At 40.1% G+C, this 144,179-nt stretch overlaps 1 protein-coding gene across 1 annotated transcript; it reads right to left on the reverse strand.

Annotated features, from left to right (window-relative positions):
* Window positions 1–14,620: 14,620 nt before the first annotated feature.
* Window positions 14,621–72,567, reverse strand: LOC126474072 (probable NADH dehydrogenase [ubiquinone] flavoprotein 2, mitochondrial). The gene is made up of 7 exons (XM_050101481.1): window positions 72,423–72,567; window positions 62,485–62,544; window positions 34,765–34,827; window positions 21,615–21,802; window positions 20,250–20,457; window positions 17,569–17,645; window positions 14,621–14,800 (listed from the first exon to the last, which is right to left on the reverse strand). The coding sequence occupies exons 1-7, from the start codon at window positions 72,456–72,458 to the stop codon at window positions 14,707–14,709; spliced, it is 726 nt and encodes a 241-aa protein (XP_049957438.1). The 5' UTR covers window positions 72,459–72,567; the 3' UTR covers window positions 14,621–14,706.
* Between the last annotated feature and the right edge of the window lie 71,612 nt (window positions 72,568–144,179).

Consider the following 144,179-nt stretch of genomic DNA (forward strand, 5'->3'; position numbering starts at 1 on the left):
AGGCTGCATTGTCTGTTAATGTGACTTTGGGTTCCCTACTCTTCATAAATAATCCTCTTCAATTCTCCTTGTGATGTTACTGGCTGTAGTGGTTTTGATAGGATAAAATTTGATGTATTTTATGAAAATGTCATAAAGAGCTATTATGTATTTGACACCACCTTTTGCTCCAGGATATGGTCCTGTGATGTCCAGAGAAACCATTTCCAGTAGAGCTTTGGTTAGTATAGGGTGCAGTTTGTAAACTTTGACATATTGGATGATTTTGTTCATTGACAAATAGTACACTTTTTTAATATTTGTGAAACATGGTGTCATAAATTAGAAAAGTAATAAAATTTGGAAATCTTGTCTGTACATTTTGTTACTCTGTAGTGTCCTCATACTTCGTGTGTGTGTTTGATAAATTCATTGATATATTCCTCTGGAAGGCATACACACCAATGGTTAGAACTTTCGTACTTCCGGTGGAACAAAACACCTTCGTATAACTGATACCATTCACTTACCTTGTGGTTTGCATTCCGGTTAAGATTTTGTATTACCTTCTTCCACCTGTTGTCTTACTGTTGTATTATTCCCATTTGTTTGCAAAATTTTTTGTAGTCTGATTTTTGTGTACTACTTTGCATCAATAATGTACGGGTTTCTGAATCGTGTTCAGACAGTTCACTGAACTCGTCTAGTCCCTGCGGTAATTTGGATAATGCATCTGCAATAACATTCTGACTGCCCTTTATGCATATTATTTCAAAACTGAATTCCTGCAGGTACAAACACCACCTTGCTAGTCTTCAGTGTAGCAGTTTACATGTTAAGAGAAAAGATAATGACTGGTGATCACAATAGACTTTAGTGTTTTTACCCCAAAGAAAATACTCAAATTTCTTAAATGCCCAAATTACTGCTAAACTTTCCAGTTCTGATACGGAATATGATCTTTATCTTTCTGCCTTTGATAAAGTTCTGCTGGCAAAGCTGATGACTTTGGGTACTGTTTTTCCTCCTCCTTCTTGTATCTGGAACAAACATGCCCCTAGCGTCCACGCTTAAACAAAAGTCTTTGGACATGTCAGGATGACTCAACGTTTGCTGATATTAATGCATTTTCAATTTTGGGAAAGTCCTCCTGGCATATCTCATCCCATAACCAAGGCTTATTCTTTCTCAACAGGTTAAGTAGGGCATCGCTATTCATAAGCTGCTGTGGTATAAATTTTCGGAAAAAGGAAGTTAGTCCTAGTTATGCTTTTAATTGTTTTCCATTCCTTGGGGGTGGGCAATTACGTATGGCATTAGTTTCTTTGGGTCTGGTAATATACCCTGTTCTGATATATGTCCTAAAAATTTCACTTGTTCTTTGCCAAAGTTAGATTTCTTTAGATTTGCTGTTACTCCGTACTTTGTAAATATCTGAAATATCTTTTCTATTATACTGATGTGCTCTGCCCAAGCTGATGTGGCTATTAACACATTGTTAACATAAATGGTAACTTTACTGAGCAATTCAGGTCCTAAGACCTTGTCCAAGGCTGACATAAATACACCTGCTCTAATGTTTAAGCCAAAGGGTGGAACTTGAAATTCATAACTCCTGCCATTGCAGACAAATGCTGTGTATTTTCTACTCTCCTCGTGTAACTTTATTTGCAAGTAAGATTTTTTTAAGATGAGGCAACCCTCCTTTCTGGGGATTAAATGAGAAGGGAACCACTGCCTTGTGGTGGAGGAGAAACTCCAAAGGCTAAGGGAGACAACCCCAACAGAAAATCCTTCCTTGCGTTAGGCCTAGCAAGCCAGTAGGAAAGTCTTCATATATTGCTTTCAAAACATAGATGAGCCTTGGAACGAACCACTCAGGATTTGACCCCACTGCTTCTTCAAGTACTGGTGCAAATGATGGGAGACCTGATGATATTCATCAGTACAAGAAGATGAAACCAACTGGACTAAAAAATAACCTAAATATTGGCACCCTTAATATATTAACCCTCAATGGAAAAATGGAAGAAATGACAGATGTACTAACAGAGAGGAAGTTAGATATATTGGGATTAAGCGAAACAAAGTGGAAGGGAAAAGGTGAGAAGAATTTGAGAGGAGGAGGAGAACTGTACTGGAGTGGGAATAACAGGTCTGGAAGAAATGGTGTGGCAGTGATGGTGAACAAGAATGTACAAAGCTGTATTGAAAATGTGAGATATATATCAGACAGGATCATAATCTTAAACCCGAGATTCCAAAAAGAAACACTAAATGTAATCCAGATTTATGCACCTCAAGTGGGATGTAGCGAAGAAGAGAAGATGGACTTTGAAAATGTGTTAGAAAACCATATAGAGAGTGCTAATATAGTGATGGGAGATTTTAATGCACAGGTAGGCAAAGACAGAAAGGGATTTGAGCAAGTATTGGGATGTTTTGGATATGACGGCAGAAATGAAGAAGGGGAAAGACTCCTGGATTTGTGCGAGAGGAATGGAATGAGAATAGCAAACAGCTGGTTTATGAAGAGAGAAAGTCATGTTATCACCAGATACAGTTGGGATGGAAGAACGAAGAGTGTAATTGATTATATTCTAGTAGATAGGGAATGGGGAGAGAAAGTAACAAATGTGAAGGTAATTCCAAGTGTGAGTGCAGATGGAGACCATAGATTACTGGTGGGACAATGGAAAATGAATCAGTGTGTGAAAAATAGAAAACAGAAGAAAGTGATGAGGATACGGGATTGGAAATTGAAGGAGAGTGAATGTACTGAGAAGTACAGAGAATTAATAACACAAAAATTTCCAAAAGAAGTTTTCTGTGATGTAGAAAAAGAATGGAGTTTATTCAAAGACACTTTAGTCGAAGAAGCACAAAAAGTATGTGGCAGAACATCTGGAAATAAGGCAGACAAGTTGATGGGATGATACCACAATCCAAGCAGTTAGAAGAAAAAATGGAGCATGGAGAAAATGGTGGAAAACTAAAAATGACGAAGACCATAAAAGATATATAGAGGAAAAGAAGAAGTGCAAAGAAATAGTGGAAACAGCAAAGAAAAAGGCATGGGAAGAGTTTACAAAAAAACTTGAAGAAGATGTGAAGAGCAATAAGAAAATGTTCTATAAAATGATGAAAAATAAAAGGAAGGCTTCTGAAGTACCAGTAAAGATGGAAACAGAGGATGGTACCATTATTGAAGATCCAGGGAATATAAAAGATCTCTGGAAAGAACATTTTAAGAAGCTGTTAAACGCTGAGGAGCAGGTACATGAGGAAACAACAAATAATGGAGAAACTGAGAGAAGTTGGGAAGGAGAATTAGGACAAATTACACGGGAAGAAATGGAAAAAGCTGTGAAGAAGATGAATGGGGGGAAAGCCCCAGGACCTGATGAAGTATCAGTGAACATGATAAGAGCAGCAGGTCCAGTGGGGATGCAGTGGCTGTATAGAGTACTATCAAGCGTGTGGAGAAATAGTAAAATACCTGACGACTGGAGAACAGGAGACATTGTTCTCATCTTCAAGAAAGGCAATAAAAGACTTTGTAAAAACTACAGAGGAATAACCCTCATGAGTCATACAGCCAAGATTTTTGAAAGAATTTTACTAAATCGAATAAGTGAAAAGACAGAAAAGGAGCCGAGTGAAGAACAGCATGGATTTAGGAAAGGAAGGAGCACGATCGACCTGATATTTTCTATCCGTCAACTGATGGAAAAAAGTTGGGAGTATAACAAAAGGGTGATAATGGTTTTTATAGACATAGAAAAGGCATATGACTCAGTTGACAGGGAAAGACTCTGGGAAGAACTGAGGAAGATAGATATAGAAGATGGATACATTAATGTTATAAAGACAATGTACAGAGGCCACAATTGTAGAATTAGAACACCATTGGGGAACTCTGAATACTTCGAAATAAGACAAGGACTTAAGCAAGGAAGTATTCTATCTCCTGCGCTTTTTAATGTTGTGATGGAGGGAATTAATAGGGCAGTTAAAGATATAGTAAAAGAAAAAAACAAAAAGATGATTTTTGCAGATGATATGGTAATATGGGGTGATAAAGAGGTAGATGTACAGTTACAGCTTGATGCGTGGAAGGAAATAATGAAAAGGTATGGATTAAAAATAAATAAAGATAAGAGTGAGGTAATGGTATTTGGAAGAGAGAAACGAACCAACAGAAATATTACCTTGAATGGAGAACCCCTCAAAGTGGTAGAAAGTTTCACTTATTTAGGGAGTGAAATATCTAAGGATGGAAGAATAACTAACGAAATTAATAGGAGGTTACAGAAGGGAGGCAATTTCTACAAAACAATAAAACATCTGATTTGGAATAATGAAGTTTCAGAAAGAGCAAAACTCCTTATGTATAAGAATTATTACATCCCTATTGTCACCTATGGTGGAGAAACATGGACAATGACAGAAAGGGACTGGAGCAGACTGCAAGCAGGGGAAACGAAATTTCTCAGAGCAATTAAGAGAAAAACAAGAATGGACAGAGTAAGGAATGTAGAGATTAGAAAGGACCTCAAACAAGAAAGTATGAGAGAAGAAATTGAAAGAAAGAGATTAAGATGGTATGCGCATGTTAAGAGGATGCATGGGCAGAGACTCCCCAAAATCATGGAAGAACTAAAGATGGATGGGAAAAGACCTAGAGGGCGCCCAAGAACACAGTGGAAAATGGGAGTGAGAATATCTGTTGAAAGAAGAGGTGTGACCTGGCAGCAAGTGGAGGAAGAAAAGTGGTGGGAGGACCGAGCCAAATGGAGAGGACTCGTCTGCACCCAGACCCAGCAGTAGCTGGAGCGGGATTCGGATATAGATAGAAGATTTTTTAAGGTCGAGAGTGCTGAAATATTTGGTGTTATCAAATTTTAGCAATTGTTTGTCTAAATTATCTGGTTTTGTTCTCACTGATACTACGATTTTGTTTATGCCTCTAGCATCTAAAACTAGTTGTACTGACCCATCACGTTTGCTAACTGGTAGTACTGGGCTGCAATATGGAGAAAATGATGGCTGTATGATTCCCCACTCGCACGTTCTATTGATTTCCTGCTTAACTGCTTCACGCTTTACCCACAGTATAGGGTAAGACATAACACAATGTTTCATGAGGATAGACATTAAGTTTATGTTCATAATCTGATTACTCCTGGATTCTTATCAAAAACATTTGCATATTTAAAAAGTAAGTCAGAAAGCTCTTGTCTTTGTGTAGCATCTAGAATATTTGATTCATTCAATTTTTGTTCTACTAATTCCTGGTTAACTTGTGTCGGTCTCGTGTTCATTATCATATTTGTTCACAAAATACACGGTGGGATATGAATACTGTACAGTGAGATGGGGGTTCTAGGTTTACATTGTCATACCTCTCCAGAATGGTAATCAGGCTGATAGTAAATCTTTGGTCCTTCACAAAGAACTGGCACTTACCATTACCTATGTCTGAGTTTTGTAGGTTCTAAATGTGTCCATACCTATCAAGCAGCTGACTATAAGTTTGTCTACTATTAAAAAATTACACTACACAGAAAATTGTTCAATGTTCACGGTGATAACAGCTTGGTGTTTTACTAATTTGGTTTTGTCGCCTGTAGCGGTTTGTATGAGGGTGAGTCAAATGAAAACATTAAATATTTTTTAAATATTATTTATTGCACAGAAGTGGTACAGAGCTGTATCACTTTTCAAAATAATCTCCCCCACGCACAATGCAAGTCCTCCAGCGCTTACAAAGTGCATAAATCCTTCAGAAAAAAATTCTTTTGGTAGTCAGCGCAACCACTCATGCAGCGCGTGGCATACCTCCTCATCAGAACAGAACTTCTTTCCTCCCATTGCGTCTTTGAGTGGTCCAAACATATGGAAATCACTTTGGGCAAGGTCTAGTGAGTATGGTGGATGAGGAAGACACTCAAAATGCAGGTCTGTGATTGTTGCAACTGTTGTATGGGGAGTGTGGGGCCTTGCATTGTCATGTTGTCCCCAGTAACGGTTCTTGCAAGGAAGCCATCACCACCTCGTTCAAAGCACCAAAGAAGTTCTTCACAAGCATCAACACGTCATTCTCTCATTTCAGGAGTCAGCTGCCGTGGCACCGATCTTGCAGACACTTTGTGAAACTGGAGCACATCATGCATAATGTGGTGTGCTGACCCATGACTAGTCTGCAAACATGCTGCAATGTCACTGCAGTTTTCCTTCACTATGGCTTCAACTGCTGCAACGTTCTGTGGAGTCACAACTTCTTGTGCCTGATCTGGACAAGGAGCATCTTCCTCTGAAGTCGCACCATTTGCGAACTTCCTACTCCATTCGTAGACTTGGTGCTGTGACAAACATGCATCACCGTACTGAACCTTCATTCGTCGATGAATTTCAATAGGTTTCACACCTTCACTATGCAAAAACCGAATAACAGAATGCTGTTCTTCCCTGGTGCAAGTCGCAAGGGGGTGGCCATCTTTATACTGATACTGCGACAGTATGTGTGCACCTGCACTATGCTGCCACCTACAGGCTATTCTGCATGCTGTTTGTAGCACGCTTACCAACGTACAGGGTAACGGCGCGAAATTTCGATTTGTTATTACAAATTTAAGGTTTACATTTCACTCACCCTTGTACTTTGCAGTTTTGCACTGGCACAACAGGAAATTTATTCAGTCTTTTTAATTCAGCGAAAAATGCTTCAGACATTAGTCGTGGACCCTGTATCAAGTATTAACTGTGTGTGTATACCAAAAATTTTCACTCTGATTACTGCTTGCACTTGTTCTTCCAGTGTATTTTTCGCCTATTTTAGTTCATGTTGGTACAGATCGTCTTTCATGTCTCCTTGTTCATCGAATCATATGAAACATGTTTGCAAATCTGGTTTGCTCCAATCACTTATAAGGCCTATAGTATAGGGCTCAACTATGACAGATTCGGGTTTTCCTGTGGTGTAGTCTGATCTACTTCGTTACACGGAACAACTTGTGTCAGTTGTACTGTGTGATTGTTTTCCAGTGTGTATCATTTCCAGTTCGCAACCTGCTTTCTTGTGTGTTCATATGGCTGTTGTGAAATGTTCCCGTATTGTGATTTTGCTGCGCAAAGGTTGGCTGCGGTACGGCGTGTTGTATGTTGTTATTGTTGTTGCCATGCACCGGCCACCTATGCAGCTGACTTATCACTTACATGCGGTGCATAATTTTGAGAGGAGGGATTGAAATTAGCTTGTGAATGGTAATTGTTCCTGTTACACGGAAAGTTTTGTTTAAATCTCTTGTTCCTACCATTTCCATTCCCGTATCCATTTCCATGGTTAATGTATCCTTGCAGTTGCGTGCACCAGCTTTGCTCTGTGTTTGGCTGTCTGACGCCCTATTTGTTACTACTTTCTGTTCATATATTAGATCGATTGAATCTAAAATGGATAGAAAATGTTCTGTGTATTGTTCAGGTGTAGTAATTAATTTTTTGTGAATGTGTGATGGCAAATGACTTTTTAAAACATCCACAAGAGAAATAGGATTTGTCCAATAACATGTTTTGTTGAGATATTTGTCAAAATATCTTCGCAAGCTACCATATTTTCTATTAAAAGGGGGCGGGGATAAAAACCTCTCGCCTAAGTCTCTCCTGTACAGTTTCTGACCAGTATTTGTGAAGAAATGCCCATTCATATTGTAAATATATGGTACAATGCTCAGCTACCTCGGTCACCCACAAAAGTACATCGCCTTGCATGCACCCAACAACAAACTTGATCTTTTGTGTTTCCGTCCAATTTCTAGGAAACACATGTTGAAAAGCATTAATAAATACAACAGGATTCATCTTCTTACCTTCACTCATAAATGTTGGAAATTGACGGTGTCTTAATAGACCTTCATCGGCAAATATAGTGGACAAGCTGTTTGCATTTTGTGCTGTGTTTACATAGCTGTCATAATTATTTATATTTTTCGTAGGTACTGGTTCTGGTTCTGGTGTTATGCCCTCCAAACTTACACTCCGCGTTCTGTCATTACTACTGACATTGTATGGTTTGCAATGATCTGTGTGCATACATTACTTTGGTTTGCTGTGGCTGGCACTTTGTTTGTGTGTACAATTGGTGCCTCTGTATCAGTTTCACCTAGGTAGTTGTTTATCCTGTACTCTGCAGCTTGCAAATTGGTGTTCACTTTGTCAATAATGTCATTTTCCTTTTGTTAAATAACCTTTTCAACTACATCATTGATTAATTTACATTCCTTCACTACCTTTTCCGCTGCAGTACTGGTTTTGTCTAAAGTACCTGCTTCAGCTTGTGAAATTACGTCAGATAAGTTTTCACTAATTTTGTCTCTTTCCTTTTTGGCACAGATGATTCGATTTCAAGTGATGCTACTTTTAAATTGAGTTCATCAATTCTGCTCATTAAGAGTGTCTAATTTCTGTTTTATTGTGTAATGTCAGTTTACTTCGAAAAGTACATCCTGCTTTAGCTGTTTTTCCATGTCTTTAAATTTTACATTCATTTCCTCATGAAAATTCTTAGTCAAATCACTGATCTGTTGTGTGACTGTATCCTGAAAATCTTTTAAAACTTGTTTTTGCTCTTATTTTATGTTGTTTATATCTTGTGTGACTATGGTAAGGTTTTGCGACAAACTGTCAAATTTTGGATTTTTTGTCTGCACACAAATTGGTGTTAGTATTTTTATTTCTGTGCACATCGAGTTTTTGAAGTATTGTGGTAAGTGCACTGTTTTGGTTGCTACTTAATGTACTTTGGTTGTTAACAACTGTACTTTGTAAAGTGACATGCAGATAGCAGGTGTAAAGCTTAACAGTTGCCGTCGTTCGGCCAGGCGGTGGAAAAAACCGCCACAATTCCACTGGAGGATGACATCGTGAGACTGGGAAGGCATGGAGCATTCAATGAGGCAGTTTACACCTCAGAGTCATCTGCTACCACTGATTTATTGCCTGAGCAGTCTATATCCATTGTGTCTGAGGGTCTGGCGAGATCTAGGTCCTCAGTGGACGCCAAAATCTCCACCCCATCCTCAGCCGCAGAGCTTGCAGGTAGCAGTGGTGTGGGTGCCACCGCAATTTCCTTGGTCTTGAGGGGTTTTCTTTTTGGATTTCTCTCGCTGCTCCTTGGGTTTCCCTGGTGGGAAGGACTTCACTGGCTCAGTCTCCGAGACTGAGGATGAGCGTGAAGCCCTACGACCAGCTGCTTTTGGGCTCTTCAGCCACTGGCGGGTGTCATCTTTTCAACTAGAAGAAACCTGGGAAGGGAGAGACCAAAGAAGACTTATGCTTCTCCGGCTTAGAAGTGGGGACGAATGTCCCTGATGGTTGGGGCGGGGAGGGGGGGGGGGGTGTTGCTCCCGAAGTAGGTGGTGCAGGAGTGACAGGGAGGGAAATGCCCCCCCACCATCAAGGGGGCAGGTGTAGTCTTCCAGCTCTGAGAAGTGACCTGGTTTGGCGGAGCTGATGGTGCCAGAAGTGTTGTAGTGGCGGTACAAGACCATGTCATACGCACAGGATGCAAGCATTCAAATTTTCTCTTAGCCTCAGTGTAGGTCAGTCTGCCCAGCGTCTTATACTCCATGATTTTCCATTCTTTCTGGAGAATCCTGCAGTGAGGTGAGCAAGGCGAATGGTGCTCTCCGCAACTGACAGAGATGGGAGGTGGGGCACGTGGAGTATTGGGATGTGATGCACGTCCGCAATCTCGGCATGTGACGCTGGAAGTACAGTGGGAAGACATATGGCTGAACTTCCAGCACTTAAAGCACCACATCAGGGGAGGGATATAGGGCTTTACATCACACCAGTAGACCATCACCTTGACCTTCTTGAGCAATGTATCACCCTTAAAGGCCAAGATGAAGGCACCAGTGGCAACCTGATTATCCTTCGGACCCCGGTGAACACGCTGGACGAAATTTACACCTCGCCGCTCTAAATTGGCACGCAGCTCATTGTCGGACTGCAAAAGAGGTCTCTGTGAAATATAATACCCTAGGCCATAATTAAGCTCTTATGGGGTGTGATGGTTACAGAAACAACCCCCAGGTTGTCACAAGCGAGTAACTCCTGTGACTGGGCAGAGGATGCTGTTTTGATCAAGACTAACCCAGATCTCATTTTGGACAAACCCTCCACCTCCCCGAATTTGTCCTCTAAATGCTCAACAAAAAACTGAGGCTTCATCCTCATGAAAGATTCCCCATCAGCTCTCTAACATACAAGGTACCGGGGTGAATAAGATCAGCTGCCATCCTTATCCTGACATTCCTCCTGTGGTGTGGCCAAGAAGGGGAACAATCTGGGGTCATACTTCTGTACGTTGAATTGAGCTCATGAGCACTTAGAGACTGCTGGTGTTTCAATACCAGCAAGAGATGGTGGACTACGCTTCATCTCTTGTCATCCGCCCTGATGCCACCCACTCCAACCAGGGGCCCTCCCCATGGGCACCACCCAGCTGCAGCATAGGCCACCTGGCAGGATGGCCATTGCCAGAAGCCCCGTTGCCCCAGGGGGATGGTAATGGCGCAGGCATCAGCAGAGCAACCCCTGTGTGGTCAGGGGGCTACAACCAACAGGGTACATGGCAGCCCCACCACAACGGACTGGCTACCGTGCTGGATATCAGGTGCAAAGAAGTCCATGGTCATTGTCAAAGCAGAAATCGACACAGCACAGTGTATGGTGGAAAACGCACCCAGGAAGGTGTCCTTTCCCAAGAGATGGAGAATGGGCAGGACTGCAATGCGACAATAAGAAACTGGGCTAAACACTCCTTTTAGTCACTTCGTACTACAGGCAGGAATATCTCGGGCCTATTCTACCCCCCAGACCCACAGGGGGGCTTAATTTTGGACTAGTGCTTAATTACCAGCAGTTTTTTTTTTAAATATCTAAGCTTTAGAATAAGTAGCAATATGAGATGCAAAGAAGTAGTGAAAGAAGGATAATAACGGGAAAGGAAACCTTTTACAAAAATGTAAAATTTCTTTAGGCCCTTGGGTAAACAACAAAGGAAAAGGTTGGAGGTGTTTCATATGAAATACCGCTGTACTGGTGCTGAACAAAGGGCACTGAAACCAGCAGAACTTGCATGCTTTCTAAATGTGGATCTTGTGGGTAATTAGAGTTAATAGGAAAGAAAAAATAAGGAATGTAACAATGGAAACACTCAATTATTGAGAAAATAATTTAATTGGATAGATAAAAAAATCTACTCACCATGAGGGAGCAGAACACACACATGAAAGATGGTTGTAATTCACAAGCTTTCTGAGCCAGTGGCTCCTCCTCAATGCAGAAGGGTCGAAGGGGAAGGAAGAGGGGTGAAAGGAAATGACTGGAGAGGTCTACAAAAGGGATAGATTTTGGGAAAGTCACCCAGAACCCCAGGGCAGAGTAGACTTATCGCACAGGATAAGGAGGAAACTGACTGTTGGGGAGTGCATCGGACGAGATTTGAAAACCTGAGAGCTTAAAGGTGGAAGTCAGGGTAATAAGCAGTCATAAATTACTGCTCAAACATAATGCATGAGTTAAGAGTGGAAAGTAAGTGCACTATACGTAACAGATGTAGGAGGGGGCAGTGATAAATAGATGGGTAAGACGATGAAAGATGTAGAAAACTAAAACATAGTGAAGCGAAGAGTAGTTACTGTGAAGAAATGCTGAGATGGAAGCAATTAACATAAATTAAGGCCAGGTGGGTGGCGAGAACCTGCAAGGTTCTGAGTAACTGTTGTCTGGGGGAAGAATCCAGATTGCATGTGTGATGAAACATGTGCTGAGGTCCTGATTGTCATGTTGTAGAGCATGCTCTGCAACAGGATATTGTGAGTTGTCAGGGTACACCCTCTGCCTATGCCCATTCATCCTAATTAAAAATTTGATGGTAGTTACACCAATGTAGAAGGTTGAATAGTGGTTACATAACAGCTGGTGTATGACCTGTGTCATTTCCAGGTGGCTCTCCCTTTGACAGTACCACCTGTGAAATGACCCATGTCTATATCGGCTGTTATGTAAACAGTGTTCAGGCTTTTACATCAGCATGACTACCGCCAAATTAATTAGGATGAGTGGGCATAGAAACGAGGTGTATGCTAGCAACTCACAATATCCTGTTGCAGAATATGCTCTACAACATGTCAATCGTGACCTAGGCACCTGTTTCGCCACACTCGCCATCTGGATTCTTCCCCTAGACACTAATTTCTCAGAATTCTGCAGGTGGGACCTAGGACAACAATATGTCCTTGGTTCTTGCCAACCACCTGGCCATAATTTATGTTGATTTCTTCCATCTCAGCATTTCTTCACAGTAACTAATCTTTGCATCACTCTGTTTTAGTTTTCTACATCTTTCATTGTCTTACCCATTTACTTTTCACTGCCCCCTCCTACCTCTGTTACGTACAATGAACTGTCATTAACTCATGCATGATGTTTAAGCAGTAATGTATGTCTGCATAGTACCCTGTCTTACACCTTTAAGCTCTCAGCTTTTCTAATCTCATCCAATGCAGTACCCAACAATCAGTCTTTCCTTGTCATCCCATGGAGTAAGTCTCCCCTGACCTGCAGTCCTGGGTGACTTTCCCAACATCTACCTCTTTTCCTAGACCTCTACAGTCCTTTTCCTTCACCCCACTTTCTTCCTCTTCAACCCTTCTGCCTGAAGGAGCCACTGGCTCCGAAAGCTTGCCAATGACAACTGTCTTATGTGTGCCTTCTGCCACCACTTGATAAGTAGATTTTTTAAAATAAGGAATGTGGATGTATCAACATGTTCGCTGCAGCTGGTGCTTACAAACATCAAAACAAGCCTCTAGCCCAGTGTTTCTAATGCTTATAAGCATTTCTGTTACCATTGAGCCAGTGTGGCATAAGATTACAAGTAGGTGTACTACTCAGTCTTGTTTTGCAGCTGTGAACACATGTTTATGCAAGCAATGATGTCTACAATTTCGTTTTCTTGTTCTTAGTTGTCTGAGGCATACATTGTTTAAAATGGTGACTAATCAACCAACATCAGGATCTTCTAACACTAAAAAGAGTAAGAAGAAAAAAAAATCACTGTCAATCAGTTATTGAACATATTAGAAGATAGTGATTCTGAATTCAATAATAAAGAATCGGAGGAGGATAGCTAGAATGTCAAGACCACAAAAACTTGCCAAAGCCATGATAGCGTGGAAGCAGAGCTTTCAAATTTGTTTCATGAAAGTGCAGAATTGGAAGATATAGACAATGATAGTGATGTAATTGTTGTTGATGAATAAACCACACTGGCAGAAGTTAATAAATCCTGTGAGACTTGGCATGATTAACTACATAAAATGTGTTTACAAAATGAGAATGATTGCTTATTCATCTTACTAGCAATACACCAATGGATTTCTTTAGGCTACTTCTTACTTAGCAAATAGTTGATGACACAGACTGTGAATATGCTTCTTAGCAGTAATATGAAGAACAAGTCTAGGATTTATAGCTGGAAACCTGTTACTATAGACAAAATACTTGTCTCCTGAGTATTTCATTACATACAGGTAACTTGAAATCTGTCCGATTACTACTGGATGATCTTCTGTTTTAAAATAGAAGAATAGTGATGAGTATGAGCAAAGACAGATATATTATCTTACATTCATTGCATTTTGCTAAAAATCTACAGCTAGGACAAAGAAAATAAGATGACTGATTACACAATATAGGGTCTCAACTAAATTATTTTAAAAATAGAACATGTCAAGTGTATTACCCAGGAAGAGATCTATCTTCAGGCGAATCAACATTTCTTTGGAGGGAAACATTGTCTTTTGGACCATATAAACGAAACAAAAGGCATAAATATGGAATTAAAATGAACACACTGAACAACCCAGATGGTTTCATAAATACTTCACTTTGTATGTGGGGATGCGTGACAATCTGGGTGGAAAATCTCATGCTGAAAAGGTCATTCTGCATTTGTTGGAGGATAAGCTGCTTGTTGGCCACCTTATTTTCATGGAAAATTATTACAAATCCTCTACATTAGCTAAATCTGTATCGAACCTGAAAACCGATTGCACTGGGACTTTAGGGGTGTTCCTCCTATTTAACCCTAAAGAAACTGTATATGCAATACTAAGTAAAGGAAATAAAATTGCTCAATTTTTGCAAGCAGTGATGATCAGAAAATGGAAGTTAGTAACAATTTCACAGAATTTCATTATAAAAGAGAACAAGTGATGAATACATACCAGCAAATAATCACAATGCCAATTGTCAAATACAATGTGAAAATGTCTGGGACTGATAAGAAAGACCAGATGCTGTCATATTATTTATGTGAACAAAAGACCATCTGCTTGTCTAAGAAACTATTCTTCCACACAACTGCCTTCATAATTCTTGCTTCATTTGTGGTCACATGAGAGAGAGAGAGAGAGAGAGAGAGAGAGAGAGAGAGAGAGAGAGAGAGAGAGAGAGTGTGTGTCCATCCTGGAACTTACATTACTAAAGTGAATACTAAAATAATAATAAACAGGAAAGCACCTAAAGATCCAAGTAAATAACAATACCAGTAAGTAAAACATAAAACATGTTACCAATGCAGGACATCTATTGTTACCAACATAAAATATTTATTAATTACATACACTTTTATTTAAATCATTACTTTAACACAGTTCAGAGATCTGAGCGCACTTTAAAACCAGGGCCTGGAGGTTCTCCCTTTAGTGATGTGAGGCCACCTGCTGGTTCTGCAGCATAACGGCCACTCCTGAAATATAAAATTAATTGGAATAGCGTGATAAACAGCAATAAAGGTGCAATTAATCAAAAATCTTTGTTTTCACAGGAATATATTATCTGCTCATGCAATAACTATCATATGTTATTTATTTGTAATTTCTGCTACCAGTCACTTTTATTTGTTTTATGTTCAATCAAACATAATACAATGCATTTAGAACATAACATATACTGCAATAAACAATGGATATGATCCTTCACTAATTAATACCATGTCACAACAGATAAAAAATAAACTGAACAAACAACATCAAACTACACTCACAACTGACAGTGCCCCAGCAGTCAAATATGTAAAAATTCCATATCTTGGAATGGTATCTGACAAATTAGCAAGACTATTCAAAAACACAGTTGTAAAAATCAGCTTCAGCATCAACAACCACATAAGTAGGAAGCTTATTCACAATATGCAACCACCAGATACAATATTGGTGCATCTGGCATTTACAAAATTGCCTGCAGCAATGGAATAAATATTACATAAGCCAAACACGCAGAAATTTCAGAACTCAAGTCAAAGAACATTTAGACTGCTACAGACTCGACAAATGTAACAAATCAGCAGTAGTAACTCATGTTAAGGACACAGGCCACCCTTTAAAAATCCAAGACAACCTCGAAAATTTACACAAAATAGGAAAAAGTAACAGAGTGGATGTCATGGAAGAAATGGAAATTTTCATTCATAATACAAAACATGGAAATAACACTCTTAATGAGATAACCGAATTCAAACACTCAAATTTCTTCAACAGTCTGAAGCCAGTTCTAACTCAACAGATTCAAGATGTTTCAAAGTAAATAAACAACAACAAATCTGTCAGTACCAAGAATATTGATACAAAATATCGATAACCGATACTGACAAGGGAACCTCCCCATCGCAACTTGAACCAAGAACCTCTCATTCCGCACCTGCTTACGCTAACCACGGGACCACGGCACTCCTGAGCTCACACTATCCTTGATGTTGCGTATCTTGCACATGGACTACTCAGTTTGTATATTTTGCTTATTTTTTTCGTAGTTTCACAAAACTTCTTCCTGTTTTCCTGATTGATCTGTGTTCAGTTTTTCAAGGCCTATCCACTGTGCCAACTTATAACTAAATCTGAGGGGGGTGTAATGGGGAGGTTCCCTTGTGAGTCCCATGCTACAAGTCCGCCATCTTGTATTAAGTGCATAATGTTTAAATATTGAAACAATTTGTGCACTGAATTGCATTGAAAAGCAGTGACAAAAACAAAGTGCAGTAGTGTAACGTTACTCAACAGCTCTGCCATTAGACCAATGACGTAAGTGAAGCTACAAGGTGATAAAATCATAAGCAATCAACTGCCATATAAAAGCCTTTCGCATGATTTTTGCAACACACAACTGATGCAAAACTATCTGCATCCTATACAGGCTGTGATGTCATACATAACCAACAAGAAAAACCAGCACAAGACATCACTGGCATTGAGTTCTGGCCATCCACATCCCCCCGCCCCCCATATGCCACACCAGCCCCTACAGTAACGAACAATGGACAAAAAGTTCTAGGTTAATTTAGTTTAAGACAATTTATTTTTAAGCAACATTTCTATGTATGTATGTATGTATGTATGTTCTAAACATGTTTTATTATGTTTCATTAAACATAAAACAAATGAAAGTGACTGGTAACAGAAATTGCAAATAAATAATTATCCCACACAGTCACGGTTCTCAAATGTAGCATTATGGCTGAAAATAACGATCATATGTGTCTGGCAAAAGCTATATCAATATGATTGAATACCTGTCCTCAAAAATTTGAAACACTTATCATGGATGATAATTCAGTTTTTGTAACAACCTTTTTCTTCCTTTTATAAGATATTTTATGCTAACTGGTTATCTCAAATAATGTTATTGACAATGTAAGGAAAAGACAGATTGCTACTTACCATAAGGATGACTTACAGTGAATAATCTACATTTTCCTTATATTGTTGATACTTCTACCTGCAGTTTCCACTGGCAAATAAGTTTATGTTTGTAGCTAAGATGAACAGCTGAAAATTAACTAGAGAAGGGCTGATGAGATGTGCTAACTAAGAAACAATTGTGAATCTCTGGATTTCCAACAATAAAAAACAGTTACTCTGTCAACAAAGGAGAGACAGAAAGTAAACAAAACTTGTACAAATTCCATATTACTAAATGCACTTCTGGCTTCAATGAATCCAGTAAGAGAACTACACTCAAGAAAAATCAGAGTACAGGCAGAAATGATATGCACAGAACACAAGAAAGGTAAAAAGTGAGTGTGTGTGTGTGTGTGTGTGTGTGTGTGTGTGTGTGTGTGTGTGAGAGAGAGAGAGAGAGAGAGAGAGAGAGAGAGAGAGAGAGAGAGAGAGAGAGAGAGTGAGAGAGGGGGGGAGGGGAAGAGAGGGGGAGAGGAAGAGAGGGGGAGAGGAAGAGAGGGGGAGAGGAAGAGAGGGGGAGAGGAAGAGAGGGGGAGAGGAAGAGAGGGGGAGAGGAAGAGAGGGGGAGAGGAAGAGAGGGGGAGAGGAAGAGAGGGGGAGAGGAAGAGAGGGGGAGAGGAAGAGAGGGGGAGAGGAAGAGGAAGAGGGGGAGAGGAAGAGAAGAGGGGGAGAGGAAGAGAAGAGGGGGAGAGGAAGAGGAAGAGGGGGAGAGGAAGAGGGGGGAGAGGAAGAGGAAGAGGGAGAGAGGGGGAAACGGGGACAATAGCTTCTGAGAAAATACCTTGGTCCAGCTTTAGGCTGCTTTCCATTCTTGAGGTCATCCAAAATTTCTTCAGTATCTTTCACAGTTAGGTCCTCCTGTACACATAAATAAAATGCACAGCTGTTATATGTACAAGTAATTATCAGATATGAAAAAGGATTGACAGATGTGTGTATTCTCCAAAATCTTAAAGATCTGATCAACACAGGTACTAAATAAAGACTGCTCTAAGTCTCATGGAATGAAAATATTTTCCTCTTGGAGCAAAAGAAAGAGGGAAACTATTAGGAAGAAGACAAATAATTCAGCATTTGTAATTGCAACTAGATCCTAGAACTGCAGAGATATTGGAAGTGCAAGGTCAAAGATGTTATTCAATCTGTTACTGGGTATTCAGCAAGGTGGTGGTGTACGAAAATTCAATCATGCAGGACTTGCCAAAAATGATTTTCTTCCTGCTTTCTCCTGTGAAACAGATTTTTGAAGGCCATTCTCCCTTTTTCCACATAAGAAATAACCACATAACACACTGCCTCTACCACATCTGACTATTTGATTATCTGCTTGTCATCAAACACATTACCTCTCTGAATGCCAGTTTCTCCTATCTGCAGGGTCTCAATAGCACCCAACAATAATTTTACCAGTGCCCTACTAACTCCCAACAAGCCTTTCTTATGAATACAATAAATTACACTTTACAGTTTGCTGCTTTTCCTTTCAAGGTTATGTATACCACAAAATTTACAGCCAACAAATGGACACTCTGGCACCATCCTATATGTACCATCTTATGGGCTTCTGACAGAATCCTTTCCGCTCATCCACAACACAGTAGCTGCATTCAGCAAAAGTATATGCCATTCGTTGGAACTTCACATCTATCCTCATTCACAGAAATATGGCGTCTCCAGTTCCCAAACAGACACTGCATGTGAATAGGATGCAGTTCCTAATAGGACTGTGTAAGAGGATCTGAAAATGTTGAAAATTGTAGCATATTTTGAAGTTGGTTGCCCAACATCTCAAAGCATTTTTATGCTCTTTATATCACATTCAAAACCACTCTGCACATAACTGAAACATAAATTATTTCAATACTCTGGTGTATGTTTTCTTTCAATTGGCCAACTGATTTAGTGTTATTTCATGCAAGTTTTATTTTAAATGTCCACTTACAGAAAAATCATTACCATGTATGTTATGTGAATGAGGCAGCCACAAACAAAAATTTCCAAAAAGGTGAAGATAACCAGATATACTGGCAGTGGTTTTGAAGAACAATGGGTCAGTAATTCGACTACCAGAAACCACATACCATACTTTTTTTGCAGTACTTAACCTTATTTTCTTTATTAGCTGGAAGTATCTATATATATTCTCTGCACTCTACACTGAAGTGCATGGTAGAAAGTACTTCCCATAGTACAAATTTTAGGGCTTTTTCCCCATCGCATTCACATGTTGAACACAGAAAGAATGATTGCTTGAACACTTCTGTCTGCTTTGTAATTAATCTTATCTTCGCAATTTGTATGAGAGGGATATGAAGGGGGTTGTAGCACACTCCTAGACTCATCAGTTAAAGTTGATTTTAGAAACTTTCTAAGTAGGCTTTCACAGGATAATTTGCTTCTATCTTCAAGTGCCCACCAGTTCTGTTTTTTCAGCATCTCCACAATGCTATCCCTTGTGTCAAACAAACCCATGACCATTCATTCCACCCTTTTTTGTATACATTCAATATTACCTGTTAGTCCTGTTTGGTATGGGTCTGACACACTTGACTATTAGTCTAAGGTGGTTGGATGAGTATTTTGTATGCAAGCCTTTTAGTAAACTAACTGCATTTTTCTATTATTCTACAAACAAACCACATTTTACCATCTGCTTGACTTTTGACTGAGCCTAATGTGATTGTTCCATTTCATATTCTCGCTGATTGTAACACTGAGCTATTTGAATTGACCGATTCAATTGTGACTCACTGATATTGTCATCATAAGCTACTATCATTGTGAAGCGCAAAATTTTACATTTATGAACATTTAAAACATGTTGCCATGAACATTTAAAACATGTTGCCAATCTTTCCACTACTTTGAAATCTTATAAACATGTGACTGAATGCCTGAACACACAAAACATGGTAGGGTTTCTGCTATATCGACTTAAGGACATAATGACATTATATATGATGAACACCTGTCTGTTGCAAAAGCCTCCTGATAGATTTTTTTCAGGTTAAAATTAATTTTTTGCAAAATATTTACAACTGTTTCCAGACTTCAACTGAAAAATAATGCGTAAGTTTATAATTAGATAGATCAGCACTGGATTGCCATTTCATCAACATCTGAACACTTCTTTTTCGGTACTGGAGTTCAGGAACTGTTCACAAGAAATTTCACAAGTCTTCTCAAATGAACCAGCACAGAGATGCTTCAATTATACACACACAGAACTATAACTACACTTTCATTCACAGAAAGTCACATACTTTGCTTGAATATCTCACACTACGACAAAAAGACACTCACACCAGTATCAAGCAACAAATTAAGCTGTTACAATTAACCTGTCATAAGACTGGGCTAGTGGGAAACAATTAAGTCACAAGTCACGATGCTTATACTGTACATCGACAGTTACAAATACATGTAAAATAATGAAAAAATGTGAACCCTGATTGTACTTACATAATAGTCATCATTGACCTGTATCATGGGGGCATTCACACAAGCCCCCAAACATTCTACTTCTGATACCGTGAACATCCCATCTTTTGTCGTCTCCCCAGGTCCTACTCCTAATTTCCTTTTGATACAGTTCATAATATCATCAGAGCCTCTTAACCAACAAGGTGTTGTTGTGCAGACTTGCACATGGAACTTGCCAGTTGGCTGCCTGGAAAAAGAAAGCACATTTTATTACTCAAATGACACAGGAAAAGGAAGCACTCTAAATATTTTGAAGCTTTTACATGTAATGTTTATGCACACAGAGTGGAGGTAGTACACAACAGTCTAGCATAAATATGAGCCTTACAGATGTAAGAAATCACAATGTGGATTTATCATCCATTTATCATGGTGTTTTCTAGGTGTTTTCTCATACAACGCAACCTCTGAAACATAAGGAAATAGGTGTCGATGGCAAAAAAGGAAAGAAGAATTCAGTTCCCTAAAAATGATTCCTGTGGGCGGAGATGGTCTTAGAAGCTGGGTATTTCCTTGTAAAATCACTAGTGGGGCCATTTGGTGGCTGCAAGAACTGTAAGCAACACAAGCAAAGCTTCTGTTTAATAGAAGGAGAATTAAATATGAAAGCATTTAAAATAATTTGGGTCAAAGGACAAATATTAAAAAATAGGATGATCATGGAAGATTGAAGTCCTACAGATTAAAATAAGGTAAAAGATTGCAGAACAATATATTTTCATGGAAGTCTGACAAAAAGGTTCTATGTGGCAGACTAAAATAACGTGGGAGAAGGAATGAAGTGCATACATGTCAAACAGTTTTGCCACAATCAGAATTAAAATGACACTAACAAAACGTGAAGGAAGGTGCTGCTGAAAGACAATTATTGTGCCATTCAATAGTCTGACAAGATACGACAAAGTAGAAAGCTTATCAATGTTCAGTATTTTAAATGATCACCACCTCATTACCAATTGTTGTCCTATTAGTGAAGGTATGCTTTTGTGAATCTCCTAAAACATGTAACAAAGCACCTCAACAATTATAAAGGGGGCTACTGTTCAAACTAGAATCCAAAGCAAAGTACAATTTGCCATATTTCATGCATAATGAACTCCTGTGATCATGACAGTCTTTGTTCAACTTGTCCACATTTCACAAGAATTATTTACTGGTGTCCATTGAAGTTCATGTTTCTGTGAGGGTGCTTTCAGATGCTTAGTGACCAATGTGAACAAAAAATACTGTACAGAACTGGCCTCCAGTAACAACTTACATAATTATATCTAGTCTGTAGCAACATAACATGTCAGAAGAATGCAGCTCATTAACAAATTTACTCCTCTTGTCCTTCAACACTACCTCATAAACATTGTGTAGAATGTTGCAACTTCATAGACACGCATTCGTGGCATGCCAAGAAGTTCAGCAACATGGTGCATTGCTGAAATTGGTAACCATCCATGTTGTCGTTGTGCTAAGTCGAGCAAGGGAATGACAGCAGCTCTTTTATGTCCCTCAGGATAAATTGCCATTATGGCTTCTGCCCTCTGTGAAAAGAAAAAGAACATGAAAAAGAATATGGAAGATAAATATTTTAATATGACTGTAAAACACAAAACACACACACACACACACACACACACACACACACACACACACACACACACACACACACACACACACAGCAGATAGGAGGTAAAAAATCTACATCTACATTCCATTGTGAAGTGCGTGACAGAGGGTACATCCTTGCTAAAGTCAAGATCTGACAATTTTTATGCAGCTCCTCTTAGGAAGAGCTTCATTACAGATAAGTGCATCCTCTGCAAGAAGCCCGATTTTACTATTAATACTGTCTGCAAGGTCATTACTGCACAACGGGAACAGCAAGGGTCCCAACACTTCCCGGGGGCACACCTGAAGTTACTTCTATATCAGACAATCACTCTCCACTCAAGAAAGCATTCTGTGTTCTCTCTGCCAAAAAGTCCTCAATCCGGTCATAAATTTCTCTTGCTATGCATATGATCATACTTTTGACAATACACATGCAGTACCGAGTCAAATGTTTTTTGCAAATCAAGAAACAATGCATCTACCTGATGGCCTAGATCCAAAGTTTTCAGTATGACATGTGAGAAAAGTGCAAATTGGGTTTCACATGATCGATGTTTTCAAAATCCATGCTGGTTGGCATTGAGGTGGTCATTCTGTTCAAGATACCTTATTATGTTTGAGCTCAGAATATATTCTAAGATTCTACAACAAATTGATGATATTGGACAATAGTTTTGTGGGTCACTTCTACTACCCTTCTTGTAGATGGGTATGACCTGTGCCTTTTTCCATGAACTAGGCATGATTTTTTGTTCAAGGGACCTAGAATAGATTTTAGTTACAAGAGGGGCTAACTCAGACGTAAATTCAGTATAGAATCTGACAAGGATTCCTTTGGGACCTGGAGCATTGCTCACTTACAATGATTTTAATTGTTTCTCAACACCATTAACACTAATACTTATTTCATTCATCTTTTCAGTGGTATGAGGACTAAATTGGAGCAATTTTCCTGGGTTTTCCTTTGTAAAGGAAAATTTGGAAATGGAGTTAAGTATTTCAGCTTTTGCTTTGCTAACCTCTGTTTCAGTGGCTCATTCGCTTGGGACTAGGCAATAACTTTGGTGCCAATAACAGCCTTAAAATACACCCAGAAGTTCTTTGGATTTTGTGAAAGGTCTTTTGACAATATTCTGCAACTGTAGTCATTGAAGGCATCACACGTTGCTCTCTTGACAGCCAAATGCGTAACATTCAGCATCTCTTTATCTACAGCTCTCCGCTTTGTTTTACACCTATTATGCAGCAATCTCTGTTTCTTTAGAAGTTTGTTTACAGTGACTGAATACAATGGAGGTTCCCTCCCATTATGAACTGTTCTATTAGGTACATAGCTATCCGGTGCACAGTTAACTATTCTTTTAAACTCGAGCCACAGTTCCTCTACATGCTGCTGACCTGTGCTGAAAGTTTCAAGCTCCTTATTGAGATATGACATTACTGATATCTAAAAGGGCCTTTTTTCCAACCTCCGACAGGCTATAAATAAAAGACAAGTTCATAGAAAACTATTATTTTATTACCATACGTTTTGTACACTTACGGTTACTTTTCAACATAATCACCGAAAAGACTGAGACATTTATCGTACCTATGGACAAGCTTTGCACTATCCTCTTCAAAAAATGTTGCTGCCAATGATTTCAAAGGAGCATTGACATTGTTTTGAAGACCTTCATTGGTTTGTAAGTGCCTCCCTCCTAGCCACAGCTTCAATTCAGGGAAAAGGTGAAAGTCACTGGGTGCCAGGTCAGCTCTGTACAGCGGATGATCAAAAATGTTCCACTGAAATTGTTCAAAGAGCCACTGGGTTGTGGGTTGTGCCAGCAGTGTGTGGACGAGCGTTGTCATGGAGCAACACAATTCCTGAAGTCAGAATTCCTCTGGTGGTTTCTTCTCCCCCCCCCCCCCCCCCCCCCTCTCTCCGCAAATGTCGTAAAGTTTTACAATAAGCAACTGCATTGATAGTGGTTCCGGGCTGCATAAACTCTACAAGCAACACACCTGTTTGGTGATAAAACACAGTAGACATAACGTTTCTGTTGTTGAATATTTGTTTGAATTTTTTTGGTTTGTTTGGTGAATTTGGAGGCGTCCATTGCTGTGATTGTCATTTTGTTTCCCATGTGCTGTATTGGATCCAAGTTTCATCTCTAGTAACAATTGATTTCAAAAAGTGCTAATGGTCAAGGAAATTCAAAGCTGAGGCCATTCGGTGACTTTTGTGGGTGTCCGTCAACATTTTTGCAACCCAACAAGCACAAAGATTTTTGTAGCCTAAATGTACAGTAACGACAGAGTGTGCGACAGATCTTGAAATTTCAGAATTTCCATAGACAGAGCAGTTATGGTGAATGTACTGTTTTCTCTAACCATTCTGTCAACTTGTTCAGCTAGGTCGGCTGTAACGAAAGACTTGCGCTCTTGGCCCCCTTCATCACACATGTCATTTCAGCCATCTTTAAACTTTCGGCACCATTCACACATTAACACCATCAGTCTGAAGTCACTCGGCTCATTCTCCAATTAATTTCTGCTGCACAATTCCATTCTGCTTGCAGAAACCAAATTACACTTCTTTTTCACTCTTGGTGGGAGCAACAAGTAACTTCTTGTGTCTACAATGCAGAAGTATAAGTGACATAAGTGACAACTGGTGCTGCCCACCAGCACCACTTCTATTGGTTCAAATGGCTCTGAGCACTATGGGACTTAACATCTTAGGTCATCAGTCCCCTAGAACTTAGAACTAATTAAACCTAACTAACCTAAGGACATCACACACATCCATGCCCGAGGCAGGATTCGAACCTGCGACCGTAGCAGTCCCGCGGTTCCGGACTGCAGCGCCTAGAACCGCACGGCCACCACGGCCGGCACCACTTCTATTCCAGCTCTCTTTTGTGAACTTTCACGAATAGCTGTCTTGGCCTGGCACTCTCTTTCTTTAATATTAGAATCACATTCTGTGACACACTCCTTGTAAATATTGTTGCTTTTCTCTTAACCAATTGTTTAGTGGCATGATATGGAATTGCCTAATGAAAAATTATTAATAAAAATCACAAGTCTAGCTGTATTGTAATGTTTGTGTTATTAACCAACTGAACAGTCTTCAAAATTTAAGTGATAGACACTAAAAATCATCTTACTATGTCACCCTCTGGAAATGGTCTACATATTTGGAAGGGAAAGGGATGTTATACATGCCAGAAATTTGATTGGATCATGAAAGTATGTAGGAGTGGTAGATGCAGGCACTGAAAGCAATACTGATGCCAGAGATCAGAAGGAATTTAAATAGAAGTAAAAATATATGGGTCAGGCTGCTACACAGGTCATGGACAATGGCTCTTCTAGGGCTCATGGTAGTGAGAGAAACCCCACCCACATCTGACCCCTGCCAATCCAATTAAGGACAGAATAAAGAATGCCTTCCATCCAGGAGATTCTTAATAGTAATTGTGAGAAGGCTGCAAACCTAATGGACAGTAGTTTGAACTACAATAGTAAAACAAGATAAGAAAACTAATCAGGCCAGTAAGTGTGTGGGGCTAGGAGAGTGTTCCCAAGGACTCTGCATGCTACAAGGGCCCTCTCTCCCCACAGCTGTCCTACTCCCAACCCATTTATAGTCTAAGCATTAAAGAAGGGAACAGCATCCACTATGCATCAGAGCACTAATCCTGAAACAGAAAATAGGGTGCAACAGAAATGGAGCTAACCACATCTAAAAGCTATTAAAACAGAGTAAACAAGGGATGATTGAGGCAGCAGAGAAAGGAAGTAGGGTCGAGGGTCCCTCAGATCCAGCATGTGGCAGGAGACATCCTCACCTGATGATGTTCCATCTCCAAGTGAGGAAGGTCTAATGTATATCTGTAAATCCATATCTGAGATCATTAAACAGAATGTTGGATGAATAATCACTTCTCTTACCATACGGCCGGCCAGTTAATTCCCTGGGATACTCACATGACTTGGGACCTAGAAAAAGACAACTGAGCGGGCAGTAAGACTAAGGTCAAAGGGGTCATCTACAGCAGATACCAAAGGGTGAGAAGATGAACATTGACCAATAGCCTGGAGACTGCTCGACTGAATAAACACATATAAAAATGCAGTTGATGGAGGTCTGTTTAATAAAACATAAGGCTCTGTTAATGGCTATCAGCTCTACCATAAACACACTACACATTCCCAGCAACAAATGTTGACCACAAGAGATGTATGAGCATATCCTGTCCTATACATGTTTTTAAAGCCATCAGTGTAAATGATAGTAACACCCTGGTGGACTAGATGCTGAAAGGTGATGGGAGTGACAAACCTTAGGACCTTGAAATAGATTGCTCTTAAATCTTGGCCTAGGTGTTAACTAAGGGAGGGAAGGGGAAGAGGGGGAAATTCGTAAGGAAAACATGGGGTACACATTCTAAGGAGGTTAGGTGGAGGTCCTGGCAGATGATCTCAATGCACATTTTAACTTACAATCTAACCAGAGGGTAGGAGTCATGGAGTCAATGCACCTTGTATGCAAAATACGATTTGATATGTTGGCTGATTAGGAAATTATCTGATGATGATGATTGGAGAAGTGAGCAAGGGCTGGTACATTTGGAACTGAAGAGCAAAGATCTCCTTCAGCAAGGAAAATGTCTTAAGGGCCTAGTCCAGAAAGTGCCACTGGCCAATCTGATTCCATGATGAACTCCATCCAAACTGAGTATGCTGCTGAACCATAAACCCAGCAACCATATTCCAATACAGACAAGAGCAAGGTCCAGTAAATATGAAGGGGATTAGTGCGACCAGCACCCCAAGAGGTGTGGGCAAAGAAGTAGATCATGTTAAGTTTACACTTGCGGTTAGTCTAATTGGCAAATGTGGCCATGTCAGCTTGTGGGAAATCCAGGTTGGAATGCTCACAGTGAAATACAGAGAGCAGATGAAGGGAATTCACACACACCTTGTTACTTAATATGGAGATACAACAAAATGCAGGTACACGATAAAATAGCATACTGTAAAACATTACAGGTACTCTCCTCAATGGAGCTCAACAACACATGAAAGGGTCTCATTATCTTGCACTTGCATTATCAAAGTGAGGGCCCCATGGAGACCCTGCCCCTTCGGGAATGCAGTGAACTGGAGGAAGCAGTCCCCAGAGGCTGTATCTACTGACATCTTCGTGCAGGCACACTTGACCAACAGTGCCACAGCTGGTTGCTATGCAGGACATCGCTGGGCTGTTTCTTGATGAGAGAGAAGCAAAAGAATGTGATGTGATCTTCACCCCCATCTCAATACAGGTAATACTGGCTGAGGTAGGGTGGAGGTCAGTGGGGGCAGCTGTGTTGCAATTGCCGATCTGTCCTGAAAACGCCAAGCTGCGATGGGGAAATCCTAGGCTGTAGAGGTAGCTGGGTAGTGGGTGTGGTGCCATTAAGCTCTGTTTGCATGCTTAAAGGCAAGTGTTTTGTCCTAGGCGCTTTGTGGTTAAGGAGGAGCATCAGTCGATAACTTTTATGTAATCACAGAATTTGATGTTACTGAGAGAAAAAATAATCATACTGACCTAAGTTTGTGGTGGAACATGCATTGCATTCTGTACATGTTTGTCCACTGCTGATGCTGTGAGGGTTGCTGTCTCACACATGTAGGTCATGTGGAAAGATTCCTGTGGCCAAGTGTTCTCAAAGGCAGCTGTGTATAAAGTGGCAAACTACTGGTGGAGCCAGGTACAGACTCTGTGGATTTCTTGCATCAAATCTGGAGAGAGATGGAAGTGACAGAGGAAATCTGCACCCAAATACAGCTGTTGAACAGTGGCAACTGCCATGGAAATTTGTCATGTAGGCCAATGTTTATGTTGCATGTGACAGTTCCACAAAGTTTGATAGGACAATCATTTGTCATATGTAGTTGGGTGGCAAGTGTATTAAGCTTCATTGGTGGTTTCTCCCTGGGGATGGAGCTCGCTTCTGAGCTGATGTCAGTCAGAAAGTATTGATTTTTGAGTGCTAGCACAAAGAGTTGGCCACTTTTATTTAGAGGCGGGGTAAAATTAGTTTGGCCCTCATATTGGAGCTATGGATATCATTTTCATATGCTGCTATCTGGATCATGTCTTGCATTTGGGTGGTTGCACTGCATCGAGCAGTTGCATGCCTGTCACCAAAACAAGAGTTGAATCAATACCGCCATGGTCACGACAGTCCAACTGTGTGAGGAATGTTATTGTTCACCATGGGGGAGGTGGGCACAGCTGGCCAAAGGGCAGTGGCCTCACAGTGGGGCCTAATCTCTCCCAAGTATGCAGAATGCATCACGTTAGCTGCTAGCGGCTTCAGACAGCATGTCGTGCTGGGAACGTGCTGGTGATGGCCATTGTTTGGTAATTTACATGTTGCTGTTGCTGCACGACTGCGAAAAATCTACCAACCAGGGCAAATTTGCATTCCATCAATTCTCTCTCATGCAAAATCATTAACATTTGTATCTGTGGTGCCCACAACATAACATCTGACATGAACAATGAGGTGATAGATGCAAAGAGATGTCTCAAAAGCTGCAATGGCATTCTGTTGACATGTGTATCCTTATAAATCACTGATCATAACTGACACACTGCCAGTGGTGCAATGGCTCTTTGGCAGTATCAAATTTGCCATTAGCCTGATGCGCCAACTGACATCACTGATAATGTAGGTTGGTTGGTTGTTTTGGGGAAGGAGACCAGACAGCGAGGTCATCGGTCTCATCGGATGAGGGAAGGATGGGGAAGGAAGTTGGCCGTGCCCTTTGAAAGGAACCATCCCGGCATTTGCCTGGAGCGATTTAGGGAAATCACGGAAAACCTAAATCAGGATGGCCGGACGCGGGATTGAACCGTCGTCCTCCCGAAGATGATGTAGGTGTGGTCTCCTATCGTGCTCAATAAGTTGACAAACTGGGAAGTGTAATTGGAGATGCCATGACTCTGTAGGATGTAGTCAATGGTTGCAAACTATGTTACTCAGTGCTCCTATTGGAATGGCAGTAGTTTGGGATGAAAATGATGTATATATGCTCTACAAAACTTTTATTGTTGATGTGCTGGGTTGTGTGGTCTGGGGGAGCCAGTAGATGAAACCCCTTAGACTGTGTAGCACGGATGACAAACCAAGAAACATCTCGCACGGCTTTGATAGATAGTCTCGCCTTAAGGTTATGAATGGATTCAACTGGATCATGCCAGACAGATGGACCAGTAAAATCACATGAGTTGCTACTGTGTAGACCTGAAATAGTTGGCTGAATATTGCCTAGTTGATGCGAGGAAGCTCTGAACTCACCACCAAAATCAATGACGAGGTCACAAGTCATTATACATTGCTCGTGTACACTTGCACCCCTATTGTAGACCAGGTTTGTGAAGCATCAAAAAGTTCAAAGTTGTGGTAAGATCCTATGAGACCAAACTGTGGTCAACAGTCCCTAAGCTTACACACCACTTAATCTAACTTACGCTAAAGACAACACACACACCCATGCCCAAGGGAGGACTCGAACCTTCAAGGGAGGAGGTGGGCTGTAAAGTATCCTGTTATGGGATAGTGCACGCAGAAAACAAAAAAGAGCCAATGCAGCACTGAGCAAAGGAAGCTGATTTTTACTTGCAGCGGTGTACCATAGAAGAGGGTAGCGTTCCAAAGGATTGGAAAAGGGCACAGGTCATCCCCGTTTTCAAGAAGGGACGTCGAACAGGTGTGCAGAACTATAGACCTATATCTCTAACGTCAATCAGTTGTAGAATTTTGGAACACGTATTATGTTAGAGTATAATGACTTTTCTGGAGACTAGAAATCTACTCTGTAGGAATCAGCATGAGTTTCGAAAAAGACGGTCGTGTGAAACCCAGCTTGCGCTATTAGTCCACGAGACTCAGAGAGCCATAGACACGGGTTCACAGGTAGATGCTGTGTTCCTTGACTTCCGCAAGGCGTTCAATACAGTTCCCCCCAGTCGTTTAATGAACAAAGTAAGAGCATATGGACTATCAGACCAATTGTGTGATTGGATTGAAGAGTTCTTAGATAACAGAACGCAGCATGTCATTCTCAATGGAGAGAAGTCTTCCGAAGTAAGAGTGATTTCAGGTGTGCCGCAGGGGAGTGTCGTAGGACCGTTGCTATTCATAATATAGATAAACGACCTTGTGGATGACATCGGAAGTTCACAGAGGCTTTTTGCAGATGATGCTGTGGTGTATCGAGAGGTTGTAACAATGGAAAATTGTACTGAAATGCAGGAGGATCTGCAGCGAATAGACGCATGGTGCAGGGAATGGCAATTGAATCTCAATGTAGATAAGTGTAATGTGCTGTGAATACATAGAAAGATAGTTCCCTTATCATTTAACTACAAAATAGCAGGTCAGCAATTGGAAGCAGTTAATTGCATAAATTATCAGGGAGTACGCATTAGGAGTGATTTAAAATGGAATGATCATATAAAGTTGTTCGTTGGTAAAGCAGATGCCAGACAGATTCATTGGAAGAATCCTAAGGAAATGCAATCCGAAAACAAAGGAAGTAGGTTACAGTACGCTTGTTCGCCCACTGCTTGAATACTGCTCAACAGTGTGGGACCCGTACCAGATAGGGTTGATAGAAGAGATAGAGAAGATCCAACGGAGAGCAGCGTGCTTCGTTACAGGATCATATAGTAATCGCGAAAGAGTTACGGAGATGATAGATAAACTCCAGTGGAAGACTCTGCAGGAGAGACGCTCAGTAGCTCGGTACGGGCTTTTGTTAAAGTTTCGAGAACATACCTTCACCGAAGAGTCAAGCAGTCTATTGCTCCTCCCTCCTACGTATATCTCGCGAAGAGACCATGAGGATAAAATCAGAGAGATTAGAGCCCACACAGAAGCATACCGACAATCCTTCTTTCCACGAACAATACGAGACTGGAATAGAAGGGAGAACCGATAGAGGTACTCAGGGTACCCTCTGCCACACACCGTCAGGTGGCTTGCGGAGTATGGATGTGGATGTAGATGTAGAAAGCAAATAAGAAAACATGACAACAGTAAACAGCATCTCAATGAAGGGAACATAAGAGATCATCATGATCTATATTAAGAATTGTCATTATATCAAAACCTGTCCAGAAGGATGTGTGAGAGAGAGAGCACAGTCTGTCACCATAGATTACACTGCCACAGGTAAGATCGGAATAAGTCACTGTCACAATTGGTGGCTGCAGTGGCATAGTCCTGGTCCTGGTGCACAATACTGGAGACTTCTCTTATGTCACTCGGATTCATGGTCAGCTTCAAACTCTTGTGTCAGAATGTCGGAGAGCCTATAAATGCTGCCCGGCATATGGATACCAGGAATTGGGTGGCATCAAGTTGCTTTGTGGATGAAAAATAGTGCCGGCTGTGTCCAGTGATCACAGCACCCTCGTTACTAGGGCAGAGTGTTGCAGTGCAGTGGAGCTGTGTTAGCTGCAGGCATCTGAAAGAGCATCAGTCCACAAGGCATTGCTATCTGGTGTGTATGCTGGGTCATCAGACATCGGCCATACACTGCAGATAGAACATCACTTTCACATTTCACATATAACAGTCAGGTAAAGAACACTGATTAAGTTGCACTAGCTGCTGCTGTTTGTTGCGGGTTCACCAATGTAGGAGCTCCTGGTTGGAATGTTTGTAGTGAAATGGAGAAAGCAGATGAGTGGAATGCACACACACTTTATTGCTTAATATAAAGATAAAACAAGACGTGTGCATGATACAACAGCATACATCAGACAGGAAAACGTCAAAAATACTCTTCTTGTGAGAGCTTAACCACACACAAAAGAGTCTTATTCTCACATGGGCATTATTGATGGTGAGGTTCCAACCCCTCCTCCTCCTCCAACTTGTCATTTATTAATTTTAAATGTAGCCACGTAAGAAAAGGACACTAACATTTTCACAAAGTGGACTGCAAGGTGTTCAGGAAGAACTGACACATCAATACAACTACTACCTTAAAGGAAGACATCCCAAACAGTTGCTGACCCAAAAGACTTTGGTCAACACCTGCAATGAAGAGGCACATGCTCCCAAGGAGGAGACTGAACACCCCAGCATTACTTAGTGACCTTAGTGTGAAGCTACTTACAAGGGAGGAGGGTGGTCTGAGAAGGATGTTGCTTGAGGCACTGCATGATGCTTTGATGATCATGAATAGCTGATGCAATATATTTGCTCTGCAACGGCACTAGCTGGCATTGAAGAAGGGCCTGTAGAAAGGGTAACAGCAGTTCCAGCAGCACGGATGCCCACAACCTTGTCGATGCAGTCTGATGAGTGGGGGTGAAAACAACAGCAGAGGTACATAACTGCCAGTTGGCTCTTTTACAAACCCAATGTGGTAGTTAGTCTACGGGGCAGTGACAGCAAAGGCATAAGATTGGAGGAACAGATAGCTGATAGCCAAAAAGGTGCCATGGGCAGCACTTAAGTGGGCAGGAGTACTGCCATTGGGGACACAAATCAAGATTGGAAAAAAAAGCTGGTCAATCAAAAGGCCCCTACCATACAAACTGGTGTGCATTGTAATCCCCGTGTTGGAGGACAAAAGGGGGAATAATTGTTGGATTAAAGTAGTCAGTCATCTCAAGTTAAGTAAGTGCCCAGCCTGAAGGCAAGTAAATGGTGATAGCTGGGGTTGTTTTCGAGCGCGCACGCGCCCCCCCCCCCCCCCCCCACACACACACACACACACACACACACACTCCTATTGCTTCCAGTGTGATATGGAGAGGAATCCACCCTGTGACAGACATGTGCCAATCAATGTACAGACCCTTCCAAATGCTCTACAGGCCAGCATGGTTCTGACAGAGTGCACAGTAACCTTGAACAGTTGGGAAATGGTCACCACTGAAGTGTGTTTCTTTGAGAGCAACATTGATTGCGGAACAATTAGTTGTCGCAGTTCCAGTAGTTCTACTGGATCATCACATTTACTGATTAGGCATGAAGGGGCCAGGGGAACAATTCGCACCCCATGATCACTGTCATCAGTGGAGGTGGAATATCATCAATGAGCACTAGTTATGAGTTAGATGGTGTGGTGGAAACTGCCACCTCCAGGGTCACTGGAGTAATCTTTTCTCAAGATTTCTTCTCCTGCTCCACAAATTTTAACAGTCAGGATTCTTGATAGCTTAATCTGATGTGGATGTAGGAACAGAAAAAGAGTGGGCAGCCCTGGGACCCACAGCCTGTGTCTCCTTCAGCCATTAGCTGGTGACAGCTCTCTGATCTGTTGATTTCCAGAGAGAGGGTTCCTGAATGGGAGATGCCGGAGGAGAAAGCTGCTTCTCCAGCTGGATGCGGGAATTCGTTCCCAAAGATGGTGCTGCAGGAGCCACAAGTGGGAAGGGTCTATCACTCCCACGGTCAGGTTTATTCATGCAACTACCGTATGTTGACACTGACTGAGTAAATTCACCAGCTACTGCTGAAGACCTGTCCACAGTGGTGGCAAAGGTTGATATCAATGAGTCTATTTTTTTCTTGCCTTCAAAATATGAGAGACGATCAGTGACCTTCAGTTCCTGGATTTTGTGTTCTTGGAGTTTGTTAGCACACTTCGGGTATTGGGGAGGATGATCATTCATGCAATTGACACAGACAGGAGCAAAAACAGTGAATTTTTGTGAAATGGCCAACCATAGCCTCCAAAAATTGGGTCATATGTACACAGGAAAGACATACATCCAAAGTGCTAGCATTTTAAACACTGCATCGGGGGTGGGAAATACTGCTTCACATCACAGTGGTAGCACATCAGTTTCACCTTTTTTGCAGATTAATCTCTCTCAAAATTGAGGCTGAATGGGCTGGTGTCTATTCTGTTGTCTTGTGGGGCTTGAATCATACAATGTATGAAGGGGAAAACCTCAACACTCTGTCTGTGTAGTTCATCTGTCTAGTGTCATGTCCTCGTGAAAAATTAATTCCTCTAGCATGTTGAGATTCTTATGGGCTCTGATGATAACAGATACATCATTGAGTTGCTTACAAGAGAGTAACACCAAAGACTGGGTAGGATTTGAAATCTTTAAGATGGAATTTGCTAAGGGGAGAGAATTCATCGAATAAGTTTCCAATACTAAAAAAAGAAGAAAACCCCATTGGTTTAACAGAGAGAGAGGACCCATCACCTGTTTGGGTGCATCCAGGAACTGAGAGGACAAAGTCACTAGGTTTTGTTTTCCTGCCACTGCGTAGCCAAGGAGGAGAAGTTCCTAGCGTCAATTGACACTAAATTGCGGTCAGTCTGAAGAAACTGCCAAGGCCTCGCACCACCGGCTGATAACTTTGGTCATTTGATGATACCAAGTAGCTGCTACGATGCCATCTGCTCCAAGTGAGGGCTTTTCTCATGAGCATCACCCATTCAGAGCAAAGGCCACCTGGCATGATGGCCTGTACTTGGAGTGCTGGTGCCCTCAAATACTCCTTGGCATGTGCAGGGAGATGACAGCTCGGGCATCAACAGTAAGATCCCTCTGTGGTCAGGAGGGCTACCACTGTATACAGGTACTTGACCGGCTACCATAGGCTACCTTCTCCACAGGGCCGAAGTCAGTATAAAGTTTTGAAAAAGGTGGAGGTCAAACCCAGCTACTGGGACCAAACATAAATTACCGATGATATATGGTGTAAAACAGGGTAACGAAGTGCGAGAAGCCAGAATTGATGCCCTATGAGTGAATTAAATTGTCAGCCAGGAATTTGTCCTACAGGTTAGAGTTATATTCCACCAAGGGCTTTCCATTACCATATGCATATCAACTGTCACAAAATCCATTGCTTTTTTGCAGCCTTACCTTCTTATTGGCTTCATTAAATTCAAATGGAATATCTGGGTTGTTTTCTTTGGAATCCCTGTGCTGAAAAATAAATGTAATATTAATGCATGCTGTGTTACAAAGTTTTCTTCACAATTAAAAGCAAGGCAATGGGTATATAGTGTAACAAAAATGGAACTGACACTAAGTGCTAATTTGACAAATCATTAAGAGTATAATCTTAACATATGCTCCTTGAATAAACTGAATAGATAGTATGCTGAAGGAACCTCTTGACCTAACTTTGCACAGAAGGCACTGTTAGTCTGAGTGTGAACAAAGAGTCATTAAGGTAATTCACTGATATGAAAGTGCTCCTCAGATTTATCTATGTGAAGGTTAATTTTGCAATTCTGAACGATGATGATGATTACTCTTGAGTTTAGGACAGGGGATCATTATTAATAACTCTGCATGCCTCTTGGTTCTACCTAAAAATGTATTTGAACAACATTGTAAATGTGAATCATCTCTTTTGTGAAATAATGTACATACTGTTGAACTAATTGCAAGTACACGCAGCATAATCAAAATGGCAAAAAATTAAATATTCACAACTGTTTAATACTCTTTGTTACTGTAACTCAAATTATTTTATGCTCTTGCACTCACGAATTTACAGAGTATATATAAATATCAGCTGACTGCAAGATTTCATTCTGTGTTGTGTTCAACAATTGGGTATAATAAATTTACATTTTACTGTAATATTGTTTTCTTGCAAATGGCATGTTTGGCAGTTATTAATGCAGCAAATAATTAAAAGGTCAGTGAAAAGCCTCAGCTGCATTGTCTTTTGAGTTGGCACACACAACAGAACTTTAAAGTCTCTTGAGCATGTGGTCAGATTAATTGATTAATGTAGAACAAATGTTTGATGGTGAAACGTGTTATCATCATCATCATCATCAGGTAATTCCTGCAGACTGACATCCTGGACTAACAGGTGCAATATATATACCGGTTGTCTCCCCCTTCCACTAACCCTGTGTATGGGCTGCACAATGTGCCAGCCGCGGTCGTGGAGATAACTTGTGCTCCAGAATCGAGTGGCGGTCCTCAGTCTGCACTCCACCTTTGCCGTGCTCAGTGTTCTGTTTCCACTGCATCTGGAGAATTTTCTGTGCTGGAGCCCACACTTGACTAAATCGAAATCCACTGTCCTTGTTGATGAGGTTCTCATGTAGCTGGATTTTGATAGCCTCCTTGTATACAAAGTCCCAGTACTGGGAAGAATTTTGTATCTTCATATTTGACTTTTGCAGTTGGTTTCAAGCCATAGTTCAGAAATTGCTGATTTTTTGGTCTACTAGAGTTTGTTGTTTCATTTGTGTTCCATAGAACTTTCTTCAATTGTGTGAATAGTTTATTCAATCTATGCATTCCTGCACTCACATGATACATAATAAACTCCAGATTTCTGGAGTCCCAGATCATCGTTTACTTTTGCTAAAAGAGACTTGGTCTTTAACTAGCATGCGGTACATACATTTAATATTTTGTTGTCATAAAATTCTATAGATTTTTCCAGATACATTACCTGTGTATGGAATGTAGGCTATCTTTTGTGGCTGGTCTTCATCAGGTGTTGGCTGTAGTGCAGCCTTTTGTTTGAAGGCACATCAAATTTGGTGGTTGCTATAGCTGTTTTTCTGGAACATGACCCTGAGATGGCCCAGTTTCAGTTTTAGCCTTTCTTTGTCAGAGATCACAAGTTTTGTGGACCACCCTGGTTAGCACTCCTTCCCTTTGTGATGGGCGATGACAGCTAGAGGCATGTGTTCCATCCAGTTTTTGCCATTCCTGAACATCAACGAATGACAGCTGACCATTTTGCTCGACCTCCAAGGTGATAAATTTGGTAGTGGATAGACTTAAGATGCTGCAAGAAAACTTGAAGCTCATCTCCCCAGTGAAGCCAAATAGTGAACACATCATCAACATATCCATAAAAGACTGTCAGTTTTAATGGTGCTGGGTCTAGTGCCTTGTCCTCAAAGTCGTCCACGAATATAATGGCCACCACAGGTGACAGAAGACTACCCGTAGGCACGCTATCATCTGTTCATAGTAATGTCCAAAAAGAAAATATGTGGATGGGAACACAAAATTGAAAAGTTTGGTGAATGAAGGTCCAAATTTCTTTTCAATAAGTTCCAATGACTCCTTTAGTGGAACTACTAAAGTGATACAACGTTGAAACTGACTACGAGATCTGAGCTGGCCAATGCGATTTCCCGTACATACTCCACAAACTGAGCCGAGTTCTTGACGTGGTGCTCACATTTGTCAACCAAAAGACTCAAAACTAATGTCAAGTGTTTCGCAAGCTGGTATGTTGGTGCTCCTATTGAAGTCGCTACTGGTATCAGAGGTGTGCCCTCTTTGTGTACCTTTGGAATCCTGTAGCATTTTCTTTGCTCTCTCTTCTGTAAAAGCTGTTCAAAGAAGTTCAGTCATCTTGCACAGCTTCTGGCTGGTTCGAGCCGTCGTCATCATCATCATCATCATCATCATCATCATCATCATCGTCGTCGTCGTCGTCATCTTACAAGCCACATCACCCAGGAGTTTGGGCATTTTCTCTTTGTATTCTGCAAGTATTACTAAGATGGTTATGTTCCTCTTATCCACTGGGTGGATAGCAATGCCTGGACTGTAATGCAGAGAATGCAGTGCAGCTCTTTCCCAACTGGACACGTTATGCCTTGGTGGCGCGAATCTGGCGAGAGTACGGCAAGATTCCCACCATATCTCCTCCGCCATATTGTTCCACTCCGCTGATGATTCCTGTGACGGGTAGTGCTGTTGGTGTTGGGGAAAAGTTTTAGCGTTTCTGAAGGACAGACAAAACATTTTCATTGATGGTTTTCTCTGTAAGATTCACAGTGGTTTGTGAAGTCTGTTGTTTTGGCTATTTTGATGCTAGTCAGTTGAATTTTGAAGACAGCACAGATGCATTTTGTTGTAGGAGGAGGATGAGATTAGTGTTTAACATCCTGTCGACAATGAGGTCATTAAGATGGACCACAAGATCGGACTAGGGACGGATTGGGAAGGAAATCGGCCGTGACCTTTCAAAGAAACCATCCTGGCATTTGCCTGAAACGATTAAAGGAAATCATGGAAAACCAAAATCAGGATGTCCGGAGATGGGTTTGAACCGTCGTCCTCCCGAATGTGAGTCCAATTTGCTAACCACTGCGCCACCCCGCTAGGTGCATTTTGTTATGCCCTCAATGAACATTCAACCAACTCCCAGACAATGGGGATGACCACGGATGCCAATTCTAGATGTAGGGCGTCCTATGGAGTCAAGGTGGTTGTGTGTGTGTGTGTGTGTGTGTGTGTGTGTGTGTGTGTGTGTGTGTGTGCACGCGCGCACCATCCATTATCGCACAAGAGCCAGGTTAGCTCTTCTGGTAATTCAGTTCTCTGCTGGTGTCTGGATATGATGTACAAACTTCACAAAGCTTGGCACAATGTGGATTCATGGCACCTTACAGAAAGGCATGGGCTCTCAGAAGGCATTGTTTCTTATTTCGGAGCTTATCAAGCTTCTTGACTTGCTGTAGCATTCCCTCCCCGTAGAGGAAACTAATGTGTTTCATAGGTTTCCCCAATAAGCTCCTTGAAAGTCTCTTGAGCATGCAACAGATTGATTGATCACAGTAGAATGAATTTTTGATGGCTTAACAAGCTGTTATCATCAGGACCTTCACTTGATTCCTTAGCAAGAGCTATCCCCACCACTGCAGCTGGCGCATCATGTAGTCCATACCGGGGTTAGTGGAGGGCTGAGAGGGGAAAGGGGGGGGGGGGGGGGGGGAGACAAACAATTGTGTGTGTGTGTGTGTGTGTGTGTGTGTGTGTAAAGTTATGTTGTATTTGTAGGTTTTGTCTTCCCATGGAATATGCTGCTTGAAAGTCTCTCGAGCGTGCAGCTGGATTGGTTTGTAGAATGAATTTTTGACAGTGAGCTCACACGCACACAGAGACAGAGATATATATATCACCCGCTGGTCCAGCAGGAGTAACCTGATGATAATGACACAGTATGCCATTGAAAATTCCTTCTACAAACAAACAATCAATCAATCAATCAATCAATCCGAATGCACACTTGAGAGATGAATGTTAAACCATCTAAAGTAAATTACTTGTTCCACAGATCAAATTCATGGTAGACATTATGATGATTGTCAGCAGAATAAACAGAACACTGAAGTATAACCAAAAATGTAAAAGTAATATCTATATGGCTATATGCTAGCCATTTGCAGTTTTTTCCTTAAATATGACTGTACTCAAGACTACTTGTATGGTGTAGAGGGAATTGTTAAGGAAAAACATCTTTAATCTACACTAAGAAACATTTCTGCTATGTGTCAGACATTTCTCTTTCATAGGCAGATCGCCAAAGAGTTTACAACTGCATATTTCACCTCTTTCTGTGTCAAATTTACATTCATTAAAGAAAGTGCAGATAACGATTCCTTCTGCTGTAATTGTGAATATCTCTGTTACTATCAAACTTTTACTGTGACACTGTGGTTAATATTCCCAGCTGCTTAAAGAAATACCTGCAAGATATACGTCTTTCAATATCACGCACCTCTAATAACTTTTTGTGCAATGTATACTTTTATGCCAAATATGTTAACTTACTGACTCCTACATTCCCAATGTTGACAATAAATCTTACGGCAAAAGTTGCTGAATCTAAAGGTTTTAGCAGGTCTACTACATGGTTTTTGCAATTTATGTTTTCATCAATATGCACACACAAATGCTTACATTTTTCTACCCACTTATTATTTATGGCTGGTATACTAGGTTAATCAGAGGTGGGATATTTTTGACAGCACAAACCTGGATGAACTGCATTTTTTTTTCTTTTTCTTTCTTCAAAGTTTAAAGCCACCCCATTTGTGCAAAACCATTCAGTAATTTTCACAAAAACATTATTTACTTCTTTGCTTGGCTTCACAACTATCCTTGTATCATCTGCAAACAGGAGTAATTCTGGCCCCTGATTCAAATAAAATGGCGGATCACTAACATAAAACAAGAACAAAAGTACGCCAATGTTCAAACCCAGTGTCTCATTGGAATTTGTCTGCATGCCAATGATGTGATGCCCTCTTTGTGTTACTTGAACAGCCTAAGGTAACTTCCTGCATTCTGTTTCTTAAATAAGAACCAAACCATACATTTGCTGAAGTATGTACTCCATAAAAACTCTAATAAGATATTAAGACACACAATCAAATGCCTCTGATAAGCCACAGAAGATCACAAACTGTGATATTTTATAATTCAACGATTTTATTAGGTGCTCAGTAAATGCATACATAGTTGACTCAGTCAAATAGTTCTTTTGAAGGCCAAACTGTGATTGGCTATGTATCCCAATATTATATAGGTGGGTGACAATGCTTCAAAACACTACCTACTTAAAATTTTTAGAAATTGACGTGGAAATTACACTTGGTCGTACTTACTGACGTCTGTGAAGTCGGCCATTGTATAGAGAGGCCTAACAAGGGCATAATTCAATCTTACCAGGAAAAAAACACTGAGTTAATGATGCATTACATAAGTGACTAAGAAAATTACGTATTTTAGGGCCACACTTTTTAGTGTTTTATTGGAGATATTATCCACCCCATACGAACTTTTACTTTTTAGGGTTGTGATGATAAAAATGCAGTAAATGAAGCAGGCAAAAAGGAATACAAACGTCTCAAAAATGAAATCGACAGAAAGTGCAAAATGGCTAAGCAGGGATGGCTAGAGGACAAATGTAAGGATGTAGAGGCTGATTTCACTGGGGGGTAAGATAGATACTGCCTACAGGAAAATTAAAGAGACCTTTGGAGAAAAGAGAACCACTTGTATGAATATCAAGAGCTCAGATGGAAACCCAGTTCCAAGCAAAGATGGGAAAGCAGAAAGGCGGAAGGAGTATATAGAGGGTCTACACAAGGGCGATGTACTTGAGGACAATATTATGGAAATGGAAGAGGATGTAGATGAAATGGGAGATATGATTCTGCGTGAAGAGTTTGACAGAGCACTGAAAGACCTGAGACTAAACAAGGCCCCGGGAGTAGACAACATTCCATTAGAACTACTGAGAGCCTTGGGAGAGCCAGTCCTGACAAAACTCTACCATGGTGGAGAGCAAAATGTATGAGACAGGCGAAATACCCTCAGACTTCAAGAAGAACGTAATAATTCCAATCCCACACAAAGCAGGTGTTGACAGATGTGAAAATTACCAAACTATCAGTTTCATAAGTCACAGCTGCAAAATACTAACGCGAATTCTTTACAGACGAATGGAAAAAGTAGTAGAAGCCAACCTTGGGGAAGATCAGTTTGGATTCCGTAAAAATATTGGAACACGTGAGGCAATACTGACCCTACGACTTATCTTAGAAGCTAGATTAAGGAAAGGCAAACCTATGTTTCTAGCATTTGTAGACTTAGAGAAAGCTTTTGACAATGTTGACTGGAATACTCTCTTTCAAATTCTGAAGGTGGCACGGGTAAAATACAGGGAGCGAAAGGCTACTTACAATTTGTACAGAAACCAGATGGCAGTTATAAGAGTCGATGGACATGAAAGGGAAGCAGTGGTTGGGAAGGGAGTGAGACAAGGTTTTAGCCTCTCCCCGATGTTATTCAATCTGTATATTGAGCAAGCAGTGAAGGAAACAAAAGAAAAATTCAGAGTAGTTATTGAAATCCATGGAGAATAAATAAAAACTTTGAGGTTCACCGATGACATTGTAATTCTGTCAGATACAGCAAAGGACTTGGAAGAGCAGTTGAATGGAATGGATAGTGTCTTGAAGGGAGGATATAAGATGAACATCAACAAAAGCAAAACGAGGATAATGGAATGTAGTCGAATTAAGTTGGGTGATGCTGAGGAAATTAGATTAGGAAATGAGACACTTAAAGTAGTAAAGGAGTTTTGCTATTTGTGGAGCAAAATAACTGATGATGGTTGAAGTAGAGAGGATATAAAATGTAGACTGGCAATGGCAAGGAAAGCGTTTCTGAAGAAGAGAAATTTGTTAACATCGAGTATAGATTTAAGTGTCAGGAAATCGTTTCTGAAAGTATTTGTATGGAGTGTAGCCATGTATGGAAGTGAAACATGGACGATAAATAGTTTGGACAAGAAGAGAATAGAAGCTTTCAAAATGTGGTGCTACAGACGAATGCTGAAGATTAGATGGGTAGATCACGTAACTAATGAGGAAGTATTGAATAGGATTGGGGAGAAGAGAAGTTTGTGGCACAACTTGACTAGAAGAAGTGATCGGTTGGTAGGACATGTTCTGAGGCATCAAGGGATCACCAATTTAGTATTAGAGGGCAGCATGGAGGGTAAAAATCATAGAGGGAGACCAAGAGATGAATACACCAAGCAGATTCAGAAGGATGTAGGTTGCAGTAGGTACTGGGAAATGAAGAAGCTTGCACAGGATAGAGTAGCATGGAGAGCTGCAACAAACCAGTCTCAGGACTGAAGACCACCACAATAACAACAACATGATCTTCCTTATTTCTGACAGGGGTGTGAGATTAACCTTTAATGTACTAAATATTCTCTGTATTGCTCCTTCAGTAAACTGGTTTGCTTTCTCTTCTGAACTATCTACACCAACTATCTTCTATGGCCTCTTTCTCTACACAACATCCTGGTCAATCCCTATGTCCTGTGGATGACTCAGGGGCATTACCTGGCCAATCCAACCATTCAGCACTTCCTACTCCAGTCTTGTCACAGGCATATCCTACTCCATCAGAAAATGGCCACCTGTGAAAGCAGCAATGTCATACTGCAACTCTGTTGTAATCACCACACAGCTTTTTATGTGGGTACAGCAACCAACTACACGTCTACTGTAATGAATGACCATCACCAAACTGTGGCCACCCAGTGCACAATATGCAATGAGCACAAAATGTTTGATTTCACTGGCTGCTTCACAACCAGGGCCATCTGGATCTCTTTCCCTCCAGCAACAGCTTTTCTTGCAATACATTCTTCGTTTCCGAATTCCTCCTGGTCTTTATCTCTGTTAGCCCAATGCCCTCACACCCTCCACTCAACAGTTACGCCTGCCTCTGTCCCTTCACCTCAACCCCCACCCCCACCCCCCCCCCCCCCCCCCTCCTCGCAATCCACATCACCTTCATCATGTGGGTATGCTTGTTGGTTGGTTGGTTGGTTTGTGGGATTAAAGGGACCAGACTGCAACGGTCATTGGTCCCTTTTTCCAAAAAAAATTAAAACCACCCAAAGAGAATAAAAACGAACAACAGGAAAGACGGGAGACGACACAGGACAAGAAATACTCCGACAAAGAACAGACAAAACAAATTAAAATCACACCGAGTGTGACGGTGGTTGGCTGACCATAGAGAGAAAAGGGAAAAGCCAACCACCAAAAAACGCATTAAAAAAGCAGACTAAAATCGTAGGCCATAGGCCAGAATCAACACCAAAAAACACACACATTTACATTAAGAGATAAAATCCCCCTGCCCGAATAAAACTCAAAACTAAGTCCACTATGGCAGAGTCGTCAGTTAAAAGCGCAGGGAGCTTATCAGGCAGCGCAAAAGTCTGCCTGAGCACAGTGAAAAGTGCGCACTCCAACAGAATATGGACCACCGTCAAGGGCGCCCCACAACGACAAAGAGGTGGATCCTCACGACACAGTAAATAGCTGTGCGTCAGTCGAGTGTGGCCAAGGCAGAGCCGACAAAGGACGACTGAGTCCCTGCGGGTGGCTTGCATAGATGACCGCCAAACTGTCGTCGTCTCCTTGATACGGCGGAGTTTGTTTGGCACGGGCAGGTTGCGCCATTCAGTGTCCCAGAAATCGAAAACTTTGCGGCGTAATAGTGCCCGCAAATCAGTCACCGGGAGGCCAATCTCCAGAGGTGGTTTACTGGTGGCCTCTTTCGCCAGGCGGTCAACATTTTCACTGCCAGGTATCCCAACATGGCCTGGGGTCCACACAAAGACCACAGAGTTGCCGCAACGTGCAAGAGTATGCAGGGACTCATGGATAGCCATCACCAGACGAGAACGAGGAAAACACTGGTCGAGAGCTCGTAAACCGCTCAGGGAATCGCTACAGATAACGAAGGACTCACCTGAGCAGGAGCGGATATACTCTAGGGCTCGAAAGATTGCGACCAGCTCAGCAGTGTAAACGCTGCAGCCAACCGGCAAGGAACGTTGTTCGGAATGGTCCCCTAGAGTTAGCGCATAACCGACTCGACCAGCAACCATCGAGCCATCAGTGTAAACAATGCCAGAGCCCTGATACGTGGCCAGGATGGAATAAAAGCGGCGGTGGAAGGCCTCTGGAGGGACTGAGTCCTTCGGGCCCTGTGCCAAGTCGAGCCGAAGGCAAGGGCGAGGCACACACCACGGGGGTGTACGCAGAGGTGCCCAGAAAGGAGGTGGAACAGGGAAAAACCCAAGCCCGGAGAGAAGCTCCTTGACGCGTACGGCGCTCGGACAATCCGACCGGGGCCAACGGTCTGGCAGATGGACGACTGGCTGCGGGAACAGGACATGGTAATTTGAATGCCCGGGCAAGCTAAAAACATGGGCAGCATAAGCGGCCAGCAAACGTTGGCACCGTAACTGCAGGGGAGGGACACCTGCCTCCACTAGTATGCTGTCCACAGGGCTGGTGCGGAAGGCACCAGTGGCAAGTCGTATCCCACTGTGTAGTATTGGGTCCAGCACCCGCAACGCAGATGGGGAAGCGGAGCCATAAGCCAGGCTCCCATAATCCAGACGGGACTGGATTAACGCCTGGTAGAGCCGTAACAGGGTAGATCGGTCGGCGCCCCAGCTGGTGTGGCTCAAGCATCTCAGAGCATTTAGATGCCACCAACATGCCTGCTTAAGCTGCCGAATATGAGGCAGCCAAGTCAGCCGGGCATCAAAAACTACACCCAAAAACCTGTGGGTCTCAACGACAGCAAGGAGTTTGTCGGTGAGATAAAGCCGCGGTTCAGGATGGACTGTTCGGCGCCGGCAGAAATGCGTAACGCGGGTCTTGGCAGCCGAAAACTGAAAACCATGCGCGACAGCCCAAGACTGCGCCCTGCGGATAGCGCCCTGTAGCTGACGTTCAACAGCTGCAATGCCAGTAGAGCTGTAGTAAAGGCAGAAGTCGTCAGCATACAGGGAAGCAGAGACAGAATTTCCCACCGCTGCAGCGAGCCCGTTTATTGCGATTAAAAACAGGCAGACACTTAAAACAGTACCCTGTGGCACACCATTCTCCTGGACGTGGGAGGAACTATATGAGGCCGTGACTTGCACGCGGAAGGTACGATACGACAGAAAATTGCGGATAAAAATCGGCAGAGGACCCCAGATCCCACCCATGAAGCGTAGAAAGGATGTGATGATGCCATGTCGTATCGCACGCCTTCCGCATGTCGAAAAAGACAGCGACCAGGTGCTGACGGCGGGAAAAGGTAGTACGGATGGCCGACTCCAGGATCACCAGATTGTCGGTGGCGGAGCGGCCTTTACGGAACCCACCCTGAGACGGAGCCAGAAGGCCCCGAGACTCCAGTACCCAATTCAAGCGCCGGCTCACCATCCGTTCAAGCAACTTGCAAAGAACGTTGGTGAGGCTAATGGGACGGTAGCAATCCACCTCCAGAGGGTTCTTTCCAGGTTTCAAAACGGGGATGACAATGCTTTCCCGCCATTGCGACGGAAACTCCCCCTTGACCCAAAGACAGTTGTAAAGGTCGAGGAGGCGTCGCTGGCAGTCCACTGAAAGGTGTTTCAGCATCTGACAGTGGATGCCATCTGGCCCAGGAGCGGTATCAGGGCAAGCGGCTAGGGCACTGCGAAATTCACACTCACTGATTGGAGCATTGTAAGATTCTGGGTGGTGGGTGCGAAACGAAAGGCTCGACGTTCCATCCGCTCTTTAATGGAGCGGAAGGCCAGTGGATAATTGGAAGAAGCGGAACTAAGAGCAAAATGCTCTGCCAAGCTGTTGGCAATTTCATCGGAGTCTGTACAAACTGCTCCATTCAGTGAGAGTGCAGGGACGCTGACAGGGGTCCAATAGCCATAGAGGCGTCGAATCTTGGCCCAGACCTACGATGGAGAGACACGGAGGCCAATGGTGGACACATACCGCTCCCAGCACTCCTGCTTGCTTTGGCGGATAAGGCGGCGGGTCCGCGCACGCAGCCGTTTGAAGGTGATGAGGTGTTCAATGCAGGGATGTCACTTGTGACGCTGTAGCACCCGCCGGCGATCTTTAATCGCTGCAGCGATCTCAGGGGGACCACCAAGGCACAGTCCACCGCCAAGGGGACCCAGAGGAACGGGGAATGGCAGTTTCGGCGGCAGTAACGATGCCGGTGGCGACCAATTGAACCACTGCATCAATTTCATCATTAGAGAGAGGCTCAAGAGCAGCAGTGGAGGAGAACAAGTCCCAGTCAGCCTTATTCATAGCCCACCTGCTAGAGCGCCCAGAAGAGTGATGCTGTGGTAGTGACAGAAAGATCGGAAAGTGGTCACTACCACACAGGTCATCATGCACACTCCATTGGACAGACGGTAAGAGGCTAGGGCTACAGATCAAAAGGTCAATGGCGGAGTATGTGCCATGCACCACACTGAAGTGTGTGAAGGCACCATCATTTAAAATCGAGAGATCGAGCTGCGACAATAAATGCTCAACGGTGGCGCCTCGACCTGTTGCCACTGACCCACCCCACAGAGGGTTACGGGCGTTGAAGTCGCCCAATAGCAAGAAAGGTGGCGGCAATTGGGCTATCAGCGCAGCCAGGACAGGCTGCGAGACATCACCATCTGGTGGAAGGTAAAGACTGCAGACGGTAACAGCCTGTGGCATCCACACTCGAACAGCGACAGCCTCTAAAGGTGTTTGGAGAGGGACAGACTCGCTGTGCAGAGTGTGAAGGACATAGAGGCAGACGCCACCAGACACCCTTTCATATGCTGCCCGGTTCTTATAATAACCCCGATAGCCACGGAGGGCGGGGGTTCGCATTGCTGGAAACCAAGTTTCCTGAAGAGCAATGCAGAAGAGAGGGTGAAGGCTTATAAGTTGGCGGAGCTCAGCTAGATGGTGGAAGAAACTGCTGCAGTTCCACTGGAGGATGGTATTGTCCATGGCGGAGAAAGGCGTGACGGGACTGGGAAGGCAGATTACGCCGCTGGGTCACCTGCTGCCTCCGATGGAGCACCCGTGCAAGTGCTATCCATTGCGTCTGAGGGACCGGCGAGATCGAGGTCCTCAGCGGACACAAGAATCTCCACCTCATCCTCAGACGCAGAGCTTTTAGGTAGCGGTGGAGTAGGTGCCACCGCAGGTGTCTTGGTCTTACGAGTCTTCAAAGTCGTTTTCTCTCGCTGTTCCTTTGGTTGCCGTTGTTGGGAGGGCTTATTGGAGTCAGTCTCCGGGACCGAAGAGGATCGCGAAGCCCGTCGACCAGCGACCTGTGGCTTCTTCAGCCACTGGTTGGTGTCTGCTGTGCCGCTGGTAGGAACATGGGAAGGGAGTGACCCAAGGGATTCCTTCCAAGCGAGAGAAGCCGAAGAAGACTTACGCTTCTCCGGCTTAGAAGTGGGGACTGGTGTCCCCAGTGGTTTAGTGGGTGCTGCTCCCGAGGTAGATGGTGTGGGAGCAACAGCGAGGGAAGGGGCCCCCATCGTCAAGGGGGCAGATGAGGTCCTCTGACTCTGAGAGCTGACTGTATGTCTTGCAGCTGAAGGAGCTGGAGCAGAAGTGACAGTGGAGGCATAAGATGACATCATGCGCACGGGATGTAGCCGTTCAAATTTCCACTTAGCCTCAGTGTAGGTCAGTCGGTCCAGGGTCTTATATTCCATGATTTTGCGTTCTTTCTGTAAGATACTGCAGTCCAGCGAGCAAGGAGAATGAGGCTCTCCACAGTTGACACAGACGGGAGGCGGAGCACATGGAGTATCGGGATGAGATGGGCATCCACAATCTTGACATGTGAGGCTAGAAGTACAGCGAGAGGACATGTGACCGAACTTCCAGCACTTAAAGCACCGCATCGGGGGGAGGGATATAGGGTTTGACGTCACATCGGTAGACCATCACCTTGACCTTCTCTGGTAATGTATCACCCTCGAAGGCCAAGATGAAGGCACCGGTAGCTACCTGATTGTCCCTCAGACCCCGATGAACGCGCCGGACGAAATGTACACCTCGGCGCTCTAAATTGGCGCGCAGCTCGTCATCAGACTGCAAAAGTAGGTCCCGATGGAAAATAATACCCTGGACCATATTTAAACTCTTATGTGGGGTGATGGTAACGTTAACATCCCCCAACTTGTCACAAGCAAGTAGCCTGCGTGACTGGGCAGAGAATGCCGTTTTTATCAAAACTGACCGAGAGCGCATTTTGGACAAGCCCTCCACCTCCCCAAACTTGTCCTCTAAATGCTCTACAAAGAACTGAGGCTTCACGGATAGAAACGAGTCACCATCAGCTCTGGTACAGACGAGATACCTGGGCGAATACACGTCACTGTCATTCATTGCCTTTCGTTCCTCCCATGGTTTGGCCAGGGATGGGAACGATTTGGGGTCATAAACGTTAGCTTTAAAATGAGCCTTCGAACGCTTAGAGACTGCTGGTGGCTGGCCACCAGCGAGAGATGATGTACCACGCTTCATTGCGGGTCATCCGCCCTGATGCCACCTACTCCGACCAAGGACCCTCCCCACGGGCGCCACCCAGCCGCAGCAATAGCCACCTGGCAGGATGGCCATTGCCGGGAGTCTTGATGCCCCAGGGAGATGGGCATCTACTCCTTGGCATACGTGGGGAGTTAACGGCGCAGGTATCAGTAGAGCGATCCCTGTGTTGTCAGGGGGCTACAACCAACAGGGTACATGGCGGCCCCACCACAACGGACTGGCTACTGTGCTGGATCTTAGGTGCAAAAATGTCCAAGGTCGTTGTCGCAGTTAAAAGCAACACTGCAGAGTGAGCATGGTAATCGCACCCAGGGACGTATCCACGCCCAAGAGATGGAAAACAAGCGGGACACCATTGCAACGACGAAAAAGCCGGCTAAAGGTCTCAATGCACGACGGATACAGTGCACCATGTAAGGCGCCCTTCCCCAATTGGCTCGCTCTTCGGAATAATTTAGAAAGATGGAGGTCAAACCCTAGAGGGGACCATCACATAAGGTCGAAACATTTGAGACTCCTTTTAGTCGCCTCTTACGACAGGCAGGAATACCGCGGGCCTATTCTAACCCCCGAACCCGCAGGGGGGTATGCTTGTCATTGGGAGCTATAATGTTAGGCAGGTGATGGAGCCCCTCAGGGAGATAGCAGGCAAGGCAGGAAAGAATTTCAGTATGTTTGCTGGAAGACATCATCCGTGATGTGGAGGTGTTCTTGCCAGCGGCTATTGACCGCACTGGGTGCAAACGGCTGCATGTAGTGGCACATGTCAGCACGAATGCAGCACCGTTCAATGGCTGGCTGATTTGGTGAAGGAAACTATCAATGCAAGTGGGGTGCATGCTAAGCTGTCTATTTTTAGCATCGTACCCAGGGCTGATTGCGGTCTTCTGGTTTGAAGCAGAATGGAAGGTCTAAACCAGAGGCTCAGACTCCTCATGATGGTATTGGGTGTGAAATTATCATCCTCCACTAGCGGGTGCAGTATTGTAGGGTTCCCTTCAATAGGTCAGGCGCGTACTACACACAAGAAGCGGCTACTACGGTAGCGGAGTACGTGTAACATAACATGAAGCTTTTTTAGGTCAGAGAACCCCTCCCTTGGGATCAATGATGATTTGCCTGATAAATCAGCCACAGTGACATTACAGAATCTTGGTCCTCGCAGATCAGAGATAGAAAAGATTAATATGATTTTAGTAAACTGTGGGAGCATCCAAGGAAAGATCCCAGAATTAAGTATCGCTTATTGAGGGTTATAATGCACAGATAGTATTGGGAACAGAAAGCTGGTTGAAATCAGACATCAAAGACAACGAAATCCTAAGTTCAGATTGGAATATTTATTGTAAGGATAGGTTAGTCGCCAATGGTGGCAGTGTGTTTATTGCAGTAAAAAAATTTGATAAAATCTAGCGAGGGTATCATGGATTTCGAATGTGAATTAATCTGGGTGAAACAGTATTGAAGAACAGTCAAACATGGTGATTGGATTCTTTTACAGACCACCTGGGTCAGGATCTGAAGTTGTAGAGTGCTTCAGACAGAACTTGCAGAATATTATTAGTGATTTTCCTGATCATGCTGTTGCAAGTGGGGGTGACTTCAATTTGCCAGGTATAGATTGGGAGTGTTATGACATCAAAACTGATGCCACAGACAGGGATTCGTATGGTATTGTTCTGAATGTCTCGTCCGAAAATTACCTTGAGCAGTTAGAGAACCAACTTGTCAGGGTAACATCTTAGATCTCCTGGCAACAAACAGACCTGAACTTACTGAATCAGTTAACGTAGAGAAAGGTATCAGTGATTATAAGGCTGTAGCAGCATCTATGACGACGGGCCCTACAAGGAACGTTAAGAAAGATAGGAAGATATATTCGTTCAGCAAGGGTGAGAGGATACAAATTTCAGAATATCTTAGCAGTCAGCATCAAATATTTGGTGATGAGGACGAACACGTGGAGAACAAAAGGAAATAAATTCAAAGGCATTGTTCAATATGCCCTAGATAAGTATGTTCCAAGTAAATTTTTAGGGATGGGAAAGATCCACCATGGTTTAATAGCTGTGTTAGAAAAGCGCCCTTCATCTCCGATTCAAGAGAAGTAAAAAACTAGTTGACAAACAAAAACCAAAGTGAAAATGAATGTAAGGAGAGCAATGAGAGAAGCATTCAATGATTTTGAAAGTAAGACGTTGTCAACCGACCTGAGTAAAAACCCTAAGAGATTTTGGTCATATGTAAAATCAGTAAGTGGGTCAAAATCATCTCTCAGCGAACACACCACCACCAAAACAGAAGATAACAGAGAAGGTCGAAATACTGAATTCGGTCTTCCAAAGTTGTTTCACCACAGAAGATTGTAACACTGCCCTTCTGTCGAAATGGCAGATATTGAGATAACCAATCGCGAAATTGAAAAATAACTTAGTAGTGGAAAGGCATCAGGACCAGATGAGACACCTATAAGATTCTATAAATATTATGCGAAAGAACTTGCTCCCCTTCTAGCAGTAATTTATTGTAGATCACTTGAGCAATGACAGGTATCTGACTGGAAAAAAGCGCAGGTCGTTCTTGTTTTTAAGAAAGGCCATCAGACAGATTGACCTATATCGTTGATGTCAACCTGTTGTAGAGTTATGGGACATGTTTTATGCTCAAGAATAATGACTTTTTGGAAAATGAACATCTTCTCTATAAAAATCAACACGGATTTTGCAAACAGAGATCCTGCGAAACTCAGCTCACTCTGTTCCTTCATGAAATCCACAGTGCAATGGACAATGGCACTCAGGTTGATGCCGTGTTCCTCGATTTCAGTAAGGCATTTGACATCATCCTGCATTGCCATTTAATGAAAAAAATATGAGCTTACAGAGTACCGGAAGCAGACTTGCAATTGGATTCAAGACTTTCTTGCAGACAGAACTCAACACGCTGCTCTTAAAGGAACAAAATTGACAGATGTCAAAGTAATATCTGGAGTATCACATGGAAGTGTGATAGAACCGTTGCTGTTTACAATATATACAAGTATAAATGATCTAGTAGAAAGTGTCGGATGCTCTTTAAGGCTATTTGCATATGATGCAGTTGTCTATACCATAGTAGCAACACTGGAAGATAGTACGAATTTGCAGAATGACCTGCAGAGAACTGATGAATGGTGCAGGCTATGGCAGTTGACCCTGAATGGAAATAAATGTAATATATTGTGTATACACAGAAAATAAATCTACTACTGTACAGCTACACTATTGATGACAAACAGCTGGAGACAGCATCTGCTGTAAAATATCTAGGCATAACTATCCAGAGTGACCACAAGTGGAATGACAACATAAAACAGATAGTGGTAAAAGCAGATACCAGACTCAGATTCATCAGAAGAATCTTAAAGAAATGTAACTCATCCATGAAAGAAGTGGCTTACAAGATGCTTGTTTGCCTGATTCTTGAGTACTGTTCATCCACCTGGGATCTGTATCAGGTAGGACAAATAGATTAGTTGGTTGGTTTAAAGACGGGAGAAGGGACCAAACTATGAGGTCATCGGTCCCTTGTTCCTAATAAATAAAACCATGCCACAAATGTGAGAATAAAATGGACAAAACATATAACACAAAACAGAAAGAAAGGAAAGGCACAAGAACGAAGAGAAGGCAACAAACACTAAAAGGGACAAAAGAGGACAAGAAAACAACAGAGAGACGCTAGAAACAGGAGAGATTAAAACATGAATGCAGATTACAGTGGTTGGCCAACCATGAGAATAAAAAGGGAAGGCCAGACACACTGCAACACATTAAAACCTCCACCCAAAAAGAACTAAGGTGGAGGACACAGAGGGACGAAGGACACGCGCTAAAACCTACATAGAAGTATAAAGCCCACTCTCACAGATAAAACGTAAAACTAAAGCTGCTGTGGAGGCACTGTCGCCAAACACCGAAGGCAGGGCACTGGGAAAGTTAAAAGTCTGCCACAGAGCAGCTAAAAGTAGGCAGTACAGCAAGAGGTGGATGACTGTCATTTGGGAGCCACAGCGACACTGAGGTGGGTCCTCACGATGGAGCAGGTAACCATGAATTTTAGCCATGCATGGCCAATGCGTAGCTGACAGAGGACAACTGATTCCCTGTGGGAGGCCTGCACAGAATACTTCCACACATTCATAGTCTCCTTAATGACACACAGTTTGTTGTGTGTGCTGTTATGCCATTCCATCTCCCAAAGCCGAAAAACCCTGCAGTGTAAGACAGATTGAAGGTCAGCTTCGGAGATCTCCAGAAGCGGTTTCCACGTCGCCTGTTTGGCCAGCCTGACGGTAAGTTCGTTGCCAGGGATTCTGACGTGTCCTGGGGTCCACACAAACACCATGGAACAGCGGAACTGTTCCAGGGCATAGATGGACTCTTGAATGGATGCCACTAGAGGGTGGCGAGGGCAGCACTGGTCAATAGCTTGTAGGCTGCTCAATGAGTTGTACACAGGAGAAATGACTCGCCAGGGCATGAGCAGATATACTCAAGAGCACGAGATATAGCCGTCAGCTCTGCAGTGAAAACACTGCAGCCAACTGGCAAGGAGTGCTGCTCAATATGTCTTCCATGAACATATGCAAAGCCTACGTGATGATCAGCCATTGAGCCGTCGGTGTAAACCACTTCAGAGCCCCGGAACACGTCAAGAATCGAGAGGAAGTGACAGCGGAGAGCAGCAGGGTTAACGGAGTCCTTAGGGCCATGCAAAAGGTCCAGAGGAAGCTGCGGCCAAGGCATACACCGTGGAGGCATACATGAACGGACTGCAAGTCAAGATGGTGAAGGGAAGGACTCCAGTTCGGCAAGAAGGGACCGCACGCGAACCACAATCGTTGGCCCCGATCTGGGCCGCCGATGTGGGAGATGGACTTCCGTGGGCAGGAAAAGGAGACGGTAATTTGGATGGTCAGGGGAAATATGAATGTGTGCTGTGTAGAACCCCACAGTGGTGCAAAGGGTCGAGTAAATGTAATGCTGAAGGTGCTGCCGAACCATAAACCACACTCCCATAGTCAATTTGGGATTGGACAAAGGCTCTGTAGAGCTGCAGCAGCGTACAGCGATCTGCACCCCAATCGGTGTTGCTCAGACAACGGAGGGCACTGAGGTGCTGCCAGCACTTCTGCTTAAGCTGACAAAGATGAGGGAGCCAAGTCAATTGAGCATCGAAAACCAGTCCTAGGAATTGATATGTCTCCACTACAGTGAGTGGATCGTCATTTAGGTAAAGTGCGGGTTCTGGATGAACGGTATGACACTGGCAGAAGTGCATGACACATGACTTTGCAGCTGAAAACTGGAAGCCGTGGGGTAGAGCCCTGGACAAATAGAGGAGATAGAAAAGATCCAGTGAAGAGCGATGTATTTCGTCGTGAGATTGTTTAGTCGGACAACATATTACTTCCCCCACATACATTTCACGTATTGACTACAAGGAAAAAATTCAGGAAATTAGAGCCAATACGAAAGCTTACCGACAATCATTCTTCCCATGCACTATTCGGGAGTTGAACAGGGTTGGAGGCAGCAGGTAGTGGAGCCGAAAATACCCTTCACCACACTCCATTAGGTGGCAAGCGGAGTATGTTGTAGATGTACCACACGTCACTGTCTCTGGCACCTGTGCATCACATGCCTTGTGTGTGCACGTGGCAGCATTCCCCACTACATTCCTAGCCAGCAAACCTGCTGCCCCCTCCAAACCACTAGCTACCTACCTCCAACCCTCTTCCTGCCTTCTCTCTCTCTCTCTCTCTCTCTCTCTCTCTCTCTCTCTCTCTCTCTCTCTCTCTCTCTCTCCCCCCCCCCCCCCCCCTCCTCTACCCACTTCACCTGACAATCCCCACCCTAGTCCACCTGCTGAAATGCAATACCAACATTGTGTGTCATGCAAGAGCAATGTAAGGGCACAGGTGTTTTGTGTGTGTGTGTGTGTGTGTGTGTGTGTGTGTGTGTGTGTGTGTGTGTGTTTAGAATAAAAAAGGGGAAATAATTCAATATTGGGCAATTAGTAGTTGAAGGACATCTTCAAAAGCGAGTCGCTGATTACTGATTATGTTACAGTATATTTAGCAGCTATAATGTACACTTTAGTTTGCTATTTTTTGCTTTGGCTGCTAACTACAACCTACAGGAATTTTCTACATCACAACAAGAGATGTACTCAAATGGCACACAGGTACATTTGTTACTTAATTCTCTATAGGGTCTGAAGCCATCTGGCCAACAGTGGAATTTGAAGTTGAATAATACATTGCTTGAAATCAAAACATTAAAAATTGCTTCCTGCATACATTACTCTGTTGTCAAATCAGTAATGTTATTCCTTAGAGTGTGAATAGAGCATACACTGATTTCTGGTAACCAACAGTGAATTGGACTAGAAATCTAAGAAAAGCTAAAAGAGAAATTATGCATTATTGGTGAAGCAAAGAAACATACTGGTGTATGTCCTAGACTGAAAGCACATCAATGAGGTGTTGGGAAATTCTGGACCTGTTTAAACTCTCATTGAAATGAATGCATCATCTAATAAAAGAAAAGATAACATACTCTACAGACAAGTGACACGACCTGATATTTCATATTCTGCAAGTTACATAAACATTGTGAAGATCCACTAAACAAGATTGGCGTAGTGTGGAAAGTTTTAAGGTATTTTCAGGGAACCAAGAATTTGCAACTATGTTTCACTAAAGAATACTCCACAGAAATAACTAGAAACTGTGGTGCAGACTAGGCCAATGATCCAGTAGATAGGAGGTCTGACACTGAGTACATTTTCTGTTCCAGAAAGGCAATATTACATGTAATTTGTGCGAACAGCAAATTGTAATGATTTCGGCTGCTGAAGAAGAATATAGGGTGACGTGATCAGCTGGGCAAGAATCTCTGTGGTCATCAACAGCTGCAACCTGAGATTTGTCAACGTGGGAGTAATACAACATTCATATACCGTGACAATGAAAGTATAGTCAAGACAACTATTTTTTTTTCCTTTTTTATTAGAGTTAGTTTTACAGCACATTCCCACTTGATAATGATCTTAGATTGAAATTGCAATTGCATGAACTGTAATAAAAGATACAGTTGGCTGTGAACATGTCATTTAAAAAAGAGCAATAAAACTGGCATCTATGGACTGCTACCAACCAAGGACAAAACACACAGATATACATATGCACATTCTCAGAGAAAATGTTGTGAGGTCAAGAATGAAATCTGTTTATTAAAGGGTGTGACATTGTGGCTGAGAGTCTGTTGAAATGGACAATACATGAGAAATATTTGTATTGTGTCAATAAAATTCGTTTGCATTCTGGTGGAAATGTTAGATATTAGCATGCAAATAATTTTATGTTCTCGCAATTGCTCATGAAATTAAAAACTGTAAATAAATATTAGCTATAGCAAGACTTTATTCTGTGATGTGAATAATCTTTGGAAATAGGGTTGCATTCTTCTCTACTAGTGTTTTCTTTTATTCCAAATAACTACATAATTTATCTTTATTTATACCAAACAAAACTACACGTTTAACCATTACAAAACACAAATTAAGATGTAAAATGTATACTAAGTAAAATAGGCATCTACAAAAATTGTAATTAACTTTTACAAGGGGCCTAATTTTCAAAATTTTCTAACAGTGAATATGAGCTATTTCTAACAATAAAATAAACAGTACCCAAAATATAATGAAACTTTTATAGAAAAGGGAATCTCAGAGTATTAGAATGAAATCTTTGGTCTTCATTGTGTCATCTGCAAAATGTGGAACACTGAATTCAAGAGGATTGACAGGCAAGTTGCAAACTCCATGACGTTTTCTTTTATGTGGCATATACTAGCATTTGAGAAACATGCTAGACAGCTTAGGACAAGCAATACTCTCCACACACAAATCTTTCCTAAAGGCTTGTTTCCATTCTAATACAAGTCAATTGCACACAGCAAAAATAATATTGTTTTTCCAGAATTTAAGGCATGGAGAGACAAGACATTGACAACTCAACAATCATTTGCTAGCAGAACAAGACTGAAGGTCCAGAAATCTTCTGGACAAGTACTACAAATGTGAAAATGACTGTTTCATATAGAACAAAACCCTCCCACAAGATATCTAGCCTTATCGAAGGTACTTTCACTGCTGGGCAGGAGGCTTTGTGTGCTCCAGCAAAGTTGAGGGCTGTGCCAATAGTAACACAGCTACTGACAGCATCACCCACACCAGACAGGCCTCGCCAGAGGAGCCAGATGAATCGTGTCTTGCACTGGGTAGGAGTAGCTCTATAGGTGTAGGGAAGCCAACCCTAGTGGAGTAAACCCCAAGGAAGGGATTCGGACCTAGGGCTACCAACTCCACCTTGCAAAATGGAATTGTAGCAGATACTACACATGGGACTTGCAAGGATATAGATTTCAAGACGAAAACCTGATAAGGGGAAAGGTTAAGGAGAAGGGAAATAGATATTATGATAGCTGCCTGGAATGTGACCACACTTACAAGAACTGGCAAACTGAAAGAAAATAGAGGAGAAATGGATGAGTATAGAGTGAAAATGGCAGCACTACAAGAAATACAAAGGCAAGGACATGGAATGATAGCATCAGGAAATCCTATACTACTGATATATAATAGACGCAATATGGACCATATTGGTACCATCTTTCTTAATGGTAAGTCAATGAAGGCAAATTTAATTATAAAATTTTAGGGTGTTTGCTTGCAGTTTAGGGCAAAATTTTTTAATGTTATGATGATGCCCCTCTGGAGGATGCAGAGGATGTATTTTACTCCAGACTTGATGAGGGAGTCAGCAAAGTTCAAAGGCATGATGTGAAAATGATCATTGATGATCTAAATGTCACAATACGAAAAGAAAAAGTGTATAGAAATTTTAACTGGAAAAGAAAACCTGCTTGAAGTCAGTGAAGATCATTATCTAAGGCTGATAGACTTTACCAGTGGGAACACGACAATGATACAAAGCACAAGGCATCCAAGGAATGACATTAAGAAGTGTACTTGAGCTTCATCACACAAAGTTACCCAAAAGCCAAATAGACCATGTTATAATAGAAATAGATAGAGATTATCAGATGATGTGGAAGTTAGTAGCTGTAGAGGGCAGACGAAGACACAGATCATTAATTTGTGTGGATAAGGTACAGAAATAACATAGATATGCCAAGAAACAAAAACAGCAGGGGGAAAAAATGTAAAAAGTTTACACATTAAAGAAAACCAGGAAGAATATAAGAAGAAATTAGAAGACTTCTGTGACAAGGAAGTACACATGGAAGGAGGGGGATGTGGAAACTAAATGGTAGATTCTGAAACAAGTCATCAATGTGGCCTCAGAAGTAGTACATGAAGGAATCCCACAAGAAAAGTTAAATAGTTCGAAAGGGAGTGTTCACTGGTAATCCAAAAGAGGAAAGAGGAAAAGAAGGCTGCAAAGGACCTAGCAGTGGAAGTGTACAGTAGTTGTTGTGGTCTTCAGTCCTGAGACTGGTTTGATGCAGCTCTCCATGCTAATCTATCCTGTGCAAGCTTCTTCATCTCCCAGTACCTACTGCAGCCTACATCCTTCTGAATCTGCTTAGTGTATTCATCTCTTGGTCTCCCTCTACGATTTTTACCCTCCACGCTGCCCTCCAATACTAAATTGGTGATCCCTTGATGCCTCAGAACATGTCCTACCAACTGATTCCTTCTTCTAGTCAAGTTGTGCCACAAACTTCTCTTCTCCCCAATCCTATTCAATACCTCCTCATTAGTTATAAGATCTACCCATCTAATCTTCAGCATTCGTCTGTAGCACCACAGTTTGAAAGCTTCTATTCTCTTCTTGTCCAAACTATTTATCGTCCATGTTTCACTTCCATACATGGCTACACTCCATACAAATACTTTCAGAAACGACTTCCTGACACTTAAATCTATACTCGATGTTAACAAATTTCTCTTCTTCAGAAACGCTTTCCTTGCCATTGCCAGTCTACATTTTATATCCTCTCTACTTCAACCATCATCAGTTATTATGCTCCCCAAATAGCAAAACTCCTTTACTACTTTTAAGTGTCTCATTTCCTACTCTAATTCCCTCAGCATCACCCAATTTAATTCGACTACATTCCGTTATCCTCGTTTTGCTTTCGTTATCTTATATCCTCCTTTCAAGACACTGTCCGTTCAACTACTCTTTCAAGTCCTTTGCTGTCTCTGACAGAATTACAATGTCATTGGTGAACCTCAAAGTTTTTATTTCTTCTCCATGGATTTTAATTCCTACTCCAAATTTTTATTTTGTTTCCTTCACTGCTTGCTCAATACACAGATTGAATAACATTGGGGAGAGGCTACAACCCTGTCTCGCTCCCTTCCCAACCACTGCTTCCCTTTCATGTCCATCGACTCTTATAACTGCCATCTGGTTTCTGTACAAATTGTAAACAGCCTTTCGCTCTCTGTATTTTACCCCTGCCACCTTCAGAATTTGAAAGAGAGTATTCCAGTTGACATTGTGAAAAGCTTTCTCTAAGTCTACAAATGCTAGAAATGTATGTTTACCTTTCCTTGATCTATCTTCTAAAATAAGTCATAGCGTCAGTATTGCCTGACGTGTTCCAATATTTCTACGGAATCCAAACTGATCTTCCCCAAGGTTGGCTTCGAGCAGTTTTTCCATTCGCCTGTAAAGAATTCGCTTTAGTATTTGCAGACGTGACTTATTAAACTGATGGTTCAGTAATTTTCACATCTGTTAACACCTGCTTTCTTTGGGATTGGAATTATTATTTTCTTCTTGAAGTCTGAGGGTATTTCACCTGTCTCATACATTTTGCTCACCAGATGGTAGAGTTTTGTTAGGCCTGGCTCTCCCAAGGCTCTCAGTAGTTCTAATGGAAAGTTGTCGACTCCCAGGGTCTTGTTTCGACTCAGGTGTCTCAGTGCTCTGTCAGACTCTTCATGCAGTATCATATCTCCCATTTCATCTTCATCCACATCCTCTTCCATTTCCATAATATTGTCCTCAAGTACATTGCCCTTATATAGACCCTCTATATACTCCTTCCACCTTTCTGCTTTCCCTTCTTTGCTTAGAACTGGGTTTCCATCTGAGATCTTTATATTCATACAAGTGGTTCTCTTTTCTCCAAAGGTCTCTTTAATTTTCCTGTAGGCAGTATCTATCTTACCCCTAGTGAGAGAAGCCTCTACATCCTTACATTTGTCCTCTAGCCATCCCTGCTTAGCCATTTTGCACTTTCCGTCGATCTCATTTTTGAGACATTTCTATTCCTTTTTGCCTGCTTCATTTATTGCATTTTTATATTTTCTCCTTTCATCTGTTAAACCCAATATTTCTTCTGTTACCCAAGGATTTCTACCAGCCCTTGTCTTTTTACCTACTTGATCTTCTGCTGCCTTCACTACTTTATCCCTCAATCAAAGCTACCCATTCTTCTTCTACTGTATTTCTTTCCCCCATTCTTGTCAATTGTTCCCTTATGCTCTCCCTGAAACTCTGTACAACAACTGGTTTAGTCAGTTTATCCAGGTCCTTAAATTCCCACCTTTTTGCAGTTTCTTCAGTTTTAATCTTCAGTTCTTAGCCAATAGATTGTAGTCAGAGTCCATATCTGGCCCTGGAAATGTCTTGTAATTTAAAACCTGATTCCTAAATCTCTGTCTTACCATTATACAATCTGATACCTTCTAGTATCTCCAGGCTTCTTCCATGTATACAACCTTCTTCTATGATTCTTGAACCAAGTGTTAGCTATGATTAAGTTATGCTCTGTGCAAAATTCTACCAGGCGGCTTCCTCTTTCATTTCTTATCCCCAATCCAAATTCACCTACTATGCTTCCTTCTCTTCCTTTTCCTACTATCGAATTCCAGTTATCCATGACTATTAAATTTTCATCTCCCTTCACAGAGAGAAGAGAAAATGAGCAAATAAGCTACACAGGCTGAAGAAATAGCAGTACAAAAGGAGGAAGATACAGCAATTGCATGAAATGAGGGACAATAATGAGATACCTAAGTTCTATGATAGATCTAGAGAACTGAAGACATGTTACCAATCGAGAGCAGTTTTCTGTAAGTATAAAGATGGAAACCTAATTGGAGATAACAGCAAAGCTTTGAGAAGATGGCATGAGAATTTTATTGAGTTACTTGATGGAAATGAGGCAACGGCCTTGCTGCAGTGGATACATGGCTCCCGTCAGATAACCGAAGTTAAGCACTGTTGGGCGTGGCCAGCACTTGGATGGGTGAACCATCTGGGACACCATGCGATGTTGCCATTTTTTGTGGTGCACTCAGCCTTGTGATGCCAATTGAGCAGCCACTCAACCGAATAGTAGCGGCTCTGGTCACAGAAAACCATCACAACAACTGGGAGAGCAGTGTGCTGACCACACGCCCCTCCTATCCGCTTCCTCAGCTGAGGATTACACGACGAGCAGATGGTCCCGATGGGCCACTTGTGGCCTGAAGGCTGAGTGCTTTGATGGAAATGGGAAGGTAACAGACAGGAAGCCTTCAATGAGGAAGGGGGAAGCTGGATTTGAAATAGGAATTAGAAGCAGAGGAGCAGGAAGTTGAACCCCCAGACTTAAAGGAAGTGAAGTGTGAAACTAAAAACTTAAAGAATAACAAAGCAACAGGAGAAGATGCCATGGAAGCTGAATTATTAAAATTTGGAGGAAGAAGATGGAGACAGCTGTCAATGACTTAATAAAGGAAATGTGGATAAAGGAAGAAATTCCAAAGGAGTGAAACATTGGAATAACCTGCCCATTACAGAGTGCAGCAATTACTAAGAGATTACTCTTGGATGTAATGTAAACAATGTTTACTAAAATTTTAGCCTACTGAAGACAATAATGTGTGGAAAGACTACTGGGAGATTATCGGGCTGGATTTAGGAAAAATAGATCCACTATTGATCAGATTTTTTAGTGATGCAAATGCTGAGAAATTTTATGAATATGTCAAGCAACCTCATCAGTTGTACACTGATTTAAACAAACACATTACAGAGTAGACAGCAATAAGATTCTCCAATATGAAAGATTTTAAAATCCCACTAAAATCAGTGAGGTTGATGGAAGTGATAATCAAAGCAATTGTTTACAAGGTCAGCATAGAACAACATTTGTCAGGAGACTTCCATGTAGGGAAGGGGGACATGATCTCCTCACTACTCTTTAACATAGCACTCGAGAAGGTAATTTGGTAAATGTCAACAAACCCAAGGGCAACAAATATTTAACCAGCAGGTTCAGACAGTGTTGTATACTGAAGATGTTGCATTAATTGCAAGTAATATCAGAGCTTTGAAGGATAATGATGCTGCATTAGAAGGAGTGGTGCAGAAGCTGGGACTGGAAGCAGATACAGGTGAAACAACTTGTTGTCAAAGCTTTGAAGTAAACATTCCAAAAACGAATTCACAGAATCCAGATACTGATGGCTCCAGTTATGCAAGTATCGATATACCTGACAGGCTGTACATGGAGTGCTTAGGGGCCTGAAGATGGCATTAATGAAATGGCTGAAGAGCAATAATGAGATACCAAAACTGGTCATCTTCCTAAAAGATATGTCAGTTTGCCAATTTTTCTTTGGGAAATATTTGAGCAGCTGCTGTCCCATATCCATGATGGACCAACAGAGATACAAAGGAAGAGGGCTGGTTATTGAGATGAGAAAAGAAGATTTTCAGAAAGATATCTGGTGCAATGAGAGAGTAAGAAAGCTGGAGAATAAGAACAGACACAGTTCATTATATTAATTTCATGTGGCCAAAAATATTACAGCAATTGCACAACTCAATGATACTTACAACAAACAGGTTTTCACTTAAGGATGCTGCTGAAGTGTGGACACTTCTTCCATTCCGCCACTGAAAAACAAGAGTCATATTAATAAACACAAAGACAGTTGTTTTTATATATTTATACAAATCAACGGGTGGAGTCATCACTTTGATCACTAGAACTTTTCAAGGTAGTAAATATAACTTTCACCTTCAGTAGTACATTGTAAGTGAGGAAAAGGGTGGCAGGCGCATTTCCATAACTTTTCCTGTTGTCAGTTGGTGAGTCAATTTCTTATTGATCCAATTATATTACATTTTCAAAAATTGATTATTTTCACAGCTCTCTCCTCTGCTTACATATGCAAGATCATGTATTAACTTGGGGGAAGACAATCAGGCTCATAATGAATTAGTATCAATAAAACAATCATAACTGATGTGAAGTAATTTTTAAAAAATGAGGTATGTTCATGTATCAAACCGCTCAAAAATGTTTTGAACCACCCTCATGACTTACACAGTTTAGTTTTTGTCCATAAACGCCTTTATGAATTCTCTTTCGATCACAGTAAATTGCTACATGTAGCTACACGTTTAATGAAGGTAAAGGTAAGCCTGCATTCTCAGAACATGACTGTGTCTTCAGCTGAGTACAGGAAAATGTGGCCTGTATACACAACTGTCTGTCAATATACCTTGGAAGGTCATTTCACATTAACTACGTGCATGTTGTCATTTTATGGCAAGAATAGATGAAATTAACCCATCGAACTGGTGAGCAAGACATCAAAATCACTTGTCAACCACAATCACCAACAAATGCTGTCTACGAACAGTGGCCTGTATGTGGACCACAGAGAATGTGACAGAAATGCTTAGCTGTCTTTTTGGAAGCAACTGGGAGGGCTGTTTCAACCCAGATAGTATGCAACCATCTCCCACGATCAACCTGGCAAATAGGCATCCATTACAAGTAATACAACAAATCTGAGAACTGTGATGTTTGAAGATGAGCACAAGAACAGCTAGAATATAACCTGGAACAATGGTATCAGAGTATCTTCACTAAAAAGTGCAGGATTCCTCTATGGCTGAAGATCACTATAGAAAAGTATGGAGGCAGCCAGGTAGTACATATCTCAAGCATGCAACTCCGCGTGTTCTGCAGATAGTTTCTTCCGCCATTTTTTGGTCCATTATCATGTATGTGTGTCAGATGTCTTCTATTTACTATAGAGCAAGGGTAGCCACTAACATTGTAACTGGAAGAAGTCTATTTATGAAACTGATTTGAAAAGACTAGCTGTTAACAGTAATGAAGAAATATTTAACTAAGTATCATAACTGAACAACAATAAATAAAAATTACTTTTGTAATGTGCTTTACATGTGTTAAGGTTTGCTGTGGCTGTTTGAAAACTGGTTGACAACTGGTGAACACAGTTTGCAAAACTTCACTTAACTGTTCATCAATTCAAAGCAATAATTACATTAAAAGAACTTCAGCGTTGAATTCAGTGATTCACACACAAAAAGGTCACACAAATTTAGATCATTCTCTCTGCACACTCTTTAGTTAGTAGGTATTTTCTTCTGAAACTTTATCCAAAATGTAGTAGTTGAAGAACCACTTCAATTCAACCCATCATCCTCATGCAATTCCAGCACCTCAAACTACATGAATTGACTAATTTATAAGTGGTAGTAAAACAGTAGAGCCAGCCCACAAAATCAACAGCAAATGGTTTTTTCATGAATGAAACTGAACATTTAAGTTTCTACAATTGCCATTCATTTCTTCAGCAAGGTCAGGCATGTTACATAAATTTTCTGTTTCCACTTTAACTCCATTAAGGAGTTCAATAATTTTCTTCAGACATTTTAAATGAGTGAATATTTTAGTTTCAATTTGTTCTGAAAGTTAAACACAGCCTGCATATGTACTGCATTGCCAAGCTGACAAGAGTTGCACCAGACTGAGATGAGACACACACGTGCCTTTTGAGCACACTGTGGGCACTATTACCATAGAGAGTAATTTTAGGACTGCACATCATTGGGACAAGTACCATACTTGCGCCCATCTCCTGAACACATTTCTTCATGAAGCAGAAATCAACGGAATGGAATGGTGTGCTGTATCTACTGAGATGAACACAATTGAGCATGCCTGGGACAAAGCGAACCTCACAGCGTGTTATTGCAGAAAACCACTTCACATCCTCCGTGACTCCAGAACAGCCATTGTCCAAGATCAGGATAGAATCATGTAGTAATTCCTCAAACACCCTGTAAAGGTGTGCCAACGAGTGTCTGAGCATGTTACAGTGCATGGAGTGGAGCAACACAGTACTGAAAATTACCCAGTAACATATTTTGATTTCACAGGTGTGCACTTTTGAATAGATTTCCTTTATTTTGATTATTGGTTTGTTCTATTTCACAGTAAAGCTGTTTTTGTTTTTTGTAAGGTTTTGTTCCTTCATTCTCTAATTCGAATTGATCTACCCCCACATATGTGGGCAGAGCAACACACTTTTGGAGCAGTTGATATGTAAAGTAAACTATGTACAAGTCTCGCTAACGTCCAATTGCTGTTTTGAAATTTATTGTAAAAGTTCTCTAAGTTATGTACAAATTATTATTGTTTTCAGTGTGAATAGATTAGATTAGTACTTGTTCCATAGATCATGAATACGACACTTCTTAATGAGGTGGAACGAGTCAGGTTAATAAAAGGTGTCTACACAAGATATTACATTACACAAAATATTACATGACATTTAATATTTTTAATTTTTTTTTATTGGTTTGATGCAGCTCTCAATGCTGGTCTATCTTGTGCAAGTCTCTTCATCTCTGCACAACTATTGAACCTCCTAACTGCATTCAAACCTTGGCTTTCTCCTACAATTTGTATCCCCCACACTTCCTTCCACTACCAAATCAACAGTTTCTTGATGCCTCAGGATGAATACTATCAACTGACCCCTTATTTTAGTACAGTTGTGCCACAAATATATTTTTTTCCCAATTCAGTTTAGTACCTCCTTGTTTGTTATTCAGTCTAATCATCTTCTATAGCACCACAATTCAAAAGCTTCTTGCTGGAACTACTTACTGTCCACGACAGACTCCTGTACAAGGTTACATTCCAGATAACAACCTTCAGAAAAGACTTCCTAATACAAAAATTTATGTTAGATGTAACAATTCCACTCTTTCAGAAATGCTTTTCTTGCTATTGGCAGCCTAGATTTATATCCTCTTTACTTTGGCCATCATCAGTTATTTTTCTGTCCAAGTAGCAAAACTCTATTACTTTTAGTTTCTCATTTCCTAATCTCATTCCTCAGCATCATCTAATTGAATCTGATTACACTCCATTACCCTTGTTTTACTTTTGTTGATATTAATCTATTATCTCTTTTCAAGACATGATTCACGAAACCACATGTTAGCAATGATTAAATAATGCTCTGTGCAAAATTCTATCAGGCAGTTCTCTCTGCCTTTCCTTTCCTCCAGTCCATGTTCTCTTCTTGTTTCTTCTTTTTCCTATTAATAAATTCCAATCACCCATCACAATATAATTTTCATCTCATAAGTATTTGAATAATTTCCTTTATCTCCCTAGACATCCTTTCAGTATCATCATCATCATCTGCAGAGTTACTTGGCATGTACAGCTGTACTACTGTGGTGGGTGTTGGCTTCATGTCTACCTTGGCTATGATAACGTGTTTGCTGTGCTGTTCATAGTAGCTTATCCAATTTCCTATTTTCTTATTCACTGTAGGCCTAATCCCGCGTTACCCTTATTGGATTTTGTATAGATAGCATTATACTGATCTGACCAAAAGTCTTTCTTTTCACTGTTGCCACACTTCACTAATTTCTCACAACATCTAAATTTAACCTACACATTTCCCTTTTAAATTCTCTAACCTACCTACCTAAATATGGTATCTAATATTCCACACTCTGATCCATAGACTGACAGCTTTATTTTTCCTGATCACGACATCCTCCTGAGTAGTCCCAACTAGGAGATCCGAATGGGGGACTATTTTACCTCCTGAATATTTTATCCAAAGGGATGCTATTGTCATTAGGCCGAACAGTAGCCCCTCCAACTTCTGAGAAGGCTGCTGTTTCTCTTCAGGAACCATAAGTTAGTCTGGCCTATCCCTCCATTGTGGTTGCATCTACAATAGTTATCTGTATCATTGAGGCACCCAAGTCTCCCTGCCTCAGCAAGGTTCACAGTTCACGGCGGACAAAGAACTATGTCAAAAGGCCAGTAGTAGAAACATACAAGGTGTTCCATTTATCTGATGACCACCTGCCCAGAGTATTGCACACCAGCCACGGAAGCCACGCCTGTTGGTCAAGTGGGTTCCACAGGACCGCACAATTGCCCCCCCCCCCTTTTTGTAGGTTTTAGCCTAAAGACTGTACAGACATACGCGTCTTGTTGGCCAGTGTCATTTGAGCAATGAAACAGGCATATCACGAGTAACAATGAAGTTCGCGAACACAACAATGACAAGAGTTTATTATTCAATTTCACGAGTGTTTATTTACAATTCGTATGTGTGTACAGAGTCTGCTCGCACTGTTCGAAGATCGAACACAAGTTTCCAGGTGCTCAAGTTCTGAGCTGTGATGCAGTTCACACATTAGTGAATAAATTTCGTGAAATATGAAGTGTTCAAGACAAGAAGTGTAAATGACAATGTACAATGCGCACAGAAGTTCATCTCTATGACATTGCATACCGTCTGGAAACGTCCCCAAAAAGTCTCTTAGACATCTTTTGCAGCAAACACCTCTGTACGAAGAGGTGCTAAGATGCTTGGGCTAAGGCCCTATGAAGTATCAGTAGTACAAAGAACTTTGACCTGGTAATCCTACGCACAGGGTTAAATTTTGGGAATGGGTTTTAAAACAAGTGCATGACTGTGAAATGGATCCTTCCCTCATTCTGTTTTCAGACGAGGCCTGGTACCATTCATACAGGTATGTTAACTCCCAAAACTGTTGGAGCACAGTTAGACCTTTTGTACTCCATGAGGAACCTCTTCATGATCATAAAATAGGAGTGTTGTGTGCAGTTAGTGATGACAAAATAATAGTCCTATTTCTTTAATGACACAGTTACATGTGAAAGACACATGCAAAACATTTTGTGACTGTTTTTGAATTTGTTGATTGAAAGAGAATGAAGCTTCACATTTTTTTAACAGGATTCACCAAGGGCTCATATGTCAAATGTTTCTTTGCACGGAATTCATAATGCGTTCAATGAAAGAGTGATTAGTAATAATATCTGGCCCTCTAGAGGTACTGATTTAACTCCATGTGATTTTTATTTGTGGTGTGAACTGGTGGACAAAGTGTACACAAAAAATCCTCACATGATATAGGAACTCAAGGATAATATCTGTGAATCAATTAATTCAATATCTCAGAGAGAATTACATCATGCGATTAAAAATTTCTTGAGTAGATGTCAGAAATCCATGGAAAATAATGGCAGGCTGTTCCAGCATCACACCACAAATGTATGATTCTCTTTTGGGTGTACAAAACATTTTATATGTTAATGCATCTACATGATCACTCTTGTCAACAAACACTTTGTTTCATTCGAGAAGTCTTCTTTCGAGAGGCCTCTAAGGTAATTTCGCACAGTTTTTTGATAGCTGTAATAGACTCTTATCAGGTTTCCTTCAGAGAACTATTCAGTAGGAAAAGAAAGAAGTCAATCTTTGTTTAACTGGGGGAGTGTGGAAGATACAGGAAGGTTATCTCTTGGTTTTTGGAAGAAACTGGGGGAGGATTGTCATAAATCAAAAACTATTCTTTGCTTTTATAGACAGTGGGCTCCACATGTCTGAATTGATCCAATACATATTTTTATAATTTGCCAATAACTGATTGTACTTTGACCATTAAGTAACTGTGGCTGGTGCCTTGACATTTGAAACAAACTGTATCCATAACATTATTCTTTTATTTCACAGCTCTCATCTTTTTCGGCTCTTTCTTCTTCACACTAATGTATTTGCTATTTTGTGGGCAAGTCACATTCTAAGCACCACATTTTGTCACCACTCATGATGGATGTTGGAAATTTGCACCTGTGTTCATTCACAATTCTTCCCTTCCAATTGACCATTGTTAACTATTACTCACACAAGTTAAATTTAAAACATTCGCAGAAAGGCTGATACTTTAATAAAGTTTCTTCAGTTCCTTTTAATAGGCTGTGTTTTAACTTAATATTCACATGAATTCAATGGCACTTATCAAAACATAACAGCTACCTGAATGCTGCAAGAACAGAGACCTGTTTACAGTGTACATAGTCATTTCTCATGCAGACAATTTTCTTCATACAAAATGCAATTGACTTTGTTTTGAGGATAATGCCATTACCATACTGACACATAAAAGCTCTGATTACAAACAGTTATAACAATGTTTGAAACTTGCTGTTTTCTATAAGGCTTTAATAAACACATTTATTTTTCCACTGATCAAAACTGTCTTGAGCTCAAAACCAGAAAAAAGAACTTCACATCATAGTACTTCCACTTTCATGGCCATGAAACACATACACCTAAATATTATTTACATATTTGTTCTTGTTATTAGCAGTTTTGGGCAACAGCATCATTGTGAGAACAGAGTCCTATTGTATCTCAACAAATTGTCACTGACCTCTGAATTTAAACTGCAACATCCTCTCACCAATAGTAAGATTGGGCACAAAAAGTCTCTGTAGGCACAACTAACCTGTTGGTAAATGTAATCATGGTCACATCCTACAACAATGATATCTGTTTTTACTACTATTACTCAGTTCTGTGTATGAAACAGACTTACGTAAGCAAGCCAAGAAAACAGATGTCAAGGTCAATTTGATGCATTGCAGCAGGGGGAAGTTTTAAATACATCAGTGACTGAACAGCAATTACTAAAGGACAACAATATTGCAAGCAAAACATTTAAACACTTAGTCAATGATATAAAACATTTGACAAGGCACAGATAAATTCAAAAACTGCTTTTGGGCAATTTCTTCAGTTCCACAGAAGATTTTGAATTCAGAAACCTGTAGCACAAAATAATTACATACATACTTTTGTTAGTCAGACAAATATATTATCATGAACATTATATATTCTCCTGTATGTAGTAGACAGTAGTAGCCATATTTAAATACTGATATATTAACTGCCTGTAAAATCTTGTTCCATAATATTAAAATTACTGTGTGAACATGAATGAAGTATACCACTAACTAAACTGAACTAATGACCCATTTCTAAAAATCATTATTGATGTTTTGAGGTCCACCTGTTTTGTCTCAAGACGTGTATTAGACTGACCAAGTTTCCACACTAGAAAGAAATCTAAGCTGCACAGACAGCTAGTAAGCAAAGAGCGCAATGGGTGAACAGTGTGTGTTTCCTACATCCGTATGTATAATATTCAAGAATGTATGGTGCATGATACTTCATACCAATATTATTGATTTTTTGTCCTTGCTGTAAGAGGTGAAATGACTGTCTTTATGCCTTTGTACTCAACCTATATATGTATAACGAGTGTTCAAAAAGAAATGAGCCGGAGGCATAATTACAGAAACCAGTACCTGTATGTTAGAAGTATTGACCCTGGCTGTTGAGACCCTTGTCCCACTGTGACATGGGAGTGAGTGGCTATCTCATAAAATTCCCAGGGCTGCAATGTTAACCAGTTCCGCATGTACAGCTGGACGTCGTCCGAGGTGAATCGTTTGCTCCTCAGAGCCTTTTTAAGGAGACCAAAAAAATGGCATAATCTCACAGAGAGAGGTCTGGTCTGTATGGAGGGTGGCCGAGAACCTCCAATTTGAATTTCTGGAGGAGTGCCGCGACTGTTGGCCATATGAGGCTTTGCATTGCTGTGGAGCAGAATGACCCCATGGGTGAGACAGCCTGGTCGTTTTGATTTGATCACTTGACGAAGGGTGGTCAAGGCATGCAAGTAACGCTGGGCATTCACTGTTGTCCCATGCTGCAGGAAGTGAAACAGAAAGGGGCCATCTTGGTCAAAGAATAATGCCAGCATAACCTTTCCTACACTCATGTGGACGATTGATACAAGCTGCTGCTAACTCTGTAGAGTCACACGACGTGCTAGCGTTCCCTCTAGCGACGGGCTGTGAACTTCCACACTCTGGTAGGAATCACACCTCGTTACACACGCTACGATATTACTCTCCTGTCACTGGTTTATGCATTCCAGGCTCTGGCTCATTTCTTTTTGAATGCCCCATATAACCATAACAACATCACCAACGACAAACATAAAAAGCTTAAATTTTCAGCATGTAGCTACATTTACAAATTAGTTTGTGCAAGACTGTAAAATGAATTGTTCCACATTGTTATAATTTATTGTGCAAATGATCTACGGGACACAAAAATAACTAACTTATCTTATTCACATAACCCCTACACAAGATATACCCAACATTGTTTCATCACAAGAACTATGCCATCTTCCTTCCAAAGATTCATATTCATTCTTCAACTATTCACCTTGCACTTTCATATAGCATACACTATTAACCTAGCAGCACATCTTTGATTTCATCCAATGCCTATTTCATGCCTACCTGGCAAGGACTCCAAAGACTGGAATAATTCCCAACATTTGTTGTACTGTACAAGAAATCTAAGTCTTTCATCACATTCTACAACACTGATTTTTACATGATAGTCCCATTTCCTATCACTCCTAAATACTTGCACAATGTGATGTGCTCAAGATGTTCAAATACTAATTTTGTAATGAAATACTATCAGGTTCTCTCTCTTTGTTGCAGGCACTATCTTGTAATGATACAGATTTAAAGAGTGTTGCTGCTGATTACAAACTGAAATTTTGTCCAAGTCTTTCTGCAATTCCTTAGGATCATCCAATAATTATAACTTCCAGCAGAGAACATTAGATGTCGTATTATGCTTTCTTGGGTCACGCTCAATGTTACATTGTTTATGTAGAATTATCACTGTCCTATAAAACACACAGGTTTCTATTGATCATATAATCACAAAGGCAATCGCAGGTCTGTGAACATACTCTGATAATATCTTGGTTAGTAATTGATGATGCCTCTCTGAAATCTAGGAAGACTGAATCCATCTGTTTACTTGCATCTATTATTTGCATGATGTGTATATACAAAGAAGGCTGTGTTCATACAAGTCTTATTTTCTGAATCTGTGCTGATTCTTTTAGAGAAATTTCTTTTTTTTTCCAGGAACATAATAATGCTTGAAATTAAAATATTCTCTGGGATCCCACAACGGCGTTGTCTCCATTATTAAGAGAATACATGGCGGTGATCTATTATTTTCATTAAAATGCCCTTCATTATTATAATCTCAAGCTTCTGCAATATCAGATTGGATTTGTACCCAACGTGACTTGTCTTCCTCACTATACTTCTCAACTACCTGACCTAAATCAGCACAATAGTTTCTTATTTAGGTATTTACTAGATTGTATAACTGTGTCATCAAAAAATGTGATTTGGGACAGCAAATAATCAGATACACTTAAGGTACACTCCAATTGATTAGTGCACCTGGAAATGTAGTATGTGTGAAGACATAGCCAGGAATATATAAAATTCTGTGACACCACAACGAAGACTTAAAGGAAATCGACTCGTTCCTTAAACAAGAAAATGATCCATAAGAGTCCAGTCGTAACGATTATTGCTTGCGAATGAACGTTTAAAAGCATGCAAGGAAAGTTAAACTAGAAGCATTATGAATGTGTAGGTGCACCATTAAAAGTTAGCATAACTGTATGCGAAAAATGAGTTAAACATACTGTCTCCAATATTGATATTAGCTCAAATAAAAGAATTTGTAAGTTTGGAATGATACACTTACTAATAACTGAGAAACATTTCTAATATTCGCTAGCATGTTATTTTTTTTCTCCCAGAGCAGTAACTTCTACCGCATAGAACCTCACTCTTTCGGAGTTTCGGGTTTCGGCAGACGACAACCGAGTACCGGTGGTAACATATATCGATTTATGGGTCACTAATCGAGTTTACGAGAATCGATTTGTGTTTAGAGGAAAACGTATAAACACAGAAGTTACGCATGCTGTTTGTATGTGTGCCGTTAAATTATTTAATAGTGGTGGCTACTACATATAATCAATCCATTGATCTGTTAAATTCGTGTATTGACTATAATGATGTGAAAAACAAATACGTTACTACATAAAAACATAGCAGCTTGTAAGCCGTTTAATAACCTGGCTTCTTGTCTACTTCGCTATCTGTTGTTGTTATTTTACAGAGGAAGCTAACAGTATTTTAAAAGAATTTGTATTCTTCCCAATTGTTTTTGTCGTTCTTTGCACATTATACTGCATACTACTACACCAAGATGGAAGTGGCTGGTGTGTAAATTAGCAACGACCTTGGCGTCTCGGGTTGTCCTAAAGGACCAGCACCACAGTGTGTTCAGACTCTTTCTGTTAGCAGAGTAATATACGGGCGGTTTCTGATTGGAACAATTTATTAATACATTCAACAAGCTACATGAATTACACACATAAAGAACATAATACACGGAATAAAACAAATCATAGTGTCCGTAGTTGCCCATAGCACCACAAAAGAGATTCACACACCAGGGAGGCATAGATTCTAAAATTCCACATCCCTACTAGAATTATGCCTGCAAAAATAATACACACACAACAAAAAACTACTTTCTCAGTTCAAAATCTTGCAGCAGCAGATGATGGCGCGTTGTTGGAATTGTCTGAACAATATATTTCGTGTGTGACGGCGCAAAGTGCACTGTGTAAAATAGACCTCTTTGGCATTGTCTAACACTCTTTGTGTGCGCTAATTATTCTGTTGTGTTCGCTGTAAATTTTTTGTTCTTGAATGTGCAAATATAGTTATTAGTAAAATGTCCTTTTTTTCTCCTCAATACTTATTCAGCTGCGCAAATTCCAATAGGTAACGGGCCCAGGCTGCATTTGGAATAAGTATATCAATAAAATAGTAGGGAGAAAGTATTGGAAAAGTTCCAATTTACGTGAAGTGCGAGTTATCCTTACAAGACGATCGCAATTTTTTTCCGCATTATTTTTCGGTGTTCTTTAGGGCAATAAAAACAAGTTACCGTTAAGAATGAATGCGGCACAAATTCCACAGATTAAAAGACTTATAGGTCGCGAAAACTATGCAACCTGGAAGTTCGCAGTAGAAGCGTATTTACGTTTAGACGACCTATGGGACGTGGTAGATGGGACAATGAAATCCACAGATCAGAATTATTCAAATAAGGATAGGAAAGGAAAATCAAAATTGATATTACTGATTGATTCGTTGAATTATGTTCACGTTGAAAAAGCTGCTACAGCGAAAGAAGTCTGGGACAATTTACGAAGTGCATTCGAGGATGGTGGTCTTACGAGAAAAGTAGGATTATTACGCGAGTTAATTACCACTCGTCTGGACAAATGTAAGAGTGTAGACGAATACGTTAACAAATAATAACCACGTCGAACCGACTGAGAAACATCAGATTCGAGATCGCTGACGAATGGATAGGAACATTCCTGTTGGCAGGACTGCCCGAAAGGTATGCACTTATGATTATGGGACTTGAAAGCTCGGGTATACCAATCACAGGCGACAGTGTTAAGGTGAAAATCCTGCAGGACGTAAAGAGTACTCCAAGCTGTTGTACATTGGAGAAGGAAGGTGCGTCGGCTCTCTACTCAAAAAACAAAAAGAAGAAATCGGTGAGGTGCTATAAATGTCAGAAGATGGGACATATTGCGTCTCAGTGCAAAGAAAAAGTAAGCCCAAGATGAGACACTTAGCAAAAGAGGTATGTTACTGATAGCCCAGAGAGAAGGACCAATAACAAAGGTAAGGTTCAAATGGTTCAAATGGCTCTGAGCACTATGGGACTTAACTTCTGAGGTCATCAGTCCCCTAGAACTTAGAACTACTTAAACCTAACTAACCTAAGGACATCACACACATTCATGCCCAAAGCAGGATTCGAACCTGCGACTGTAGCGGTCGCGCGGTTCCAGACTGTAGCGCCTAGAACCGCTCGGCCGGCAAAGGTAAGGCACTCTCATGTTTTTATTCTTTTGGTGGGATGAGTAATCGTGATATGGAATGGATTTTAGACTCAGGTGCATCTGTGCATATTGTTAAAGATAAATCACTTCTTTATGACGTAAAAGATAAGATTCATATGGGAATATCTACTGTTGATGGCAACAAGCTCCAGTGCCACCTGGCTGGGAAACTAGATCTACATGTAAGTGTAAATGGTGAATCAGATATGGTTACAGCACACAATGTTCATTATGTGAAAAATGTGGCAACTAACCTGCTGTCTGTAGGGGAAATTGTCAAGAAAAGAAAGACAGTCACTTTTGACATGCAGGGTGCAAGAGTAATCAGTGAAAGTGGTGAAGTTATAGCTACAGCAAGTAACGAAAGGGGTATTTTTAAGTTGGATACCATTGACAGTAAACATAAAAATGTTGAAACTTCCTGGCAGATTAAAACTGTGTGCCCAACCGAGACTCATTCTGGAAACATCCCCCAGGCTGTGGCTCAGCCATGTCTCCGCAGTATCCTTTCTTTCAGGAGTGCTGCTACTGCAAGTTTTGCAGGAGAGCTTCTGTAAAGTTTGGAAGGTAGGAGACGAGATACTGGCAGAAGTAAAGCTGTGAGTACCGGGCGTGAGTCGTGCTCCGGTAGCTCAGATGGTAGAGCACTTGCCCGTGAAAGGCAAAGGTCCCGAGTTCGAGTCTCGGTCAGGCACACAGTTTTAATCTGCCAGGAAGTTTCATATCAGCGCACACTCCTCTGCAGAGTGAATATCTCATTCTTATAAAAATGTTAGTGATTCAGTATATTCAGCAGAAGGTTTTTTATGGCACCGGAGGCTTGGACATCTAAATAGATAGAGTATGTCTATAATAAAGGGTATGGTAAAGGGAATACAGAATTTTAGTGTGTCCAAGGATCCTTGTGAGACATGTATAAAGGGAAAACATGCAAGGTTACCCTTCAAGACTAGTAAGAGTAAATCCACAGAAGTCTTACAGTTAATCCACACAGATGTATTTGGCCCGATGGAGTGTGAATCCATAGGTGGGAGTAATTATTTTCTTATGTTTATTGATGATTACTCAGAATATATTCATGTTTACTTTCTTAGTTCTAAAGACCAAGTGAGAGATATCTTTGAGTAATATTGCAATATGGTTGAAAGGTGGACGGGAAAGAAGATCAAGATCATCAGGTCTGGTAATGGGAGTGAATATATTAACCAGAAATTGAAGAAACTCCTGGCAGAAAAGGGAATCAGGCATCAAACTACCATAAGGTACAGCCCATCTCAAAATGGGGTTGCTGAGAGGGCTAATAGGACCATTGTTGAGAAAGCAAGGAGCATGATGACTGACGCTGAATTATCCAAAGATTTTTGGGCAGAGGCAGTGTCAACAGCTGTATATTTGAACAATAGATCACCTACAAAAGCATTAAAGAATAGAACACCTTATGAGATATGGATAGGAAAGAAACCTGATCTAAGCAATATAAGGGTTTTTGGGTGTGATGCAATGGCACATATTCCAAAACAGCTAAGAGAAAAATGGGATCCAAAAGCTAAAAAGTATATTTTTGTAGGCTATTGTGAAAATTCAAAGGGCTACCGATTAATGGATCTATTGACTAAAAAGATTGTCACAAGTAGAGATGTAATATTCTTTGAAAATAGAAAGGACTCGAAAGAGAGCAAAACCACTAAGTCAACTGCACCTAGTTCAGAAGGTGAAACCTTGTGTGAGGAAATAGAAAGTGAAGAAGAGGAAGACGACAGCCAAGGACAAATGGATACAATTTATGATGACAATGAGTTAGAGGATGAAAAAAATGAAGAAAACAATGTAAGGCGTTCTTCTCGTGTACCAAAACCGAAAGAATATCCGTATTTTGAGATGTATACAGCACAGTCTTTTAATGATGAGCCAAAAACAGCAGAAGAAGCAATGAGTGGCCCAAACTCTCAAGAATGGAAAGAAGCGATGAAGAGAGAATTAGAATCTTTATATCAGAACGAAACCTTTGAATGGGTAGATATGCCAGGAGATAAGAAACCACTGCAGGCAAGATGGGTATTCAATTTGAAGAACCCTGAAAGCTCATCACCAAAATACAAACAAGACTTGTGGTAAAAGGATATTCACAAAAACAAGGGGTAGATTACGAAGAAACTTTTTCACCTGTAGTCAAGTATGCATCATTGAGATATCTTTTAGCCTTGGCAGTAAAACGAAATGTAATAATTCATCATATGGATGTTAAAACGGCATATTTAAATGAGAAATTGGAGGAGGAGATATATGTCATTCCACCAAGGGAAGCCATAAAAACCAAATAAGAAAGTAAAAAGATTTGGTGTTTGAGAAAAAGTATTTATGGACTTAAACAAAGTGGACGTTGCTGGAATCGATGTCTACATGAAACTCTAATAAATATGAATATGAAGCAATCCAAGGCAGATCCCAGCATTTACTATAAGGGGAGAAAAGAAGAAATAATAATAATGGCGATATGGGTGGACGATTTCTTTATCCTGACTGAAAGTGAAGGCCAAATTAGAATTTTCAAGAAACAGCTGCAAACCAAGTTTAAGGTGCATGATTTGGGAGAAGTCAAACGTTATTTAGGTATGCAGATTACTAAGGATGAAGAAAGACAAGAATTGAGCATAAGTCAATCATCATACACGGAAAAAATATTAAAGAAATTTGGCATGAGTGATTGCAAATCCATAAGTACTCCAATGGAAGTAGGAGTGAAGTTAAGTGTAAATGAGACTGATGTGGAATGTGACAAGAATGTTCCTTATTTAGAAGCAGTAGGGAGTCTGTTATATTTGTCTCAAACGTCATGACCCGACATTGCTTTTGCCACCAATGCAGTGAGCAGATGTTGCAGAGACCCAAAGGAAAAGCACTGGAAAGCTGTAAAGAGGATATTCCGATACCTAAGAGGAACCTCAAACTATGGGTTAAAATACCATAGAGATGGTAACGCAAAAGTAGAGGGATATAGTGATGCGGACTGGGGGAGTGAATTGGGAGACAGATACTCCACCACTGCTGTTTTAAATTAATGGGGGGCCTCACGTCATGGTCCTGTCAAAAGCAAAAAGCTGTTGCATTGAGCACTGTAGAGGCCGAGTATATGGCACTATCTTACACCACACAGGAAGCATTATGGCTACGAACATTAATAAGTGAAATAGAACCCAATTTAATTGAGGAACCTACAACCATCTTCTGTGACAATAAGGGAGCCATAAACCTAGCTAAAAATGATGTTACTAGTGCTAGGACAAAGCATATTGATATATGGCACCATTTCATTCAGGACCACATAGAGCGAAAGAACATTGCCGTGGACACTCTGCGCACAGAAGACATGTTAGCTGACTTTCTGACCAAACCCTTGGAAAGGGAGAAGTTTGAGAAGATTGTGGGACTATTTGGTTTATCTTTGTGGAAGCAACACACAAAATATAAGTTCAAGGAGGGGTGTTGGAATTGTGTGAACAATATATTTCGTGTGTGATGGCGCAAAGTGCACTGTGTAAAATAGACCTCTTTGGCATTGTCTAACACTCTTTGTGTGCGCTAATTATTCTGTTGTGTTCGCTGTAAATTTTTTTGTTCTTGAATGTGAAAATATAGTTATTAGTAAAATGTCCTTTTTTTTCTCCTTAATACTTATTCAGCTTCCCAAATTCCAATAAGCGTCTTCGTCAGAGCTTTTGTCATCATATCTGCCAGCATTTGGTCTGAAGGTTTGTGCTCCACAGTAATTTGAGCAGACTCTATTTTTCCCCTTATGAAGTGGTATCTTGTATCTATATGTTTGGTTCGACTCTTGTAGCTGTAGTCTTAGGCAGGTCAATTGCTGCCTTGTTGTCACATAATAGCTTGATAGGGTCTCTTTTGGGGTTTGGTAATATTTCATTGCGAAGCCATTGAAGCCATAGAGCCTCCTAACATGCTGAGGTCAGAGTCATATATTCTGCCTCAGTTGCAGATAAGGCCACAGTTGGCTGTTTCTTACTCTGCCAAGATATCACTGCTCCTTGAGATTTAAAGATATATCCAGTTGTTGACTTTCTGTCTGCAGAATCTCTGGTCCAATCTGCATCACAGTAACCTACTATGTGGCAGTCCTCTGATTTAGAAAACAAAAGTTTCATATCTTTAGTACCTTTTAGATATCTGAATATTCTTTTGACTGCTTGCCAGTGCAGTATGCCTGGATTATTACAAAAACGGCTAACGATTCCTATCAGACAGACTAGATCCAGACTTGTTCCTAATTGAACATACATTAAACTACCTATTGCTTCATGATAGGGTATGTTCTTGATAGCTTCTTGCTCTTGTTCTGTTTGCGGACACATATCATGGGTAAGCATCTGACTACTGTCCAGTGGTTTACATATTGGGTTACAATCTTTCATATTAAATCTGTTGAGAATTTCTTCCACATAATGTGTCTGATCCATCCACAGATAACCTTCTTTGCGGTTCCTAGTAATTCGGATGCCTAAACAGTTTGTAACTTCATCAAAATTTTTCAGATAATTTTTCTCTGAGTTTGTTTTTTAAAACATCTCAATCTAGTGAATTGTTACTAAAATGAGCATATCATCCACATAAACAACAACTATTAAAATGTCTGAACCTTGATTTTTATAATATACACAAGGATCAGCTGTTGACCTATTGAAGTTGAGTTTCAATAATGTACCATCTAATTACAAGTTCCAGCAGCGACCACCTTGCTTCACTCCTTATACTGCCTTTTTTAGTCTTTTTACACCAGTATCTTTCACTGTCTTTGTAACTGGATCTACTTCTGGAACTTTCACATAAATCTCTTGATGTAAGTCATCTTGTAAGAAAGCTGTGGCAACATCTAAGTGATCAATGTCAAGATCATATTTAGCAGCCATAGCAAATAAATACCTTAATGAGTTATACACTACTGGCCATTAAAATTGCTACACCAAGAAGAAATACAGATGATAAAAGGGTATTCATTGGACAAATATATTATACTAGAACTGACATGTGATTACATGTTCACGCAATTTGGGTGCATAGATCCTGAGAAATCAGTACCCAGAACAACCACCTCTGGCCATAATAACGGCCTTGATACGCCTGGGCATTGAGTCAAACAGAGCTTGGATGGCGTGTACAGGTACAGCTACCCATGCAGCATCAACACAATACCACAGTTCATCAAGAGTAATAACTGATGCATTGTGACGAGCCAGTTGCTAGTATTCATTGAACTACTACTTGATGTTACACTCCCAGGTTCAGTTTCAATTTCTTCTAATTCAGTTGTAGTTACTTCATCTTGCTTCTTCTCTGTCAGTGGGACAAACAGTCGACTTGGTTAATATGGCGCAGTTCCCTCTCTACACTGTTTCGAAGTATCTACATCATAATTCACATCTCTCGTTTTTATGATTCTCTGACAGATAGGTTCAAAAAGTCTGTACGCTTTTGAATCTTCGCAGCATCCTACCAAAATACACTCTACACTTTTTTTGTCCCATTTTCGTCTGTTGGCTCTTGAAATGTGAGCATATGCCTTAGCCTACTTCCAAATATTCTAAGATGCCTAAGATTCGGCTTCTTGTTTGTCCAAGCTTCCTCTGGTGTCTTGTTCTTTAGTGCATTAGTCGGGAACCTGTTAATTAAACAAACTGCAGTGGAGACTGCTTCTGCTCAGAATTTGCTTCAAAGAGCAGGCATCTTGCTTTTTCTAATATCGTACGGTTGTAACTCTCAGGCACTCCGTTTTGTTCTGGTGTACATGGTGCAGTAGTCTGATGATTGATTCCTTCCTTTCTGAAAAATGTTAGTAGATTATCATTGACATATTCTGTGCCATTATCGGCGCGAGGAGTGCAGATCCTTTTCCAGTTTGATTTTCTACTAGATTTTTTTAAGTCTCGTGTCAGTTGTGATACTTGATGTTTATTTCTGAGGAAATATGCAGATACTTTCCTGGAATAGTCATCAATTAAAGTAAGGAAGTATTTGGCTTCTCCAATTGATCTAGTTGCCATCGGCCCACACAAATCTGAATGAACTAGCTCGAGAATTTCTGTGGCTCTTGAGCTAGATCATGGAAAAGGAAGTCTTGTTTGTATTCCCTCTAAGCAAATTGCACAGGGAGTATTTATTGTTCCCTTATATGATATTCCACCAGCCAGTCCATTACAAAATGCATCCATAGCTTCAGAATGCAGATGATCTTTTATGCCACAAGTCTGCATTATTTGCGTGCAATACAAATAATGCAGACTCTACAGACAGAAGGGGAAACTTTATTGACACATTCCTGGGGTCAGATACATCACATGATCACACTGACAGAACCATAAGCACATAGACACAGGCAACAGAGCATGCACAATGTCGGCACTAGTACAGTGTATATCCACCTTTCGCAGCAATGCAGGCTGCTATTCTCCCATGGAGACGATCGTAGAGATGCTGGATGTAGTCCTGTGGAATGGCTTGCCATGCCATTTCCACCTGGTGCCTCAGTTGGACCAGCGTTCGTGCTGGACGTGCAGACCGCGTCAGAAGACGCTTCATCCAGTCCCAAACATGCTCAATGGGGGACAGATCCGGAGATCTTGCTGGCCAGGGTAGTTGACTTACACCTTCTAGAGCACGTTGGGTGGCACGGGATACATGCGGACGTGCATTGTCCTGTTGGAACAGCAAGTTCCCTTGCCGGTCTAGGAATGGTAGAACGATGGGTTCGATGACGGTTTGGATGTACCGTGCACTATTCAGTGTCCCCTCGACGATCACCAGTGGTGTACGGCCAGTGTAGGAGATCGCTCCCCACACCATGATGCCGGGTGTTGGCCCTGTGTGCCTCGGTCGTATACAGTCCTGATTGTGGCGCTCACCTGCACGGCGCCAAACACGCATACGACCATCATTGGCACCAAGGCAGAAGCGACTCTCATCGCTGAAGACGACACGTCTCCATTCGTCCCTCCATTCACGCCTGTTGCGACACCACTGGAGGCGGGCTGCACGATGTTGGGGCGTGAGCGGAAGACGGCCTAACGGTGTGCGGGACCGTAGCCCAGCTTCATGGAGACGGTTGCGAATGGTCCTCGCCGATACCCCAGGAGCAACAGTGTCCCTAATTTGCTGGGAAGTGGCGGTGCGGTCCCCTACGGCACTGCGTAGGATCCTACGGTCTTGGCGTGCATCCGTGCGTCGCTGCGGTCCAGTCCCAGGTCGACGGTCACGTGCACCTTCCGCCGACCACTGGCGACAACATCGATGTACTGTGGAGACCTCACGCCCCACGTGTTGAGCAATTCGGCGGTACGTCCACCCGGCCTCCCGCATGCCCACTATACGCCCTCGCTCAAAGTCCGTCAACTGCACATACGGTTCACGTCCACACCGTCGCGGCATGCTACCAGTGTTAAAGACTGCGATGGAGCTCCGTATGCCACGGCAAACTGGCTGACACTGACGGCGGCGGTGCACAAATGCTGCGCAGCTAGCGCCATTCGACGGCCAACACCGCGGTTCCTGGTGTGTCTGCTGTGCCGTGCGTGTGATCATTGCTTGTACAGCCCTCTCGCAGTGTCCGGAGCAAGTATGGTGGGTCTGACACACCGGTGTCAATGTGTTCTTTTTTCCATTTCCAGGAGTGTATATATGCTTCGAATTCAGTATACTCAGTTAACTTACCACAAAATAAACATCTTGACTGAGACTCTCAGTGAGCTCCTCGACCACTTCTCCTTTCAGGACACTTATATGCACATAATGGGCTTTGGAGCTTTGCCAGCACTTGTCCAAGGATTCGAGTGGTTGAGAGCTCCCTTGGTATAGGAAGAAATTTGTCTTTTGGATGCATTAGGAATGACACATTTCAGCACAGCATCAGGATCCTTTTCTGCCACTGACCTCATCTTCAGCTATCCATTCTTCTCAAATATTGATAGGACAAACAGCCAATATAGATCCTCAGTGAGACAAATTGGACTCTTTTCCAGCCAGTTTGCGGTATTGCAGCAGACATAACATTGCAGCGTCCATATCTGGATGGATCATATTTGTTATTTACTGTTTTACTGGACTAATAAGCGCCATCAGGTTCTCTCTCTTACATCTCGTCAGGCATTTCACATATTTTCCATTACAGTCAAATGACATCTAAAATACAAACCAGTATTTAGAAATTACTGTGTCATAAATAGTACAGAAAAAACAGTTTATATAGGTTTCATGACAAGTACAACAATGAAGACATGTTATAGGAAGGCAGATTTAAATTATGAGCGCTAGCAGCAACGGACGTGAGGAAAAGATGCAAGAAGAGGAGAAATATAGGTTTCATGACAAGTTCAACAATAAAGACATGTTAGAGGAAGGCAGATTTAAATTTTGCGCGCTAGCAGCAATGGATGTCAGGGAAATATGGAAGAAGAGGAGAAAGAGGAATGTGATTGAGCACTAGTAATGATGACAGCAGAAAAGAACGTGATGTGACTGACGAAGAAATTAAAAGAGAAAGATGTGTAATTGCGAGAAGATGGAAATATTTGACAGAGACAGAGGGAAATAGGCCAAATATATTAATTTCTGGGGAAAAGTTTTGAAACTGACAAAAGTAAGTGCTTCAGATTTTTCTCAAACACAGTAGGGCACTGAATTGTGCACAGAGTGCAGGGCAACATGTTCCATAGGCAGGCAGGGGTAACAGAGAAGGGGTTTGCGAATTTTTTTTTTTTTAAGCTGGGCATACGTAAGATAATGGACACGTGAAACCTTATGTTATGATTATGATAAAATGATAGGTAATTAATCTCTGATGTGTGGTATTGGGATGCACATGCACTGAGGATCAACGTCAGGCAGCAGCCATCGTACCTGGGCATATGAAGCAATATAATGGTCAGACGGATGTTTCAAATGTAATGCACACAAACATTTGTGGTTAGTTCTAACTGTGTAGAGTTTTCACTACGCATGCCATGGTAGATTACATAATACAAGGGAAAGCAATTATTATCTCCAATTTAGTATATTTTTGTTTATTTTGGTAGTACTGTCGTTTTACATTAATGACACATGCTTTGTTTATTTCTTGTTTTATATTTGCAATTTTCAAGCTGCTAGGCAGGGTTGCCAAACGTACAAGGTTCCTCATACAAATATGAGATTTGTGGTGTAACGTTCCCTGGCAAACTCACGTTATTAAAGAACAAGAGTTTATTTGTAACTCTGGGCAAGTTGTATATATCGTAATTATTGAACAAAAATATTACTGAATGTGGTGTAAAAGACATTTGTTATTCTCCTTATATTTTTTGTTGTAATATTTCTCTGTATTTAGGATAGGAATTTTTCTGTATTTATTATGTGATTGTAAAATGTGTCAGTATTTGCGATAGCAGAGATAAAAAATGTTGTCAGAAGAGAATAATATCGTCAATTTGCAAAGAAATGTTAATAGTCAGCAATACTACTTAAGCACAATGCATTATGTATTCTTTGGTCTGCTCTGTTCAGAAGTCATTGCGGTAGGACACTGTGAAAGAGTTTTTTACGAATGTGTAGACTTCTTTTGTCTCTGTCTGGACTTAGCCGCCATTAGACGATGCGTTACGAATTAATGTGAGTTGTATTGTTGTTTGATCTAAATATATTAGAGTTTATCAAAAGTGTGAATTATTTATGTAAATTAGCTCGCCCACGTCATCTATAAAATTTCTTTAAGAATTTTTCAGCATTTTTTAGCGGTGTTGCTGGGCTGTGCCGCGACCAACAATAGCAGAGGCGGCACATTTAAAAAATTATCAAACCCGTAAATCGGGAACAGATGCATAAAAATCAATAGTGAATTAAGAAATTGTTCTTCTTTTTCAGTGATCCTGTGGCTGATAAAATTTGAATTAATTATACGTTTGTGCATTCGTAGGCGGATAGTTAATGTTAGTTAACATTGAAATTTAAACAGTTTGGTTCTTTAAAATAACTCAAATGCATAGTGAAGTAGGTTTGATCAGTGATAAATGTCGGCTTGGCAATAATTAAAACATTTTCTACTGATAGAGATAATCTTGTGTTCTATGGTTAGTGCTGGGGTAAAATTCAGTAAAAATATTTAACAAAAAACCCACTGCATCTGGAAAGTGTATGCCAAGGCCGAATGATTTAAAGGACTCAATTCTTAACCTAATATTCTTAACCAGTTCATATGAGTTCACGTAAATATTATTTTTTCTTTAAATGTACATAATTCTTAAGAAAGAAAAAATTTTTATTACCACACGAAAATAAGAGAGTGGTTCTACAACAAAGTTCGCACGAAAGAAAATTAACTTAAAAGCAAAAGATAAAATTTATTATTCTTCTTTAACGAAATTGTGACGATTTCGTTAAATCAGCGCCCAACGTGGGGCTCGAATATGCAGTGGCCACTAAATACCCGTGAGATAACTAGGGAATTAATATAGTCGAACTTTGTTGCAGAACATTTAATAATTTTTCTATGTATTGTATGTATTGCATAACCAATATTGTGTGGTAATACCTGTGTATGATTTTTTGCATGAGAACACTATGTACCCAGAGGCAAGCTGAAGAAGAGAGCTCAATATTTCGAAAAATTAATTACCTACCACAATATCAGGGGGCAACTGCACCCAAGATAGATCACCAAAAGGTAAAGCTACAGTGTAGTTGTCCTGTGGGTAGTAAAGTAGCCTCAGTGCAGTGTTCTCGGATCATTAGTGGTGTGCTTGTTGTTAGTACTTTGTTTTAAAATAACAGGACATTTAGGTAGTTAGTCATTGTAGTATATAGTAAGTGTGTATTAGTTAATGTCCATTTCTTGTGTGATTATGTCAGTGAAACCTGAGTGTTAGGATATTTAGTTCAGATTTTATTTCTTTTGTTTACTATGGTTAGATTGCGTAGTCAGAAAGATATCAACATGGATAATGAGCAACAGTCAGTAAGTAGTGATACCGAGTTGGAAAGTGGGACACAAAGTAATGTTAGTGACGTAGTTCAGGAAGTACAATGTGAGAATCTGGGGGCAGAAGGACAAGAAATGTTGCCACTGCCACCCAGTGATTCAGTTGATAGCGGAAATACTGTGCCATCCGCAAGCACTGGACACGGACCAGAGAGTGGTGTGATGTCAGAAGTGCAATCATTAAGAGTTATGTTCGAGCGCATGCTCAATTTCCAAGCTGAATTTGTACATATGCAAGCAGAGCGTGACCAGAGATTGGTAGCTGAATTTGCATGCAAACAAGCAGAACGCGATAAAGAACGTGATGCTAAACAAGCAGAGCGTGATAAAGAACGTGATGCTAAACAAGCAGAGCGTGACCGACGCCTGCATGAGAGGGACTTGCAGTTGATGCAAACTTTAGAAGTTATGCAAAGTGAGCTTGTTAGTTTGAAACAAAAATATGAAACCATACCCAAAACAGTGCATGAATTAAGCGAAAGAGTAGACAGTATTCAAGTGGCTAACGCCAATATCGTAGAGGAAATTAGTGTCCTGACTAACAGAGTCGAGCAATTGGAAATTGACACAACTCAAGTAATTGAGGACAAAGTGATCGAACAAGTGCACAAAGTAGAAAATGAAGTCATAAAAGAAATAGATCAGAAAGTGCACGCCGCAATTGAGGCCAGAGATGTGGGCTCAAGTGCGGATGTGCAGGATCTAAAAAAGATAGTGCACAAGGACATTCCGCTGTGGCAGCGGAGTGTGGACCGTCGTCTTGCCGAAATGGAGCTTAGCTTGCGGCATGACGAGGCACAGGCGTATGTCACGCCAGCCAGGTCCAACAATGATAGGCATATAAATACTGCAGTAAAAAATTGCGACTGCGAGACAGAACAGGCAACCAATGTAAGCGAAACAAATAAACGTCATTCCAAAGTAGTGATTGAAGAAAGCATGATTAGGAACCGACAGTTTCAGATCTTTACAACGGAGAAGAAATCTGTTCACCCTGTAGTGTTTATCAAGGGATTTAGAAACATTTTGCCTAGCGTTTGGAGTCATACCCAGAAAATACAGTTCGTTATGTCTTACATACAAGGAGATGCTGCATTATGGGCAACCGAAGCAGCTGATAGTTGCGATACATATGAGCAATTTGAAAAAGCATTCTTGCCCAAATATTGGTCAACATGTATTCAGGAGAGATTACGGAAGGAGGTATATAATCCAGAACCGTATTCTCCACGACTAGGCAATTTGCGAAAATATTTTGAGAAGTACATTAATAAGACCCGTTACTGGGACGAACAGATTTCATCCCGGGGTTTTGATCAGGCTTTTGAAATCACACTTGCCGATACATGTAAAGGAAAAACTTATACACGTGCCCGAAAATGATATGGAACATTTCTTGTCTGTTCTGGACTCAATTGACCTGATTCAGGAGGACGTTAAGGCAGCTACTGAACAGGCTAGAAGTAACGGAAACGGTTATAGAAATGGTAGAAATAACACGCCTCCACCAAGTAATGGAAACGGCGGAGGTAATAATAGGAGACAAGATTATGCACAAAACGGAAATAGAGGTAGAGACCGGAACGGCAATAGTCCGCCGGTGAATAATGACCGGAAAAGGAGGTTCGATGACCGGTATGAGACAGGCCCACCAAGCAATAATAGATGGAAAAATGCCAGGGGGCCGAGCAATACTAATACTTATAATGATGCAAACCGAACTTGGCCGCAGAACCAGAGGCCCAGTCCGGACCGGCAAAACAGTGATAGATATGACAATAACCGACCGCCACCACAAAACGCGCCAATTGCGCAACCGTGGCGGCCGACGCAACACAACGTGCACATAGTGGAGGTCAGTGACACAGAGCAGCCACGCCCATCCACTAGCAATAATTCAACAAACTAGATGCAGTCGAGATACGCTCTCCATCGTCGGCTGAGGTTTGGAGTGAGAGCAGCCCGACACAGAACAAAACACCGAACAACATCTGTATCCTTAGGTATAATGACGGGGTACAGATGGGAGATGAATTAATAACTGAACCATCCACGTTCGTAAAGGAGCACAAAGACAAAGTACAAGCGATAATAGAGATCAAAATTAACAATATTGATGTGCAAGCGGTCGTAGATACAGGTGCTACTGTCAGTGTTATGAGTATGGACTTATTCAAAGTACTGGGGAAGGAAAGGCGTATGCTGACTTTTCCTGTGAATAATTGTAAAGTCACTGGAGCCATAAGTGCACAGCGACAAATAATTAAACTCCAAGTGCGGGTAGAGATATATTTAGGGGAAGAGGCCATAGCGTGCTCATTCCTGGTAGTAAAGGGTTTAAAAGTAGCCTGCATTTTGGGGGTAGATTTTTTGAGAGAAAGGGACGCAATAATCGACCTTTCTCGGGGAAAATTAAGTTTGATGAATGCTGGTAGGAGAATAGAATTGTCCATGCTCAGATCTGAAGAGGTACCTGTACCTAATTGTAATGCTATTAACATAAAGTGTAGGAATCAGTCGATACTACATTTAGACAATCATTGTCTAGGACAGAATCTCTATTATCCTGACGTACAAGGTGATCAATTAAAAGCAAATGTGGACGCACTTGTGAACAAAGTATCACAGTCCGAAAATTTTAACTCTATGCAACAGCAGGATTTGGTACAGTTATTATCTAATTATGCAGATGTATTTTCAGAACGACCAGGAATTGTTAAGGGATATCAGTACAATATCGAGGTGAAGCCTCACAAAACTTACTGTCGAGCCTCATACTCCATTCCTTGGCCCAAGAAGGAAAAAGTTTTTTTACGAACATTTGGAGAGTTAAATAAATTGTTCAGGTTATACATTGCATATAAGCACACAAGATAAGAAAAGCAGGGTGCAACCTTATCAGGTGCGCTCAGAAAAGGAAAGAAAAATATAATCGACATGTGACGAATAACAAAAAATTTAGTGTTGGGGACTTGGTACTCTTACGCAATCATCCTAAGTCCTCGGCATCCTTGAAACAGAATAACAAGTGGCAATTGGTGTACAATGGACCTTTTAGAGTAGTAAGTGTGCCACATGAGTGTAGCTATCTCTTAGCAGATCCCCACTCAGGGAGAGTACGGGGACTGTATCCGCGTAAGGATGTAAAAGTATTCCTACAGTAAAAGACTAATAGTCCTATGTGGACACCATTCTTTTGTAAATAATGAACATTAATGATGTGTGATCTTTAGAGATAATGTACTAGTGTAGAAGTGTTTAGTTATAAGAATATGATTGACTTTCTCATGTGTATGGATATTTGTGTTATGTACTCTTTTAATTTGTGTTATCTAGAACATACTCTAAATGTTTGCACAGATAATCTGATTAGTGCAATTATTTGTAGTGTTAAGCTGTGACAGAGTTCAATCAAAAAGAACATTTTAGTAATGATTAGTTAGTGTACTACATAATTTTCTATGTGCCCAAATTTGAAATATTTCTTGGCACAATCTTTTCTATTATGTGTATGTATGTATATATGTGTAGCTGTCAGATTGACAGATTCGAACCCAGAATAATATCAGTAATATGAGGCCCTGAGAACTTTATTATCTAACCAATGTTATTAGAGAAAATAATGCACCCAGTAGTGACCCGAGGGCACCACGGGAGGCAAACTTGTTGCAAATTTAAGTAGTGCAAGGTTACGCACAAAGAAGCTTCAATTGAAGCATGTGCAGATTCAAACAGTAAAAAAGAGCTAGCCAGATACAGTCCAAGTCAATTTTTGCCTACAGATACTACACTGTAGTTACGTAGGACGTTGATAGTAAAGTGTGACATGAGTTCAAAGGAGTTATTGAACAATATGCCTGAATCCGGCTGGAATGCACAAATAAAATCTACTCGAACACGAATATAGATGACTTTTGGGCAAACTAATACCAAATTTTGAATATTTGTTACCATGTACGCAAATATCACACCTTGGTAAAGAGTTACGAATGTGCTATTACAAAAAAAAAAAATTTGCACAGCGGACATAGTAAATAAAAATAAAGGAACTTAAACAAAAGTGCAGTATTGTGCGGCAGAGACAGACAGTGACTGTTAAACCTGCAGCAATACGTCACAGAGTAGTTGTGTATAAGTGATAAAAAACTGTATCATTGCCGTGTGTGCAAATGGACAAGGAACTAGCACGACACGAACAGTGAACCGATAACGGACGGTGGATCAAGTTAGTGTCAAACTTTAACTCTTTGTGTGTCAAGGGACGCTAGGAAAGCGCATTGACTACAGAGATACATTTTGTCCAAAGGTGAAAACTTGCGTGTGACTAATGACAAGTCATGACATGGTGAAAAATATTGTATGCCCATAAAACGTGTTACTGTGACAACGAAACATTGTGCAAACCAGACTAGTGAAGGCCTACTGAGTAATAACTGCCACTAACTGTGTGCGTTCTTTCCCACAGCAGGAAAAATGCCTATAAGGATTGTACACTGTTTGTGAACTTGTTGCATGTTTCCTGGAGCACTGCAAGAAGACGTCGCACGGGCGAGCTGATATCCAACGCGCATCCGGCTACATCAGCTATGCAGCGGCCGCAGCAGCCCGTAGCAGTCCAGACAGACAGCCACGCCCCTCCGCGCCGTAGCTGTCAACGCCGGGGGCGGTGACCTACACGGAGTCAGCGCGCCGCGCCTAGCGCCGCTCAACAATCACTCCGCACCGCTCACCAAATAAAGCATTATTCAGGGGAGTGTAAATGCGACCTCCCACTCCTTTTTCCGCCATGATGAATCTCGAGCTGTGACGTCACCTGGCAGCTACTGCAGTTTGTTTACAACGGTGTCTCTCAGTGTTTCTATCGAAGGCGTGCATGCGAGTTCGTGTTACACGTTAGTTTGTGTGTAATTCTTGTCCTGCCGAGTGTTCAGTTGGAAAGGAATTGTTCCGTGAGTCTTGTAGCTTCATCCTTGGAATTATGTCTACAAATACGTCGTATTGTGCAGTTGCTGAATGTAGTAATAGTGGACGTAAGACTGAAGGCGTAATTTATCATCGTTTTCCAAAAAATGTTGAACTACAGCGTAAGTGGATTGCTCGTTGTAAACGAGAGGACAAAATTAATGTTAATAATGCAAGAGTTTGTTCTGAACATTTTTGTGAAAGCGATTACAAACGAGACTTGCAGAATGAATTGTTAGGTCTACCTACACGGAAACTGCTACAGGATAATGCTGTTCCGTCTCTAAAAATACCAAACTGGCACGGAAATGTATTCGAAGTTCCAGGTCCCAGCACCGCGAATGTTACCGGTAGTGTTCTAACAGAGAGAGAACGTCGCTGTGACACTAGAACAGTAAAAAAAAAGAGCTCTCTCAACGTTGAAAACTTTATCTCCCAAGAAAAGTAAGCTGGACAAATCCAGCAACACAGACGTTTTTACTGATCCGCTAATTTCATTTAAAGACCAGGAAATTCAAGCACTGAAGAAAGAATTGGTTAGTTTGAAGATTAAAAATGTTCGACTGGAACAAAGAATTAAGTCCATGAAAGAAGTTATAAAGCAAGCTACATCTGTAAAACCTAATGTGTCTCACACTAAGAAGCACAAATGTGTATGCTCGGATGTGAGAAGTACACTTTCTCAGTGTTTCACACCAGGACAAATTCGTTGTCTGTTAAAGAAGAGGAAGCAAGTAAAGTGGTGCTCAGAGGATATTGCAAATGCTCTCACATTGAGAGCTTTGTCTCCTAAAGCATATGCCTACCTGAGGAGGAAGAATTATCCTTTTCCCTGCAGGTCAACACTCCAGATATGGACGAAACAGTTCAAGTGCCGACCAGGTATTTTGAAACCAGTTTTGGAGTTAATTAAAAGTAGGTCAGAAATGTTCACATCATTAGAGGCGATTGGTGTCCTAAGCTTCGACGAGATGAGCATTGACGGTCGTGTGACTTATGATTCGTCCGACGATGTAGTACTCGGACCACACAACAATGTCCAAGTTGTCATGGTTCGCAGCTTGTTTTCAAAATGGAAGCAGCCAGTGTATTATGACATTGATGTTGCAATGTCTAGCGATTTGTTGCAGAATGTCATAAAAGAAGTTGAAACAGCAGGAATCCGTATTGTAGCTGTTACGTGTGACATGGGACCAAAAAATATGAATGTGTGGAAGCAACTTGGTGTGTCTACATCCAAGACATTCTTTTCAAACCCTGTTGATCACAGCAGAAAAGTTTGGGTTATTTTTGATGTTCCACATTTGCTTAAGTTATTAAGAAATCATTTTCTTGATGACGGAATCACTTTGCCTGATGGTACTGTGATTACAAAAATGGTTATAGAAGATCTTCTTCGACATCAGAAAGGCGACCTTTCGATCAATCACCACATATCGGAGGTTCATCTCAACGTTAGTGGACGTGATCGTCAGAATGTCCGAAGGGCTGCACAGATATTTTCACGTCGCACTGCCCAAGCTGTGAGACACGTTCTGCAGAAAAATCGCGAAGGAAGCTTCATTGAGCTCGTGAACGATGTTTTCGATGTGCTGAATTCGAGATACCCTCAAGATGAGAAAGCTCCCCTTAGAAGTGGTTACGGGTTTCATATCAGAAGTCAGGAAAACACTCTAAAAAGATTTCTTGAAATGTGCTCTAGTATGCGAGTAGGAAAAAGAAACAGTCTTCTCCCATTTCAGAAGGGATTCATTGTATCAATAAATTCACTTTTTGGATTGTACAATGATATGAAAAATTCCGGAGCTACTTATATATTGACAGCCAGACTTAATCAAGATTGTCTGGAAAATTTCTTTTCCAGAATCCGTGGCCTTGGTGTCTTCTACAACAACCCCACTCCTTTTGAGGTGAAAAACAGAATTCGTTTATTGATACTGACTGGAAGTGCAAGTGAAATACCTTTGTCTTCAGGTGCTTCGACATCAGAGGACAGAAATGAGAATTCTGTTTCTGAAAACTACCCGACACCAGCTGATGAAACTGAGGAAGATTTTGTACGTTTTCTCTCGAGTGAATTATGTATAAGAGTAACTGATAAATCATTTGACGTCGCTACAGATGACGAAAACTTGCTCTTACATTTCGAGCTCAGTGATTCAGTGTGTACCAGTGAAGACGTGAATGAGGATGCTCTAAAATATCTAGCAGGATATATAGCATTCAAGTGCAAAAACGTTGACAGTTATTTGGGAAATACAGCAGGGCAGTGTGTTGTTGATACAGAACTAAGTCTGAAGTAAGACTGGATTACCATTATTTCAAAAGGGGGCCTCATTTCTCCCTCTACTGACTGGTTTGCTAAAATACGTGAGTTAGAAATTATATTTGCTGCTTTTCATGGATCAAATATTTCTCATTGTAATAGAGTGATGGCAACCTGAGCAGGTCATATAAGTGCGAAATTTCCCGAACTTAATAGCAAAATAGTTGAGTTATATGTCAGAACAAGAACTTTTATACGGATTAGACATTTAAACAAAAGAGCCAAAATTGATGCAATGAAACGGAATTCGGCAAGGAAGAATCGGCTCTGGTCAGCGTCGCCTTCAGCATCTTCGACGTAGCTTCTGCATCAGCTTTGTAAGGTAAGTTCGACGATTACTATCTTTTTATTTACAAAAACATGTGTAAAATCGGCAGTACCCAACTGTAAAACATTTACCATAGTCAGATGCCTAAAACACGAGCATGAATGCGGATGCGAACATCGGCCACTAGTTTTGCGTGGCGATATATCATCATTGCTACTAATATTTAACGCGTTTCTTTCGGAAACCTTGTATATAATATTAACATGAAGTGTGTTCAACCCTGTGAGCGCGAAACTTTACGTTATATGAGAAGAGAAGAGACGTGAAAACAGTTATTTTGCAATCACTCATATTCTACAAACGGAGACTGCTGCCGTCTGGCTGCCAGGTGACGTAACAAGTCGCTGACCAATGACAGCGCACTAAGCCAATCTGGCATACCTTTTTTATTCTATGTTCCTTGGCATTATTGACTTTTTTTGAAATGTTCACATAAACTGAATAACATGTCAATGACTTCATTTCAATAAACATTGAACATTTACTATGTATGTCCGTAAGTGATATATCCTAGGACAAGTGACCTTGTAGTGTATCACAAGAATAATAGTATCACACACAAAAAACTTCCGTCGAACTGTATGAGACTGTGATATTGTGTAATTGTGTAACCGTTTGTGACGAACTGCTAATTTAATTCAAATGAATAACTGTTAAAGAGACAATATTGACCATGAACCAACTGGGATGGCTGGGCCCCGGCACAGTTTTGCCCAGGTTTCCTGTTTGCCTACGCCCAAATGGGGGAGCCATGAACTTATATAACCCTGGGACTAAATAAAAGAGCCATTCCGTAAAAAATTACAGAAGTGTAAAGAACGTTACTGGCACCATTGTGTCAAAGTGTAAAAACTCTTTGCCAAATGCTGCCAGGGGGCAATGTAACGTTCCCTGGCAAACTCACGTTATTAAAGAACAAGAGTTTATTTGTACCATATACGCCGCTCTGGGCAAGTTGTATATATCGTAATTATTGAACAAAAATATTACTGAATGTGGTGTAAAAGACATTTGTTATTCTCCTTATATTTTTTGTTGTAATATTTCTCTGTATTTAGGATAGGAATTTTTCTGTATTTATTATGTGATTGTAAAATGTGTCAGTATTTGCGATAGCAGAGATAAAAAATGTTGTCAGAAGAGAATAATATCGTCAATTTGCAAAGAAATGTTAATAGTCAGCAATACTATTTAAGCACAATGCATTATGTATTCTTTGGTCTTCTCTGGTCAGAAGTCATTGCGGTAGGACACTGTGAAAGAGTTTTTTACGAATGTGTAGACTTCTTTTGTCTCTGTCTGGACTTAGCCGCCATTAGACGATGCGTTACGAATTAATGTGAGTTGTATTGTTGTTTGATCTAAATATATTAGAGTTTATCAAAAGTGTGAATTATTTATGTAAATTAGCTTGCCCACGTCATCTATAAAATTTCTTTAAGAATTTTTCAGCATTTTTTAGCGGTGTTGCTGGGCTGTGCCGCGACCAACAATAGCAGAGGCGGCACATTTAAAAAATTATCAAACCCGTAAATCGGGAACAGATGCATAAAAATCAATAGTGAATTAAGAAATTGTTCTTCTTTTTCAGTGATCCTGTGGCTGATAAAATTTGAATTAATTATACGTTTGTGCATTCGTAGGCGGATAGTTAATGTTAGTTAACATTGAAATTTAAACAGTTTGGTTCTTTAAAATAACTCAAATGCATAGTGAAGTAGGTTTGATCAGTGATAAATGTCGGCTTGGCAATAATTAAAACATTTTCTACTGATAGAGATAATCTTGTGTTCTATGGCTAGTGCCGGGATAAAATTCAGTAAAAATATTTAACAAAAAACCCACTGCATCTGGAAAGTGTATGCCAAGGCCGAATGATTTAAAGGACTCAATTCTTAACCTAATATTCTTAACCAGTTCATATGAGTTCACGTAAATATTATTTTTTCTTTAAATGTACGTAATTCTTAAGAAAGTAAAAATTTTTATTACCACACGAAAATAAGAGAGTGGTTCTACAACAAAGTTCGCACGAAAGAAAATTAACTTAAAAGCAAAAGATAAAATTTATTATTCTTCTTTAACGAAATTTTAAATCAATTCCATTCATTTCGACGATTTCGTTAAAGTGGTCTGCAGTATGAGGTACAAGGACATTGTCAGACTCGCACAGTTATGTATGAGATTCCGACATAGAAAATTTTATAACATGATTTTTTACTGTTGGCAACAATTTATAGCGTAAATGGATCTTTACATTTTAGCTACACTGGGTGTGCTAAATGAAAAGTAGATTCATTTGGTATGTTCACGGATTGTCTTCATTTTAATGTACCTTTTAAAGTTTTCATAGTTCCCTTAGTTCTCTCAGTTTTCCTCAGAGCTCGTCAGCAGAGTCCGGAACATTCTGTAATTCTACGCAATGCTGCCAACGAATGCAATTTGCGATGTGCAGCACTTCAATGAACAGAAGTTCAGTGCACATTGGACGCAATAGTGTTAATGATGATGATAGTGATGATGATGATGATGGCACTGAAGTCCAGAAGAATGCAGCGCCTGCGACTGACTTCTTAATGATTAATCTGTTCTGAATATTAAAATAAATTTTTACATGGTTTTGAATGTAATTCATGTCTTACTCATTGAATGACTGTGTCACATCATGATTTACTTTTTTCTATATTTCATGTTCATTGGTATAGAAAAGTACCATAACTTAATATAAACTTACACAAATACGCTCAGCAAATGTGTTTACTTTTGTGCTGTTTACACCACAAAAAGCGAGGACCGTGTGCCCATTGGCAGTATTGCAAATAAGCCATTCTGCTGTTATGTGCTGGCTTTTGCTTTCGGTCCTCCTTGCCACGCTTCCCCCTCATCCCAGAAACTAGAAAACCTTTACTAGGAATAGTGGCCCATTGCACGGAAATTACACATTTGCAGCAGATTGTTACTCAGCAATTCAAAAACTGTTAAATGTAATTCTCAAGTAGAATAGATCTATTCTCCATGGTAATACATTAAACTCTTTCATTTCCGAAATATGGTTCAATGTTCTCTAAAATTAGCGTTTCTATTGGTAGATTTTGTCCTTTTTAGTAACAATTTAAATTTTTGAAATTCTGACACTTACACAACAGGCATCTGATTTTCCTGTTACTAAAGAAATTAAATGTATTATTGTAATAACGACGTTAATCAATCTTTATTTATTTACAATTCTTAAAAAAATCATTAGCTGATAAGCCTATCTCTGGAATTAATTTTAACTAACTTTCGAATTATGCACACTAGAGTACATGACAATGATAACGGGAAAGTCCAATGGAAATAAAACAATTTTTTCTCATAGAAATTAATTTCCGTTTCATTGGCCTTCAGTCACACAAAAATTGACATAACACTTGCAGTCATGTACTTAAAGTCTAGTCTAAGCTATCCCTAAATGAACATGCCATCATTTAAAAGAGAAAGCAGTCTACTCTATGTTTAGTTTGTCAGGAATTCATGAGGAACAAATTCTGTTCTTCGTATTTGTCGTCTCTGACTATCACAAAAGCGAAAACACTATTCAGCCTAGAATAGATGGCCCCTTCCTCTGACGCTTACCGACAATTATAGGACTGAAATCGTATCACTGCCATCATATGTGACTACATGACTACATGACAAAGGTATCTGGCCCCATGGTAGAGAGAAGTTAGATGAGTTCCTGCTACATCTGAACTCTTGCCATCCAAACATTCAGTTCACAATGGAAATGGAGAAGGATGGACTACTTCCGTTCTTGGATGTTCTGGTGAAGAGAAAGGCAGATGGCACATTTGGACACAGTGTGTACCGCAAACCTACACACACTGACTTATACCTACAAGCCAGCAGTTGCCACCATCCGGCACAGACGAATGGAGTGTTCAAAACACTGGTCCACAGAGCACAAACTCTGTCAGATCCTGATAGTCTGGCCACAGAAATAGAACACTTACGATCAGTGTTCAGCAGGAATGGATACTCCTCTAGAGATATCCAGAAGGCACTTCAACCTGCCAACTGGCCAAAGGATCCAGAAGAAGAACGAGAAGAGGCAAAGAAGATGGCACACCTGCCATACGCTGGACCTAACTCTGCCAAGATCAGCAGGATTCTCCAGAAATATGACATCAAGAGCATATTTTGCCCATCCACCAAAATTGGGGCTATGCTGGGCAATGTAAAAGATGACCTGGGGCTATGCAAGCCAGGTATTTACAACATACCATGCCAGTGTGGGATGTCATACATTGGCCAGACCACCATAGCTGTGGACATCAGGTGTAAAGAACACTGGAGACGTACCAGACTCAGGCAGGCAACTAAATCAGCCATAGCAGAGCATTGTCTGGAACTTGGTCATTCAATGGATTACAATGACACCAAGATTGTGACACAGACCACAAGATTTTGGGACAGTGTCATTAAAGAAGCCATTGAGATTAAGGTCACAGACAATCTAATCAACCGTGACTTGGGATACCAAATCAGCACTGCCTGGAATCCAGCGCTTGAGCTTGTGAAAACTCAACCCAGTACACTCCGGGATTCTACAAGAAATAGAAGTGGAGACCGAGAGAACAGCCGTGAGACAAGGTGTCAGACATTAGAGACTAGATATGACACACCCCAGATCATGGACTCGACTTCAGAAGACGGCCAGGCCGGGCGCGGACGGCGGAGGGAACACCGGCGACCAGAAAGGGACAATGGGTTGTATGAATAAAAACGAGAACATTCTCCAGAGTTGATACTCAGAGCAAAAGAACATTCTCAAAGAAAGTTCTCACTTTCGTATGAATAAAAACTAGGAAGCATAATCTCTGACCCTGGAGTACTTTCTCTCTACTTCCCCTCCTTGCTGAGTAAGTTCTCAGCAAAGATATTAAAATCCAACATCTTTGGTTCTCACTCACTCTCAGTTTGTTTCGTTAGCGACTTTGCGTGTGTGTTGTGTTAGCGAAAGTTTTCTGAAGTTATTTCTGTGCCGAAATGGAAGACTCAGAATTAGAGTTTGTTAACATTATTAAAGATTACCCCGCAATTATCAGCAAATCACAAACTCCGGCCGCAAGAAGAGAGAAAGCGGATTGTCTTAAAGAAGTTAAACACCGTTATATGGTTAATTTCGGGAAAGAAATAACGGACGTGCAGATAATGAAGAAACTGCACAATATGAAATCCCGTATCAAGGCGAAAACGGATGTGAATAAGACGGGAAACATCAAGATTTCACTGAAAAATTGGGAGCAGATATTTTTAAAGTTTTTGGACGGAGGTGACTGCAGCCCAACTATCCACAGAGTTCCTGGTAAGTCCCATACTTTTCGATTTTTTAATTACGCGCTTAATGTTTTGAAATTGTGATTCAGACAAATACACATTTTTAACATGTGAAAATGAAACAATGTTTGGTAAATTTCGTTTACTACATCACCACTTTTCAGTGAAAGTATCACAGTGTACTATGCATGAAATTGGACGAACCTCCCCCACATTTCTGCGTAAATCTGTTTGGTATATTTACTAACTAGAAACTGAATCCTGACATACTACTATTACTTTTTTTTTTTAATTTTCATTAGGAGCTTGTGCAGTAGGTGGTGGTTCCACCTCTATCATCCCATCACCAAGGAATTCGGAGGTAGCTGACACAGACTGCATGTATGAACAAGAGTCTATTTTGCAGCTACCACTAATTCTTCCAGCCGACCGTATGGACCTCGTGGGCCCCGAAGTCGTCGTACCTTCACAATCGCCTGCTTCGGGGCATGAGTGTGTGCTTAAACGTCGGCGATTAAGCATGGAAACGGATGAGACACGTAATTTGTCTACTCCAGAGCTGCAAAGGCTGGTCCTATTGTATCAATTGGACATACTCAAACGCAAGCAGCAGAAATTGATGCGCGAAGAAGACAGACAATGAAACAAATTTTGTGTAGTGTCTTATTTACATAACGAATTTTATTAATAAAAACATCTTTTTAAAGTGAATGTTCATTTTCATTCCTCATTCACCAAATTCCATATCCTCTTACAAAAATTATTCAGTACAAATGTCTTTACAACGAAACAATAAGAGTAATATAATCCAATTTGAAATGTTAACAATAGTGTATGCACTTATATTGTTGGGTCTGGCCAGTATCTTCACATCATTGAAACAATTTCTGGTAAAGTAAAGCAAAAAGAGTAACTTGTTTGTATTTTAAATGCTGAGGGTTAGACAGTTGTGCACTTATTCACTGTAGGGCCTGGCAAATACCTTCACCACATCCTTGAAACAGTTTCTGGTAAAGTAAAGCAAAAAGAGTAAGTTGTTTGTATTTTAAATGCTGCAGGTTAGACAGTTGTGCACTTATTCACTGTAGCACCTGGCAAATACCTTCACCACATGCTTGAAACAGTTTCTGGTAAAGTAAAGCAAAAAGAGTAAGTTGTTTGTATTTTAAATGCTGCAGGTTAGACAGTTGTGCACTTGTTCACTGTAGCACCTGGGAAATATCTTCACCACATCCTTGAAACAGTTTCTGGTAAAGTAAAGCAAAAAGAGTAAGTTGTTTGTATTTTAAATGCTGCAGGTTAGACAGTTGTGCACTTATTCACTGTAGCACCTGGCAAATATCTTCACCACATCCTTGAAACAGTTTCTGGTAAAGTAAAGCAAAAAGAGTAAGTTGTTTGTATTTTAAATGCTGCATGTTAGACAGTTGTGCACTTATTCACTGTAGCACCTGGCAAATACCTTCACCACATCCTTGAAACAGTTTCTGGTAAAGTAAAGCAAAAAGAGTAAGTTGTTTGTATTTTAAATGCTGCAGGTTAGACAGTTGTGCACTTATTCACTCTAGCACGTGGCAAATACCTTCTCCACATCCTTGGAACAATTTTGGTAAAGTAAAATAAAAACTTGTGCCATCAATCTGCTGAAGTTACAGTACAGAAATTACAGTAAGGTTCCAGCAGTTCATGTTAACCTGTTGTGTCCAAAGCTATTTACAGTAGTATCTCTGTTCCAAATAGGTACATGTTAAACAATTTTTGTTGAAAGTAAAATCGATGATAGAGAATGAAAAAAAAAAAAAAAAAACACTAAACAGCATTTTATTACGTAACATCAGAGCACTGTGCTTTATTTTCATGAGGGAATAATTACAAAAAAATATCAAATTGGGTTTAATTATGCAATTTTTGGGCAGACACCCATACATTACAGTTGTCGTATTACATTCACAATTTCCCGTCTCCTATTTGTTCCACGTACACGTACGTTTGCTGCTTCCTCTTCTCCCAGTACTGGAAGATTGTTGTCGTCATCACTAGGTGCCACAAAATCCTCATCCCCTACATGTTTTGCTACGTTGTGCAAAACAAAACAGGCTACTATCACACTGGGGATTTTTGTTTGGGCAAGCCTTATTTTATTTTGGAGAATTGGGAAACGCCTTTTCACCTGTCCAAAGCACCGTTCGATTATCACCCTTTCCTTAGAGTGAAGTCTGTTGTATGCCCTCTCATCAGGTGTTTCTGGATTTTGAAAGGGTGTCATTAACCACGGTGCAATGCCATATCCTTCGTCTCCTAAAATTAGGGCGTTGCACTGGTTCTCACGCAATATACGATAGACATCGGAGTTTCTCCATATCCTAGCGTCATGTACAGACCCTGGCCATGAAGCATCAACACTCGTAAACATTTCACTGTTGTCACACGTCGCCTGCACGTTTATAGAAGGAAAGCCCTTTCGATTGACGTATTCGTCTCCATGTGAAGAAGGTTTCATTATAGGTATGTGAGTGCAGTCTAGGGCCCCTACCGCACATGGAAACTTGTATCTCGATTGCCAATTAACTTTCGCTGTTTCTAATTCGTTAATGTTTCTCGGAAATCTGATCCACAACGGTGCTTTCCTGTTGACCTGTTGCAGAACGTACGAAAATGTTATTGATACTGTAGTCTGGTGTACTCCCAAATCTTCTCCTACACCTATCTGAAAACCAGGATCCGCTAAATAGCGCAAAAATATTTTCATTTTGCATTCATTGGAAAGGGCGCCTCCTCTTCTTTCGTGATTTTCCGGAAGAAAATGATTCGCCAGCCAATTAATGTTTTGATTGTTAAATCTATACAAAACTTCTACAGTTCCTTTCTTCTGTGTTCCTGCGTACTACGTATATCTTTCTTTGCCTTCCAAGAAACATAAATTCCGCTATTTTCGCTAAAAACACTCGGTAACGCTTAATAACAACACAACACAACTCACTCAGCTCGAAGTATGCTATGGAGCTCACTCACAAAAACAGAGAATGTTCTCCGCTTGTGAGAAACTTCTTTGGCTTTATTCATACGAAATCGGAGAATATACTTTGCTTTGAGCAACTTCCCCCATCCTTCACCCCACACTGAGAACATACTCGGGTGAAGTATATTCTCAGACTCGCTTTATTCATGCCAACCAGAGAACTTTCTCCGAACTTCTGAGTATAAAGTATATTCTCTGTTTTATTCATACCACCGAATGTAGCCGCGTCTGGCGGGCGCGGACCTCAGACGGAACACACGATGCGGCGCGGACCGATTAGGGAGCGCCCAGCACGAAACAGAAGTTGAAATCATAGTAACAGTCAGGAGGTAGAGTACCCAACATCTCAGATCGGGTCTGACACATCTCAGATGACAACACATCCGTTGAGGACGGCCAGAACGGGAGCCGACGGCAGTCAGAACATCCGCGACTGGAGGGGTCCATTGAAGCCGAGTCTGGCGGGCGCGGACCACAGATGGAACACTCGACCCGGCGCGGACCGATTAGGGAACGCCCAGCTCCTCCCAGGCATAAATACTGGACTCGATCGACCCAAGGACCAGTCTCAGGTAGCACCTGAAGAAGACAGCGAGGCACGCTGTTGAAATATCGTGCGAGAACGACGCAAACATCCGGCTGGATTCCCGAATGTCCAAGATCACCGGGAAAGCATGAAGGATTACAATATCTTTATTCTTTGCTTTTGTGTAACTTCTGTGTTTTGTTTCCAGTAAATGTGTTTTTTCGTACCCAGGGTGTAATTATAAAGTTAATAAATTGTTTTCTTGCCTTTAAAATAATATTTTTCATCAGGTACACGTGTAAAGCGAACAATCATCATAGTTTAATTAAAACAATATTTGAAATGAGCCTATGTCTGTAAAGAAACATGATTGCTAGCGGCGAATATAAGGTCAGTATTGATAAGCTTGAAGGACCTGAGGACTGGGCCAAATGGAAATGGCCTATTTCTATGGTGCTGCTTTCATATGGACTAGAAGAGATTATTAACGGTACGCGTGAACGTGTAGAGTTGCCGCAAGATGCGATAAGTGCACAAAAAGAAGCGTGTGTGGAATGGCACAAGGACGACGCAAAGGCGCTAAGTAAACCTGTTGCAGAACTCGTCTTAATGTGCAAGAATGCTAAAGAAATGTGGCACAAATTACGCGCCCTATTTCAACGTAGCATTACTCAGCGTTTGAATATGTTGATTGAAACATTTTCGGTGTTAAAAGTGATGAAACGGAAGATATTAGTGCACATGTGGCCAAACTGCAAAATTTATTTGTGGACCTGAACGATGAATTAGCAAAACATGAAGAAAATACGCTATCTGAAAGAATCTTAAGTGGTCGAATTTTGTTTGCACTGGGAAAAGACTACGACAATTTTAAGGATCTCTGGGATACGATACCGACAGAAAAGCAAAGCTTGAATTTATTAATTGAAAAACTCTGTACTATTGAACTGTGTGAACAAGATATTAATGGAAGTGCACCTTTCGTCGTTTCTAAAACAAGAAAACGGCAAACAAGTAATCAGCAAGTAAATATGACGAAGTCACAATTAAAACAGAAGTTTCCGTGTAACATATGCAAACAATTAGGTCACTGGGCAGCAGAGTGTCCACAGAACACTCATTGACAGCAATAAAAGAAAAGAGAAGAAGCGAGGAAGTGAACACGCTGCATTTACTTCATATGTTGTGGGTGTGTGTACCAGTAATCACAATGACCCAAATAAATGGTATTGCGACAGTGGCGCTACAAATCATATCACTCCCAAAAAACAGTATTTTGTTCTGTATAATGAATTTGATGCTGCTCAAGTAAGCAGAGATAGCGAGCTTGTCTTGCTGTGCCAAAGTACAGTTTTGTATTCAGTTTCAGTAAACTTACAGAATGATTTCAGAGATTCAACCCTTACTGTATATATGTGGAAATGCTGGTAGATTTTATTTACAATAAATTGGCAGTCGATGGGTAGGCAATCTGGGCCAGTTTGTAAGGAATTGTGCACCACATGTGCTGGACAGCCAACACCTACTTATTATTCACTGTGTTCTGTTGCAGTTTATAAGACAAATTATTTTTTCCTTTCCTCTGCTTACCACTAAAATTGGTGTTATAGTGTTGTCTGCAGAAACTGCAATCACCTTTCCCTCAAGATCATATTTCTTTAAAATCTCCAGCACATAATTGTGAAGTAAATATGAAGTTTCTCCAGCTAAATTAACCGATTCGAGCACTTTCACTGTGATGCCATTTTCAGGGTGAAAATACTTTATAAGGAGAGGAACCAACTTCAAATCCGGATGATTCGATGTATCAATCATTACAGAAATGAACCGAGCACTTTTCAGTTCACTTAAAACCTGCTGAGCTGCATACGGTGCAATAACATCTGAAATGATTGCATTCGATTTTGTGTGTCCACATGAGAATTTAGGATTGAAAAGTTTTTTTAACAACTGCTGTAGTACAGTTCATTGACTTAAAGCTATGGTTATGCATTGCACTGTGGTATGCAAACGTAGCTTCTTGTGCTGCCAACTGCCTATCTATTGCTGTTACTGACTTTAAGTTCACATAGTAGTCACTCACGCATTTATTTGCTCTTTTCGTTTGATGACTCATGCAATGTTTCTTCGTCTTAATGTGAATCACAATGTCAGACCTTCCACCATGACTAATAGCAAATTCTGATCTGCACAACGTACATTCTACAGTTTCTTCACTACCAGTGATAAAAGGAAACTCGCTTTTTATATTGCTGCTAAAATTACACTTTTGTTTTGGCATAATGAAACAGTGATTGCACAGTGCAAAACATTAACAGTGTGGTGACGAAAGCCAGAGAGCGAGTATCAGTGGCGTAGAGTATCTCTGGACCGAAAGCACAGATTCAGTGGATCGATTTAGGAGAGAAGAATCCTCGTTGTTATTCGTAACCTATAGTGCGTTTAAAATTACTTGCGATTTTTGACAGTTCAGTACATGTTTGGGGTATGCTGAAAGTCAGCACATGCTTCCTAGTGTAAGTAATTGCGCAGTTAATAGCAAGTCAAACAACCATTAGCGTAAAATACTCTAGCCAAGCAGAGCGTGCCACAGGGGAGTGTTATGGGACCATTGCTTTTCACAATATATATAAATGACCTAGTAGATAGTGTCGGAAGTTCCATGCGGCTTTTCGCGGATGATGCTGTAGTATACAGAGAAGTTGCTGCATTAGAAAATTGTAGTGAAATACAGGAAGATCTGCAGCGGATAGGCACTTGGTGCAGGGAGTGGCAACTGACCCTTAACATAGATAAATGTAATGTATTGTGAATACATAGAAAGAAGGATCCTTTATTGTATGATTATATGATAGCGGAACAAACACTGGTAGCAGTTACTTCTGTAAAATATCTGGGAGTATGCGTACGGAACGATTTGAAGTGGAATGATCATATAAAACTAATTGTTGGTAAGGCGGGTACCAGGTTGAGATTCATTGGGAGAGTGCTTAGAAAATGTAGTCCATCAACAAAGGAGGTGGCTTACAAAACACTCGTTCGACCTATACTTGAGTATTGCTCATCAGTGTGGGATCCGTACCAGGTCGGGTTGACGGAGGAGATAGAGAAGATCCAAAGAAGAGCGGCGCGTTTCGTCACTGGGTTATTTGGTAACCGTGATAGCGTTACGGAGATGTTTAATAAACTCAAGTGGCAGACTCTGCAAGAGAGGCGCTCTGCATCGCGGTGTAGCTTGCTCGCCAGGTTTCGAGAGGGTGCGTTTCTGGATGAGGTATCGAATATATTGCTTCCCCCTACTTATACTTCCCGAGGAGATCACGAATGTAAAATTAGAGAGATTAGAGCGCGCACGGAGGCTTTCAGACAGTCGTTCTTCCCGCGAACCATACGCGACTGGAACAGGAAAGGGAGGTAATGACAGTGGCACGTAAAGTGCCCTCCGCCACACACCGTTGGGTGGCTTGCGGAGTATCAATGTAGATGTAGATGAGCGTCCCCAAAAATCTTTCGGGACAGCGGGACATTTTGGCATAAAACAGGACTGTCCCGGGAAAAATGGGACGAATGGACGCCCTATTCCATAGATCCGTGCTGAGGAGATCTTCGTGAGTGTGGAACATGTCAAATTTTATTTTTTAGCTAAAATAACAATACTAATAGTATGAGTATATGCAATACATCATTTTTTCTTTTTTTAAATCTGAAATAACAATACTAATAATATGAGTATATATAATACATCATTTGTTTCTATTAAAAAATTCGTCAATGGAGTGGAAGGAGATGGCTACTAGCTAGTCTTTCAGGCTCCTTTTAAACTGATCTCTATGTGTGACTAAATTTTTTATGTTTGCAGGTAAATTATTGAAGATGAGTGTTCCTGAGTAGTGGACCCCTTTTTGAACTAAAGTAAGTGCTTTTTCGTCCTTGTGCAGATCATTTTTGTTTCTAGTATTGTATGTATGAACTGAGCTGTTTGTTGGAAAAAGAGATATATTATTTAGGACAAATTTCATTAAGGAGTAAATATACTGAGAGGCAGTAGTTAGTATACCCAGTTCTTTGAAGAGGTTTCTACAGGACGTCCATGAATTTACTCCACTAATAATACGTATTACACACTTTTGGACTCTGAAAACTTGTTTGACTTGAAGACTTACCCCAAAATATTATACTATATGACATTATGGAGTGAAAGTAGGCAACGTACGCAAGCTTTTTCATTTTTATGTCGCCTATGTCTGCTAACACTCGAATTGCAAATACAGATTTGTTAAAGCATTTCTGAGTTCTGTGGTGTGCTCCTCCCAGCTGAATTTATTATCAAGTTGTAATCCCAGGAATTTAAGACTGTCAACCTCTTCTATCTGCTCTTCTTCATACTTTACGTATATGCTGGGTGGAAACCTCTTACAGGTTGTGAACTGCATATAGTGAGTCTTTTCGAAGTTTAATGTCAGTGAGTTGGCTTTAAACCATTTATTAATATCCATGAAAATATCATTAGCAGATCTTTCTAGAACTATACTCGACATACTATTTATTGCAATACTTGTGTCATATGCAAACAAAACGAACTCTTCTTCTGGCAGTGTAACTGATGAGAGATCATTAATGTACACCAGAAAAAGCAATGGCCGTAAGATGGATCCTTGTGGGACACCACATGTAATTTCTTCCCATTCTGATGATGACTGATGACTTAATTCACTAGTCCCTTGCACTGACACCCTTTGTTTCCTGTTAGCGAGGTATGACTTGAACCATTTTGCAGCACTGCTCGTGACACCATACAATTCTAATCTATTTAAAAGGATGTTGTGGTTCACACAATCAAATTCCTTTGACAAATCACAGAAAATACCTGCTTCTTGTAATTTGTTATTTAATGAATTAAGTAGATTTTCACTGTAGGTGTAAATAGCCTTCTCGATATCAGAACCCTTCAGAAATCCAAACTGTGTTCTTGATAATATGTTATTTGTGGTCAGATGGTTGAGAAGCTGCCTGTACATTACTTTTTCTAAAATTTTTGAGAATGCTGGCAAAAGTGAACTCGGTCTGTAGTTTGGTGGTATCTCTTTATCCCCTTTCTTGAATAGAGGCTTAACATCTGCATATTTTAGCCAGTCAGGAAATGCCCCAGTTATAATTGACTGGTTACACAAGTAACTTAGAATTGTACTAAACTCACAAGAATATGCCTTAATTAACCACAATCTAGGGTTCAACTTACCTGTTACTCGTGCAATCAGAACTCAGTCGAAAGCCTTTCAAAAGTCGAGAAATGTGGCATCAACCTGGGAGCTGGTATCTAGAGACTGTTGTATATCATGCACAAAGAGGGACAGCTGTGTCTCACATGACTGCTGTTTCCTAAAACCGTGCTGGTTTCTGGAGATGAGCTTCTCATAGTCTATGAAGGTCATTATGTCTGAACACAAAATATGTTCCATGATTCTACAACAAATCGACGTCAGTGAAATTGACTGGTAATTATGTGTATCCGATTTTCTACCTTTTTTGTAGATTGCTATGACCTGGTCCTTCTTCCAGTCCTGTGGAACTTTCTGCTGTTCCAATGATCTCTGATAGATGATGGATAGGAATGGTGCTATATTTGTAGCATAGTCAACATATAATCTTTTGACAGCTGCTTTCATTTCGCGTAATTTCTGTTTGTCAGCGGGGCAGTGACTATGCTTAAAATCCCAGATACACGAAACACTATGACAGCTATCCTTTCCTTTGTTCGATAATTAAAAGGGGGAATGGGGCTGCAGTCCTCTATCGTAAACGAGTTTTTGAAAGCTAGGTTTAGAATTTCGGCCTTCTGTTTATCATCATCAGTTACATTACACGTACTGTCAGCAAGAGAAGGTATTGAATTACTTGTAGCGTTCATATATTTTACATATGACCAAAATTTTTTGGGGCTATTTTTAGAATCTGGAGATAAAATATTGCCTTCAAATTCGCTAAAAGAATCTCTCATTGTCCTTCTGACAGCTGCTTTCATTTCACATAATTTCTGTTTGTCAACGGGACAGTGTCTAAGTTTAAAAAGACTGCGCAAAATTCTCTGCTTTCTCAGCAACTTCCTAATATGTTTGTTGTACCAAGGTGGATCCTTTCCCTCCTCTATATTTTTGCTAGGCACATACTTCTCTAGGACATGGTGGGCAATACCTTTAAATTCCGACCAAAGATCCTCAGTATCATTGTGTCCTGTGGTGAATGCATGGAACTGACTATGAAGATATTCATTAATGACACTTTTATTTGCTTTCCCATACAAGAAAAATCTATGCTGTTTCTTTGATTTTTTTTGCAACTTCCACTGACATAAAAGCCACAACGACATTATGGTCGCTAATACCTTATTCTAGATTAACTTCTTCAAAAAGATCAGTACTGTTTGTCGCCAAGATATCTAATATGTTCCCATCTCGAGTTGGTTTTCTAACCAATTGCTTGAGGTTGTATGTTGAGAGCGCTCCTAGAATAACTTCACACGAGTCTTTGCGTCTGCCCCCTGTAATAAACGTGTAATTTTCCCAATCAATGGATGCCAGATTTAGGTCTCCACCTATACCTAATGGATAATTTGGTTATTTATTTCCTATGTACTCAAGACTTTCCCTGAAACGTTCTGCTACGTTCGTTGCGAATGCTGGTGGTCTATAAAAACATCCTAATACAATGGTCAATTCTTGTCTGATTGACAGCTTTATCCATACTATTTCACAGTCCGACCCAGTTTAAACAGCTTTTATCTACAATGAACACACCATCTCCCATAGCATCAGTCCTGTCCTTCCTAAACATTGTCCAATACGAGTTCAAGATCTCACTGCTATTTATGTCTGGTTTTAACCAGCATTCAATAGCTAATATAATACTGGGATTGCTACTGTTTAAGTCGAAGAATAACTCGGGATCCTTGCTACAGACACTTTTACAATTTACTAACAAGAGATTTAGCATATTTAAATCCTTTGGAATGGCCTGTTTAGGAGAACTAGCAATTTTTACAGTTGGCACACCCACATCAGTGTCATGAACTGGTAATTTTTCAGGTCAACAATTTGATTCCCCTAGGGAGGAACCTAATCTAAAAAACCCCAATGTGCCTGCCACAAGTACTGTGTTACACGTGTAGCTGCTTCCTGTGTGTAGTGCACCCCTGATCTATCGAGGGGAGTTCTACAACCTTCCACCCCATAGCGTAGGTCGAGGAATCTGCAACCATTTTCGATACAGAGTCGACATAGCCTCTGGTTTAGATTCTCCACTCGACTCCAAACCAGAGGAACCTGGTCCACCCTGGGTATGATGCTGCAGATCTTCAGCTTGGCTTCCACTTCTCAAGAGATCGAGACCGCCATCAACAATTTAGCCAGCCATCGAAAGAACCCAAGGATTTCCTTGTAACCCCTATGACAGGCGTCGTTGGTGCCAACATGTACAACAATCTGCAGCTGGCTGCGCTGCACGCGATCAATAGCCGCCAGAAGAGCCTCTTCCACATCCCAGACAACGCCCCCAGGCAAGCACACCGAGTGATCGTTGGACTTCTTCCCTGCCCTAGCTGCTATGTTCCTGAGGGGCTCCGTGACCTGCCTAACATTGGAGCTCCCAATAACTAACAAATCCCTACACCCATGTGCCTGCCCAGACCTTGCTGAAGGAGCCACCACAATCATGGCAGAAGGTGCATTGTGATCCGGCTAAGCCTCCCCCCCCCCCCCCCCCCAGTAATCAGATAGCACACTGAATTTATTAGGAAGCATTGTGAGGAAGGCAGTGACCGTTCGTGTGCTCTTACGCCATCCCGAAAAATATCCAAAAAAGACCGCTGGACAAGGAAAAAGGAGGGTAACACATCTTCGCAACATCACTCACAAAATTGTAGACATCAGTGGTTAAAGTGTCCGGCTTTTAAGGACAGGCTTTTGCCAGACACCAATGACTGAACTAAAGCTAAGTGTGCAATTTGCCTGGCAACATCGATGGTAGCTGAAATGTCTAATTTGGAAACTCACAGCACTATCAAAAAAATATAAATAACAAACCTGGTTCTAGCGTAAAAACGCAGACGTTAATATCGCTTGGATTCCAAAAAAGTGTAATGCCATAAAATAAAGAAAAAAACACTTGCAGAAAATTTAACATGCTTTTTTTTTTCAGAGCATAGAGTTGCATTTTCGGTTGCTGACCATTTGATACCTTTATTAAAAGAAGTTGTGACGGATTCTAAATTAATTAAGGAAATAGAGCTCAAACGAACTAAAGTAATAGCATGATATAAGAATGCAGGCTTCTGCGGCCGGTGTCATAGTGATTTAAATTCTTCTGGGTAATATGCCGCGTCCACTGGTACACTTGCCATATGTAAGAGGCGTCAGTGAATGGCTAGGAAACGTCCTCCGCCGACGAGGTTTCAAACCGATTTTTCGAAGCAGTCACAGAATCCACAAAATGATAGGTTCCACCAAGGATGTAGTCAACAATCTTAACACTGCAGGTGTTTACGAACTACGATGTGAGTGCAGAGCTACCTACATAGGAGAAACAGGGAGACCTGTCAGCTTACGAGTAGCAGAACACGAACGCTGTCTACGATTACAACAACATAATAAATCAGCGATAGCAGAACATCACCGTGACTGTGGACAATTTATCAGGTTCCAGGAAGCCCGAGTACTGGTGAAAGAGTCGTGGATGCGAGAACGCAAAATACGGGAGGCGATCGAAATTAGTAAGCAGCCTGACAACATCAACAGAGAAGATGGCTACAAACTCATGGCGTCCTGGCTGCCGGTCATCCCAGTCCAACAGGACGCGAGCGGTCGCGGGGCAGAAGCTACACGGGACACGGACGTATCTGCACAAACAGCTGTAGAGCGACTGTCAGTCCACTTCCGCGCACACCAGAAGGAAAACTTGCCGACCGGAAGCCGAACGCTGATTGGCGAACAGCTACCAATCGTTCACGTCATGGACACTCACGAATAGCCTCTTTCCTTCCATATTCCCTTACGTCATGACTAGCCAATCATATTAGACGGCCAATTAAAAGTTTTACAACAGTGACGTCAGACATCGATATTCTGTAATAAATAGGAGCACCTATCCCCATGCAAAACCAGTCGTGCTCTGAGGAAGGCCGTTGCAATTCGGCCGAAACGTCGGTTTTAGTTTATTATTGTTGTCAGTTTTTAGCGATGACAAGTGATAATACCCAGAAGAATTTTAATCACTAAAGTAACAGCAGCTGTAAAGAACGTTCTTGGAGAAGGTCATAAAGCAGAATTAGCTAAAAACTACAACAAAATAAATTTCCAGTCATGACGAACGAGACAATCGACATTTCATCGGTCAAAACTGCTTGCATTGTGGTATGCTATTTTGATCAAGAAGCTCAAAAAATATATAGCACGTTTTGGGAGTTGCAGAAAGTTTTTAAGAAAAGAACCAGTGCTGATTATATTGCCACAGCCAGTGTCGAGATTTTACACAAATCTCTTATCGATTCGTTCACCAGCTATAATGTCCTACTGAAAAATGTTATAGGCTTCGGGTCAGATGAGTGTAACGTCATGATGAGTGAAAACGACTCCGTAAAAACTAGATTAAAACGTGATTTTAAAGGAATCATTATAGTCAAATGTGTTAGCCACTGAGCCCATTTCTATGCCAGCGAATCATGTAAACAATTACGTCATGATGGGTGAACACAACTCTGTAAAATCTAGATTACAACGTGATTTTAAAGGAATCATTATAGTGAAATGTGTTTGTCCCTCAGCCCATTTGCGTGCCAGCGAAGCATGTAAACAATTACCTGAAAGTGTAGAGCAGCTAGCTCGTAATATTTATAACTTTTTTAAAACACAGTGATAAGCGCCAGTTTGATTTTTGTAACTTCCAGTCATTTGTTGAAGTGGAGTCCCATAAAATTCTTAAGCCGTCTTAGATAAGATGGCTTTCATCGTCAGCAGTGGCTGAAAGAATATTAGAGCAGTGGGAGGCCCTATGTCTATTTTGTAACGATATCACGACAAATCGTGCACATAAAGCCAAACCAAATGTGCGAAATCTGGCAGTATTTATTTCTGAAAAACTCAGCAATCCATTCTACGAACTCTATTTTTGTTTCCTAGAATAGTCGCTCCATTTATTTAATAAATTAAATCTGGAAGTTCAAAGCGAGAAAATGGTTATTCACAGTCTAAATGAGAAAATACGTGAACTCTACCAGGAAATCCTATTGCGTTATTTACAACGTGAATATGCCATGAGGCCAAACCTAGGTGACATAGCCCCTGAAAGTCAGCAACATCAACTCTGTAACACTGAACTGTATCTTGGCGACAAAGTGTATGAGCTGTTAAAACATCCAGATGTGGTCAGACATCCAGCATGTATTGAACAATTCTCCTCATGTTGCAAAAATGTCTACGAAGTTCTGCCACAGAAAAAAAAAATTATACAACATGGAGGACCCTGTTTTGTCAAAGTTACAAGTTTCCAAACCAGAATCAGCGCTCTCTCACAATTTTAGGAGTCTCTTCCCAACAATAATGCCTCTCATTGAAGTGGTTCTGCTTATAATTTCACCAGATGATCATGCAAAAAAATAAATAATAGACGATCAATGGAGACGGCTGCCAAATGCACAAGGTCGGTATCCTGAAGGACTGAATGAAATTAGTGAGTCAGTTACATTTTGGGATCTATTACTGAAAACTGAAGATTTTTCTGCTCTAACTGCACTGTCCCTACCTCATACAAATGCTGACTGCGAGCGAGTTTTCAGTAAGGTTAATTTGATAAAAACAGGCATAAGAAACTGGTAACTGTGAAAAGTGTGAACGGGACACTTCTTGCTGCAGAGAGCATAAAAGGACCAACACGTACTGGAAATTGCGTCAATTTTGAACTGACAAAAGACATGTATAGCAATATCACTATGGGAAAAATTATATGGTAACATAAATAAGAATGATGTCAGTGAGGCTGAGGTTGTACCTAATATTATATTTGGAGACATAAACTAAGACTAGGAACTACCACAAAAAATTTCACAGTTGTGTGCAAGTGTAGGTTAGATAGCGCCACTGTTGAGTGATCAAAAATGGTTCAAATGGCTCTGAGCACTATGGGACTTAACTTCTGTGGTCATCAGTCCCCTAGAACTTAGAACTACTTAAACCTAACTAACCTAAGGACATCACATACATCTATGCCCAAGGCAGGATTCGAACCTGCGACCGTAGCAGTCGCGCGGTTCCGGACTGAGCGCCTTAACCGCGAGACCACCGCGGCCGGCGTTGAGTGATCTGTGGCGCTGTCATGGTCTAAGTCGCACCTCTAATGGCAGACCAGGAACGTAAAATGCTTCGTCACCAAACATGTGCCAAAGCGACAAAGAGGTTTTTCCCACCAATAAGAGGTAAGAGGAGAATATATTCCAGTTGGCTAAATAATAATGATATATCATGTGCCTGTGTAATTTTGTAAATAATTAATTATCTCCTGATTGTCTTATCTCCTGACGAAATCATTTTATTAATGTGCATTCTCATTTAACCTCAATATACAATGCACTTTGCGAATCCTTGTTACTTATGAGATTGAAATAAAATTATATCATTGTTTTGTCACTCGATATTAAGCATTCACACATTCCAGTATGTCTCATCCCACCACCTCTACCCCTCCCCACTACCCCGTGGCCCAAAAACAGCCAAGTCGAGTAATATGCTCAGAATTTGTGTCTAGAAAAGATGGCCACTATAATATTTTATTTGTATAATTCAAAATTTTAAATTAAAAAATGCCTGCTAAATTTACACTTCTCTAATATGAGTTACTTTGGTTTTACAACATTTTAAATGCTTGATAAGTGTATGAGGTTTGAAATCCAAAGTACAAGATTTTTAGTTGTTTATGAACGAGGAAAAAAGTTCTATGGTTAGCAACCTTGCTGCTAGATTAGTTTCGTTATCGCAGCCACGCTATTAATCATGGCTGTTCCACTGTCTATTTGCACCAAATAAGGGCAACGTTCAGTGATCCGTTTTTTGTGGTCGGAAGGTATATGATGGGCCGAAATTCATCGAAGACTTTCGGTACAGTACGGGAACAGTGTTTTGCCACAACAGAGTGACTACGAATGGACTGAAAAATTCCGAAATGGTCCCACAACTGTTATGCATGATGAAGGAGCTGGACGACTCTTTACCGCCAAAAATGAAGAAACCATTCACCGTTCACATGAAATGATTCTCTTAGACAGACAATTAACTATTGACAAAGTGGCACATCTTCTTCATATTAGACACGGTTCTGCCTATGAAATCATCCACAACAGACTTGTGTTTCATAAATTTTGTACAAGGTGGGTCCGAAAACAACCCACATAGTTGCATAAACAAACGCTTTTGAACATATGCAAAAAACATTTGGATCGCTATGGTAACAAAGGGGACAACTTCTTAGACAGGATCATTACTGGTGACGAAACATGGATCCATCATTACGACATTACGAGCCAGAGAGTAAATGGCAGAGTATGGAATGGAAACATCCAAATTCGCCATGCAAGGAAAAGTTCCAGACCCAACTGTCTGCAGGAAAACTGACGCCTATGGTTTTTTGGGATGCACAAGGTCCAGTACTGGAACATTATGGGGAAAGGTGCACAATAATAAAAAGTGTATGGTACAGTGAGATGCTTACTGCCAGGCTAAATCCTGCAATTAGAAGCAAACGCCAAGGATTGGTGTTAAAGCTGTTGTGTTGTTGCACGACAATGCCCGTCCACATACTGCTGCCCACACTGCTGAAACGCTCCAGAAACTCAAATTTGAAGTACTAGACATCCTCCATATAGTCCCAATCTTGCCCCTTCTGACAATCACTTGTTTGTTCCACCCGAACAGGCATTAAGGGGCCGTCAATTTGCCTTGGACGAAGCAGTGAAAGAAGCAGTGCATTCCTGTCTTGCTGCTCAACCGAGAACCTTCTTTTATGAGGGCATGAGGGAGCTTGTACAACGATGAACCAAGTGTGTTGAAACGCAAGGAAACTATGTCAAAAAGTGATGTTCTTGTAATTTTCCTATTTGATTACAATAAAATTTTATAACTACTTTGCGGATAATAATTGACTTACCCTCGTAATTATTGTGGAGGTTTGGCAGAACGAGTGATTTCTCAAGTTTACATTTCACAGCCTTTGGAAATACGTACTGAAACTTGTTGAGGGCACCAGCTTATTGACATTATACAGCTGGTGTCTATTGAATCTTCTAATACATCTTACAAGATGTTATCTGGCCCGGTACCAGTCAGGTTAGTCGAGAGCGCTAATGCACTGCTTTCTGGGCTAGGGCAGGCGCGCCAACACCAGATCGAATCCGCCCGGCGGATTAACAACGAGGGCTGGTGTACCGGCCACCCTGAATGTGTTTTTTTGACGGTTTTCCACATCCTACTATGTTAATACCGGGCTGGTCCCCAAGTTACATGACTCTCAGGCATCTGAACACATTCACACTGTTCCATGGATTACAATAGACGCAGAATGCTGGGGTACACTAATTCCATCCCGGGGGGTACAGGATGGTGGCAGGAAGGGTATCCAGCCACACCTTATCATTAACCTTGCCATATCCGATTCTAACCATGCCGATCCTGTGAAACCTTGCGATAACGGCACAAGTGAAAGAAGAAGAAAGAAAGGTGTTATCTGCCCACTCTCATCCAGCAATCATGCTTTGTACGTTTTGACAAGCATCTTTTGGGTGTACTCATTTTTATTCTGACAACCCACCATTGCGATCTGAGTATTAATGTGGATATCTTCATGAAAGATGAGATTCCGCTTTTGGCGATCTACAGTATGGAGATATAAACATTATTGACCTTAAGAGGCATGCATATTGACGTGAATCCAGTAGTTGCGAATAAACCACCTTCAAACAGCTACGTGGATTTTGGAAACACATCATTCTTGATTTTGTAATTGTTATAATTTTTATGATAAGTTGAATGATTATTGAATGCTGAGTGTTGTTATTGTTATTTATGATGCCTCTGAGTTGTGGTTGCTCCCCTCAGAAAGTTGTTTGTATGAGTGAAAATATACAACAGTAGAGACAGAAACAAAAATGTTTCAGTAAATGTGGGTCTGCAAATGAGCCATATAAGTGATGAATACGAAAGTGTGGCATTATTGCTTCTGTTACTGTATATTTTAAACTATGTCAGCTTTTGCTATTACACTGCTGGCCACTGAAATTGCAACAAAGTATGTAGGAGATTTGGGAGCATACAGTGAGCGAAATTTAATGCACAAAGCTGTCACCTTTGGCAGCAACCAACGCTCTAGCCTGGCTGGTTAGTGAGTCGAACTGAGTTTCTAAGGGAGATTGGGTATATTGTTCCATGCTGCCTTCAGCCGTATGCCAGAGTTCATCAATCATATTGATCAATGATGGCTAGCATGCCAATAATTTTACCATTCCATAATAAAACGCCATTCTGAGGTATCCAATTTTACCCTATCAATCAGATTCTATTCTGAATTATAGTAGTTGTTGTATCTTTATTAACATGAATTGTTAAACGACCAGTTGAAGAACCTTATATCATAACAGGACAAATCTTAACAATTATCTACTTTACATATTTCTTAATTAATGTTCATGTTGCAAATACATGAGATAAGCTAATTAAGGAATAAATAAGTTAATTAGCTTAGGAGAAGCATATGTTTTGAAAACATAAAACTAGAAGTTTAACTCTTCTATTAACTTTTCTAAAAAAATTTCATTAAATAAATGAGATACATAAAATCTTTAAACCAACATAGAAAATAAAAAAATTTAAAGATAAAGGTAAAAAACTTTTTCAAGCTAAGTATATCAACTAATCATAACAGAACCATGGTAAAGTACCCCAAACTCAAATAAAACCAAAAGATATAATAGAAAGTTTAATAAAAAATATAAGAGAATAAAAATCACCTCCCCAAAAAATTAAAGCTAATAATATCCTTATAAAAACAATTCTAGTACACTCAGCTAAAAAAATTAAAGTAAAACCACCTGCACCATTTTCAATATTAAAGCCTGAAACTAACTCAGACTCACCTTCAGCAAAATCAAAAGGAGTACGATTAGTCTCGGCCAAACAAGAAGCAAAACAAGCTAAAGCTAAGGGAAAAGAAATAATAATAAATCAGCAATAAAGCTAATAATTCATAAAATCAGACATGTTCAAACTACCAATCAAAATAATTACAGACAATAAAATCAAAGGTAAACTACCTTCATATGAAATTGTTTGAGCAACAGAACGAAGAGAACCTAATAAAGAATAATTTGAATTAGAGGACCACCCAGCAATTATAATGGTATAAACACCTAATCTAGTACAGCACAAAAAAAGCAAAACCACATAAGAAAAAAAACATATATAAGTTAAGTAAGGGAAAATTACTCAAACAGCCAAAGAAATCATTAAATTAAAAACAGGAGAAAAATAATAAAGTAAATAATTAGATATAATAGGAATTGGCTGCTCCTTACAAATCAACTTAATAGCGTCACTAAAGGGCTGTGGGATCCCTACAAATCCTACTTTATTTGGACACTTACGAATCTGAATATAACCTAAAACCTTCCGCTCCAACAAAGTCAAAAAGCAACACTAATTAAAACACAAATAACTAATAAAATAAAATTTTAAATAAACATAAATAAATCATAAAGTATCAATACTTTTTGTAGAAAAAATCTACATAAATGATTCTAAATTCAACACATTAATCTGTCAAAATAGCACATTAATTAATATTAATCAATCTAGTAAAAAATATTTTAACCATATGGTCCATTTGTACTAATATGGTAGTCTTAGGAAAGAAACCGACCTGGCTCACGCTGGTCTTAACTCAGATCATGTAAGAATTTAAAGGTCGAACAGACGTAATCACTGAGCTCCTGCACCAAAAATTTTTCTTAATCCAACATCGAGGTCGCAACCTGCTTTCTCGATATGAGCTCTCAAAAGCAATTACGCTGTTATCCCTAAGGTAACTTAATCTTATGATCATAAATTATAAATCAAAACAACAAACATAAATCAATGATATAATAATGAAGAGTTTATTTATTCTTCATGTCACCACAACAAAACATCATCATTAAATAAAGAAAGACAAACAAAATATATATAAAAGTAAAATGTTAAACTCTATAGGGTCTTCTCGTCCTAAATAAGAATTTAAGCCTTTTGACTCAAATTTAAATCCAAAAATTTATTAAGAGACAGTTGATTTCTCGTCAAGCCATTCATTCCAACCACTAATTAAGAGATTAATGATTATGCTACCTTCACACAGTCAAAATACCGTGGCACTTTAAAAATCCGCTCAGTGAGAGGCCAGACCTCAAAATATTTTCAAGAGGACACATTTTTGATAAACAGGCAGAAATCAATTTTGCCTAATTCCTCGTAATAAATTTACAATGGAAAAACTTTATACAAATAAATATACTAATTCTATCATTATTACAAAGATTTAATAATTAAATCAATAATCTTAATAAAAAACCTAAAATAGTTATGAAATCTAAATATAAAATAATGAACTAAAATGCAATCTCAAAGATAGCTGGTTTAAAGCTTACTATTATATTTTTAAAGACAAATTATAGGTTAATAACTTCAAAGCTTATCCCTTAAAGAATAAATTGGTTATTATTTAACTTCCTGGCAGATTAAAACTGTGTGCCCGACCGAGACTCGAACTCGGGACATTTGCCTTTATAAAAGGCAACTTTGAAGTTTCATATCAGCGCACACTCCGCTGCAGAGTGAAAATCTCATTCTGGATGTTAATATTTATAATTAAAAAATTAAATAAAAACGACTAATTTAAAAAATTAAAATTTTTCTTAAGCAACAAGATATCTTAGGAAACGATTAACATCTCATTTCCATAAATAATTTAATAATAATTATGAATCATTAACTATAAATTAATTATAAATCAATGCAAATCGAGACAAGTAAAATAAATACTAAAATTTTGATAAACCCTTGTACAAAAATTACAATAAATAAAATCTACTTTAAAAAATTTAAAATAATATTTCATAGAACATTTACCTTACCAAACACAATATAATCTTGAAAATCAACTCTATAAAATATACTAAGACAAAACACAACAAAATTATTTATATTAAATAATTAAATAAAAAAATCAATATAATAAAATAAATAATCAAGACATCCTGATTTGCAGAGAAAAATTTTCACTGTATGTGAAACACTTTACTAATAAGTTATATCTTGAACCTCTTCCTAGATACACTTTCCAGTACATCTGCTATGTTACGGCTTATCTCATCTAAATTGAAACATCTTTAAAATATTCAAAATAGAATAATCAATAATGAGAGCGACGGGCGATGTGTACACACCTTAGAGCCAATATCAGTTAAATTAAATAAATCAAATTACTATCAAATACACCTTCATCAACAGTATTTCACCATCAAATCCATTATAAACAAAAGTCTATTGTAGCCCGCCTCCTCTTAACAATAAGCTGCGCCTTGACCTGTAATATTTTATAATTATATATCTTGAGAATTATAACTCTCTGATAACAGAGATATACAAACAAATAAATTAAGTAGAGTAAATCGTGTATTATCAATCGTGGGGTAGGTTCCTCTGAGTTGAATGAGATACTGCCAAATTCTTTGGGTTTAAAGACCTTAACTAATAGTACCCTGGTAAATATAATTAATATTTAAAATAATAGAGTATCTAATCCTAGTTTATTATTTAAATTTTACAGATTCATGAAAAGAGCTACAAATAAATTTTAACATTTCACCTACAAATTTATATTTTAACCCTAATAATATAAACAACTGTTTTAACCAATAATATTCACTTGTATCAATCTTATAACCGTGGCTGCTGGCATGAATTATGCCGATACTTAATCAAATGCTAAATCCAAAATCACTTGATGATTAAATCAAATAACTGCAAAAAGAACATTTAGTCTAACAAAACTTACATATAATGCAAAGAAAAAGTGAATAAACAAGCAAGAATAAAACTTTTAGGAACAAAAATATTTAAAAATTAACCAAAATAGGAAAAAGGAAAAGATACAAATATTTAAACAAAAAGAAAAAAAAAATTACAAATATTAGCAAAATAAAAGAAGCAGACCCCCTTCATGACCACAACAACTTCTCTATTGTATATAAATAAAGATAGATATAGAACACAAATACCAACAAATGTATTGTATTCTTTCTTATCTAATCTTTCTTTTCACTAATAATAAAGAAAGATTAAATAATATAATAAGTATATCTATGTAAACTAATATAATATGCTATTAAAATTAACTTTATATTAAGTTAACTTAAATATTAATTAATTAAATGATTTAATTATAGATCATTTATTATTTATATTATTTATATTAATATAATATATTATATTTAATGTAATTACTTATTTACTATATCTAATTATAATGATATTTAATATTAAATTACATATTGTTATCTATTTTACAATACAATGATTTATTTTAAGCTAAAAGCATAGGTAGCTATAATCCTTGCTTAATAAATGTATTAAAATAATGACTTAATATTAATAAAATGAGTTTATAGGTATTTTAATTTAATTAAATGTGATATACTAATATAAATTTTATATATATATATATATATATATATATATATATATATATAAACAAAAAAAATATAACCAAATCGGAACAAAGAATTCAAAATACCCAAAACAATACACAACCTAATTTCAAAAGAAAAACTTTTAAGATATATGTTAAATAAATGAAGTGCCTGATTAAAGGGTTACCTTGATAGGGTAAATTAAGTAAATAAAAATTACCTTCATTAAACAAATTACATAAGATAGAATTAAACTACCTCCTTTAGTATCAAAAACTAATGTGCATCATTCACCTTAATGTAAAAAGTTAAGCTAATCAAGCTAATGGGTTCATTCCCCATTTATAGAGGTATCAATCCTCTCCTTTTTAATGACCAACAACTCTACAAAACTTCTCTTCCTATCAACATTAATGATAGGAACGATCCTGTCTGTTTCATCACATTCCTAATTTGGGGTTTGAATAGGACTTGATATCAACTTACTTTCATTTACTCTGCTTCTAACGAGAAATATTTTATTGTCAAGGCAATAGCATCCACAACACTACACTCCTGGAAATTGAAATAAGAACACCGTGAATTCATTGTCCCAGGAAGGGGAAACTTTATTGACACATTCCTGGGGTCAGATACATCACATGACCACACTGACAGACCCACAGGCACACAGACACAGGCAACAGAGCATGCACAATGTCGGCACTAGTGCAGTGTATATCCACCTTTCGCAGCAATGCAGGCTGCTATTCTCCCATGGAGACGATCGTAGAGATGCTGGATGTAGTCCTGTGGAACGGCTTGCCATGCCATTTCCACCTGGCGCCTCAGTTGGACCAGCGTTCGTGCTGGACGTGCAGACCGCGTGAGACGACGCTTCATCCAGTCCCAAACATGCTCAATGGGGGACAGATCCGGAGATCTTGCTGGCCAGGGTAGTTGACTTACACCTTCTAGAGCACGTTGGGTGGCACGGGATACATGCGGACGTGCATTGTCCTGTTGGAACAGCAAGTTACCTTGCCGGTCTAGGAATGGTAGAACGATGGGTTCGATGACGGTTTGGAGGTACCGTGCACTATTCAGTGTCCCCTCGACGATCACCAGTGGTGTACAGCCAGTGTAGGAGATCGCTCCCCACACCATGATGCCGGGTGTTGGCCCTGTGTGCCTCGGTCGTATGCAGTCCTGATTGTGGCGCTCACCTGCACGGCGCCAAACACGCATACGACCATCATTGGCACCAAGGCAGAAGCGACTCTCATCGCTGAAGACGACACGTCTCCATTCGTCCCTCCATTCACGCCTGTCGCGACACCACTGGAGGCGGGCTGCACGATGTTGGGGCGTGAGCGGAAGACGGCCTAACGGTGTGCGGGACCGTAGCCCAGCTTCATGGAGACGGTTGCGAATTGTCCTCGCCGATACCCCAGGAGCAACAGTGTCCCTAATTTGCTGGGAAGTGGCGGTGCGGTCCCCTACGGCACTGCGTAGGATCCTACGGTCTCGGCGTGCATCCGTGCGTCGCTGCGGTCCGGTCCCAGGTCGACGGGCACGTGCACCTTCCGCCGACCACTGGCGACAACATCGATGTACTGTGGAGACGTCACGCCCCACGTGTTGAGCAATTCGGCGGTACGTCCACCCGGCCTCCCGCATGCCCACTATACGCCCTCGCTCAAAGTCCGTCAACTGCACATACCGTTCACGTCCACGCTGTCGCGGCATGCTACCAGTGTTAAAGACTGCGATGGAGCTCCGTATGCCACGGCAAACTGGCTGACACTGACGGCGGCGGTGCACAAATGCTGCGCAGCTAGCGCCATTCGACGGCCAACACCGCGGTTCCTGGTGTGTCCGCTGTGCCGTGCGTGTGATCATTGCTTGTACAGCCCTCTCGCAGTGTCCGGAGCAAGTATGGTGGGTCTGACACACCGGTGTCAATGTGTTCTTTTTTCCATTTCCAGGAGTGTATTATTTTCAATTTTGTTGATTCAAATAAAGTATCCAATAGGATGGAAAACAGAATTTATCCCCTCAATAATATTCAGATGTAGATTATTATTAAAGATTGGAGCTGCATCTTTTCATTTCTGATGTCCATAAGTCATAGGCGCTTCAAGATGAAATAACTGTTTAACATTAATAACATGACAGTCTGTAACCGCTCAACCGCTACAGTCACAGGTTCGAATCCTGCCTCGGACATGGATGTGTGTTACGTCCTTAGGTTTGTTAGGTTTAAGTAGTTCTAAGTTCTAGGGGACTGATGACCTCACAAGTCCCATAGTGCTCAGAGCCATTTGAACCATTTGAACCCTCTATCCAAAAAGATGTGATGAAGTAAGAAAGATACCAAAGTACTCTCTGGATCAAATTCGCATGACTAGCACCTCCAAGGAGCAGTGACAAGACGATTATCCCTCTTGCCTCCCCACCCCTCCCTTCCCAAATAATCATTCCTAAGTAATGCACCCCATTCCAAAGAAACACACCAAATATGAATTAGGTCAACCAGATAGCTTGTAAGCCAATGCACACACAGATGTAGTTTGCTGACCCAAACTGTCTCCTCACATTTTATCGACTGCTTCTGAAGCCTCTTGCCCCTCTTTTTTTGGAAGTGGGTCCATCAGAGAGATTTTAAGCTAATATCCCCCTATCTCCACACCATCCACCCACCCACCCACCCACACACACACACACACACACACACACACACACACACACACACACACACACACACACACAAACAGATTTGCTCTCCCTATCACCAAAGAAACATGATAAGTACAGACCACAGGAAAAGTCACTGAATTCTTAGTTTATAATATATTATGAAACTTTTTCGTTAGATTTTCATAACACACTTGTAATCAGTATGTTACAATTACATTTTAATTACCATTATGCGCCCATAATATCTACATTACCGATTCAGTTATTACAACTATTACAGCTTTTCTATATCTACAGTATACAGGCTACAATTTCATACTTTCTACTGTCATCACATGTGAGTTACAATTTCAGTTTACATCGTTTCTATATCCACAAGATATAAGTTACCATGTCAGCACATTACATCCACATCCACTATTTTAGTGCTAAATTAGTTTTAAATTACTTCATTTTGTACATACAGCTGTTGAGTAACCTTGCCTATACTTCTACTCATTACACATTATGTTTCAGGTTGAGAGTGTACATATTTGCTCTTACATGAGAATGGTAAAATCTGACACACTGAAATTTTTTCGCAGAAATAATACACCAAAAGAAACACAATTCAGAATTATAGCTATTGAGGCATACTGCAAGTATTTAAAAAACGTCGAAAATTGCTAACTTTGTAGTTATCCAGGTGGCTGTAGAAGTGTGCACAGCTCCTGTTCCTGTAGCAGAACATGCATGACACGTTGGGCACATATCCTTGGTTGATGGCGAAATGTTTAACAGATAATGTGGCACAACGCGATCGTAATATGTAAGCAAATTTCAGTGTCAGTTGACATTTTGTCTGATACAATAAATGTTCCACATTTACTATACGCTCGAATTTGCAGCTCAATTAATGTCCATAATAATCAGCAGTTGCCTTCACGATCTTGATAAGTGTTAACAATGGAGATAAAGCTGAATTAATTTTCTTTGTGATTCCTTTGTATATGCTTGCTAATAGTTTCTGCCATTGTGCAGGTTCCAGAGTTTCACAGTAGTGTGGAATCCAATTAATGTTTTTAGCATTACAAAGATGAAATATGAAGAATGTGATATGCAATCGAATCACTCTTCTCTTGAAGACCTACATCTGTGTTATTCATTAGTTAATTTCTTGGACATTCATTTGAATGCTGTCAACATTTCGTTAGAAATTTTGGAAACATTAAAAGTAATAGGAAACAATTCTGACGATTATATGAATTGTGGGTCGAACCATGATATGCTAATTAAAGTCAAGAACAAAAACGGAGTCCTTTAAAAGTCCAAAGGAAACATGTGTAGAAACAGTTTATAGTGATAAAGAAAAGGATGTAAACTTTTTGGTTGAACGAAGGAGGGAGAAAACGCTTCAACTTCAGCAGTGTGCAGAGCCAAAGCCAGTTTCATTTGTTAAAATCTGAAAGTGAATTGTATAAATCGAAGAAAGTTTTACATGCAGTATAGAATACGTGGTGAAATGAAACTCGCAAAAGTGTGAAAAATCATTTAAAAGGTTCAGAACTGCTCGTGAGAGTTAATGCACCATCACCAAGGAAGAGATACGAGACTGGGTGCTCTCAATTCCACTTGATAATAACATAACTACGTTCCAAGCTTCTTTGACCTAATTAAATAGATTCAGGAAATTATATGGAAAAGGAAGACGCAAAGTTAGGAAGTGTACCTCAAGTATACCTCTAGAGGAGATGTCATTAAGGGTAATACTATAGAGAAATTTGTACCTGATGTGAAAATGAAAACACTTGTTATCGTTTAAAATGTTGTGTATAAGGCCAACCACTCAGCCTTTGTACAAGTTCTGTATGCAGACTACACTTCATTATTTTGATTAAAAAGAAGACAGAGTCACTTGTGAAGTCAATGAATGCTATGACATTGTGTTATACAAAAACGCCAGTGATAAGTATAATTGGGTAACCGTTTCCGTAATTTTACATCTGTTTTCAGAAACATCAAACCAAATTAGGATGAAAAGTTAAAAAGCAAGTGCTGTTAACCTACAAAAATCTTGCAATCGATGTAGCAATATCTGGAAAATGGGAAGAAAAAATGTTTACATCCAAAACATCTTCTTACCATTTGTAGAAAGTTATTGATTAATTTTGTTGGAGTCTTTGCCTGGACATAATGAGGCCTCTTTCTTTAGGAGGATGATGTAAAGAAATTCAGATTCTACCCTGAACTAATAGTGTGATTCAGCCTCTTGATAACAAAAAAAACTTCAACACCATAAAGTATTTTCAGAAAACAGTCAGACAATAACATTTCCGGCAGCTCCTTGCGATTTCAGGTTAATCAGCATAACTGTACCATTAAACTTCAATCACTTCTACATTGTCTTTTTGCATCACCAAATTTTACAAATTTTATCAAGTATGTGTGGTATGCATCACAGTATGCAGAACAATGCAAGGACCATTTCTTCCTCAGTCCCATTTATGTCTAAATAAAAGTAATAATGACTGTGAAGTGCTCTAATGTATTCATTTTTTAATCAGGTGTAAGGTAAATGTTTGTTTTCGTTATCTATTAGACACTCCACATTTTTGTTATGACTACAGGGAATAAACAAGGTATTGTTTCATTGTTAATAAAATGTACATTATTCAAAAATGGACATAAGGACTGTGCTACAGAATTTTTTATAAAAATTTAATGTCAAAAATTAAGGTCCCAATTGATGGAAGATTTTGTAATGTAACATCAGACACTGCCTTGATTTTCCTTCTTCTGCTAGTCACTTACGTAGCAATTATATCTGCAGCAATTAAATGGCGATATGAACTGCAAGTTATTCAAAAAACTGATTCTGTGAGATATTTTTGGCATCGTTTAAGTGCTTAAAATTCGCTTGTGTGCATTTTGACTTGGCCCTACATGGCGCTACGTTTGCTTATCAGGGCTGCATCTGCTTATTCACTGATTTGCGCACTACACAGGAAGGACTATACAGACTGCTGTTATAAGCGGTTCTTGTGCGGCAAAAATGAATAACTTTATCATTTTTTTGAATACTTAAACTGCAATGTAGCAGCTAAAATTTTAACAATGCATTTTTTCTGTATGAAAATTTCATTTTTGGTTTCAACATGTCTGACTGGACCATTCCCTTGTTAATTCTAAGAATTCTGTGATTTTATTTTTATTGACACGTGAGATTTAATAAATGTTATTTGTGAAGTAATCCAAAGTGTGGAACAACCTATGCACATAATTATTAATAAGATAATAAGTAATTGAGATAATTACTGATGCTTCACAGTCACTCTTTGGCACGCTAGAGTAAAAGGTGACACGAAATCATCTAAGTGAAAAAACGCCGCCCAGTTCGCACGTTTATTTACTTACAGTAACTTCCAGTATTTCTTTTGTCTGCAAGAAAAATCACTTGCATTGGATAAAATCTTTCCGAAAACTAACTGAAAACTTGATGTGCACGTTTGATGACATTTTGGCCTTGATAACCTCGTTCAAAACGGACAGTTCCCTAATTTCATTATATATTTACGAGAAAAAAGTATATTTTTGGGATTTTTCGGACATTCTCAAAGATTTTCGCAAGTTACAAGTTTTTTCATAACTTATTTCGTAGTAATTTGGCGTTTGTGATTTACATGTACTACACATAAATAACATCATATCACAATACTTTTCTCTCCTGACACGAGTATGTATTGTCTGTACTTGTCACAAATTAATGCTTCTGTCGAACATGTTAGTTTCAGAGAAACAGTAAAATTTGTACCATGTTTTCGGCTGTCATAATATATACCTGGTTTTTGGCTGTAATTCGCTTTAATTGCAAAAGGCTTCTGGTAATAAACTTGCAACATATCACATTTATAGATTAAAAGATCTGCATGCTTAGTTTCAAGCTATTTGTTTACTGTTTTGTAAAATATTCCACCCGACATAAGTTACCTGTTTACTGTTCAGTAAAATAGTGCACCATGCATAATTCAGCCCCATTGTGTTTGTTTTTCTAGGGCAAGATATGAAATCTTTGCTATTCATAAGAAGCTGATAATCGCCCTGACAACCAATGCCGACAAGCGATTCCAAGCTGCTGTGGGTGGTTGTGCTAGGAAGGCTACTGAGGGTAATATACCAGAGATACCAAAAGTACCTTAAGTACTATCCTCTACTGTGGATACTCAACTGAATGATGCAGTGGTAGTTGGCAATGTATAGAATCTGATGCTCACTGCACTCAGTATTTTCCTGCCTTGTCAAACTAGTTTCCAACTTCTAAAGCTAGCTGCAGTGCACAGTGATATTTTTTGTGGTGTTTTACACCCTTGAGTGAACATTGACATCATGGACAGTGGACAGTACGATGGAGGCAACCATTCAAAATTACGGCTGAACAGGGTCGAACTGTGAACACAGGAGCTGTGGTACACAGATGTACATGAAGCTGTGCATCTAATCAACCAGAATGAAAACAACTAGGCCTTGAACATGGATGTCGACGCCACAAACTGTGAGCTGAAAAGTAAACGTTTATCTGATGAGATAATTGGAAATAAAGATAGTCGGCAGGCAAAAACAAAGAAATTACTGAATAAAACAGGCGAAGTGACTCCACAAGTATAGCATTACAATAGCTTGGAACAGTCCGTAGAACCAGATACCGGTTATTATGCTTTGTGCAATGAAAATACTTCTAAAACCGAAGCACAAAAAACCTTAATACATTCTGTAGTCAATAATGGTGATTCAGTTAGAATGACAGACGTAGAATCCGTGTACATGATATCAAAGAACAATTGATACAAAGTCAATTCATCCAGTTGCTTTTACATACACGTAGAGGGAAAGGTCAGAAATGTTGGTTACATACACCCAATGGCATTGGGCCAAACCAAACTACCGAAGGAACATAACAAAAATCAGATCTGCAGGGAGAAACAGAATTAGAACAGACCTGTAAACAATTTAGTAGAATCGTCGCTATTTCATAGTAAACAGTTATTAGCCTATATACTAGCTCACAGATAAACCTGGCAGGGAATAATCCATAATGTTGATCTGAATATTACTGATGAAGAATTACTCAAACCAAAGAAACACTAACAAAAGTTTTCAGCATCAGAAGGACGACCAAGCGTGACGTAAATGGAATTCTTTGCCACCTTTCTCACACAAAACCTGTGTTTTGATTCCCAAACCTTATCAGAATACCTGCGCATGGGATGAGATGTAAAGTCCAACCACATGTAGCAACAGTCAGACAATGTTTCAATTGTCAAATATTCACCAATATTAATAGGCAGTGTCGTTCTCACAAACATCATAAAATTGTGGTGATAATCATTCAGCAGATGGGCGCTCAAATGCAAATCACAATTGTGTTCATTGTAAAGCCAATCATAGCTCACTGGATAAGAGATGTCCAGAGTATGAGAAGCAGAAACAAATAAATAGAACTTCTATGCTAAACATTCCATATATTGAAGCTAAGACTCTAGTAACTCACAGACCTTACACAGAAGTTGCAACAGCTCTCTGGCTGAGAGAAGATGAGCAAGCTTACCCTAGTTTACCTAACACACAATACAGGTTCACAACATGCAGGCAGCCCCAGAAACAAACAAAAAAAATTCAGTAACTTCTACTGTACTGAAATTCCCGGTAACTCATCGTCAAAGTGAACTACCGTTATTGAAAAACTTGTGAACCTTGTTCCTGAACTTATGAGACAAGTGCAACCACCGAACATGAAATCGATAAACTCATTAACTATACAACAGGTAATTGCTAACATTTTACCTTAAAAAAATTAAGAAAATTTTACAGTGGAATGCCCACTCAGCCATCTTAACCAAGAGCCCTTTGGGGCATGAATGTATTCTGAAAAATTTCAATATCGTGACGATTTGTGAAACGTGGTTCAAACTGGAGTTACATACTAAGTTTAAACGGTACTATGTTCCCCACGAAGACAGAAATGATGGGAAAGGAGGCATAGCTCTGTTAATAAAATATTCTGTTGCTTTTGCTATACAGAGATACATAGATACACAGGGTGTTACAAAAAGGTACAACCAAACTTTCAGGAAACATTCCTCACACACAAAGAAAGAAAATATGTTATGTGGACATGTATCCGGAAATGCTTACTTTCCATGTTAGAGCTCATTTTATTACTTCTCTTCAAATCACATTAATCATGGAATGGAAACACACAGCAACAGAACGTACCAGCGTGACTTCAAACACTTTGTTACAGGAAATGTTCAAACTGTCCTCCGTTAGCGAGGATACATGCATCCACCCTCTGTCCCATGGAATCCCTGATGCGCTGATGTAGCCCTGGAGAATGGCGTATTGTGTCATAGCCGTCTCTACATTTGGTACCGGGGTTGCGTAGACAAGAGCTATCAAATGCCGCCATAAATGAAAGTCAAGAGGGTTGAGGTCAGGAGAGCGTGGAGGCCGTGGAATTGGTCCGCCTCCACCAATCCATCGGTCACCAAATCTGTTGTTCAGAAGCGTACTAATACTTTGACTGAAATGTGCAGGAGCTCCATTGCGCATGAACCACATGTTGTGTCATATTTGTAAAGGCACATGTTCTAGCAGCACAGATAGAGTATCCCGTATGAAATCGTGATAACGTGCTCCATTAAGCGTAGGTGGACGAAACTAAAATGAGCTCTAACATGGAAATTAAGTGTTTCCAGACACATGTCCACATAACATCTTTTCTTTATTTGTGTGTGAGGAATGTTTACTGAAAGTTTGGCCATACCTTTTCGTAACACCCTGTATATAGATTTCAGCAATATACAAAATTTCCAAGTGGTAGCAGCAGAAGTACATATATCATCACAAATTTTAACTGTAGTCTTAGTGTATTGTCTGCCGAGGTCTAAATTAACAATAATAGAATGGTACTCATTATTTAATCAGTTAAATCAGCCTCGTCTAATTAGCAGAGAATTTAATGCTCATAATTCTTCATGGGGCTGCGAGATCAGTGACATCAGCAGAGAAGCCATTCTGGAAGCAACTGATGAGTTTAATTTATTTATAGGTCTGACACTGCATACTAAGCCACCCCGGAGAAAATCGGCTGTTGATTTATCGGTTTGTTCAACATTGCTACCAGACACATTTGATTTCAAAGTTAACTCGTATCCAATAGGCTCCAATCACTTTTCAATAAGTGAAAATATCAGTATATAATTCCCCAACTATGAATCAAAATTGATATGAAATATAAGGAAAGCTAACTTGACTAGATACAAAGTACATTTGATCTGTCAGAATGATGCCATAACATGTACAGTAAATTTTCAAATATGATTGATGCAACAGAGTCAGCATTACTCAGAACCAGGCGACAAGAAATCCTAAATTTCGAACAGTACCATGGTGGAATGATGGGTTTTCATGCATAATTGCTCAATGTACATTAGCAAATTTACAATACAAGTGCAACAACACATGGGAAAATATTTGCACTACAAGAAAAAGGATGCCAAAGCTAAATGTTCCCTTAAAGTCCAAAAAAACTTCCTGGAATAAACACTGTGAAAGAATTGGGAGAAATACCCCTCTCTCAGATGTCTGGGCAATGATAAGGAGAATCAACAATAAACCTCTACTGCTAAAATCTGTAAACAGTTGGCTTGAAGATTTCACAGATATTATTGCACTGCCATCAGTAGAAAGAGAAACATAGTAGTTTGAAAAAAGCATTCACAAAAAAGTACAGGCATCTAGAGAATTATAACAAAATACTTTACAATCCAAGAATCAGAAATAGTACTTAAATGTGCTACATCCTCGGCACTGAGAAATGATCAGATAAATTACCATATGATGTCAAACTTACCAACAGTTGCAAAAATATACTGTCACAGATCTGCAATGCAGTATGGGCAGAAACCTAAATTCCTTAAAAATGGACCACACAAATTATTGTAGCTATACTAAAGCCGATTAAAGATCCTTCAACAGCAGTTTCATTTTACCCAGCTGCACTGTCATCATTCTTATCAAAGGTTTTGAACACTTTCTCAAATTATGTTTCGAGTTGTGGTTATAACATAATAAAATTTTGCCAATGTATGGCTTTCGGAATAGGAGGAGCACAATTGACTATTTAAGTACTCTCACGATGGACATTGATGATCAACGAGAAAGATTATCTTACAACTTTATTCTTGAGTCTATCAGGAGAATACGGTTTTGTTGGTTTTTATTTACTCTTGTGGAAGCTAGACCACTTAGGTATCACCCAAACTTGTCTTGATTTTCTCCAAATTTATTTACACCATAGGTGTGTTTACATTAGAAATCAATAAAAACAGTTTATATGGACCCATCTCACTGTGGAAAGGCTTATCTCAAGGTGCTATTCTAAGTGACCTCTTATATGCCTTATTTGTAGCAGATTTGGATAACATATTTAGCCCCACTATTCATCTGCTACAAATGTGCATGAAGTCTGCATATATGCAACATCCATCAGGCTGGAACTGTGTTGCTCATGGATGAATAATGCTAATGATCTACTGTCTGAATGGTTGTTGAGGAATGGTCTCAATTTGTCACTATCAAAATCTTCTGTAGTTTTCTTTACATCAAACATAGACAATGAACACGATAAGTCTGGACCTTTCAGATTTAATGTAAGAACATCAGCAAATTTAATGGGGCTTCTTCTGGAGAGCAGGGTAATCTCGATCGAACTTGTTAATCATATTGTTACAAAAACAGAGAAGGCTCTGAAAGTTTTATGTGCTGTAAGCCGTTTGTGGTGGGGAGCCCAACTAGACACACACTGTATCCTACATCGTGGACTAATAAGCGCTGTAATGGAATATGGAAGTTTACTATTTGGAAATGCCCCACCAAATGTCTAGAGAAACTAAATACTTGAATACCAAGCTATTAGGCAGTGCCTAGGAGCACTGAAGTCATCACCAACTAATGCTCTTCTAATAGAAGCAAAAGAAATGCCTCTTGACATCCGTAGAGAACTATGTGCTGAAATGTTACTGAATCAAAGATCAACAGTAATTGATAATCCTGTCATAGTTACAGCTAAGCTGTTGGCAGAAAGAAGATACTCAGATAAACACAAAGGAATACCACTGTAAGTAACAGGCTTCTCATGTTCCCTTTGACATGGAAGGACCGAATGTTACCAGCATTCAGTACAGAATATGAATGCGTCAAGGGCTTACAGCTAATATGGAACTAATAAATCACCTGGAAAGCGGATGGTCATATTTTTTACATACGTTTGCCAACGGATCCAAAACTCATGAGGAAGTTGGCTCCACATATTATTGCCCTAGGGTCCAGATAGCTAAGAAGTTTTTATTAGCTCCATTAAGTAGTATTTACACCGCAGATAAACAGCTGTTAAAGAAGCAATTAAGGTTTAGAACTGAAAAAGGGAAGAAAACACTAATTCTGATTGACTTTAGAACTGCTTTGGAGCAATTACAGCATCGAAAGTGGAAAGCTGATAACAGTTGCATCTATGATATTGTGGAACTAATAACAAAATCTAACAATGAAAATAAATCTACATGTCTAATGTGGGTGAAGGAGCACTCAGATATTCAACATAACGAAGTAGTAAATGTTCTTACAATAGGAAGCATTAAAGTTGGGGACCCGTTATTTACACGATTTCCATATTCTGACTTTCTCCATGTTAAAAAAAGGCCTACAATCAATGAGAAGAACAGTCGCAAACATCACAGCAGACAAAAGGCTTTTCATTCGCTTGAATCCGTTGCAATATTTCAAAAGACCATGGTACAGTCTGAAAAATCTACCAGGTAGGTATGTAATATCAGTTATTAGAATGAGATAAGAACGTGCATTTTTCCCAGCATACCTCTACAGGATAGGAGTGACAGACTCTTCTACATGCAATGAGCATCCAGTAGACAAAAGAGATCTTGACCATATCATTTCAGGATGTTCCAATTAAGCTTCATGGCAAAATAAACTATGTAAAAACCTTGTAAAAATGAAGATTCCCTTACCAATAAATATTAAAACATAAATGAGTGAAAAGAATCTGAAAAATCAATAGTTTAATAGTTCGTTACCTACAAAAGGCGGCACTGAAGCAGCAACCACATACCCACTCACAGGGTGAATGAGCGAGGCCACCTTCCATTGACCCTCCGCCTTAAGCAATGCGAATGCAGTGGTACGGGATGAGGTGAATGTAGAAGGAGATGCTAAGGTCAAATTCAATTTGCTTCAATATAAATGTGTTTCAGTATTTCAGAAATGCTTTCCTAAAAAATTATCTAAACTAAATGACAATATTGTGACTGACGTTTCACAAGTTACAAGAACTTTTAACAATCACTTCCGAATTGCAGCGCCAAATACAGGTTTAAATACTTCAGTTGAAGAAGCAAGACGCTATATTAAAAAATTCATTCCACAAAACCTTAAGCACCTAGGAGTAACAGCAACGTCCTTCACTGAAATTAACACAGGTCTAAAAATTGTGAAAAACAAAAGCTCTTATGGGACTGATGGAATTTCAGATTGAATTTTGAAAAGTCATTCCAACTTAATAAGTAATGTTCTTAGTGATATATGCAATGCATCACTGGCACAGGGAATTTTTCCAGACAGCTTAAAATATGCAGTTATTAAACCACTGCATAAGAAAGGCGACAAGCCAGACTTAAGCAAATATCATCCAATCTCCTTACTGATATCTTTTTCCAGAATATTAAATAAAGTTGCATCGTTAATTTGGAACAATTTACTTAGCATGTCACAGTTCGGATTCCAGGAGGGTCGCTTGACTGAGAATGCTATTTATACATTCATTCATCAAACTGTACCAGCCTAAATAATAATTATCGGCAGTTGGTATTTTTTCATCTTTCCAAGTTGCTTGATTGTGAAGATCATGATACTCTCCTAGAAAAACTGAAGTTTTATGGAACTGATAGCTTCATGCACAGCTGGCCTGAATCAAACTTCACAAACGGAATGCAAAAGGTTGTGTTGAATAATTCAATATCACAGAAGCAAAAAAAATTTGTGACTAGGAAGAAGATCACAAGGGGAGAAAAGGAGTCCCACAGGATTCAATTTTGGGTCCACTTCTGTTCCTTATATATGTGAATGACCTTCCATGTAACATTCAACAAGCAAAACTGGTACTGTACTTACTGCAGACAATGCTAGTGTTATAATAAACCCTATTAGAGAGAAAGCAACAGAAGAGTAGGTAAATGAAATTTTCCAAATAATTTTTAAGTGGCCACTTTGAAAATGGACTCCTAAATTTTGAAAACAAACACACTACAATCAGTTCTGTACAAAAAAATAGAGTAATACCAACAATTGATGTGGCATAAGAGTAGGAATCAGTAAGTAGCGAAGAATGTTCCAAATTTTTAGATGTACATGTTGATGAAAATGTGAAATGGAAGAAGCAATATTACTAAGCTCTCAAACAATTAAGTTCAGCTACTATTGCTCTTCGTATAATGGCTAATCTTTGGAAGAAGTGTAACATCCTTCTGACATATTTTGCATATTTCCACTGAGTGATGTATGGAATAATTTTTGGGGTAACTCATCATTTAGAAAGAAAGTATTGATTGCCCAAAAGTGAGGAGATAGAATAATAAGTGGTGTTCACCTATGACATCATCTACATCTACATTTAGATTTATACTCCGCAAGCCACCCAACGGTGTGTGGCGGAGGGCACTTTACGTGCAACTGTCATTACCTGCCTTTTCTGTTCCAGTCGCGTATGGTTCGCGCGAAAAACGATTGCCGGAAAGCCTTTGTGCGCGATCGAATCTCTCTAATTTTACATTCATGATCTCCTCGGAAGGTATAAGTAGGGGGAAGCAATATATTCGATACCTCAACCAGAGACGCACCCTCTGGAAACCTGGACAGCAAGCTATACCGCAATGCAGAGCGCCTCTCTTGCAGAGTCTGCCACTTGAGTTTGCTAAACATCTCCATAACGCTATCACGCTTACCAAGTAACCTTGTGACGAAATGCGCCGCTCTTCTTTGGATCTTCTCTATCTCCTCTGTCAAGCCAATCTGCTATGGATCCCACACTCATGAGCAATACTCAAGTATAGGTCGAACGAGTGTTTTGTAAGCCACCTCCTTTGTTGATGGACTACATTTTATAAGGACTCTCCCAATGAATCTCAACCTGGCACCCGCCTTACCAACAATTAATTTTATATGATCATTCCATGTCAAACTGTTCCGTACGCATACTCCTAGATATTTTACAGAAGTAACTGCTACCAGTGTTTGTTCCGCTATCATATAATCATGCAATTAAGGATCCTTCTTTCTATGTATTCGCAATACATTACATTTGTCTATGTTAAGGGTCAGTTTCCACTCCCTACACCAAGTGCCTATCCGCTGCAAATCATGTAGGTTCCTCTTCAAGGATCTAGGTATTTTAACTGCTCCATCACAGTACATACATTCGGTAATGAAATTCGTCATAAATAATCCGTCACAATTTGAGAAGAGCAGTGGTGTACATACCTAGAACACTAGAGAGAAAAATGATCTATATTACCCATTATCAAGCTATCAGTGGCTAAGAGAGGAGTTCATTAGGCACCAAAAAGGTTTTGGATGATTTTCCCAATAAGATAAAATGTATTAAAGGTAGCAAAACAAGTTTCAAATCTAATTTAAAGTCGTTTCTCCTGAACAACTCCTTCTATTGCACTGGCGAATTTTCACTAAAAAACTGGTAGAAAAAAAAGTTACATGAGTAGGACTAAATAACATGTTCATTAACACTGGTCCTGTATACTCATCATTTCGACAAAAGAATCGTTCAAATGATCTATGGAAGATGTAACTAACTAACTAACTAACTAACTCGAGGCATTCCCCTCCTCTCGGGCTGAGTGCCTGGTATGCATGTGAATTTGTCCATGATATGCAATTTACTGACAGAGTTATGTGCTGATACATTACCTTTTAAAAAGGAGTTATTGGAAGTTTCATCTACATTACCCAGGATTCAACTTCCTCGTCTTTTCAGTAACCAATAACCCATACTGTGTGTGATTCCAGCAATCTCCACATATGCTTATAGATTGACTGAACATCAAGTCAGTTCCTGCATATGTTTGGTATATGTGTTTTAATTTCACAATGTCATGTTTGAAAGTGATAATAAGTTTTGAGTCGACATAAAAGTTTTCTGAATATGGTACCGAGCCATACTGCAAAAACTACTGCTGGAGAAAGCCAACGTTTCGGCCACAGCTGCAGCGACCTTCTTCTGGGTCTACTGATGATCCAGACCCAGAAGACTCAGTAGACCCAGAAGAAGGCCCCTACAACTGTGGCCGAAACGTTGAGTTTCTCCAGCAGTAGTTTTATGCAGTATGACTCGGTACCATACCCAGAAAACTTTTATGTCGACTGACTCTGGCTGCAGAAGCCTACGCAATTATATACGTTTTGAGTTATTCCTTACCTACTACTTCAGATTCCCAGAATATCTTTCACTAAAATAAAAGACGCCAACCCACATATGATGATTCAAACATAAATTTTTCTGCATTTCATTGTGGGAGACTGCTTTTTTTTCAGCCAATGTCAATAGATATTTTCAGTAGTATATTCAACTTTAAGGTATAAAAGGAACATACACTGGGCTCTACAGCCAATTCACTGCTATTGCTCACGTCATCACAATCATATGTACAGTTGAAAATGAATGTGATGAAATTTGTCGCTAAATCCGATAAACACAAAGCTGTGGTATCAATTGTTAATTTAAATGATGGTAACGATTTTACTCGTATGCTGCAAGTTTTTAACACTGAAGCATCTTTCAGTACTTTGAACTCATCATTAAGTCGCTGCTAAAAGAGAATAATGAATGCAAGCTGCTGGTGTTTTCAAGAAATCTACTAAGCCTTATCGTCCTAAGTATTCTGGAGCAAATTATTCCTGAATATGTCATGATGCTGTAACTGGAAGACTATGGATTTGATGTGAAGAAAGAGAGTGTTACAGCTTATATTAAATGTTTGTGTGGTTTAAAGCTAAAATCTTGTATAAGCTGGGCGTTTTGAAATTTGTAAGGAAATTACGGGAGAGTACAGTAAATTAAACGCAATTGACCATCATTTGTTTCCTAAACAACTTATGCTCTTTTTTATGTGATACTTCATTCAGATTTCACGAGATACCTCAAGTGTTTCAGAATGATGCATTTACCTCTAACTGTGATTATTGTGATAAGCATTTTAATTTGGACAGAGACAGTCAGACTCATTCAGCCTCCTGCTACTAAACTACACCATGAGATTTGTAAATGAATTTTTTCGCAATGGATCATATATGTTTTTATTAAAGATATCCTTACCGAAAAATATATTGTCATTGTACCTTAGACAGTTTTGGGGGACAGTAACGAAACTATCCTGTTTTTTTGTATAAATCTTTTCAATTTCATTACTAAGCTACTATGATGTGCATCTTTATAAACTCTTCAACCACATTAAATAATAGGATGGAAAGGGAAAATAAACAGTTTTGTTAAAAAGTATTATCATTTTCTTGTGTACAAAAGTCATGGGATAGCGATACGCACATATACAGATGGCGGTAGTATAACGTACACAAAATATAAAAGGGCAGTGCATTAGCAGAGTTGTCATTTGTAGCCAAGTAACTCGTGAAAAGTTTTTCGACTGATTATGGCCAACGGCATAAATTAACAGACTTCGAACTCAAAGTGGTAGTTGGAGTGAGATGCATGGGACATTTCGTTTCGGAATCGTTACGAAATTCAACTTTCTGAAAACCACAGTGTCAAGAGTGAGCCAAGAATACCAAATTTCAGGCATTACCTCTCACCGCAGGCAAGGGAGTGGCCAAGGGCCTTCACTTAATGACTGTGAGCACTGGCGTTCGCGTAGAATTGTCAGTGCTAACAGACAAGCAAGACTACATGAAGTAACTGCAGAAATCAATTTAGGACGTACGACGAACGTATCCATCAGAAAAATGCGGCGAAGTTTGGCGTTAATGGGCTATTCCAGTAAACGACTGACATGAGTGCCTTTGCTAACAGCATGATGTCGTCTGCGGTGCCTCTCTGTGCTCATGACCATATTGGTTGGACCCTAGACGACTGAAAAAACATAGCCTTGTCAGATGAGTTCTGATTTCAGCTGGTAGAAGGTTAATGGTAGTGTTCGAGTGGCACGCAGACTCCACAAAGCAATGGACCCAAGTTGTCAACAAGACACTGTGCAAGCTGATGGTGACTCCTTTATGGTGTGGGCTGTATGCTGATGAAATGGACTGGGTTCGCTGACCCAACTGAACTACTTGGACACCATTCACAGCCATTAATGGACTTTATGTTCCCAAAGAACAATGTCATGTCACCAGGCCACAATAGTTTGCCATGGATTTGAAGAGCATTACGGACAAGTTGAGCAAATGATTGGCCATCAAGATCGCCCAACATGAATCCCATCGAACTTTTATTGGACAGAATCGAGGAATCGAGAGGGCAGTTCATGTACAAAATCGTGCACTGGCCAGACGTTTTTAGTTATGAGTGGCTATAGATGCAGCATGGCTGAATATTTGCTCGAGAGAACTTCCAAGTACTTGTTGGGTCCATGCCACATCGAGTTGCTCCACTACACTGGGCAACAGGTGGTCGTACATGGTACTAGGTGGTATCCCATTGTATATTTCTATAGATTTTTGCCACGCAAGTTCATAATGCTCGAATGATGTAAATAAATACAAGAGTCTGCAGACGTTATCTTCACTGTTATATCTGTGTACATCTCGATGGTGGACACTTTCATGCCAAAGAAGCAGATGTCTTGAGGAGGATGAGATGGGTAAAACTCTCTTGTCATCTGAACATCAATGTATTCCATCACACTTCGTGCTACATCACACTCAGTCTATGTAAATTGTACTTACACCATCAGATTTAACATTCTTGATTTCAATTATTACACCACAATCACTATAATGTTCTATACCTATATTTACATGTTCTGATTTGATGGCAGTCGTATAATAAGTAGTGGTGAACGTTACCAAACTGGAACCACGTAGCTGAGGCTTGATGAGTAGTGGTGATGCTGCAGATGCTGGAAACTCAAACAGCTGTGTGTTGATTTATGCTTGATAAGAGATGGACTAGACAACAGAAACGCAAACAATTGTGTCTCCTGATCCTATACATCAAACAGCATTGATTTCAGTTGCAATGCTGCGGGGAAAAAACAGTTGTGTGTGTTTTAAAATACATGTACACAGTGAACAGCAACAGTAAATAATGAGGAACAGGTTACTATTTACATTCAACTGTTTTGTATTTTGACTGGAGATAGAGTTGAAAGATCTCTGATGTCACTTAATGATGATCCTTCAACTATGACATACAGACTGAGTGACAAGCCCATCTCATAATGGGATTAAGTGGTGGGATTAAGCGACTACAGCGCCATGGAAATTGGAACAGCTATTTTGGGGTGAAAGGCAACTATTTTTGGGTCATAAATCACAGAGAGTGCATGACAGATCATAAATTTAAAAAATTATGGAATTATTTATAAAGGGTTATGGCTGAAAGTGGCTTGTACTAACTTCCAGACAAGTAGGATAACGCTCCTTTGAAATTATTACCATTTATACATCACCCAACTGGCCTGACAGTGATGAAGGGAAGGGTGAGGGGGAAGGGGAGGAGGGAGGTCGAGGGTATCTGTCACAATGGAGCTGTACCAGCTCCCTTCCAATTCCATTACGTTACTGATGGATACTTCAACTTTTGGTATCGGTGGTAGTGATGGAACAATCGACTAGTCTTAACAACAAATTGGCCAGTTGAATGTTTTTTCGTTCAAGTGATTTTTTCAGTAAAATGCAAATATCAGGAAGACATTAACAGTGACAAAAGGTGATAACAGAGAGTAGTCACAATAATGATTTTACAACATCAAAAGAATCGATTATTTCTGGTCAGAAATGACTGATAGATGGAAAAATGATAAGAGACTATTACCAGCATTCATTTTCTTTTTCTATTCACATCAGTTGTCAAACCACCCTCTCCAAAGCCAAATGACAGGGCACTCAAAAATTACATTGCAGTAAACCACCAAAAAATATACGATGACAATAAACAACGAACTTTTAGCCCCACTATTCAACACAGTCGGCACAGACATGAACTTTAGCAGTGACAAAATAGAAAAAGTTCTACAACTAGTCATAGATGAAGCAATCCCCATAAAATCAATATAAAACTGGAATCTGAAACTAATCTGCAACAGCCTCACTACCCTCATAAGACAAGTGGCATCAGAGTACCAACAGGACAATTGAGAAAATACGTGCTGACAACTAAATTACTAGTGAACCCTGACATTTTCAGGAACGAGTCTTAATGTAATTTATGAAAGAATAAGTTTTTAATTTTAAAAAATTAATACCTAGATCGCAATTTTCCTTATACAATTAAAACATGATAACTAGTTTTGGTTGCTTTCTACATTCATCTTCAGAGCTGTAAAAAAAAGGAGGAAAAGTAGCTTAAGAAAATTTTGTACATTGAAGAAGGATATAAAACAAAGTATAAAGTTGAGCAAAATATAAAGGGTGTACCACCTCACTCCGCCACCTCATATATTTCCAAAACGAAACAAAAAGAGAAAAATGTAGCTAGCCAATGATGCACCTAAGTCAGGGGCTCACACACTGGGTAAGAATGCATAATCCATAAAGGTCAACGAACACCACTTTCAACACAAAGTTACATTGTTTTAAATGGCACTTGTATGTTTTTTCTACAGACATGAAAACTAGAGGTACAATCAGCGCTGACAGAATTGGTTTCACTGTTATAAACCTCATACATTCTGATATATTAGACTTTAAAGGATGGCAACGACGCCGCGGTTTCTGCCATAATGTGGAGGACAAGGGTTGCCTGCACTGTCCTGCAGCCTGCTGGCGGGGGCTCACACAATGGGCACAAATAAACGAACCATAAACGTAAACAAACATCACTTTGAACACAAAGTTATGTTTCTTCAATGGCACATGTATGATTTTTCTTCAGAAATGATTGCTAGAAGAACGATTTAATGATAAGACATGCTTTAAGTGACCACAGAAACGTCACGTTTGTGCATGACATCCAACAAGGAAAACGCACTCACAAATAGCCAGTAAAGTCATGTCTGAAGAACCTACATGACCTCGACAGATCTTTGAAGTGCCCACCATTTGCATCAATACACTTGTAGAGCCAGTGAACAAGTGGGCGTTGCACAGATTGTTGTATTGCCACAGATGTTGCCACACATGCTATGGTAAGATGTTGTTGCATATCCTCTGGAGTCGTTGGGCGTTCGTGGTACACACATCCCAGAGAAAGAAGTCTCACAACGTCACACTGTGGGGCTGGTCTGGCCAGTTTACAAGACCTGTCTGTGCTATCAACCTATTTGGATAAGTTACTTCCACAGCTTCCCTGGGAACTGGTGGTGGAGTGCAGGCTATACATCATGCTGGAACCACACTGATAGACACATTTGCAATTCCATATCCTCCATGAGAAGGGACAGAGTGACTTGCAGAAATGACACACATTGCCATTGGGTTAGTGTTCCCTGATAAAAACAGGAACTTACAATATAGGTGTCAATGATGCTGCAGTAAACATTGACACCCCTTTGTTAATAAGCAACCCCGTGGAGCCAGTGGGCTTTTGTGGGGACCAATAGTTCATGTTGTGCAGCTTCACATGAACACGATTTGTGAATTAAGATTCAGCCATAAATAACGTATAACATAGGATGTCCAGATGACGTTGTTGTCGCTGAAGTGCAAAATGACAGAGTTCAATGCATGATTCAAAGTCATCTTTGTACAGGTCTTGGAGTGAGAGATGAAACATATGCCTATGCAGAATTCTCCAGACACTGCTATGGCTTATTCCAGAAATGAAATGTATCACATCGTATTTTCCTTTTTGACACTGACAGCAGTATAGCAGGAACAAGATACACTAGTAGACTGAACAGTGTAGGAAGAACATGCATACTGATAGTAGTCTGTTTACAACAGGCTGCAGGACAGTGCATGTTGCAGCAGAGGTTGCTGAACTGTTGGCATCTTTTAAAGTCTAATATTTCAGAATGTGTGCAGTTTAGAACAGTGAAACCAAATCTGTCATCAGTAATTGTATCTCTGATTTTATTTTCTATAGAAAAAAATTCATTTGACACTTGAAGTAACAAAACTTTGTATTGAGAGTGTAGTTCATTGACCTTTATGGATTATCAATTCATACCACTGTATGAGTCCCTAACACAGGTGCATAGTATTTTTCACATTTTAATTCTTTTAGGGAATATATAAGGCAGTAGATTTAGGTATGACACCCTGTGTAAGGAGAGACAACGCCAATAGTAAAAGTGAACATGTAATGAGTCCACTTAACATTACTGTATAAGTCATATGTTACTGCTTATAAGATGGCATACCATCCAAACCGTAAAAAATGGTGAAGATGCAAGAAAAACTATCATCATTGACTGTAGTCATACAGTTACTTGCATTAGTACTGTGGGCCAACAAGACTAAGACATTACATAGTTAGAAACTTCGTTATAAGAGAGGCAGCTAGCAAACATGCTGAAAGATTTTAAGACAAAAACCTTTTAAAAAGCTTATATTTAAATCCAAGTAAATTTTGAATTATCACAAGAGAATGGCTTTAAAACTACAAGGTTGGGTAGCTATGTTACCTAACTCACTGACAATATGCCATATGTAAGAGAACTTTCTACATAACTGTTAATGATTAAATAATATGAACAAACAGAAAATGTTCAACCAGAATTATTTCTTCAGTATTTCCTATGAAATGTTATAGCGGAATCAGTTTTTACCAACCTACCGACACACATCCTCTGGTCTGGGCTATAGGTATGTCACCTGTCACTTAGATGTGCCTGCTGGTAATTTTATCTTTAATCGTAAAATTGCATGACAAATAACTTTATAATTCTTAGCATTTGTAGTCTTGACTATTGACAATTTATTTTTTAAATATATATCTATATCTTATTAATGATGAATTGATCCCATGTAGTTTTTTTTTATAATTACTTCCTTGTAGTCTTGCATTGTGTATAAATTAAACATACTATATTTTTATTCTTCATTACTATGTTCTGTTGTACAATAAAATTTATTTTGTCAATCTTTATAAATGCAATTGCTCCCATGCCACCTATCAGTCTTGTTGGCTACTTCAGTTGGCCAGCAGGAGCCCTTACGTGACTCAGTGCTGACTGGTTGTGCCACACTGCTTGTGCTTTGGGCATTTCACTTTTAGTCTTCAACATGTACAAATTTTGTAAATATGACTATTCTATATGCCAATCTAGGTCGTTTCTTTATAAGCCAGAGTGTGGTATTTCTCATTTTATGATCACTGACCATGTAAATTCATTTATAAAATTACTATGTACCATCTG

This window comes from Schistocerca serialis, chromosome 4 (genome assembly GCF_023864345.2).
Source record: "Schistocerca serialis cubense isolate TAMUIC-IGC-003099 chromosome 4, iqSchSeri2.2, whole genome shotgun sequence".
In the NCBI taxonomy this organism is placed as follows: domain Eukaryota; kingdom Metazoa; phylum Arthropoda; class Insecta; order Orthoptera; family Acrididae; genus Schistocerca; species Schistocerca serialis.

Coding starts and splice junctions, on each gene's coding strand:
- LOC126474072 (XM_050101481.1), bottom strand. CDS start 72,458: ATGCTAGCGAATATTAGAAATGTTTCTCAGTTATTA. Junction 20,458..21,614: donor TTCTACACAATGTTTATGAG/GTAGTGTTGAAG, acceptor TTCTTTTTCCAG/GCAGCCAACTGGCAAGTTCC. Junction 17,646..20,249: donor AGGTCAATGATGACTATTAT/GTAAGTACAATC, acceptor TTATGTGTACAG/GAGGACCTAACTGTGAAAGA.